Source organism: Eurosta solidaginis, unplaced genomic scaffold (assembly GCF_040869045.1).
Source record: "Eurosta solidaginis isolate ZX-2024a unplaced genomic scaffold, ASM4086904v1 ctg00000428.1, whole genome shotgun sequence".
NCBI classification, from domain to species: Eukaryota; Metazoa; Arthropoda; class Insecta; order Diptera; family Tephritidae; genus Eurosta; species Eurosta solidaginis.
Genome location: NW_027136894.1, coordinates 102,090 through 246,268, shown reverse-complemented (window position 1 = coordinate 246,268; position 144,179 = coordinate 102,090). Strand labels below are relative to the sequence as shown.

The window sequence follows — 144,179 nt, the reverse complement described above, 5'->3', positions numbered from 1 at the left end:
CATATTGCTATTATCACACATTGTTGCTTGTAGCAAAGTCTAGCTTATTTTGTTGTAGCTAGCACGTTAAGTTGTTGTTGTTACTGTTGGGGCTGCGCTTTTTGTTGTTGTGCTTATGTGGCAAGACTACTTGTTGTAGTAATAGTAGCAATAATTGTTTGCAAAAAGCTTGCTTGCTTATCTAAGCTGGTTATTACAATCAACTTTGAAAGGAACTTGTTGATTCCAACTCGTCTTCTTCTGCTTCTTCTTGCTCTCCTGTCTCTTTCTGCTTTTCTCATTTTATTTGAATTGCACTGCACCCCTTGTTGGTCACATCTGCTTATATTAATATTGCATACATCTACTACCCTATGCTTTTTTCTGTTTCTTTTCTGTCTTGTCTTCTTGTCTGCTTTCCTGCTTTCCTGCTTCCCAATCTTCCACTTCGCTTTATCCTAACTTCGACTGTTTATAATGTAAATGTCAATTGTTGTCATACTGCGCAGATTAGATGACAGTCAATACGTTTCAAGTGCAAATTGTTCAGTGACTTCGCACATATTTGTAATTTTCTCCTCACTCCCACTTTAAGTCCTCTTTCCCACTCGTTCGTATGTAGATCGCTAGTTGTTTACATTTCATTGCTTAGCGTATTGCTGGAGTCACTTCTCACTGCTATAGTCGCTGTTTAACATAATACAAATTCATAATTGCAATTTTGGTTGGCAAAGTCGCAAGCTGACAATAATAAGAGTTATGATAGAAAATATCATAGATGGGCACTTTCAATCCAGTGGCGGCAGGCGTCTTGTAGGACTACCAGAACAACTGGATACTCTAATATACTAAAAAATTACCGTTTTCTAATTTATTTAATAATTTGGGAAAAATTTAAACAACGTGACATCAGGACGGACAAGGCGACAGTTGTTTCGACTATACCTTGTAAATGTCTTCAAAGCCTTTTCTCCCGGGAGTGGGAGTCGAACCCGCACTCCTACGATAGTTGAAATGGTTATAAACGCATTCAGCTACGTCATGCCTTAGTTGTTGTAAAGTTTTCCCAATTCCTTTCTTCGCATATATTATCTTCCACACATTATATAATTCGTATGTAGTTATGTGTTGAAGTTATGCCTGTTTGTAAGGCGGTTTTCAGAGAAACTTGGTATTTGTTGTTGTTTTTGTTCTATATATAGAACTACAACGAATTAACCAAATGTTGTCTACTTATATGAGTTAACCGGGGATTGCCTGTATCGCTTTAAATGTATGAAAACATTTATTTCAAGCAATTTTTAATTTTATAATTTATTTAATAATTTGGGAAATTTTTTTTACCGTTTTCTTCCGCGAAGCACAGACTGCTATGCGACCACAACAGTTGTAAACAGCAACTTCAGCGCAAACACTCGACAAGAAAACCATAACTTTCTATTAAGGCTCTATGGCTCGAATTCCTTAAATTCTGAACTGTCGGCGCTCTTTTCAAGATATGTACAGAACCGTGTATACCACACTTGGGTCCCAAGATACAGGGTCATTGAAGGAAGCCTTGGTAAGTGGTACAAGCTGAGCGCTACCTTATTGGCAGGTATACAGAAAGGTTTGGAGTGTAGGAGTTGCAAAGACGAGTTCTGGCAAAAGCTGTGCAATCAAGCATAAAGTAATTCGATGATTCCACCTCATCATCCTCCATACAGCTACAGCAGGATGGGGTGTCCAGTCTATTGAGACGTACCATGGTTGTGTCCGCGTAACGTTTGCTGAGCTGACTCGAACCTCAAATATGGAGGAGCAAACCACAGGTGGCCAGCGTAATCTCGAAATTCCTACAGCCATCTTCATCCAGCTCAGTTATACCGATGCGGGCTAAGAGATCCCCTCGTCAGTTGCCTGGGATATCACTATGGCTCAAGGCCCAGATAATCTTAATTATAAAATAATTCGATGCAATCGCAAGCGAGGTCAGGCACTCCCAGACCACCCTCGATCGTACTGTAGTTGAACTCAAGGCCTTGATAGCCGCTTGGCTATCAGAGTAGATACATATCTTTAGAGAAAATTTAACGGTCTACAAAAAAACTTCGGCAAGATCGTTTGTTCAGTCAACTCATTTAGTAGTTATTCGAATATAAATTTCAACCTGAAATTGTATGCGATTCCCCATACGACTTGTATGGAAAAACTGCAGTCGCTATGAGGCACTTCTAAAAATAGAAAGAAAATTGCCACGATATACCCCAAGGAGATGTAAGCCGAGCCTTACTTATGTAATTAAAACAACTTTTTTCTAAATTTTTGATTTTGCTTTGTCCGGTATTTCAAAACAGAACCTTCAGTGTGGTAGGCGGCGCACGGTACCACCACTAAAAAGAGATAAAGTTTTACAGTCTCTTTTGATATCCGGAACAATATTTTCACAATACTAAGAGAAAAAAGTTTAGTTTAGCCTACCCTAATATACGCAGTAAGTATTTATATACAAAAACAATGCTCATTGCATGTTTAGTAACAGCTGTTAAACGCAATAAACACATTTCATTTGAAAGGCCAACAAACTCATTACTTGCAATGAATGCAAGTATAAATACATTTCATTATGTTATTGTTGTTCCTGCTTTAGCAAATGGGAAATATTGGTTGCTTTGCGTGTGCGTAGATACAAGTATTTATATTTGCGTGCCTTATTTTGGTATAATAGATGAAGCAATTACTCGAGTTCAGTGTCATCTATTAAATTTCAAAACCACATGTTGGTGTTTATATGATTCCGTTAATACATACATGGTATGTATGTACATGTGGGGAATGTCGGTGGTGTTTAAAACCACATAAGTATAGGGCTTAGACAAGGCTAGGTTCAAGTGGCGGCCGCGGAGGCACATTTCACTTAGGCCAGTATCAATAGGTCCATTGTGATACCACAACCAAAAAACCCCTACTTTTCGAATCATTTCGAGGACCTTATAAAGGCTATTAAGTCCTTTCATACTCCACGGCCTGAAGTAAGTTATTCAAAAAGGGAGCGCCCAGACAGCGCTGGCTGGTGCCACTTGACACTGGGCAGTTGCAGATGAGGTGATCCACGGTTTTCTTCTCTTCGGCGTCTTTCCAACTGTAGGGAACTCATAGACTTTCTGCATGCCTGCCAGTAAGGCAGTGGCAAGTTAGTTCTCTTACAAGTGTGGAAACTGTATCCCAACTTAAGCTATAAATATGATGTGCATACGGCAACAATCCTTAATCGGAAAGAGTCCGTCTCCTAACATATTCGTTTGCAATACAGTTTCCATCAATATCCCTATGCCCCGGAACGAGGTATATACGTTCTATTAGGCCATTTCAAAAAGATCGGAGAGAGTTTAATGCTAGCTCAGTATAGGATGAGTAAGAGCCACGGTTTTATGCCGCTTGGCTGTCGCTAAAAATAAAGATTTCCTTGCCGAAGGTGTGTTTTCCTATCTAAACTGCTACCTTCAATAAATCGAATGAGTCTTGACAGAAAAAGACTATATGGATCAAGTAGACTGAAAGGGAGGTGAGAGTGACGGCCCTTTAAGTAGACCCATCTTTCGTTCGGACGAAAGAGGGCTCATGAACGGTGAGAGGAATCGAGGAAATGGCGCTGAAGGTCTGGCTTATTAAGTAATATAGAGGAAGCACGGCGAACTAAGCTACTAGCTCACGTATATATTGAATGGACACTTTGACTTCAAAGAGAATTGGAAAATGCAGAACACGTAATGTTTCATTGCCAGCGTTTTCTGGAGAGGAACCTTTCATACGGAATTCAGTTCCTCTAATGTGTAGGCACATAGTTTGTTGGACGGACCTGATAAAAATAGCCTTTCTTATTATGACGATGAATGCTGAAAGGTAGTGCAGGAAAATGCGCATGCAAAGTTGTGGCGACTACATCGCCTTCCCCCGTGACGTTATGCATGGACTCATGAATTGGATTAGCCTGGATTCATGCGGCCACGTGAGGGCAGTGAGCTGCTACAACTTAGAATCGTAGGTGCTTATGGAAATGCTACTTTCAACAGCGATGCACCGTTCCGACTGCACGGAAACACCCCTGCTGCGAATTCTTATCATGAAGTTGCTTCCCTCAACTGTTATGGCCGCACAACGGTATGTGCTTTGAGAAAGAAACTATAAATATTTAGTATACTAGAGTGCCCTGTGTTTCTTCTAGTCCAGCTATTAGTTTAATTTAAAGAAATATTCTTTCGAGCTCAAAAGAATCCCAATTCTCAAAATTTTCGTTCCTCATCAGTTTTCCTTATTTGTTGCAGTAAGCTTTCCTATAAAATAATCGATTTTTACCAAAAAAAAGTTTATTTTCTTATGCCCCAAAAGACTGGGTTAGGTTGAATTGACCTGTTCATGAGTACCTTACAAGATTGTTTCTCAACCAAACTGAAAAACCCTATCAAAAACCAGAACCTATGTTATAAAATGACTCCTTCCTTTTTGCAAATACTAGAAGCTTTCTAGGACCTATGCCTTTTGCTGCTTCTAGATCTGACAGCTGTATCACTTCTAATAGCTGGCGTCTTAGCCTGGTAAGCGCAGGGCACAAGCACAGAATGTGCTCAATCGTTTTCTCCTCCAACCCACACTTTCTACATCTGCTGACACTGACCAAGCCTAACTTAAAGGTATGTGATGCCAGAAGACAGTGTCTAGTCAGAATACCCGTCATGTGTCTGCAGTCCTCTCTCTTTAATGATAGAAGCTACTTTGTTAATCTAAGGTTGTAAGGTTGACCGTTTGACCGGTCATATACAACTCTCGCCTTCAATAAATCTCGCGCTCTATTAACCTCGCCCGATCTGGTTGGAAGGACTAGCCCTCTTTTAATCTCGCCCGATCTAATTGGAAGGACTACATATCATGCTGCGAGGGATGCGCCCTTTTTAGTTCGTTGATCCGCTTTTTAACACGCTTATACTAGCGTCACTTGTATGTATGCTTGTTTGTAACTCTCTAAGTTAGGCGCGCAAATCAGAGTTAGACCAATCTAGCGGCATTTATTGAGGACTCGCGGCAGTGGTTGAATAACTCGCTATAAAACGAGTTGTGCTTAATAGCGGAGACATGAACCTCTGTGCTACGGTGTGTTTTTTAAACTATATTTTCGTTATTTATTCACATCTTATTCCGTATTCTCTGGGACCCAATGTAGATGTAGGCTTCTCCCGATTCTTTCCGTGGACTGCTACCATCTGTTCCTGGAAGGGATTGTAAGCTCATTTTGAAATAGATTTTCCTTAGAGAAGCGGGTGTGAGATGGAGACATCTTGAATCCTCCTACGACTCTAAGCTCGTGTGGCCTTAAAGCGACGCCAGAAGTCTCCTTCTTCTTGGAAGGGGGCATATCTTTAGTGGTTGGACTTATAACTGGCCACAAAGTAATCGGGAGGCAAGCGCAACGACTGGGTGCTCCCTATTATTATTACTAAGGAGCTGCAAAGACGAAGAGGAGATAGAAACAGTCAAGCATTTTCTGTGCGATTGTCCCGCGCTTTGGCACAGGAGGAAGAAATCTCTGGGATCTCCCTTCTTTGACGATCTTTGTGATCTGGCTAAGTTGGAACCTAAGAAATTCCAGACGTTTGCTGTATCGACCTGTGGGCTTGAATAGGGGAGAGGTCCACGTAGTATCACAATGGAACCTTTTGGGCCTAAGCGCACTGGTGCTAACGGTGGCCACTCTAACCTAACCTAACCTACCATCTAACACTTTTTTAGATGCTGTGCTGTGTCAGTTTATTACCTTAATTGCTGCTTGGCTGTTAATATTAAAGTTGTCACGGCTGCAGTTTAAGCTATTTTCCTCCAGTGTTTCTACTGCTTTGGTTACGGCTAATACTTTCGCCTGATCACTGCAGCTTGTAGAATCTGTTTGCTTTCGGATCAGCACAGTATACCGCACTTCCTACTCCTTCCATTACTTTGGAACCATCATGTGTACACATGTATCTCCTCGTCCGCCATTTGAGCACCCTTGCGCCAACCTACCAACTCTATTGTGGCTCTAAGAGCGCCCTCGATGCGCAGATACGAAATCAAGCAGTCCGTTTGACCTGTAATTGATGACGCTCTGCCGCGATCAAGCTGCCTCAAGCCACTGAGTTTCGTTGCAGTTGTTGACGATATCTTGTTTGCCACCAGGTCTGCAGGTGAAATGTACAGAATGGCATACAGTGCAGCCGTCGGGGTTATTTTCAGGGCTGCCGTAAAAGTTTAAGTAAGAAACATTCTATTTCTCTGGTATGACATATTAATCTATTCATAATATCGCTTCAGAAACATTCTACACAACTACTATCATAGCCACGTTGCTTGCATGTCAAGTTAATTCGGCAGTTCTCAGTAATTTGTATTAAGTTTGTATGGCAGCAACACACACTCTTGCAACATTGTAAGCCATCATGTTAGTTGCAGCTATGTAATACGTGAATACTAATTATGTAGTTGCAGCTTAGTGGGCGTGTGATATGCCATCATGCAACAAGCGACAAAGAAAATTTCTTTCTATGTTAGTGTGCATAAGTGACAATGAGCGTATGTGAGAGTGTGTGTGCTGTAGCTTGTTGCTCAATCATTTTCATCATCTAATTTTAGCATACGCCAATGTGATTTCGCGCAACAACAGCGTTTATTATGCAATAAAAATTATTGTTGAGTCCGCGTGTTGCAATTCGTGGTTCGTCTTCCAAGTAATCATAGGAAGATTGCATACCTGAAAAATAGCAATACTGCAGTATATCGATTTTTACTGAAAGTGGCCAGTGGTAGTGATTTCCATAACTGTGTCATATGTATGCACTTGATAGAGTTTCACTTGTTTTTGTTTTTACTTTTTCATCAACTACTTGAAGGGTAACATCAATCAACACCACGAATGAAAAGATACCCCATCAAACTGACGAGTCCAAACCAACACCAACACCGTAAACTACAAACAAGTATACGACTTAGTAATTCTTAAAGAGACCCTGCAAAAATTGCGATTAGTCTAGGATGATAGGTTTGATCTCTTTGTATGAGTTGAACTGTTCCCTTTTGTTTGTGCATGTCCTATGAAGAGACTAATTGTACCCATTTATACCCGAAAGGGATCGATGGGTCCAATCCCCTTTATACCCATGTGGGAGTAGTCTTCATATACTGCCTTTTCGGTTCAATAAGGACTCAAATAGGCCCAGTCGAATTTTTTATGCCAGAATCACAATCGAAGAGTTTACCAAGCCACCGAATCTATTTGATGTAAGTTTGCCCGCTTTTCAAAAAAGAATAAAAAATATTATCCGAAAACTCAACCCCAACTCCGGCGTAGTCGTTAAGTCCTAGTAGTTCGGGTTCGGTATAGGGCTCCGCATTTTTCTTAAATAATTCGATTCAATCACCTGTAATCTTTTTTATTTAACTCACTTCGTTGCCGTTTTTTAGTATTTCTTTAAATGGGCTACATAGATTTCAAACTGACTAGTCCAAACTGTACCCAAAGGGATTGATCGCACGATTATTTGCAGGAGAATAACAAAGCATAACTTTTTTCGAATACGATTGATGCATGTGTTCGTTCTCAGAAGATAGAGGTAAATATCGTCTTCAAATCGATCACAAAACTTGTCACCCTCCAAAATATCCCAAAGTTGCAAATTAGTGGAATTCAGTTTGCTATGAGCGCAATAAGTTTTTACAAATCTCTGATTGTGGACATTATTGAAAGCCACTTCGTCTTAAAAAAGGAAACCAGAACAAACTGTTTGCGCTTGAGCGATTCTTCTAACAGCTTAACAACAGAATGGAGGGCTGTAGACCTGCCTTTAATAATCGCTCTCAAATAATACTACTTCGTATGAATCAGGTGCTCCAATTCTGTTAACAGAAAAGAGAACAATCGAGTCTGACATCCTTGGACGCGAAATGATTGCTCTTCCCCGCCTTAAGAATGACTGTGAGTTCGGCCTTATTTCAAAATTTGAAAACTTAACTTCTAGCACTTAATGTAGATACGATCCAACCATTCGCAAGTAATACTTTGAGATTGGTGGAACTGCACACGAATTAAGTCATCAGAATCTGCAGAACTGTAGAACTTAAATAAGTTTGGGCAGCAGAAAGAGTGGAGTGAGGAGGTTCAGTGAGTCAGAGCAAGTTAAGAAGGGGACACCGCAGGGGCTGTGTTGTTGCCCCAAATCTGGGTCGCGGTCGTTAACGAACTATGGCTTATGCTGACGACCCAGCAATCTTTGTCAGGGGGGACACCTTGAATGAGCTTTTACAGGGATATCTGGCTACGCCTCTCTTGCGCAAGAGCTGTAAGTCTCAATAGATATGAGCAAGGTCTTTTTACTAGCAGGTACAAGATCGATGTATTCAGACCACCCACCATTGGAGTAGGGTCACTGGTCATATCTGTAAATAACTATGGCAATTTTTTTGACACCAAAGCTATCATGGAAGCTTATTATGGAGGACAGAGCTAGGAAAGTCCAGTCGCTTTGCAATCTTTCCACCATTCGCGAGGAGTGGCGTGACGGTCGAACTTGGGGAGAGGTCTGAGATGTTTTATGGGATGGGTCTAAGCTAGATAGGAAGGTAGGTAGAGGCGTATTCTTTCAGGAAATTGTAGTCAGCCAACAGTTTAGGCTACCTGAACCTTGCAACATCTTCCACGTTGAAGTCGCAGCTTTCGAAAACGCGGTTAAAGTGATGCTGCCGCATACAAAATCTTTGTGTTTTCAATTAAATTAGGAAGACAATTCTGTTTTGCGAGGCATTCCTATACAACCCATATAAACTAACTAAACGGAAATGAGAAAAGAAAAATTGGAAAATTTCAAACAAAGTTAATGCAAACGCAGGCAACCGTAAGAAAAGTTGTATGGAGAAAACAAAAGGGAAAGTCTGCATGTAGAAACGGAAGTTGAGGTTAGTGTGGTTGTAACATTAAATCCGGTTAGAGCAAAAACTAAAAAATGGCAGGCATATGAAGCATTATTCATTCATATGCTGCATACAAAACACTCATACGCCATGGTGGCACGTAAGATGCGGCAACCGGCAGACAAAGTAGACAAGAAAAATAGAGCGAAATATGTGAACATGAAAACAATGTATCATCGTGATGTGTATGTGTTACAAAGTGTTGAAACATGTACATATGTATACGTATACATGTATGGATATGTTTATATACATACACTACATGTGTACTCGTTGCAGATGCAACAAAGCGCAATTTACATATAAATCGGAAAGCGAAATGCATAAGCAGCCGTCATCTTACATAAATAGTTATTTTGTTGTTATCTTTTTCTTCTTATATATAATTAAGGATGTTTGCAGGATAACGTCGCAGCAACCCAGAGAGTGTTCATTTCTTTCCGGAAGGTGGATCAGGAACCGATCTATTCGAACATATTCTATTCATGGTTCGATTTGCATGAAATTTGGTATATGGGTAGCTCTTTTACTCTAGGAAATGAACCAGGAACCGAATGGGACTGGGACTGAGACTGAGACCGCGATTGGTTGCGGGACTTGTACTGGGACTGGGACTGCGAATTTGGGATGGAAAAGAATTGGGGATGGAAAAGTAAGAAGAACTAGAGAAATTACAGAAGAAGAAATAAGCTGAGAAAGGGAAAGAGTAAGATGAAGATATAGAGTTAGGGATAGATGGAGTGGAAAAAAGGGAGGGAAAAAAATGGAGGATGAGAAAGAGACGCAGAGAAAGAGACATTCAGAGAAAAGAGTGAATAAAGGTATAAGGAAAAGAAACGAAGAGTTAGAGGTAACAAATTTTTAAAAGTTATGCATATAGAACAAGGCCCACCTTGAGTTGATGTCCCTCGTATTTAACTAATGAATACACATTAATTTGTCGGACAGTTGTAACAAACTTTGATGATGAATTGGTGAGCAATTAGCTGGGCTCCTGAGCGACTGGTGGGGTAAGGTAATGGTGGAAATTCGTATGATAAGTGATGAACCGTTGACTGCTGGATGGTTTATGGTAAATGGTGGATATTAAATATGGGATGGTCAGTCAGGTGGTTAATGGGAGAACGATAAGTGGTTCATCGCTGCCAAAGATTTCAGAAGTTGTAGAACTAAGTGGCGATATGATATCATATGAAACGAAATTATGTCATATAAATCTAAATGGAGTTATTGTTGGGCTAACTATAGGAGAATTTCACTTTTATTTACAGGTATGAAACTAATTCCACAGAACATTAAATTTTACCGTAGGTGACTGGCTCTGTTTACTAATATCCAAAATTGTTGTGCTAGGATGAATATGTTAATAATAAATAATAAGAATAATTTAAAATCGAATCACAAATTTTCACGACATTTTGCTTACTAATAACTGTGTCATGCTACCAAACTTATTACCAATCATTTTAATATATAAAAATCACGTGTCACTATGTTTGGCGCCAATGGACTCCTAAACTAATGAGCCGATTTTGAATTTGTTTTGCACCCCGTGTGTAGTTCGATCTAGCTTGAAATATTGGATAGGTTATATCTCAGTTCATAGTCGCAATATTATTTTATTGCAAATTTTTCTATTTGTTTATACGTAATCTTAATATATAAAAATCACGTGTCACTATGTTTGGCGCCAATGGACTCCTAAACTACTGAACTGATTTTGTATTTGTTTTGCATCCCGTGTGTAGTTCTATCTAGCTTGAAATATAGGATAGGTTATATCTCAGTTTATAGTCGCAATATTATTTTATTGCAAATTTTTTTATTTGTTTATACGTAATAATAAAATGTTAGGTTTACGCACCGGCACTCACATATTCAGGTGGTGCGGATATTCTTCCGTGTAATTGGTTGGTGTTTAATTAAACAACGTGCTTATCAATAAAAAAATATTATATGGAATGATATCAAGTATAGCACATCACTAGGCCCGCCGAGAAGGTGGGGAGGGGGGATTGGCCCCGGGCTCGGAGTTTCTGAGGGGGCGCGGCTTAGAGGTACTATGACATTTTTTTAATATGTTATCCAGAGACGGACTGGGACTGAGACTCGGAGTGGGACTGGGACTGGGACTGGAATAAAATACATACCACCCTCTGGGACAGGCAATAAGGGATGCAGAAGAATGAGAAGAAATTGAGAGAAGAGAAAAGAGAAAAGGAGATTGAGAAAGAGATAAAATGAGTCGAAGATGGAGATAGATGAAACGAAAAAGACGGAGGTAGGAGTGAATAAAAGGATTAGGAAAAAGTGAGGAGGGGGGAGGGCAGAGTCAGACGGAAAAAGCTTATGAAAATGTATGCAGATAGGCCAAATTTGGGGCAGAACAACTTCTGCCGGATCTTCTAGTATAACTATAATAATGATTTTATATGAGATCACATCAAATTAAATTTATTCACACTTCTTAGCATATCTTTCAAATCGCAATGTATAGCATCACCTCACTCTACACCTTAACACTATACGTATTTCAAATGGAATCACTTTATATAAAATCAATTCATTACAAATCACATCACTATAAACTATAAAATTTTATGTCACAGGTTTTACTTCAATTTGTGGATCAACTCACTTTGTAACATATGATCTTATACCATATCACATCATCAGATCACTTAATTTATATTTTGATAGATTACTTCCTTTATGACTACAAAAAATTTTGGTCAACTCAAACCACTAGTGTGCTATCGGGTTAACGTCTCACACAACAGTATGTTTATTTAGCACAACGTATGTATTTCGACAAAAATTACAGAAAATAAACAAACATAATATGTGTACATGTAACAAAAAATTTGTGCATAAAACATTAACTACACTAAAGAGAATAGAGGTGAATTTATATTGCCGGTGTTGTTGTTGTTGCTGTTGTTGTTGTAGCAGTGCTTCGCCCCACCTAACAGCCGCGACCGGTCACAAATTGTCATCAATATCCTCTAACGGGACTCCAAGGAAACTTGCTTATTCAACAGGGGTGGACCATAAGGAAATAATATTTAATATTAATAATATAATTTAATATTGCCGTTGTCAGCGTTCATTGTGCTCTTATTTTTGCTGATATACAAAGATTCGTATGCGTCCAATTTGTGTGATTGTACACCGGCGGACACCACGGCGGCCTAGCATGCTCCGCCTACCACACCGAAAATCATGGGTTCACGCCCCGGGAAAAGCACCATCAAAAACTTTAGAAACAAGTTTTTTTTTAATTAGAAGAAAATTTTTTTAAGCGGGGTCGCCCCTCGGCAGTGTTTGGCAAGCACTCTGAGTATATATCTGCCATGCAAAGCTCTCAGTGAAAACTCATCTGCTTTGCAGATGCCGATTGGAGACGGCATAAAACAAGTAGGTCCCATCCCGCCAATTTGTACGACGCAAATTGGAAAAGAATCTCCTCTCTCTTCGGAAGTTATCGCGCCTTACATTTATTTTTAATATCTGTGCGACGCTACCATACTTCCCTTATGATTTAATATGACATCACATCAAATTAAATTTATTTTAGCCTTGCTATATGGCTGATATTTTTAAAAGCAATATTGATACCTTTGCATTAGACTAATTGATTCAGAGCTTGCCTCAGGGGTTACAAATGCAAATTAATCTAATTTTTTAAATAAAGCTATGATCTTTGAGCATCAAATTAACTTATGACAGCTTCACAGATAACAAAAAATTAAAATTAGCTATTTATATTTCAATTTTTTTTTAGAGTTTTAAATGCTGAGAGAGGAAAAGGCTAAAGACCATAAGGTAGATAAAAACAATATTGCAGGTAAGTAGAAGTAATATAATTATTATGATGATAATTGTGTCGAACATTATGAAGATGATATTGAATGCCGATTCTAAGGCAAGGGGAATGCGAACGCAAATACGAGAATGGAAAACGCGAAATCAATTTCCGAAGTCGACGAATTTCTAGGGAATGGGAATCAAATTTTTAGAAATTTTTGGGAGAATGGGAATTCCTGAGAAATACTTAAAACAATTTGAAAGGTTAATATTCGGGTGGAATTTTGAGCGAACTCTATTTCACTGAGAATCCAAATTAATTTTGTACACTTTTTGATGAATTTCAGTAAATTTTTGAGCGAATGGGCAGTGCGTGGTGAATTTGAATTCGTGAAGAATATATAAAGCAATTTAAAAGTTTAATATAAGGGTTAAATTTTGAACAACATCGAGTTCATTGGTTTATTTTAAGGGAAGCTAACTGGGAATTTAAGGTAATCTTGTTGGCGAATCAAAAGTGGCGAACTGCCTTTAGGCGAATACCGGTTAATTTTGGTGCGAATGAACACTCCGTGGTAAGCTATAGATAAAATAATAAATTGTGGAACATTACAGATTATATTCCTTTCAATGTTTACCCATCAAAGTGGACCAGTACTAACTACAATTTTTATTTTTTTGTTTCCAAGATCAGCGGTTGAACTTGTGATCTTTTGTATCTGAAACAAGATTACTAGTTATATAAATACAACGAGTTCTAGGGATTTCTGATATTTATGCTCCTTCTGCTAACGTTCGAATCGCTAAACTGTTGAATAAATCCTCCAATATTCAGTATTGCAAAGTGGTCTTTATTTAGATTACTTTTGGAGTAGTACTTAACAATTATACTTCACAACCAATAGCGTGTTTAAATCAAAACTGATTCGTTATTACTCATCTTGTGCTGCTTTTATACTCTTGGTTTCCTTGTTCACCTATTTCTCCTAAGGTCTTGTAATTTCGCTATATACATGTATATCTATATCTGTAGTTGACGCCTCTCCCATAGCCATATGCGTGTGTATGTGTTAGTAACTACTTCGGCTGATGAATAAATATTTGTGTGTGTGAGATATCTCTTCGTCGCCTTCTACGTAAGAGTGGCTGGCTTCTTTATTGTTTTTGTGCATTTATTTAGTAGCAGCTTAGTGATGCTAATATTTGTCACATTACTTTATTTCACACGAATACACTCATCATTTCGTATTATAAATTAACATCACGTCATACAAGTGATATAACACCTAATGACATATCACCTCATTCAACGAAATGTAGTAAACTGACTTCATTCTGCATTGTTGTGATTTTCATGCATTCATAACATAACAAAAGGTCCATTATTATACAGTTTTTTTAATAATCATTTCCGCTCTCATAAAAAAATATTATTTTTTTTATTCCTTCCTCAATAGCAAAAAAAAAAGTTAGGATATCTTCAGCTAATCTCAATTTTTCTGCGCCACAATTTAAAGTCTTCCGCATATCTCACGTTGTTGCGCCGATTTATCTCTTCATATTTTGTATGCTTAGTTTATTCCATTATATTTCTTGTTGCTCATTTTCATCATATGATGTTTCGTTTTCATAAATAAACAACTTTGTTTGTGTGTTTGGCATATTTGGCAAAAATACCACGTTTCGTGGCCCGTCCCATCTGTCCCATCTTGCGTCTTAAGTGGCCAAACGTGGTTGCCGCGTCTACTTTCAACATTTGCACCGATGACAAATGCATTTTTCATGCAACGTTTAGCGTAACGAGCCATAAAGAGCAGACTAGCAAAAGCGCTGAAGCAAGTAGGAGGTTGGACTATACAAGTATTTGTATGTATGTTTGCGTAAAAAAATGGATGAATGTGCGTGGAATTGCAAGAATGCAAGTAATACAAAGTACCACATATTTGCTGCTTCATATTGCTCTTTATTTTATTTTTGCAACAAATATTGTTGCTGCATGGAATAACCTAAACGTTGAAAAGTTCAAATAAATAAATGAGTGAAGAAATAAATAGCAAATGATTCAATTCTGGCATCATTGTGTTTGCAGAAGTTTTGGTCTCAATATTTCACAGAAAACAAAAGAAAGAAAAAAATGTGTCTTGTTGTAAGAAATTGGAAGCAAGTGCTATGTACCAAACAGAAGAAAAAAAGCTCAGGTGATGGGGATTGTAATTTTGTTGACTAATATTGTCTCTCAAAATTTTTTATTAACGAGAGATAAAATTTTACTATTTGTACGTTTTTTTGCGTATTTATCTCCACACAAACACGTTTGTGATAAATGACACATAACACTTTTCTTTCGCCGCCGATTTTCCTTCTATTTACTTCATCCACACGTGAAAGCCATACAGTAGCCATTTAGTTGAACAAACGCTACAGGTTCGTAGTTCTCAAAATCCCACTTAACTTTTACTTTTTACCACAAGTAAATACGTTGTCTGACCCAGCGTTACACTCCTTTTAGTGAATCGCACTAGCTCCGTATTAGTGTAGCACCATCGCCTTAGGAAGTAGTACTCGTACTTATTCTTTCCCCTCGCAGTGCTGTGCTTTCAACTGATACTTCTAACAATATGATGTAGTACGAAGGGGCAATTGTAAATACCCCGCGCTTCAGATTTTGTTTTCAGAATTTGTTATTTTGAAATTCTTGAATAAACAATAGTCTCCTCCGTATAAGAATGACTGCTAAATGTCACGCTTTGCATCTGGTTAGTACCACTTTTGGGGGTAGTCATGAAACCAGTAGTGCGAATATGTCGCTTTGGGTGAATGTCTCCCATATACCCTGGAGGGTACAGAATAACCCTCATTGTAAGTTCGCCGGGGCCTTAAATTATATTATAATACACCACAATGGCAAACATAGACCGGGACTTGCCATGGAATCTGTAAGTGTGATTTTTGGTATGAGAATTTTTTAATACTATTTCATAATCCAGGGCCAACTCGATAATAGACAACCAACAACAGCAACAAAGATAGAATCCACTATACTACTCTTAGGGTCAGCCAGTGTGACAAGGTAGAGCATCCTCCCATCCCTCTGGTAAGTACTCTGTTGCTTCCACTGTTAGCCACCCCTTTATTCAAATTCTGCCACCCGTTATTATATCACCGCTTAGCTGTTGCCGCCGGGAAGAACGACTTGCTGAATTACAATTACTTTAGGTCCACCTAGATTCTAATCATCGCAGCGAAGAAGATTATAATATCTACAACCGGATCTATAACCGGTAAAAACCATCAACATTGATAGCACACCTTCGGCGATTGTCCTTATCGGTACAACACCAATACCAGCAAAAACCACAAAAATGCCTAACATGCGGGACCTGATATTCACTAAGGCTGCACATCCGCTGACGAAAAGTGTGGCTGCTTCCTTACGACCCTCTACAACGCCTACGCTAGTCGTTGAAGAGAATATCGGTTCATTCCGCATGTAGGCTGAACGGCTAATGTCCTGTAATTGTGGCCAAGATTCTAGATATTTCATTCCTAGACATATTTAGTAAATTCTCGGTTCTTTTCTGGTTATAGTTTGGCCAAGTCAAGTGTGATGCTAGCAGCTTTCTGCTTCGCGTAGCACCTTTTACAGTTACCAGCCGCCTTAGAGGCTGTTAGAGTATATACATAGGTACCTCGTATCCGCTTACATGATTTGCCAACAGCAAAAAAATAGGCCTGCTCTATCGCTTGCTGTTCTGCTTGGAAGATGCTGCCCGAGTTTGGAAGAGGGATGTAGATTGTGATATTTATCTGTTCGGAAAAGCACATATGTAGAGTGAAGTGATCATCCTCGCAAACTTTGCCGTCCGAAGGGGGTGGGTCAAGACCTCAACGTAAATCGCAAGTTTAAGTTAGCTGCTCACTGCAGCTTCCTTAAAACAGAAGTTGCCGCGATTAGGGATGCGGTGGACAATATGCTATCCAGTGAGACTACAGGAATTTAACATCTACACGGATAGCCAAGCGGCTATCGAGGCCTTAAGTTCAATCATAGCGCGATCGAGAGTGGCCTGAACTCGCTTACGATTGCATTTAACTATTTTTTGTGATTAAGATTATCTGGGTCCAGGGCCATAGTGATATCTCGGGCAACTGTCAAGCAGATATCTCAGCTTACATGGGTACAATTGAACTGGACGAAGATTGTTGTAGGAATATCGGAATTCCACTGGACACAATTGGTCTGATTCTGCATAAATGGTCTTCGAGTCTGCTCAGCAATCTCTAGGTGTACACCAACTCTTGCAAGGAAGCAAAATCCTTCTGACTGGCAGTGGATGGTTTGTGAAATGATCGGGTTCGCTAAGGCTCATCTAACAATGTTTAAAGTCCAAAGGGAATCCATGCAGTACACCGGAAACCCTATTCTGCTGTTTGGATGATAATAAGGTGGTGGCACACTTCGATCGATTTATATAAGGTTGAGATCGGTCTCATTCGAAAGTATATCGTTACTACGCAACGACCCTCTAAATAGCTATAGCTTACATCACCGTTATTTTATGTTGTATCACAATGGGGCTTCATGCTGTCCAAATGAGCTTCCCCTACTAGGGCAGCTCCCACCTAACTTAACCTAACCTAATTACCTCAAACTCAAAGTTGCTTTAACTATAAGTTAGTTATATTATTAAAGAAATTTAGCTACCCACCAGTTTTTGGTACTGAACAATCTAAATACTTTGTATAAAGCAAATTCGATTAGAGTGGTTGCCAAATTCTGATGCAAAACGATCGAGTACTTTTGTATTATATGATGAAGCATATTTTGATAGCAATTGAAATTCTTAGTAACTAAAGTGCAGACAGATAACACATATAGGACTTAGTACTTAAGCTAGAGAGAGACGGACGGAGAGTGAAAATTTTGCGATGGGAGGTCACGTTGCTGCAGGCGAAATTTTTGACAGAAATAGGGAATAACCAAAAGCGGACAATATAAGCTGACAGGTATGCGTGTGTGTATATATGTGGATAATTTTATATATGAGCACTTATGCATATGTGCTAATACATAGTTATGTGGCTATGTGATATGAAACCTCATATGATTCCATACATATGTATATACCCATTCCTAGCTAATAGATGACATATACGAATATACATAAACGCACATATACAAACGAGTTCTCTATTTAATAAAGCTTGGTGAGGAACAAAAAGCTAATTAGATTTGCATGCATGTGGACTAAATATGTACATAGTACATATATGTATGCCAGTGGAGCAGCCAAAGAGTGGCTTATAAAGGGTGATCCATTAACTAAATTGTTTAACAAATGCAATGTCAACGATATCGACATTATGACGATTCTGCTTTTTAGAAATGGTCATAAGTCAACATATTTGCATATTTTCTCCAGCGACCAAAAGACTAATTATTTTCTTTCGTAGTGTCATTAAAACAAATCCAAAGCGACATAGAATCAAATTGATATTATAATGAATGTTAGCAGCACTGAGCGATGCTATCGTCTCTAAGCCGATGCTAAGCAGTGACGTGAATGCACATCAATAATTCAATCATTATGTATCTACATAAACGAAACAATAACTGCATCTACATATATGTACCATGTACGTATACGAGCAGCGGAGAGTCAATGCACAAACACATGCATATATCTGAGATACTCCTATAAGTATGCAACGAGAAAAACTATAAAATTGTGCAATTGTAGTTACAGCTGAGAAGTTTGAGAGCTACTGGGCTAGTAGATTCTGGAAGCGCCTAGAAGATGCGATGGTTGAAATCAAAGAGTCTAAAAGGCGACAATTGTAGAGGCGCTGGAATTCAGTTTGATTTGAGTTGTCAAGCAGTTTCGATTAAGACGATATCTAGCGAACAATAGCAGTATTATTTTGAAAGTCAGTTTCATTTAAGCTATCAGTTTGGTTATTAAGCAAGCTATTCGTTGCACAGTTTGAGTATTATTGTGAAGTACTTTAATAAAGGCCATTTTGCATTATTACAAATTCGAGTTATTTATTCAACAGTTTAGTGATTCGAACTTAGCAGAGGATTGCAAATAAGAGGATTTGCAAGTAAATTTGTTACAATAGTATGGCCATTTAAAGTGGTCATAATAACATTTGATCGTTGTCCTTATGACACGTCAACATTTGAAACGATATGAGAAGACCATGAGTGTTAGTCAAACAGCTGATTAGCTCCCATCCACGATTTGAATATCCGGTGGGTTTTCGCAATTGCGCATGACTTCCTTAACGTGGATAATTTCGGCTCATTACGTTGCTCATCTGCGATCCTTTATGACAAATGTCTCAATTAAAGATTGCGCGAGACAAAGGGCAGGTATGACTTGTATATACTCAACCCAAAAGTAAGAGTGTGGAACCAAACTTGGAGCGACAAAACTTTTCGACAGTGTTTGTTGCGTTAGTTAACTGCTGAGCACATTCTGTGTTCGTTTTCTTGAAATGTAGAACAGTTCCTGGAAACGTCTAGTATTTCACAAGGGGGCGGACTTGTCATATAACATTAATGTTGGTTCTTGATGAGATTTTTCAAATCTACATGAGGTTCCTATGGATCAGCCAGTTTAACCTATTCAGCAAAACCAGAAGATGAAAGGAAATGTTGAATAGGAATCTTATTCAGTGCCCTTATTGCAGTAAATCTCATAATTCGTATAATCGCATTTAATTTAACTGTTTATAACTAGTCAGAGTAACAGCTCACCCTTAAAAATACCATCACAAAAAGCTTCGAAAAGCGCAAACTTTTTATTTTCATTTGAGTTTTCATTATTTTAGGCAATATTTATTTGATGTGGGAAACTTTTTGGCAAATCGAGGTGCGGCAGGATTGGAAAGAGCTTAAATATTTGTTCGAGGTAAAAAAGATACCTCTACATAGAAACTTATTTTCACATTCCGCATGCTCTTTTTTTGGCGAAAACGTTAATTGCAATTAACCACAATGGTAACTTATTGCGGTTGGCAATGATTGAACAGCCAACCAAAAATATTGTAAATGGAAATTTTATGATTAAAGTTTTTCACTGCTTCAGCTTTCATACATATGCACATAGGTAAGTGCAGGTTTTTAAAGTAAGTTTTGTGGAAATTCGTTGAAATTTTTAAATTATGTGGAACGAGTTGAATGTGGTTCATCAAAACTGAATAAATACCATTAGTGGTAGAGAGATATGGTGAAATATATCACACAAATTTTTTTTTGAAAATATACTTCCTAGGGCGCATCATGATAGTGAAACTTAAAGTTGTAACACAAAACAAGTAAGGAAGGCTAAGTTCGGGTGTAACCGAACATTACATACTCAGTTGAGAGCTATGGAGACAAAATAAGGAAAATCACCATGTAGGAAAATGAACCTAGGGTAACCCTGGAATGTGGTTGTATGACATGTGTATCAAATGGAAGGTATTAAAGAGTATTTTAAGAGAGAGTAGGCCATAGTTCTATGGATGGACGCCATTTAGGGATATCGCCATAAAGGTGGACCAGGGCTGACTCTAGAATGTGTTTGTACGATATGGGTATCAAATGAAAGGTGATAATGAGTATTTTAAAAGGGAATGGGCTTTAGTTCTATAGGTGAACGCCTTTTCGAGAAATCCCCATAAAGGTGGACCAGGGGTGACTCTAGAATATGTTTGTACGATATGGGTATCAAATGAAAGCTGCTAATGAGTATTTTGAAAAGGAGTGATCCTTAGTTCCCTAGGTGGACGCCGTTTCGAGATATCGCCATAAAGGTGGACCAGGGGTGTCTCTAGTTGTACGATATGGGAATTAAATGAAAGGTGTTACTGAGCGTTTTAAGAGGGAGTGGGCATTAGGTCTATAGGTGGACGCCTTTTCGAAATGTCGCCATTAGGGTGGGCCAGGGGTGACTCTAGAATGTGTTTGTACGATATGGGTATCAAACGAAAGGTGTTACTGAGCATTTTAAGAGGGAGTGGGCATTAGGTCCATAGGTGGACGCCTTTTCGAGATATCGCCATTAGGGTGGGCCAGGGGTGACTCTGGAATGTGTTTGTACGATATGGGTATCAAATGAAAGGTGGCAATGAGTATTTTAAAAGGGAGCAATCCTTAGTTCTATAGGTGGACGCCTTTTCGAGATATCGCCACAAAGGTGGACCAAGGGTGACTCTAGAATGTTTTTACGATATGGGTATCAAACGAAAGGTGTTACTGAGCATTTTAAGAGGGAGTGGGCATTAGGTCTATAGGTGGACGCCTTTTCGAGATATCGCCATTAGGGTGGGCCAGGGGTGACTCTAGAATGTTTGTACGATATGGGTATCAAACGAAAGGTGTTACTGAGCATTTTAGGAGGGAGTGGGCATTAGGTCTATAGGTGGACGCCTTTTCGAGATATCGCCATTAGGGTGGGCCAGGGGTGACTCTAGAATGTTTGTACGATATGGGTATCAAAGGAAAGGTGTTACTGAGCATTTTAAGAGGGAGTGGACATTAGGTCTATAGGTGGACGCCTTTTCGAGATATCGCAATTAGGGTGGCCCAGGGGTGACTCTAGAATGTTTTTACGATATGGGTATCAAACGAAAGGTGTTACTGAGCATTTTAAGAGGGAGTGGGCATTAGGTCTATAGGTGCACGCCTTTTCGAGATATCGCCATTAGGGTGGACCAGGGTTGACTCTAGAATGTGTTTGTACGATATGGATATCAAATTAAAGGTATTGATGAGGGTTTTAAAAGCGAGTGGCCCTTAGATGTATATGTGAAGGCGTTCTCGCGATATCGACCAAATGTGGATCATGTGATCCAGAAAATCATCTGTCGGGTACTGCTAATTTATTTATATATTCAATAACACTAACAGTATTCCTGCCAAGATTCCAAGGGCTGTTGATTTCGCCTTGTAGAACTTTTTCATTTTCTTCTATTTAATATGGTAGGTGTCACACCCATTTTACAAAGTTTTTTCCAAAGTTATATTTTGCGTCAATAAACCAATCCAGTTACCATGTTTCATCCCTTTTTTCGTATTTGGTATAGAATTATGGCATTTTTTTAATTTTTCGTAATTTTCGATATCGATAAAGTGGGCGTGGTTATGGTCGGATTTCGGCCATTTTTTATACCAAGATAAAGTGGGTTGAGATAAGTACGTGGGCTAAGTTTAGTAAAGATATATCGGTTTTTGCTCAAGTTATTGTGTTAACGGCCGAGCGGAAGGACAGACGGTGGACTGTGTATAAAAACTGGGGGTGGCTTCCACCGATTTCGCCCATTTTCACAGAGAACAGTTAACGTCATAGAATCTATGCTCCTACCAAATTTCAAAAGAATTGGTAAATTTTTGTTCGACTTATGGCATTAAAAGTATTCTAGACACACTAAATGAAAATGGGCGGAGCCACGCCCATTTTGAAATTTTCTTTTATTTTTATATTTTGTTGCATTATATCATTACTGGAGTTGAATGTTGACTTAATTTACTTATATACAGTAAAGATATTAAATTTTTTGTTAAAATTTGAATTTAAAAAAAATTTTTTTTAAAAAGTGGGCGTGTTCTTCATCCAATTTTGCTAATTTTTATTTAGCACATATATAGTAATAGTAGTAACGTTTCTGCCAAATTTCATCATGATATCTTCAACGACTGCCAAATTACAGCTTGCAAAACTTTTAAATTACCTTCTTGTAAAAGTGGGCAGTGCCACGCCCATTGTCCAAAATCTTACTAATTTTCTATTCTGCGTCATAACGTCAACCCATCTACCAAGTTTCATCGCTTTAACTGCCTTTGGCAATGAATTATCGCATTTTTTCGGTTTTTCGAAATTTTCGATATCGAAAAAGTGGGCGTGGTTATAGTCCGATATCGTTCATTTTAAATAGCGTCTGAGATGAGTGCTCAGGAACCTACATACCAAATTTCATCAAGATCCCTCAAAATTTACTCAAGTTATCGTGTTAACGGACGGACGGACGGACGGACGGACGGACGGACATGGCTCAATCAAATTTTTTCTGGATCCTGATTATTTTGATATATGGAAGTCTATATCTATCTCGATTCCTTTATATATGTACAACCAACCGTTATCCAATCAAACTTAATATACTCTGTGAGCTCTGCTCAACTGAGTATAATAGTCGGCTGAAAATACAGTTCGTGTGGTTGTTCGCTGTGAATTGTACGCGCATACTTGCTTTGAGTGGGACTTTCACCACATCACATTATGCGTCACAGCATTCGCTAGCCTTATTCAACTTTGGGAGTGCATTTATAGGTATATACGGATGTATGTATGTATTTTCCCATTTCATGTCAGCTTGACATACATACATACATATTTATGCGTGCTAATGATTAAGAATGCTTATATCTCTTGAGAAATATTCTATCTTAAAAAGTTTAAAACGTTTCGTTAAAATTCTGAAAAAAAGCTCTATTTGTTTTTGTATGTTTTTACATGTATGCTAATGTTTGTGCATTAATTAAGGCGATTTATTTATATAAAGAATGATGTATGTATGCAGCTTATGGACTCTGAGACCACTCCGTCGGTTTTACTCGAATTTGCGAGATAGATTCACAACCCGGAGTATGTTCCTGTGAAGTTTCTTTCCAAAAAGTATACCATAAACCCGACTATTCGAACAAATTCTACTCACGGTTCGATTCGCCTGAAATTTGATGTACAGGTATCCCTTTGCCTCGATTAGTATTTACTATACTTTTTTTCCAGGAAATGGACCAGAAACTCAAATATTCGAACGAATTCTAGTCACGGTTCGATTTGTCTGACGTTTTTTCATCATAAGCCACTGAAGTTCTGATTAAACCATGACCGGAATATTTTATGGCAGTGGATATGATTTAAACATAACAACATTCGACTAATACGCGAATTTATGTTACATAACTATACGCACCAATTTTTATACTCAGCTGTACTTGTACACACACCCCCTGCGGGTTAGGGCTCAAAAATATTGCCGCGGTAGGTATACCGATCGTAAGAGGTGATCATAGTACCACTAACAAATTGCCGTCATCGTATTAGTGACGAAATGGGACCGTACTGTTGTTTAAATTGGTTCGTGTTGATCTTTGGATCTTCATACTCCAAACCAACACTGTACCCTGACCGTAGCAAAGTGATGAAATAAACAGGCTATCCAATCCTGAAGTGGTGTTTACTTGAAAGGGAGCAGAGTGGACGCTGTGTACCGCCTGCGAGACCCTAGCATGGTATTTAAAAACTGTACTGCGGGGTGTAGATTTAGCCAGTTGCAATCTGATGCAATGTATCGTATGATGCTTGTATCAGGTTTGAAACTCCTTCCCTGAGGATGCCAAAGAATCGCGGGGTTGTGGTTTCATATCGTATCTTGGTTTTAAGGCGTATCCTTAATACGACGAATTCACCATCGGGGAAATTGACAATAAAGCATACTTCATGACGCTATACATTCGATTCGTCTTTGGGTGGCAGTAGAGTATTCTCTTTAGATAATGCGTCGCTTCAGCTTTCGAACCAGACAATAAAGTGTTCTCTTCGGAGTAATGCAGTCCTCCTCAATGGAAGGTTAGCATAAAGTTTACTCGTGGGCTTCCCACATGGAGTAAACTGCCTCACTATCTTTTCTGGTCTATGTACAAGTAATTCAAAGACTCTTCTGCGGAAGGTCAAAGAAAAGTTTGATCCCATCCCTAAGATTGTGAATGGATTTAAATATGTTGATAAAAATAGGGTGATATAAAGAAGTATATGCCTATCGTTTGTTGATTACAGTTGGTAATTGTATGAGTGGGTCTGCGCCCACACTTCTTTTTGAAATGTGTTAAACTGCGTTCGGCTATGCTAACCGTTGGCATCTGGTCTTAAGTAAACGTACTAGTACCTGCCATTAATGAAGATGTATCTTAAGGGTAAATGAGCATAGTACCTGTGGCTATTCATGTTTCTAATGAGGATACGCTAGCATGACAATCATTTTATTCACGGCGGCCTCCGTGGTGTGATGCTAGCGTGCTCCGCCTATCGCACCGAAGATCCTGGGTTCACGCCCCGGGCAAAGAACCATCAAAATTTTAGAAACAATTCTTTTCAATTAGAAACAAATTTTTCTAAGCGAAGTAGCTCCTCGGAAGTGTTTGGCAAGCACTCCCAGTATATTTCTGCCATGAAAAGCTCCTAGTGAAAACTCATCTGCCTTGTAGATGCCGTTCGGAGTCGGCATAAAAGCAAGTAGGTTCCGTCCCGCAAATTTGTAGGAAAAATTAAAAAAACGAGCACGACGCATATTGGAAAAGAAGCTCGGCCCTAAATCTCTTCGGAGGTTATCGCGTCTTTCGTTATTATTTATTCACAGGGAACTGCCATTTCAACCTTATAGATGACGTCGAAGTAGTTACTAATCGGGAAAAGACAATTTGATCTTATAGATAACGTTGTTGTTGTTATTCACAGTGAACGGACTTTTTGGATCTTGATGTGTCGGAGAGGTATATCACACACCGTTAATTGTGAAGCAGATTTTGTTCCATTATTATTCCTGGTTTAGAAAGGGTTGTTCACATCCCCTAATTGTGGAACAGTGGATGCATTGTAACAAAGGTCAGAACATGCGAAATACTTGTACATAGAATTAGAATCGTGGTGGAATTCAAGTTGGAGTTGCCTTGCAACAGAATGCAATTGTCAATAAAATGGCGGGAGCTTGATAGACTCCATAACAGACCAAGGTAAGAACTTGTATTTGAAATGTCCCGATTATAAACTAATTGGTACCATGGACTCGGCTAAGAAGTGTTAAGGGAAGGCAACATGGAGCCGATAATTTGGGTCATTGATCATGCAATTAGATCCGTGTCTGACACCGTGAGGTTGAGTCTTCCACTGATAGGTACTCACATTAAGCACCTACCGTAATTGTACTTGTACATAGGGTATTATAACTTTGATTAGATAAGGGTTTGTTGTACAGATATAAAGGAATCGAGAAAGCTGTAGACTTCCATATTTCTAAATCATCAGTATCAATAGAAAATTTGATTAAGCAATGTCCGTCCATCCGTTCGTCCGTTAACACTATAGCTTGAGCAAATTGAGATATCTTCGACAAAAACCCTATACGGGCTTATCTAGACCCAGAATAGACTGGTATTGAAAATAAGCGAAATCGGACGATAACCACGCTCACTTTTTCGATATCGAAAATTCTGAAAAATTGAAAAATTGAGATAATTCAAAAACGAATGCCGATAAGCTAATGAAATTGGGAGGATCGATTCTTTTTATGCGCAAAACATACACAATTTTGGAATATGGGTGTGACACTACCCACATTTATAGGAAGAAAATTTGGAAGATTAAAAATCCGTAAATCAAAAGCCGTTAAAGATATTACGTTGAAATTTGGCAGCGACACTATTTTTGCCATATTATATAGACTGAGTGAAGACAATCAAAATCGGTTAAAGACCACGCCCACTTTTCCTAAAGTTATAACCTTAACAAAGTTTGCAATTAGTCTATGGTATTTAACTATATTTTAATGATATTCTACCTCAGTAGTGTTATGGCTGAGTTTTTGTTACTCTTTCCAAAATACTTTTAGCGTCATAAGTCGAATAAAATTCTCCCAATCCGAACGAAATTTGGCTTGAAAATTATTTTGGAAAAGCTACAACTGTTTGCTCAGAAAATGAGCCAAAGGCGTTTCAAGTGCACAGTTGGGTATGTAATGTTAGGTTTCACCCGAACTTAGACTTTCTTATTTGTTTGTTTTATTTGGTAGTAATGTTTAATAATAACTTTGGCTTTAAATTTGGAGATTGCTTGCAAAAATGTGAAGAAATATTTTTTTAAATTACTAAATTTGTAAATTTAAAAAAATAAACGTACTTACTTATCCAGTTGTATAACAATAAAACAGTGCCTGGATTTTTTTGGTTATTTCCAACAGTTTATTAAAATACTAAGAATTATAGACTTATCACATAAATATCAGATAGAACATAATTTTCAACACGTTTAACAAATAGAATTAAAATCTATTTTATTTTTTTTCGACATTTTTGGCTTTACAAGTAATAATAATTTCTTACATGAAACTTTGTAGTCAATTTTTTTTTGTATGTGTTGAGACACATTTTACTCAAAGGCGAAATTTTATTTTAAGTTATTTTATAATTATTAAAGATTATTTGCAGATCTAGTAAAATAAATTGTTTTTAATTTCATAGCTCATGATGGAGTTATGAAGATCAATAAATTTACTGTGACGATGATTAAAACTAAAGGGCGGAAATCAGAGCAGCATACATACCCAATGTTACTAAGAAATATCGTATATACTCTTTCTTTTCCCGACACAAGATTACTGGACCCATCAAGGCAAGGAACTGAGAGGTATGGAAATCGCAGGAATAACAGAGCAGAAGGTACTGGATGCAACACAAAGAGTTGCAGGTAATAAGCCTCACGACCGGATGGAGTGCTAAATATAGCCCTTAAATCAGCGATAAGGTTCAGAATATGAGTATTTACGGATCTCTTCAACGCCTGTATTCAAGAATGCGTCTTCCCCCGCTCATGGACTCTTTTGCTGCCATCTTCATACAGTCCCTTTTTGTATGTTGGATTCAATAGGAAAGATTCTCGAACGTATTATTAGTGAGAGTCTGCAGTAGGCCCTGGAAAGCCCAGGTGGATTGTTAAATTGTCAATTTGCATTTCGAAAATGAAGATCCACGTTAGATGCAATACAAACAGTTGTCAATATAGCACGCAGAGACACAACCGATGGCCAAAATAAAAGGAAACTTTGTGCACTGATAACTTTGAATATTAGAAACGCTTTTAATACCGCGAAATGGATACAAATAATGACAGCGCTATGAAACTTTGGCATACCTGCTTACCTGCTCAGAATAATTGGTAGCTATTTAAACGATAGAGTACTCCCTTTTGATACGTATGGGCAACCAAGAAAGTACAACATGCGGTGTATGACGGTGTGTCTCAAATCGACCTCCCCGGAGGCAAGCAACTTTGCGCGTTTGCAGATGATATTGTCGTAGTTGCAATGACCCAGAAACTTGATCAGCTCCAAACATTATGTAATGATGTCGTGGTAGAATAAAGAAATATTTATAAAATATAACGCTTCATTTTAAAACCACTTCCTTACGCAGATCTTTTCTAGTTAAGAAATCGTTAAAATATTTACGTTCACAGGCTAAGCGGACAATGATATTGTGGCCATTGTTGACATCACTGTGCTGTTAGTAAATAATCACAACAGCAGAAACAGCAAGAAGCCACTTTTATGTACATGTACACATTAAGCATATCTCACATACAAATATGTAGTCGTCAGCTAAGAGAAGCAGTTATACTTACACATACACAGGCATATGGCTAGAAGAAGAGCATAAACTACAAATATACATGTATATAGCTGGGTAACCAAGCACGATATGCAACTGTTCTCGAACACATGTTCGCGAAACAATTAGACCTTAGTAGAGTATAAAGACCGAGAGTATAAAAGCAGCGCAAGCTGAGGAATCAGTAGTCAGTTTCATTTAAACACGCTATTAGTTGTGAAGTGAAGTATAATTGTGAAGTACTCTGAAAGTAATCTAAATAAAGACCAGTTTGCAATATTGCACAGTGGAGTTATTTAATCGAAAGTTTAGCGATTCGAACGTTAGCAGAAGGTGCATAATAGCCAGGATTTTGCTAAATTCATTAAAATATTAATATTTTGAGATTAATTGAAGTTTTAGTTTAATAAGCGAAGAGAAATTAGTGTTTTTTTATTACATTTTGAGAAAAAAGCGAGAGAAATTTTCAAGGAAGTAAAAATCTTAAAACTATTTTTTAATATTAAATTTCGAAAGTGAATACATTAGTTTTATAACTCTCACTAAATTTTTCGTACATATCAAAAATATAATATTTTAAATATTTTCATTTCTAAACTTTTTAACTTAATATACAATTTTATAAAAATGTTTAGGTTTTTTTTACACTTCTTAACTCTCTTAAAGTATGCTTTAATTAAAGTTCTATTTAGAGATTAGTCTGCATAACAATACCTTCAGCATGCGCAGACTCGACCAGCGCACACACGGGACGCTCATCTGCCATTACGAGTATCATTTCTTCACCATCAACGTTCGCCGAACATGAAACTGTGCGCCCATTGGATTGCTGCTTTGCCGCAGCAGCGCCATTTGTACATGCAATTGTTGTTACCTTGTTGTCGGAAGCTGTCGATCGTGCAGTATTTGTCGATGAAGTTGTTACCACCGAAGAGTTGTTGTTAGCATTTGTATCCGCTTGCAAATTTGCAGCGTTCACGCTAGCCTTTTGTATACGAGTTTGACGACGTTTGGTGCTATTTTGCTTCGGCAGCAAACTCGGTTCAGCTTGTAATTGAGCATTAACTTCACTTTTGGTCATACAAGTGAAAGCTTTGGAGAAGCTTTTGCGAAAGTTATCGCTTAGAAAAGCATACAGTATTGGATTCATAGCTGAATTGACATAGATTAGAAAGAAGAGTAGCAAGAAAATGAAAATTTCAAAACGTGAAAGTTGATTTTCAATTGGATTCGAGTTGATGAGCGCCAGCTGTGACACCCAATAGGGTAACCAACAAAAAATGTATACAGTAATAACAGTGAGAACAAGACGTGTCACTTTGCGATGTGAGCGTTTCTTCTCTTTCGATTTGTGCTTTGAGCCGACTGTTTGCAGCTTACGTATCACCAAATAATAAAAGCATAATATAAAACAAAGCGGCGTGGCAAAACCAAGAAAGAATGTGTAGAGCGTGAATGTGGTAGCTGAATGGTTTTTGTACATTTCAGGCCATTCGATATTACACGAAAGATTCACGCCATCCTCTTGACTCACCGTGCTCGCATAAAATATCACCGGCAACATGAGCACTGCTGAGGTAAGCCACGCAATTGCCGATACAATTTTAGCGATATGTTGCGTGCGATATTTAGGTGATGCAATCGGATGACAAACGGCTATATAACGATCAGCTGACATGATGAGTAAAAATATCGATGACGTAAATTGTGTTATCGAACTACTCACCATATAAATCTTACACATAAAATCACCAAAACGCCAACTACAAATGCGCATTGTATAAAGCAAAAATGGTATACCGATTAGAAAAAATTCATCAGCTATAGCTAGATTGAGTATATAAATATTGGTGACAGTTTGCATTTTCGAATAGCGCAACACTACATAAATCACGAGCGTATTACCGCATAGGCCTACAATGCATACGAACGAGTACAATATTAGCGTAGATAAATCAGCTACCGAGTTACGTTGTTCAATGCAATATTCGTAGAAAGTTTGTCTGCGTTGAAAATTTCGTCCGCCTATCGCGGCGAGTGTATATGTGCGATTTCCTAACATTGTTGCATTTCCAATATTCGTTCTGCTGCGCTTCCTGGTCGTATTAACTTCGGCTTTAGCAGCAGCCCACCACTGTCTCGTGCTTAGTTGTTGTCTCGTGCTCAGCTGTTTGTTGTGCGCATCAACTGTTGCATTGATTGCGTGTGTTGCATTCGTGTCTGCGTCAGTTGCTCTTATGACAATTGGCCAACTCGTCGTCGTTATACCCCGTTCATAATTTTCACTGTGATTAGGTGTCATGTGCGCTGTTGCCTCACTTGTGGCTAGCACGAAATTGTATGAAAATAATGCACCTGTGAAAATGATCAATGCAACCTCAATCAAGTATAGTTTCCACATTTTAGCGTTATTCGTTATATGCGCTTGTTTGTGTTGTGACGAATGCGTGACTGACAGGTGTCTGTTGGTTTTATGCTTTAACACTTCAGTAAATATGCGTAAAGCGTGAGTTGTTATTAAACTCTTTCATGTTGTTACTGATAATTATATTATCGTCGGTAGTGTCGTTATTGTTGCTTGCGTTGCTATTTACTATCTGCTTGTTTTCAGTAGCTTTTTATATACCTTTCGTGCTTAAGTAGCGAAACATAGTTGGTGAATTGACCTGCAATAAAAATGTCAAACTGATTACATTTTCATATTTGGTAGAGCATATTATAAGCAGCATATCTTAACGATATCCTTAACATGCACATGTCGCACACCTAAGTCAAAATGGAGCTAACTCAAAAATATGAGATTTCGAAGCTATGAGTGCCTCCGGACTTCCAAATTCAATATCTATTGAACTGTATACTCGATTTATTGGTACTTTCACAAATCAACGAGAAACTACTTTGTACATATTTAAAATTGCATTGGCGCATATGGGAAAGGCAGTCAGTTTTTCGCGTTTTCTGAAAACACCGATTTTTGGAGTTGATCGCTTTTTTGATCAGATGTGCGATATGTATATCAAGTAATATAATAATCAGTAATATTTAATTACTCTTTAGTCACATACAGATTAAAAAACTTGAAATATTTCAAAAGCCGTGTACAGCAAGACTTGGGGCAAACCAAAGTAACAGGCAGGCAATTTTTATCTATTTGATTCAAATTTCAATTATATTTCTATTTAACTAATCGTTAAAGAAGTTTTGAAACTTTATCACTTAAAAGTATATAATTGCTTTACACGAAGCTTAAAATAGTTTAGGTGTGTAATTTACATGAAAAAATTCCGTTTTTTAAGAGAAAAGGTTGGACGTCGAAGTCACCGGCATGTGTAAGTGGATAACGTCTGTAAATTTCAGACAAACTATTAAAAACTTTTCAAAATTGGTTGTACCATGTTTTTTAAAATGAAGCTTCAATCTAATTTAAACTTATTTTATCTCGGATGGGACAAATCACAATGGAACTGATTGCATCCATGTAAAAAAAACTTAATACAATTTCATTCGATTTATTTCTTGCAACCACTTAATTTTTTAGAAAGCACAATTTTTAGAGATTTTTGCTAAACATACATAAAGTGATGGCTGCACATTAGACTAGGTTGGTCCCCATACAAAAAAAAAAAGTTGCTAATGTCCGCCCCTAAATTTGAAGATTATGTTGAGAAGATTTCGGAAAAATTTCTTTTAATTTTTTTTGATCCTTCGAAATACAGCCGAATATATTTTTTCGTTGTAACTTGGTTATTTGACGTCCGATTTTTAAAATTGATATGTCATTATTTTGGCCTTGAGAAGCTTCATATTTCCGTTTAATGTCCTTTTAAGCTATGAAGTCGTTTTCACATGATTAGGTCAGCTAACAAAATTTTACCCCCCCCCCCCCCCCCCTCCTTTTTTTCTTATCTTATCTCTTTTTGAGGCCATCCATGATTTCGACCTATACATGAGGACAGGAAGAGCGACTTGTAGTGCGCGAGTTTTGTTCGTCGATAGATGACTTTAGTTTTCAATTGTCTGCTCGAACTAAAGAATGCAAACAGACCTTCCTTTTCTAATGCGTCTATCCCCTTTCCTTCTGCACTTAAGGTTTCAAGAATTTCATCAACCTTCAGCAACCATAAAAGAGGCGATAGTACACCTCCCTTAGGTGTATCTCTTGTAACTATTTTACATACTAAGCCAGCTCCTTAAGTTGCGGTGACCCTGAGCATAGTATGATCCATGCAGCTATAGAGCCTTGACTTGAAGGGCTAAATTCTCCATTTCAATGTTGCTGAAGGCATTGTCAGTAACGATGCCGCCTGTGAGGGTGTACTCTTTGTAGTTCAGTGATTTCTGGCGCTGACTACATCGTCAGGGGCCCTCTCAACCAATTTGCCTTTTTGATATTCGGGTTATGCTACGTCCATCCTGCAGAAGCTAACATTGTCTCTTGTGTGTAGATCAAGAAGTGTTTGAAGTATTAAGAAGGAGAGACTTATTGAACTGTAGTTTTTGGCCTCCGAGCAGGTAAGTTTCATTGCTTTAGAAATGACCACCGCAAGTACACTTCTTCATGCTTCGATACATCACCTTGTAGGCAACTTGAAAAGATGCCATGTAGATGCGGTATCAATACGCCACCCACGGCTTGCAACACTACCGGTATTCCTTCATTCACCGATTTTAAAGTTTAATTTGATTACCTGCAGTATCTTATCCTGGTCTACGATGTTTTTGAAGTCGGTTTCTGAGATAATAAGCTCGACTTCCTGGCATAGTGATGCTCGTTGTATACGTGTATCCCAAAGAGTGTGTCTCTTCATCATTATCTTCAAAGTTCCCTGGCTGAAGGCATTTTATGAGCTATCAGGGATGCCTTTGACCTTGGCAACATTTTGAAAAGTCTTCATTCCTCCTTTGATGTCTCCGTGTTTTTACAGTATAGTTGCCATGATTCCTTGTATGCCTTCCACATGCGGCTTTTCCAGTTAATAAAGCTGCATCGTTAGGCATCCCAGTCTTCTTCGGCTATGTTTAGCTTTGTTGAAGAGTTTTCTTGACGCTGATCTAAGCTAGTACAATTCTGTGTTAGATGACTTTGTCCTAGATTTGATGCGTGGCGAAGTTAGTATTTCCTTGAGAGTTATAAAGGGCTTCCCTTGTTCATTCAATATACGTAACGACTAAAGAATTGGCATTTAAGGGGTTCATAAGCGCAATTCATAGCTTCGGCAACCCAATTGTCAACCTCACCTACGCGAGGCGAATTCTATTACAATATGCATATATCATACAACAGAAAAACGAAAAGTATTTTCAGTTTATCGACAGTATAGCATATAAAAATTTGTTGACCAAAATTGTTTTCCAGAAAAATTCCAAGAAATTACCTTGACTGTTATGACTTGTACATAAGCCTGTGAATAACTGCGCCCAATACCAATGCGAAAAATATTTATTATTCATAAAAGTTCCAATTTGCATAATTTCATATGAAAATTGTAAGTCACATAACTTTATCAGAAAGATTTTAAGCAAATAGCAATTCATACTAATTAAGTAGATTTAAGAGCTTCCGATTATTTCATAAATTAATGAATAAAACCAAAAGCCTGCTTAAGTATGTATGCATAACCGTGCTCTTCTAGACCATTAAGTATTACTTAAATTGACATAAATTTCTTTGAAATTTTTCCTATGAACACAAAAATAAATAAAGATGTGCTCAGAATGTAGATACCAGCACGTGTAAGCATAAACGTAAATGAAAACTCTTATTTATAAGCTGTCTAAACAATACGTAATTCAGTCTGCTGTGTTTAATTCACAATCCCATAAGTCGGTCGCATGTCAATCACATGTCGGAATACGTCACACGGCGATAGTTACTATAACAGGTTTCTGAATTTCACTTCTTTATCAGCCAATTTTTCGGGAACTGAGTTGTTGAACTCAAAATCTCTTAAATTCATACTGATGTTCCCCCTGCGGGTTAGATGCCAGAAATATGCCTGGAGTGGGGTTTACTCGAAAAGGGGCAATGTGGGTAGGGGCATCACTTGATGCCAGTCGTGACCTGATACAATATATCGCATGATGTTTGTATTCAAGGCTTGTATCCTGTCTTTAGGATTCAAATGAATGTAATTTCATATCGCATAATGGCTTTTTCTTTTGCTTTTATTGGTTTTACTTTTTTCTTAATGCGATCAGTTCACTTTTGGGCTGCCACCGTGGTGTGAGGGGGAGGGTTCACGCCCCGAGCAAAGCAACATCAAAATTTTAAGAAACAAACTTTTTTAATTAAAAGAAAATTTTTATAAGTTGGGTCGCCACCTGGCAGTATTTGGCAAGAACTCCGAGTGCATTTCTGCCATGAAAAGCTCTATGTGAAAATTTATCGGCCTTGCAGATGCCGTTAGAAGTCGGCAGAAAACAAGTAGGTCCGTCTCGAAAATTGGTAGCAAAAATTAAAACGAGGACGGTGCAAATTGGAAGAGAATGTTGGCCTAAAATCTCTTCGGATGTTATCGCGTCTTACATATATATATATTTTTTTATTTGACAATAAAGCATCTTAACGAAGCTTTGCAGTCTCTTCCCCGCTGAAGGTGTCAACTAAGCATTCCCATCGGAGTAATGCGGTCTCGTCAGCTTTCGAAGTATACAGTAAATTATTAATAAGGTGTCCCTTGGTCCAACCAAAGAAAAGGTTGATCACATTCCTAAATTGTGACCCCGGAGTATACCTGTTGAGTAAATATTGATATTGATAGTTGACAAATGTTTGCATCTACTAAGCGTATCGTTTTGAACGATGGAATGGGATCTAGAATAAGATGATTTATATCGATTTTCCATCATCCCTTGTCAAATTTGCTTTCGAGACAAACCGGTTTCGGCGCTGTGCCGTCATAAGTGCCGATTTTCGTTCTGACCTGTTGTTGTAGTTTGTCTTGTATTTATAGTTCGTAGGTACAAGAGGAGGTACTCGTATTGCCAAAATTGATGCTTGTGTATATTCATGTGTATGTGCTGTGTGTACATTCAGAACCGATGTTGGTTTTTACTGATCGATTTGTGTGGCTGACTGAGGCAGGTAAAAGTCAGTAGTTCTAGTCGTTTGACCTTCTTTATGGGTTTTTTTTTGCTTTGGTGCGTTTATTGTTTTGTGTTTATTTGTTGTTGTGTGTTTGTCTGTTGTACCTGTGTTATTATCTTGTTTATTGTAAACAAGTTTTAAAGGCTCAAATATTGTTCTGAAATTGTGTTTATCTGTTCGTTCATTCTTCTACCGTTGAATGTTTTCTATTTGTAGATTTCCATGTTTTCGAGTACGTTGATACGGCGGCATTTTGCTTGTATGTGAAGGACCCTAACTGTTTTATTGATGTTTGTTGGGGAACATGGAGGGAAAATGATAGCTGTAATAGTAGTTGAAGCTACAACGAACGTACATTTCAATTTGATGTGCTGATAATTTTGTAATCACATCTCTTAATTGTGATGCATGTTATCCTGATGCTCAGAAAAGGTTCGTCACATCTCTATACTTCTTTAAAATTGTAGAATTGTGTCATATATCTGGCGGTTTCCCAAGCATCAGAACTGATGCAGCGAATTATTTATGCTTGGTTTAGAATAGTAATGGAAATCAAAGTTAAGTTGCCTTGCAAGCAACCGGATGCCATTATCCTTCAAATGGCGGAGGCTTGGATAGACTCCATATCATAAGATGAGACCTTTTGATTGCACATCCGATTACAAGCTTTTTTGGTACCATTGATTCGGCTATGAAGTACTTAGGTTGGGAACATGTAGCCGATAGTTGAGGAACTGATCCTGCAACTAGATCCGTGTATTTTGACGATATGAGGTGCAGAATACGAAGCAAATACTCACGCTAAAAGCATATTTATTAATTCACACTGATGCAAAGACAGATGGCTCTATCCTCTCAGCCATATGAATGCCCCACTGCTCGCTTTTTATTCACAATAAGGTACTCATATATTCATGTTTTTAATCCAAATTGTAGGGAATATTTTTGGGCTCGTTCAACAGAACTTGGTAGGGAATATTTTTAGGCTCATTCAACAGAACTTGATCTTGATCAACCACATTGTATAAATCAATATGAGCTTGTCGCTCTAATTAAATACATATTCAAGTGTTCATGTGTTGAATTACGTTTAAATTGATGCTTAATATTTATCAATAGTTTATCGAAATTTGACAGAAATCGTTACAAAATAAATAAGTAGCAAAAAAGAAAAAAGCAGCCAAATATTTTAATTGCAACGAACATTTATTGCAATCGAATTACGAATATGGTGGGTAGATAGAATTATTCGCCAGCTACCCATACAACTGCTTTAAGTCTGAATTATATGCAGTGCGGACATCACATCAGGAATATATACGCATATTTTGTGAGCAATTGAAAATTTCAATTAATTTATGGGTCTTCATTTTATAAAAGTTTATTTGTGTGAGTGTTTACCTTTAAGCTTACACTCATACAGATATTTGTGCAAACGAAAATCTTTGTGAATTTGTAAAAGGAATAAATAACTAAATAATAGTGTGTTGTGGTAGATGTGATTTAAAGCTAGCTACGGAAAGGAAAAATGCACATGGAAATCACATATACACACATGCTTATAGATACAAACTAGCTAGATGCGTACACAGCAGTGAAACACCAAACTAGTCAGAAAAACATTGGTTTACAAAAAAACATGTTTGACTGCATTCAGACTGGTCCGAAAAAGACCACATACTGCTGCGCCGCGAGTAGATCTTTTGTTTTTATGGTGCTCTTTCCGCCACCAGGAACCGATCGCATGACCTGTCTTAGACAGCCGATAAATTTTCCATCATGGTCCACATCGAAATAAAAAAAATGTTACATATACGCAACGGTATTAAAAAGATAACCGGAACGAAAAACTTAGACCCTGAGCTAAAGAGCGGGTCTGGGAATGCAAGACCTTGCTCTTGATAACATAAATTGTTTTTAATATCAATATCATGTGGTACGCGCGTTGCTGTTTTCCAAGATCGAGCTTGGCTTCCATACATTTTAGTACAGCAATGTGGGGCACGGTAGGGAGTCCACAGTTCTACAGGCTTGCTGAAGGTTGCTCTTGAAAAGGCATCAAGTGAGCGAAGAAAAATCAGAGAAGACACTATATTTTTAGAATAGCAACATTCTATTGACAATGTGAGAGCATGTTACGACTCGACTACTGTGACTGAGCTGCTTAGAGGATTGGACTTTTGGTAAAGCATTCGTAAGGAGGAGGTAAAGCTTCGAGCTGAATTCGATAGAAGCAATTCAAAAACAGTTTTTACTTTTCGCCTTGAGAAATCTTCAATGGGACTCCTTGTATAATTTTCCTCCTTACGGTTAAAACTAATAAATCTTCTTACCATTGCAAGTCGTAGAGAAATTCTAGGTGTACTATTTATGGCTAAACTATTAAATTGATCGAATTCAAGCCCATTCTTTTGAAGGAAGTAAACTTGAATGTTCCATGCTGAGTTGCAAGGCATTATAAACCTATAATGCGTAAACAATGCAGAAACAGTTTCCCACTAAACGAACCTTTTCTATGTTTGTGTGAAGATTATAACTCTCACTCGCGAATAATCGATGTTCCGGACTCGCTATTTGCCATGAATAAAAACGGTTCTATCTTCTCTTAATAATGAAAAAATTACATGTTTACCTTTAATCTATTGTATTTGTGAATCTTCATTTCTCAGCTGATGAATTTCTCTGCAGCTGAGCAGTTTTAGATCTCGGTGCTTAAGAAGCCACTGCCTCTCTAAGACTCGGTAACAATAAAAATTATAAATTAGAAATAAAACATAAATAAGAATTGAAATAAAAAAAAATTATGTATTAAACAACAACAACAGGATTAGCCTGGTTTCATCGGGCCACTTGAGGGCAGTGCGCTGCCACAACGTCCGAGAAGAGAAAAAAAATTCACATATGAACATACGTCACTAAGTAATAGCGTAATATTTTCCATTTCATAGCATTTTACACATACAAAAATATTATTTTTTGCATACTTATAGGCGCCGCAAGAGGCATAGCAATTCATTTAATTAAAATACCATATTGCAAAACGCGCCTAAGTGTAACAGTAAATTTGTTAACATAAATATATTTATGAGAGCAACTGAATGTATGCCTCACTTGCAAATGGGTGCCTTCGAATAAACGATTAAATCGATAATATGGAAGTGCGTTTAGATATGAAAAAAAAAAATTTTAATAAAAATTCTTAAAGAACCTGATTGTTATCGTATCGTGCGAAAATGTGATTAAAAGGTAGGCCGTTAGGTAGCCTTGAAGCACTTTTAATTAAACGTTGTATACTTTTAGGCTATTAACGTAATTTCTAAAGCTTTTAAAATTCAAATAAGTGCGGTAAAGGATAGGAGTGATGAAATTGCAGAAATTGGTTGTAGTGGAACTTAAATAACTCGTTAATTTACTGTTTATGACTTGCATGATTATGTCATTTAGTTGAGTGATTACAGTAAACGCCTTGAAGCATACCAAAGCAATGACGTGTGCAAATCTCTAAATTTGAAGCTTAGTCATTTAACCCATTTAACATGTATAGGTAAATTTATGCTATGTAACACAATTTGTAGTGGTATTAGGGCATAACCCGTTAGCGGATGTATGTATAAATTTAGCCAAACAAATGTTGGTTTGTCATTTATTTATGTCTGCTCTTAAGGCAGAACTTTATGAAAGTCATTTCAAACGTTACATACTTTTATGCTGATATATCGTTAAATATTTACCAAAGATATGTGCACACATGTAAATGTGCTTACCTACTCGTAAAAGTGAACAATCTTATACAATTTGCAGGTTATTCAAGCACATGTCTATATGTGAATCTAATGGCGTCGTTCCCACATGCCAATGACATGCATTTTTGTTCAAATTTGCCAAAATAAATCGATTCGTTCAATATTTGCTATGTGCTGAAAACATCCTCACGTACCCAATGTAAACAAACAAATTCCCTATATGTATATGTGTGGGTATGTATGCGCATACAGATGTATCATGTAGGGAATTTGGAAGGTCTAGGACATATTCCATTTCAAGCCAACTAACCTTCATTTGTCAGGTTCGAAGAAACTTTTTATCTAATATATAAAATTCTTCTGTCACGGTTTTAGAGGGTAAACTCCTCCGAAGCGGCTGAACCGATTCTCATAAAATTTTGTGAGTATATTGGGTAGGTCTGAAAATCGGCCAATGTCTACCTTTTTTTCGCTACGTGTCTAGGGTCTTGAGATCAAAACGTGGACCGGGGTACCCCTAGAATGTGTTTTTATACAATATGGATGTCAAATGAAAGCTGTTGATTGGTGCTATAGTACTGGATAATTTTCATACAACTGGGAGGCTAGGGTCTCGAGATATAGCCCAAAACGTGGACCCGGGTACCCCTACAATGTGTTTATACAATATGGATATCAAATGAAAGCTATTGATGGGTGCTATAGTACAGGATAATTTTCATACAACTGGGATGTTAGGGTCTCGAGATATAACCCGGGTACCCCTACAATGTGTTTATATAATATGGATATCAAATGAAAGCTGTTGATGAGTGCTATAGTACAGGATAATTTTCATACAACTGGGATGGTAGGGTGTCGAGATATAGCCCATAACGTGGACCCGGGTACCCCTACAATGTGTTTATACAATATGGATATCAAATGAAAGCTCCTGATGAGTGCTATAGTACAGGATAATTTTCATACAATTGGGAGGCTAGGGTCACGAGATATAGCCAAAACGTGGACCAGGGTACCCCTAGAATGTGTTTATACAATATGGATATCAAATGAAAGCTGCTGATTAGTGCTATAGTACAGGATAATTTTCATACAACTGGGAGGCTAGGGTCTCGAAATATAACCCAAAACGTGGCCCCGGGTACCCCTAGAATGTGTTTATACAATATGGATATCAAATGAAAGCTGCTGATTAGTGCTATAGTACAGGATAATTTTCATACAACTGGGAGGCTAGGGTCTCGAAATATAACCCAAAACGTGGCCCCGGGTACCCCTAGAATGTGTTTATATAATATGGATATCAAATGAAAGCTCGTGATGAGTACTATAGTACAGGATAATTTTCATACAACTGGGAGGCTAGGGTCTCCAGATATAGCCCAAAACGTGGACCCGGGTACCCCTAGAATGTGTTTATACAATATGGATGTCAAATGAAAGCTGTTGTTGATGAGTGCTATAGGACAGGATAATTTTCATACAACTGGGAGGTTGGGTCTCGAGATATAGCCCAAAATGTGAACCCGGATACACCTAGGATGTGTTTTTATATTATGGGTATCAAATTGAAGCTGCTGATGTGTGCTATAATACAGATACCGGATACCCCTAGAATGTGTGTGTATTATGGATATCAAATGAAAGCTGTTGTTGAGAGCTCTAAAGTTCATTGTGATATTCGATTTAGTCGCATCAACCTGGAAAACTGATGAATATGCATGCGAAGCCAAAATAAAGACAAGAATTAATAATACCCACATACCTATTTACATACGCCCTATTCGATTTTCCTGAAATTTCGTTTATAAATTTGCCTATATTAGTATTTACGATGCTTTTTTCCGGGAAGTATACCAGAGACGGCCTGGGACTGGGATTAGGACTGGCACTGAGACTGAGACTCGGAGTGGGACTGGGACTGAGACTCGGAATGGGACTTGAACAAAATTCATACCACCCTCTGGGATTGGCAATAAGAGATGAAGAAGAAGGAGAAAAACCTGAGAGAAGAGAAAAGAGAGAAGGAGACTGAGAAAGAGATAGAATGAGATGAAGATTGAGATGAAGCGAAAAAGACGGAGGTAGGGGCGAATAAAAGGATTAGGAAAAAGTGTAGAGGGGTAGGGCAGAGTTAAACGGAAAAAGCTTATTTAAATGTATGCAGATAGGGCAAATTTAGGGCATAACAACGTCTGTCCGGTCTGCTAGTATATATATATATTTGCCGACATCTTTATCAAATTTGGCTTGGTGAGAAACCGGTTTCGGTGTTGTGTAATATTCAGGGTTTCTTTTCTTTCGCGCCTTTTTTATCGATTTGCTTGCATTTATCGCAACAAAATATGTCATTGAAGAAAGCCCAACGCCGAAACAAGTCTGCTTCCAAACCAAATTTGACAAGGACGACGGAATATCGTTTCTACGGAGAGCTGAAATGGGCGGTCTGCTTTAATTCTTTTAGTGATTGATTTTCACCAACATATGTTGACGAACGGGCGGTTATATGGACGGACAGAAATCTTTATCTACTGTGATTCCCACAAAGGGATCAATACCTTGACTCTTTTGTGGGATAACCTTCAGAGGCCGAAGACGGGATTTGCTGGAATTTTATTTCTGAAACGGGTATTTAGGATATCGGAAAACCGGAAGTTCGAAAATATCGTATTTACGGTGTGATTTGATAGAAACTTAATACTTTGTTAGCCTATTGAATTGTTTAGTATTTATGTAACTCTTTTTAACGTGAAGTGGGCAAGGATTACAATATTCGAAAAAGTTATAGATAAGAGTTGAGCAAGTTGCGAAGGTGGGAAGAGGATGAGAGGAACGCAAACGAAACTGTATCGAAAAGATAAAAAGAAAGCTAGACGACCAGTGACGTAGAGGAACACGGAAAAGGATATGGAAAGGGGAAGGAACACGAAGGGGTATATGCATATGCAGAGGAAGGGTGGATGGAGAAGGATGGCGATAAAAACAGAGAGAACAGAGATAGACGGAAATTTCGGGTAGCGGTGCAGGAAGAGGTTGGTTGAGAGGCAGAATGTGAGTGAAAGTGATAAGGAGAGGTAGAGAGAGAGATGGAGCGGCAGAGGCGAAGAGAGAGGGCAACTGAAAGTGAGATATCGAAGTAGAAGATGTGAGGGTATAGAAAGACTGGAAACGATATGGTATAAAATTAAAAAAGAAGATGAAAAAAGTATAGTATCGGTTGTAGAGGCATATATGTTATGGTGATATGGAGGAGAGGCCATAAACGGCATCATGCGTTGAATAGAGTTAATGCATTACTTTCAGAAATAAAGCTGATAATCATTATTGCAAACATGCGCTACTTTGGACTGTATAGATGCAAATAAGGACATTTCTTCACGAACACGTGGTGTGGTGGTAGCGTGCTCCGCCTACCACACGGAAGATCTTGTGTTAATACACCGGGCAAAGCAACATCAAAATTTTAGGAACTAGTTTTTTCAATTAGAAGAATGTTATTCTAAGCGGTGTCGCCCCTCAGCAGTGATTTCGCAAGCACTCCTAGTGTATTTCTGCCATGAAAAGATTCTCAGTGTAAACTCATATGGCTGGCAGATCCCGTTCGGGGTCGGCGTAAAAGGTTCAGTCCTGCCAATTTGTTGGAAAAATTTAAAGGGTCTACGACATAAATTGGAAGAGAATCTCGGTCTAAAATCTCTTCGGGGGTTATCACGCCATAATTTTTTTTTTTTTTTTTTTGTTCAAGTCTATCATCTTACTGGTCGTGTTGTTTATTTAATACAAACGTTCTCCGGAAGATTAATGATCGTGTCCGTGATAACAACGGTGTATATCGAAGGATGTTCAATGAGGAGTTGAGTGAGCTTTACGCAGACACCAGCATAGTGCAATGAATAAAATTTGAAAGCTTCGCTGGTTAGTTCAAGTTAAGGGAATTCAGAAGCAGACTAAGAGGGAGCCCTCTACTGATTTGGGTGAAACAGAAGGAGAAAAACTTAACCACCCATGATGCTGCCGATTGGCGTCAGTTCTTGCATCTAAAAACGCAGATTTTCTGCCATATTAAAAGTTGCATGTTCACATACTGGGGAGATTCAAGTGAGTTGCTATCGAAATACTTTCCCCTAGCTCTGAAAAAAGCTGGACAATCAAGCATAAAGTGACTCGATGATTCCATCTCATCATCCTCCTTACACCTGCAGCAGGATGTGGTTTCCAGTATTTTGAGACGGACCGCATGGATTACAATTCAATAGTGCCTTTTCAAGGCCTCAATGACCATTCATAGATGAGCTTTAGTGAACCCACTTATTTGGCAAACCTAGTGCCATCCACTACCGATCAAAATTATCTTGCCACACTGCAAGAGGTGGTGTCCGCTCAACGCTTGCCGAGTTGCCTCGAGGCCACACATGGAGGAGGAGGCCACAGGTGCCCAGCGGTATACCGAAATCCGGACTAAAAATCCGCTCAACAGTTGCCTGGGATACCACTTTGGCCTGGAACCTAGATAATCTTTATCACAAAATAGGTCTATGCAATCGAAAGCGAGGTCATGCTCTCCTAGACCACCTTCGATTGCACTATAGTTACACTCAATGCCTTGATAGCCGTTTGGCTATCAGAGGTGTGTCAAATTCCCTAACGGTAGTATAATATTTCATCCATCGCATCCTTAACCGCGGCATCTTCCGCTTGGAAGACGCTGCAGTGATCAAGTAACTTAAACTTGCGGCTTACATTCAGCTCTTGACAAAAGACACCCCACCAACTTTTCCTTGAAACAACGACCTATCCCTGAAGAAGTTACCGGGTCCCCTGCCTCAAATGAATCCCCATCGCCATTCATCTTTCGGGGGAATTACTAGGGTGAAGGTTGCATAGGAAGCAGTTATCGGCACGCAATAGCCGGCCCTGTCAGGGACAAAGTCGAACCTGGTAGGAATGCTTGAGTGTCCCAAGTCCGAAAGCTCATAGCCCGTATTACGAAGGCTGACCAACGACCGGGCCGCGGCCGTCTATCCCGCAATATCGATTGAATGTATGTTCATGCATGTACATTACACCAGACCAGTATCACACCGTAAATTGGGGTAGTTCTGAAAGCGGGGATCTTATATCCTGGCACAAAGAAACAAAAACTAAGTTTACTCGGCACAAAAAAAAGGTCTTACCAGGATCAACACAGACTTGGGTGGAAATTTTATCCACCAAGTGAGTGTTTTGAAATTGTTTTTCTATCAATATTTTGTATGTATTTGTACATGTGTACCTATGTAAATATATTTATTTATTCTGTCACACAGTTCCTTCAATTTTTGGCTTTGTTTGGATATAAACCACGTGCAAACAACAAAAATAATAAATGTGAATAAAATATCCATATGAACGTATGTAAATTTTTACCAACGCATTATCACCTTAAGCTATTTGTTAAGCACAAAAAAAGGAAACCGAAATGCAAATAACTCACAAGTCATTTCTAAATTTATGGCATAAAATTTATGCGGTATAAATTAAATTACATTTATAGGTTGGCCCGTATATGTAGTCCTTTATGTCTTTTTTAACTCTAGAGTCACTTGAGGTAGTCCTTCTCGACACGACAATCAGCATTGGTTGACAGCGTACATCTTCGACTCTGAGTAAAAAGCCAAGATTGAGGCTTACCTTCTACTTCAACTACAATTTTTCCTATAAATAGCCTGCAGCTTTCATGCTGACTCAGAAAGAGACCTGATAAGGCAGTTGAGTTTTACTGATAAGATTTCCATGGCAGAAGTATGGACGTGTAAACCAGTGCTTTGGGGAACCGCGTGCTTTGGTGATATTTTCCATATGAAGTTAAACTTGAGGCTTTTGGGTTGGTGGTTGTTATGCCAATCTTAGATTGAAATTTTATTTCGTTGTCATGGCCTCAAAGGAGGTCTTACAAAGACTGAACTCATTGTCCTTCCCAGGCGCACAAATAACTATATTTCAGGCCACCGCTGTTAAATCAAGACTCTAGCTTTCAACGGTGGTTGAATATCTAGGTGTTATATGAAATAGTAAACTGATCTAGAAACAAGTAAAGAAGAATAAGTTCGGGTGTAACCGAACATTACATACTCAGCTGCCAAATTACAGCTTGCAATCCTTTTAAATCACCTTCTTTTAAAAGTGGGCGGTGCCGCGCCCATTGTCAAAAATTTTACTAATTCTCTATTTTGTGTCATAAAGTCAACCCACCTACCAGATTTTATAGATATGCGCCGCCGATGAACGCCGCCGCCGCCGCCGATTTAGGTCGTTTTTCGCACGCCGCCGCCGAATGACAAAAATATTGGCGCGGCGGCGGCAGCGGCGGCGGCGTCCGGCGCGGTACTATATTTTCTACTAATTTAAGAATGTTTAGGTCATTTATTGTTCATGTCGAAAATTAGGTCGGATATGGTCGAAAGTGTATCAACGGATGCGTATCGCTGCCAGTTATAAGAAACTAATTGCGAAATTTAACTCTTTCTAAATTTTCAAAAGTTATTTAAAAAACAGACATTTTCAATACCAGCTTAACACGGACTTATTTAAACAAAACACTAAAAGAAGAGTTAGATCATAAATTTAGATATTTTTTTTTTCAAAAAATTAATAATGAACAATGAATTCAAATAAAATTACCAAGGCGAACATGTTTTCAAATTGTCCTCAAGTTGTTAAAAAAACCAAATTACACAAAAAGATGCCGATTTTTTTTAAATTTTACATTGCGATTGGCTGAAAGAATAAGCGAAATAAGTGATGCCAAATCCTTTACTAGGTTCTAGGGGCATAAACACTCCTTTGAAATGATTCTTAACTCATACTTAAGTTGAGGATTTATGTACCAATGAGAAGGGTTTGAAAAATCACTTGGGTTTACATTCAAACATCTGTTGTTCATTTGCGAAACTATACAATAGCGTCTGAAATGTTAATTTTGATTTTCACACTTCATCCTTCAACACCCAAATCTCCCGCTTTGACATTTCCTAAAGTTGGCCGCCCTATCCAAAACTAGTCCCTTGGAGTGAATCACATTGATTATAGCCTATCAACCAAGTTTAAATATTACCTACACGTTACGACTCCTTTTGCAAATGTGAATACGTAGGCACATATATTTACCCGGTGAGGCTTTGTCCTTCGCAAGAACACTCAAAGTGGTGAAGCAAAAGCTTTCCCAAGACAGTCGAACTAATGACCGTGTGTGCTACTACCCTCACGTAGTGGTCATCCATAATGAGCTCTTATATCATAAGGCCGGAAAACAGCAGTTAACAGCTCTCAACTTAAAATCGGTCGACTTTCAAAAAAAATATCGTTTTGATTTAACGAAGATTATTGAAATCAATGTTGTGAACACAAAGGTCTGCAAACTTTGGTCTAAATTTTAAAAATTTTATCCAGGTTCCTTGTAAAATTTTAATTATGTAGATGCGCCGGAGATTATACGATTTTCACCCATTACGCATTGACATCCACTTAGACGGCTTATGATTTCGAGGGCGGCATCCTTGACCGAATAGTCACTCCCTAACGTTTCAAGGTGTTTCTCTGGTGTAGCTCGGAAGCATAGCGCGACAAAAGCATCCGTTGGAAAGTCTTCGGAGCTACACCTAGAGCTTCTAGGAAAGTGACGTCGACGAAGGTATGAGTTCCAAGTCGCAGTCCTATAGCTTCTGTGCTGGCATATGGTGTGAGGGTCAGGAGGCGTGGTAGCGACTGGTGTTCGGGATTGTTACTGTTCGCACATCGGGAATTGTAGCTCTTAAAAACAGCCGAAAAAACTGGAGGCGCCCTGTGCCACGAGAGTCATGAGTATTAATAGACCATTAGTAGCAACCGTAAGTCGCCTTTGTGCGTGATCGCCAAGGATCCACAAATGATTTAGAGAAATTGTGTTCGCGACGATTATTAGGAGTTAACACTAGGTAAAACTACGCTTTGCACGAGATATACAGACAAAAGTGTGCATATTTTATGTATGCTTTCTTAGAATCCAACTTCCGTGGCAATTAACTCTGACATTCGGCACCAACAAAAGCCCTCCAGACATTTTGCTGAAGGTAGCAAGAGACTGAAGACGGTCTCCGAGTTGGCCTTACTCTTGTACATACCTCACTCTGGCTTGGAAAAGTTAGGGATGTCTGAAAAGGCATTCAACTCAGTGGAGCTTGGTTCTGAGGAAAGCGGAGACATTCTGCGCTATACCTTCCACTTAGCCCCCTTATTTCCACATTGAGGTCCCTAAATTGAGAAAGACTGGTGTATTGGATTAAGCTCTCTTGCAATGGGACAAAAAATATTTTTAGCTAATCAATTTAGTTGCTGGGGAGAAAGGAATTGATTTCTTTTTCCAATTACTTCCAAAGTAGTCTTTACTATGGGTGTATAATCTAAGTCATAAATAAATTAGCTAGATAACACTAAACTTCACTCAATAATAATCCCTAGCATAAATAATTTCGATAAAACAAAATCCGCACAAAATTCGGACAAAAATTCCCAAGAAATAGAAAAATTATAAAAAAAAAGAAATTGCTTTATTTTCGGTCCTAAGATATAATTAGGTTCTGTTATTACGAACAATTCTTCTAGATTGTGTCTACTATTGATACTTATAGATAGAATGGACGGGATTCGGCTTCCTCGGGAGATGGTGTTGTCGGGACATCTTTTCGGGATTACTACAATACTTCTCTTCAAGATATAAAATTTATTTTGCTTATTTATATATACCGATCAACAATAGAAGTATGTACATATATAAGATAAAATATTGGCAATTTGCATAGTATCTAGGTAAGATAACATGCGTCAGCCAACTTAGCACCAGCTTATTCGATGAAATTATTTTCGAGTCTCTAAAATAAGTTGCATCAATTTTGTATTAAACGAAATGTATTTGATTACTGCAGCAGCAATGTACATGCAATTGCTTTGAATATAGCTTTGGATATATTTCTCAGTGAAATAATTAGGACGGCTCAATTTATCGAAAGTGAGATGGGAACCTTTGCAAAAATTCGGGCCCGGTCCTTATCTACATAGACATTTTTTGAATCACAGAATGTGTCTCAATCCGAGAACCTACATTAAGCAACCAAACTACTAGTGTCAGTGAAAATGGTTTTTTCGAGAAGTAAATGGGCGATAGGTGCCTGATGAACTCGAGCTTAAACTCTTTTTTATCCAGAATAAACCTCGCCATACACAAATGTACTGTGTTCACATTTCACCCAAGCGTCTTTTAATTTTTGAAATGGAGCCAAGGCCTGTAACACCCAGGTCCAACACAATTAAGCCGCACCTATTGAATGGCTCGAAGCACTGCCGAAAAAAAGAAGAAGAAGAGGAAGAAGAAATAAAAAGATAATAAAAAAATTTTAAGGACTACAAAAAATAGAAGGCAATTTTCCTTTAATATAGACATAATATTTTTGAATTTTGACTAAAAAACTTTAACAATAGCACTTGTAAAATAATTTTGGCATTTAAAACTATAAAGGTGAAGCGCAATCTTTCAATTTAAGGCAAACCATGTACTTGGGATTAACTAATTGATTATTTAAAATTTAAACACGAGCTCTACCTTTATAATGTTAAATCCCAAAATTCTTTTACAAGAGCTATTGTTAAAGTTTTTTAGTCAAAATTCACCAAGCTTATGTCTGTATTAAAGGAAAAATTGCCTTCTATTTCTTGGTCCATTTATATAAAGGTAGTCCTTAAAATTTTTTATCATATTTTTATTTTCACTTTTTCAGTGCTGCCTACAAAAAGGCATTTAGAATTTTGGGCTTAGTCACGGCCCAAATTTCACGTCTCTAGCTCACCGGCAAGTTACTTAAAAATCGCTTGCAAGATTCCCCTCGGTTTTAAAGGATTTGCAGTTATCTTGACTAGCGCGCCACCTAGCCGAAATTTGTTTTCTATAAGTTTTATTGTCACTAGGCCTCTAACTAAGTGCCAAGTTTCAAGTCTCTAGGTAACCGGGAAGTTAGTTAAAAATGGATTGAAAGATTCCCATATCAAAATTAATTCTCTTAATATCTCGATCCATGCGCCACCTAGCGACATTTTTTTGATCAAATATTGTATTGCCACCAGGTTCTGACTCACGGCCCAAGTTTCAGGTCTCTAGCTCACCGGAAAGTTACTTAGAAATCGATCGCAAGATTCCCTCCGTTTTTAAAGGATTTGCAGTTATCTTGACTAGCACGTCACCTAGCCGAACTTTGCTTTCTATAAGTTGTAGTGCCGCCAGCCCTCTTATTAAGTGCCAAGTTTCAAGTCTCTAGGTAACCGGGAAGTTAGTTAAATATGGATTGAAAGATTCCCAAATTAAAAATTGGTTTCTTACCATCTCGACCCGCGTGCGCCACCTTGCGAATTTTTTTTTTTGATCTAATGTTGCATTTTCACCAGGTTCTGACCCACGGCCCAAGTTCGAAGTCTCCAGCTCACCGGCAAGTTACTCAAAAATTGATCGCAAGATTCCCCTCGTTTTTCAGGGATCTGTAGTTATCTCAATTAACACGCCACTTAGTGGAACTTTGTTTTCTATAAATTGTGTCGTCACCAAGCCGTGAATTGTGTGCCAAGTTTTAAGTTTCCATGTCACCGGGAAGTTAGTTAGGAATGGATTGAAAGATTCCCAAATCAAAATTAATTTTCTTAATATCTCGATCCATGCGCCACCTAGCGAAATTTTTTTGATCAATTATTGCACTGTCACCGGGTTCTGACTCACGGCCCAAGTTCAGGTCTCTAGCTCACCGGGAAGTTACTTAAAAATCGATCGCAAGATTCCCTTCGTTTTTCAGGGATTTTCAGGGATTTTCGTTTATCTCGATTCGTGTGCCACCTGGCGGCATTTTGTTTTCCACGAATTGTAGTGTTGTAGACTCGCAAACTATGTGCTAAGTAACAATTTTTCCAGGTAATCGGGAAGTTTGTTAAAAATGGATTGAAAGATTCCCAAATCAAAATTAATTTTCTTAATATCTCGATCCATGCGCCATCTAGTGATTTTGTTTTTATTAAAATATTGTATTTTCACCGGGCTCTGACTCACGGCTCAAGTTTCATATATCCAGCTCACCGGGAAGTTACTAAAAAATCGATTGAATGATTCCGTTTCTCAAGGTTTTGTTGTTATCTCACCTCGCGCGCCACCTAGCGGAATTGCAAATTGTATTGTCACCAAGCCTCGAAATGTGTGCCAAGTTTCAAGCCTCTAGGTCACTGGCAGGTTAGTAAAAACTGGATTGAAAGATTCCCAAATCAAAATTAATTTTCTTAATATCTCGATCCATTCGCCACCTAGCGAAATTTTTTGATCAAATATTGCATTGTCACCGGGTTTTGACACACGGCCCAAGTTTCAGGTCTCTAGCTCGCCGGGAAGTTACTTAAAAATCGATCGCAAGATTCCCTGCGTTTTTTAAGGGATTTTCGTTTATTTCGATTCGTCTGCCACCTGGCGGCATTTTGTTTTCCACGAATTGTAGTGCCATCGACTCGCAAACTATGTGCTAAGTTTCAAGTCTCTGGATCACCGAGAAGTTAGTTAAAAGTTGATCGCAAAATTTCCAATTTAAATTTAATTTTCTGTATTTCTCGATCCGTGCGCAACCTAGCGGATTTTTTTTTCACTTGCATTGTAATGTCTCCCAGATCTGAACTATGCTCTTATTATAAAGTATCTAGCTCAACGGGAAGTTACCGAAAAAGACTTTTCCGTGGGTCAAAAATTCGTATGGAAATGAGGGGACAAACATGAAAGCGAGTTAATATAAAGGTAAAAGTATAAAAAATAAGAAAAATGAGAAGAAAAAGAAGGGAAAGAAAAAATATAAAAGGAATAGAATGAGAAGAAGAAGAATAAGAAGAAAAAGAAGAAGAAGAAAGAGTAGAAGAAGAAATAGAAGAAGAAGAAAGCGAAGGCGAAGGAGAAGAAGAAGAAGAAAGAGCAGAATAAGGTGCAAGGTGGGTCCTTGTAGCCAGACTATTAGCATGCAGGGTATCGTGGATTGGTTGAAGAAATATATTCAGATTAGTTGCGGTATTCAGCGGGTACTGGACTATATAAACTTTTGATAGGAATACAATACCTCATATCGCAAGGGAAATGTTCTGACACAAAAAAAAAAAAATGGTTAATGAAATGTGTTTTTAAAACCGATTATCTAGAGCTTCTCAGAACGGAAGCTTTAAAACGTAGGTTTTCAACTATTCTAACAAATCCGAATGATTATACTGTCGTTCATAGCAAAAAAGCAGTAAAATGTGAAAAGTAAAATCGCAGAAAATTAAATTTTTTTTGGGAACTTTAAAATTTTTCAAGTAAACTTCAAACTCAAGACCTTGTTTTATATTTCATTGCGCATTTCAAATGAGTATTTATTTAGTTAATGAGTACATTGTAATCGCAGAAATTCATTGGTATTTAAATGCATTTTGTTGCCTTTTTGCTAGTGATGGTAGTATAGTAAGGCGGAACTTGTACGGAGTCACTGTAGCAAATTTTAATATTGACCCCTTTTCGATACCCCTAAACTGTCTCCAAACGGGATCAAAACTTATATGTGGTATAGCTGACCTTGGTTTTACCATATGAAGAGGTCATACTAGAACAGTCGTTTATTCGATTCAAAGGGCCGCCCTAATGCACAATTTACCGGTCGGTTGCATGCTACGCGTCCCCCTTATAATCGCCGAGCCCAAGGGCACACTTTAATAAACTAGAGGCCTGTCAAAATACCGCCCATTGCCATGGGCATTTGTGAGTGGTCGCACTTACTGGATGGGTCAACATAAAAGTGTTCTAGTGAGCTGTTCTTTAGCCGGACAGCTGCCACCCAACTTAACTATAGAAATGGGCTTCGGTAATCGCCAGATTAGTATATTAAACTCAACTGCTCGGTGTAGCTTTGGCCCGAAACCACACCTTCAATCAAACTATTTGCCGATATTTGGCTTAGAGCCGTATTCTAGTGCTTTTTTTCAAGAATTTTCGTAGAATACAAATATCGAAAAAATTTGTCTTCTTAAATATAACGTATCCTAATATATATGTATTTGTTGTTGTTAATACAGTTTCTTCCACCAATTACACATATTGTTTTCATTTGAAATACTATTTGCCTAAAATTGCTATACCATTGCTTTGAGTTGCAGGAAAAATTAACATATTTAACGGTACTAAATTGCATTTGTAAGCTTTAGCGAAATTTTGAAAAGGATGGAATGTACCACAATACAACAACAATATTGCATAGCTGCATTTGTGTTCAATATGCTATCACTTTAAGATTGCGTAAGTAAGTATGTCTAAGTTCGAGTGAAACCGAACATTATATACCCAGCTGTGCACTTGAAACGCTGTTGTTGTTTGCTTTGTGTGGTTAATAGTGTTATAAGTCTGCGCAATAATACATACGTGGTTCTATTCTGAACTCATTTTCGTTCGAAAGAAGCAAAAAAGATACAAAGGCTACCACTAGAGAACTTGAGCGGGTAAAATGCAGTTTAACAGTTGCAGCTATGAAAAAATGTTTATGCCAAATTTCGTTCAGATTGGGAGATTTTGGTTCAACTTATGATATTAAGAGTATTTTAGAAAGAGTAGCAAATAAAATAATTAAAAAAAAATTGTTAAGTAAAACGGTTTTATAGAAAACAATACTTACATTAAGTAATAATAATACTAAAAGCTAGAAAATAATTAGGTAGGTGCTAGATTGTAGTCATCACACTCCTCATCAATCTAGGGCGTTGATCAGATTATTAAATAAAAAATGATATCATAAGTAAGACCAACTCAACCTTAATCAGCTTATGCTACGCCTCACATTTTAAGAAATTTCATGCGCCCAACGCTTTTATTTAATTGTCTGATCAACGCCCTAGATTGATGAGGAGTGTGATGACTAGTATCTAGCACCTACCTAATTATTTTCTAGCTTTTAGTATTATTATTACTTAATGTAAGTATTGTTTTCAATAAAAGCGTTTAACTCAAATTTTTTTTATTAATTTATTTTCAAGTTTTTAGTCTTAATTGCCTATTATTTCTCAACCTATTTAGTTCATCTAGTTGCTCATTATTACAAGGACAATTTAAGTCCTCGAACTCCAAAGTATTTTGATGTCACTTCTACCGGACTACATGTAATATTTCTTCCAAATATGATCCAAATCGGACCACAGATAGGAGTATTTTTAATAGCTCGATCGTTGCCGCACCTAGGGGGATTTTTTTTTCATAAAGCGATTTCTATTTCTGTATGTAACATTTGGAACACATATTACATATGAGCCAAATCGGACCACAAATACGATTTTTTTAACATTGCGCCACCTGACGGCGATTTTTCATATGTCGCTTTCTATTTAAGTATGAAATATGTGTTCCAAATATGAGCCTAATCGGAGCACAAATACGATTTTTTTTGAATATATCGACCCTTGCGCCACCTAGCCGCGATTTTTTTCATAAACCGCTTTCTATTCCTGTATTTTTTTTCTAAACAAATAAGAAAATATTTATTTTTATTTATTTAATATATTAAAGTCAACACAGACACAAAGCGGTCGACTACTGGATACAAGATGCAGTACATATAATAAGAATAAAAACATAACTGTAAAAACAAAATTTTAAATAAAAACAAAATTGTAAACAATAAAATTAATTAAGTTAAATTTTAATCAGTATCTAAATCAAAATTAATATTGAAATAAAAATTTACATCTTATTAAAAATCTTTGAAAAATATCATGCCAGGCGTGAGAATATTTCCTTACGAATAGCAGCAACCGAATACTCAAAACTAATACAGTTGTACAGTTCATTATAGCGCGAGCACCAATTGCGAAGACGGTTAATTTGGCAAAATTTCGCCGGAGAATGGGTAAATGAAAGAGAACATAGTGTCTGGAAGTTCTCGCAGGAACAAAAAAATATAGTCTGCTCACAAGGTCAGTGGAGTCTATCTCTCCGATAATCAGTTTATGAAGGAACATTACCCCGAGTAATGTTCTTCTATTCTCTAAACTTGGCAAACTAATGAGAAGAAGTATATTTCTATAAGGCGGGAGATGAGAATTCGATTCCCAGTTAAGATCACGTATAGCGAAGATTATAAACTGCTTCTGTACCGATTCAATTAGATCTATATGATTTTTATATCCCGAAGACCAAATAAAGGAACAATACACTAGTATTGGGCGTACCAATGATGTGTACCTTTTGGTAAGATATGGATCATCAAATTCTTTAGCCCATCTTTTAATAAATGTAAGTACATCCGATGCTTTGTTTATGATAGATGAAATATGCATGTTAGACCTCAGTTTCCCATCAAAAAACTCCTAGGTCACATACTGCAGATATACGCTCCAAGGGAGCACCATCTAGAATATAGGACTTTAAAACTGGATGGACTCTATGAAATGTCATTAGTTTACATTTGTAACAGTTCAAAACTAGTAGATTTAGTGTACATCATAATTGAAGTGAGTCTAAATCGGCCTGAAGAAGATCCAAACAAGAAGACTCAGAAGGCAAGTATGTATAGCATAGTTTTACATTATCTGCATAAATTAGAGCTCGGGAATACGAAATAACCTTAGGTAAGTCATTTATGAAGAGTGTAAAAAGTTATGGACCCATATGGCTACCCTGAGACACACCAGAAGTTACTTATATCAACTCAGAGAGACTGTTTTTGAACATAAATCGCTGAGTTCTATTAACAAGATAGCTGCGAAGCCAAAGTAATAAAGTCTTTGAAAAACCCAGTAAGTCAAGTTTATGAGTTAAAAGCTCATGATTAACAGAGTCAAGTGTATGTACTATGTGTTCCAAATATGAGCCAAATCGGACAACAAATACGATTTTTTGAAATATTTCCATCCATGCGCTACATATCGAAGTTTTTTTCTTATTATTGCATTTTCATTGGGTTCTGAACTATATTTCAAGTTTGAAGCTTGTAGCTTATCGGGAAGTTACTTAAATTTTAATTACAAAATCCGTGCCGGCCGGCCTGTCAAGTCAAGCTAAATAAAATCGTTTAAAGGAGGGGCAGATCACGCCCATTATCAAAATTTGTTCAAGTTTTGTTCTAAGCTCAACCATACCATTACTCAGACAGAATATCAGTCAAATGTAGATAAATACCATAGAGCTATTGGAAACTTTGTTAAGGTTAGACATATAGCATAAGTGGGCGTGGTCTTTAACCGATTTTGATTATCTTCACTCAGTCTATTTAGTTTGGCAGGGATAGTATCTCTGATAATTTCAATGTAATATCTTTAACGGCCTTTGATTTACGGCTTGTTAAACTTCCAAGTTGTCTTCTTCTAAATGTAGGTAGTGCCACGCCCATATTTCAAAACTTATTGGAATTTATGTTATGCATCATAAAACCAATCCACCTACCAAATTTCATTAGCTTTACGGTATTCGTTTTTTAATTATATAGACCGACGAACGGACATGGCTTAATCAATTATTTTTTTTCGATACTGATGATTTTGACATATGGAAGTCTATATCTATCTCGATTTCTTTATACTTAACAACCATCCGTTATTTACTCAAAGTTATAACACCCTGTGTACAAGTACAGTTGTGTATAAAAATGTGTATGATATAGCAATAAATGGTGAATACTCTCGCTCACGGTAGGTCTGTTCTGCAGTTAGTCAGATTGGTTAGTTTTGAAGCGTTCCACAATAACAAACCTATCCACTCTTTTCTTCTTAATAACTATGATTAGAGATGTTGCATATCGACAAATCGTTGCGGTTTAACATAACTGCAATATCGGTTATCACCGCGAAAACTAAAAAATCGCCATAGGATGGATTCCAATAGCGATGTTTACATACATACATACATACATACATACATACATATATGCTACACAGGGCACTATGTGTTGACATGCAAGTGTTCGTTTGCCGGAAGTTTGTTGGTGATGTCGACCGACATATAAGTGCCAATCAAGCGCAAATCGAGCTGCAATAAAATGACAGCTTTGCAATAACAATAACAACAACAACAACAATCATTTATCACGGCATAACGTATAAACAATGGCAATCAATAGCGCAGCAGGATATTGCAAAAGTGTTTTTAGCCTCATTGCAATTCGAATGTTATGCATGAAATGAAATCAAATCAATTGAAATGAATGTTGGCAACATTGTTTTTGTGGCAACAATGTGTTTTGCGATATTATAAAATTGTATGTGCGTGCATATATGTGCGTATATATACATATGTAACAGATTTGTATATATCTATCTAATATATAAAATTCTTCTGTCACGGTTTTAGAGGCTTAACTCCTCCAAAACGGCTGAAAAGATTCTCATGAAATTTTGTGAGCATATTGGGTAGGTCTGAGAATCGGCCAACGTCTACCTTTTTTTCACTGCGTTCCTAGGGTCTTGAGATGAAAACGTGGACCCGGGTACCCCTGGAATGTGTTTATACAATATGGATATCAAATGAAAGCTGTTGCGGAGTGCTATAGTACATGATAATTTCCATACAACTTGGAGGCTAGGGTCTCGAGATATAGCCCAAAACGTGGACCCGGGTACCCCTAGAATGTGTTTACACAATATGGATATCAAATTAAAGCTGTTGCGGAGTGCTATAGTACAGGATAATTTTCATACAACTTGGAGGCTAGGGTCTCGAGATATAGCCCAAACGTGGACCCGGGTACCCCTAGAATGTGTTTATACAATATGGATATTAAATGAAAGATGTTGATGAATGCTATAGTACAGGATAATTTTCATCCAACTGGGAGGCTAGGGTCTCGAGATATAGCCCAAAACGTGGACCCGGGTACCCCTAGAATGTGTTTATACAATATGGATATTAAATGAAAGATGTTGATGAATGCTATAGTACAGGATAATTTTCATCCAACTGGGAGGCTAGGGTCTCGAGATATAGCCCAAAACGTGGACCCGGGTACCCCTAGAATGTGTTTATACAATATGGATATCAAATGAAAGCTGTTGCTGAGTGCTATAATACAGGATAATTTTCATACAACTGGGAGGCTAGGGTCTCGAGATATAGTCCAAAACGTGGACCCCGGTACCCCTAGAATGTGTTTATACAATATGGATATCAAATGAAAGCTGTTGGTGAGTGCTATAGTGCAGGATAATTTTCATCCAACTGGGAGGTTAGGGTTTCGGGATATAGCCCAAAACGTGGACCCGGGTAGGGTAGAAGGGGGAGACTTCGACATGAGGGAGGCTTCGACTTTTTCAAATTTGGCCGCCGTTATTACTGCCATTGTTCTTATTCCACCAATAAACAGTAACCAAATTGAGTGTGACGCTGTCATGAAAGTTATTCAGTGCTTGTTCAACGGCGATAGTATGCAGACGAGATTTTTTATTTTTGAAAAGTGTTGATGTAAAAATTGCTGGTAAGTATTCGCGTGTAAAGTGTACAATATAGAATATACAACATGAGTTTTCTACCCATTAATATTGCAATAAAATTAAGATTTATTGCTTTTAAAGACTTTTTCAATAACACTAAAATATATTTTTTGGAGCGAAAAATCTGAAATAAGTGCACGGGGGAGGGTTAGTTTTTTTACTTAGCAAGTAATATTTTACAGCCATCAAGATGCCAAATATCTACAATAGAAAGTTCCCTGAAAAGATCATCAACGAAGACAAAATGAAAGAAGCCTTCGAGGAGAAAAAAAAAGAAACACCATCAAGCGCTGCTCGGAAATATAACTTGAAGCGGACAACACTAGTCGAAGTTTTCTTCCAATCAAGTACTTACAGCTGCCCAAGAAAAAGAATTAACGGTTTACTTCAAGAAATGTTCAAATCTTCATCATGAATTGACGTATGACTTGGCTAGACGATTCGCTTTTGTTTTGTTTTTATGTTAACTGACAAAAGACATTTCTTTTACACTGGTGTAGTCGTGGAAGTTGAAAATTCAACGTGCGTCGCGAAATTCCTCCGATTGTAGAAGACAGACACTTGGTTTCAAAGAAGGATATAATACGCATATTGCCCGCACGCAAAGCAAGTTTATTTTTAACTTTGATTTTTCAAATTTAGATGTTCGTTAAGAGTACAGTTATACTTTATTTTATGCTTACATTTTTTATGTTTTTGTTCGAAAAATTTGTTACTGTATTGAAATAAATAAAATCAAATATGAATTAAAAATCGTATTTAGAGTTTTTTCCAACATCCTTTTTTATTTTGCTGGTTAAATTGCTCTATTTGATAAATGTCGAAACCTCCCACCCAATGTCGAAGCCACCCAGATTATTTTTTGTTTCTGGTTATTTGATTATAACTTAAAAAAAAAAAAACATGTGGAATATTAACTACAAATCCAAAGTGTCATAAACATACACGGCATCAGTAATTATGAAAGGAGTTATCTATTTCTCATTCTAGTTTCTCTAAAAAAATCATTTTCTCTTAACCTGTCGAAGCCTCCCCCCTCTACCCTACCCCTAGAATGTGTTTATACAATATGGATATCAAATGAAAACTGTTGATGAGTGCTATAGTGCAGGATAATTTTCATCCAACTGGGAGGCTAGGGTCTCGAGATATAGCCCAAAACGTGGACCCGGGTACCCCTAGAATGTGTTTATACAATATGGATATCAAATGAAAGCTGTTGCTGAGTGCTATAGTACAGGATAATTTTCATACAACTGGGAGGCTAGGGTCTCGAGATATAGTCCAAAACGTGGACCCCGGTACCCCTAGAATGTGTTTATACAATATGGATATCAAATGAAAGCTGTGGGTGAGTGCTATAGTGCAGGATAATTTTCATCCAACTGGGAGGTTAGGGTCTCGAGATATAGCCCAAAACGTGGACCCGGGTACCCCTAGAATGTGTTTATACAATATGGATATCAAATGAAAACTGTTGATGAGTGCTATAGTGCAGGATAATTTTCATCCAACTGGGAGGCTAGGGTCTCGATATATAGCCTAAAACGTGGACCCGGATACACCTAGAATGTGTTTTTACATTATGGGTATCAAATCGAAGCTGTTGATGTATGCTTTAGTACAGAGTAAGTTTTACACCGCTGAGTGACTAGCGTCTCGAGATATAGGCCAAAACATGGACCCGAATACCCCTAGAATGTGTGTGTATTATGGATATCAAATGAAAGCTGTTGCTGAGAGCCCTAAAGTTCATTGTGATATTCGATTTAGTCGCATCAACCTGGCAAAACTGATAAATATGCATGCGAAGCCGAAATAAAGAGAAGAATTAATAATACCCACATACCTATTTACATACGTCCTATTCGCCTGAAATTTCGTATATAAATTTGCCTATATTAGTATTTACGATGCTTTTTTCCGGGAAGTATACCAGAGACGGACTGGGGCTGGGTTAGGACTAGGACTGGGACTGACACTGAGACTCGGAGTCGGACTGGGACTGAGACTTGGAATGGGACTGGAACAATATACATACCACCCTCTTGGACTGGCAATAAGAGATGAAGAAGAAGGAGAAAAACTTGAGAGCAGAGAAAAGAGAGAGGGAGACTGAGAAAGAGATAGAATGAGACGAAGATGGAGATAGATGAAGCGAAAAAGACGGAGGGAGGAGTGAATAAAAGGATTAGGAAAAAGTGTAGAGGGGTAGGGCAGAGTTAGACGGAAAAAGCTTATTAAAATGTATGCAGATAGATCAAATTTAGGCTAGAACAACGTCTGCCGGGTCTGCTAGTATGTATGTATGTTTCAGTATAACTTTGCCAAAGTGCCATGTGGCAATCGAACAGGCAAACAAATCGAATTGCATGTGAGATTGCCTTCGAAATGGGGGCGATAAAAACTTTACCAAATTGCTAAATAAATGCAATTCTGCAACAAAAACAAAAAATACTCACATCCAGTAATACTGGTAAAACTATACGTGACATTTACGTTACGCATCAATAATGTTCATAAACCGCAACAAGCTGGGTGATAACGAACCGGATATGGACAAGTGCGTGCCAGTGATGCATGGTGCGAACGGAGATGTTGGCAGAGCTTCCAATCCAAGTGCAATATATTGTTGTAGTATATACATATGTAGATGCCAAATTAAGGGAGAAAACTAACAATATATCGTCTAGTGGGTTGAAGATCAGCCTTTACCGGCCTTAGGAAAACTTTTATAGCTGAGAATCAAATTCTGAGATATTGCGTACTCTGTGATTTACATTTTTTCGATTCAAGAGACCAGATAGACTGTTCTTATACTGAGCTGGCAATTTTTAGATCCAGGCCTACAGATTTTGAGCCTATATATATTTCCAGCTCTAGGATACATTGAATTAGCAAGGGCTTACTACCGTAATCTTCTCATTACCTGTACATCATCTAGGTGATAAAACGTCAGATTTTTCCCATTATTAACGCACAAATGGTGGATATGTCTTCCGTAATGGTGCAGTATATATCAAATGAGCATTTCACATTTTGGTCATTATTTACTTAATTTGCGATTAACCGTTTAATCAATTTTGGCCATCCAACAAGACGCGCCGGTCACTTCTTAGCTGGCTTAACTGGCGTGAATTAGTCACACTAATAGAAACTTTAATTGTTTTCATCCTGGTTCTTCCAGCTGAGTAGGGGCCACCCTCCTCTTCTGCTTCTATCTGCCGATTCCGATAAAAATACTTTCTTAGCCGGACCCTCATCATTCATTTACATAACATGGTTTAGAAAGCGTAGCCGACGTGTTTTAAAACCCTGGAATGTGTTGATGTCTGCGTAAAGCTCGTAGAGTCCATCAATAAATCTTCTTCGCTACTCGTCATCGCCAACGCGTACTTTGAAGAATTTTTCTCTCGAACACTCCCAGAGCTGCTTCATATGATGTTGTCATGGTCGATGCTTCTGTACCATATAGCAGAAAGGATACGACAAGTGACTAAGAGAGCAGGCTTTTCGTATGCCTATAGAGAACTTCATTTCTTCTTTGCCTATCTAGACTAAAGTAGCATTTGTTGGCAAAGGTCGTTCTTCGCTGGATTTCTATTCTTCCGGAGCGGTAAAATGTAAGGTGTGGTAAACTGCGAAGCTATTTTAGACCGAGCTTCTCTTTCAATTTGCGTCTTGCTCCTTTTAATTGTTCCAACAAATTGGCGAGACGGGGCCTACATGTATTGTGCCAACTCCGAACGGCATCTGCAAGGAAGATAAGTTTTCACTGAGAAGCATGGCAAAAATACACTAGGAGCGTTTGCCAAATCACTGCTGGGGGCGATCCCGCTTAGAAAAACATTCTTCTAATTAAAAAAAAATTTGTTTCTAAATATTCGGTGTGGTAGGCGGAGCACGCTATCACCACACCAAAGCGATAACACTCCCAAAAGCTTTCGGGGAGTGTCTTTATTGCTTCAATAGTAACAACAATATAGTATTGTAGAGTATGTATGTATAAACATATGTGTGTACGAAATATGTATCCTATATTTCCGCAGAAGCTCTTACATATTGGCAGATGTTGCAAATTTCGCATAAAGTGATTTTAATGAGTTGCACTTTGTTCGTAAATTTTTTTTTTTTTTTTTTTTTTTTTTTTTTTTTTTTTTAATGGACGTTGTGGCAGCGCGCTGCCCTCAAGTGGCCCAATGAAACCAGGCTAATCCTGTTCACGCGATCGATTTAAATATATATATAATAACTTTTTTTTTTTTTTTTTTTTTTTATTTTGCCGAGTCTTTGATGGGCAGCGGTTTGTCAAGCGTCACGATCTGAGACTGCTTAGCTACAGAAGAAATTTCATCAGCCAAGCGTAATACTTAAAGAGAACAGAAGCAAACGTATTATACATTAATTTAGAGAGGTGAGAACAATCTTTTTTATAGAAAAAAGGGAGTCCGAGCTATCAAATGTGTGTGAGTGAGAGTTATAATCTTGGCATAAACGCCGAAAAGGTTCATTTTGTTCGAAATTCGTTCTACATTGTTTCAGCAGAAGAGGTTTGAAGTGTCTCGATGTCCGAGAGGGAACGCAAAAGTTCACTTCATTCAGAAGGAATGGGCTCGAAATTGATCCATTTAAAAGTTTTGTCATAAATATCACACCAAGCATTTCCCTTCGACTAGCAAGAGTTGGAAGATTGATAAGCTTTAATCGATTAGTATAAGGTGGAAGATTAGTTATAGAGTCCCATTGGAAATTTCTTAAGGCAAATAGTAAAAATTGTTTTTGTATTGATTCGAGACTGTCTGCATGGACTTGATAACGCGGATTCCAAATTATCGAGCCGTATTCTAATATTGGCCTAACTAATGTTGTAAAAAGTGCTTTAGTTATGTAAGGGTCGTTAAATTCTTTTGACCACCGTTTAACAAATGCAAAAACACCTTTGCCTTTATTCACTGTAGCATTAATATGAAGATTGAAACTAAGTTTGGAATCCATCATAACTCCCAAGTCAATAAAATTATTTACAGTTTCTAGACTATAGTTGTTAATTGTATATGAAGCTGGTGGCGAAACTCTCCGAGAAAAACACATGAATTTACATTTTTTGAGATTGAGCGGCATATAATTTACATTGCACCAGGTAACCAAGTGATTTAAATCCATTTGAAGCAAGGAATGTTCCTCAACCGAGGCACATGATTTGAAAAGTTTTACATCGTCTGCGTACATCAAGATTTTTGAGTATTTAATTGTACCAGATATATCGTTTATGAACAACAAGAACAGAATCGGACCAAGATGGCTGCCCTGAGGAACACCAGAAGAAACATTGATGACCCCAGAAAGTGTATTTTTAAAGATTACTTTTTGCGTACGATAACCAAGATACGAAGAAATCCAACATATAAGACGGGGTTGAAAACCGAGTTGACTGAGCTTATGAATAAGTAATGGGTGTGATACTTTGTCGAAAGCTTTACTGAAATCGGTGTAAATTACATCAGTGTGAAGGCCTTTTCTAAATCCATTAGAAACGTGGGTGGTAAATTCTAGTAAATTGGTGATAGGTGATTTGCCCTTACAGAACCCATGCTGCGAGCTTGCAATTATGGGGGAAATAGGGAATGTTAGGTGGTGGGTAACAATAGCCTCAAATAACTTTGGGATAGCGGATAACTTTGCTATGCCCCGGTAGTTTTCTATTGAAGACCTGCTTCCATTTTTATGAAGCGGAATAAGAAAAGATTCCTTCCATATTGTTGGGAAAACGCCATAAATTAAAGATAAATTAAATAAATCTGTTAGCGGCTGATAGATGTTTGCGGCACATTTTTTAAGAAAGTGTGTCGGAATATGATACTTTTAAAGTTTTTAAATAAGATAATACATCTTCTGAAGATATAAATGGAGCTCTGATTGAATAACATGAATCAATATGGTATGGGTATTCATTAGGTGGAACATTGGTCTCAATAGAGTAATTTGATTTGAAAAATTCCGCAAAGAAGTCGGCGATCTCTTGATCATCGCTGGAAATATTATCTTGGAATTTCATGGATGATGGATTTAATGGATAAATAATTAAAAATAAATAAACATTGCGGTAGATATACATATGTGGATATGTTGACCTCACAAAAACTCATCACGAGTTCATAAGTAGGTAGTAAGTGCGTTTGTACATATGTATATTAAGGTGAGTGAATCTAAATATAAATTGAAATGCGTAAATAAATATTTGTACAATAAATCATGCATGAATAGTGATGGATGTGAAAACAATTGAAGAATACGTGGTGGTAGTTGATAAACAACATGTTCAGATGTTTGTTAGTGGTTTACTTCATTGTTTTTGCTGTTGATACCATTAGTGTCGCCAATTGGATGCCAATGAAAACAAACGAATCCATTAACAATGTGCTGGATGATTTCGCATAAAAAATAGCCCGGAACGTGCAATGGAATTTTTTTCTGAAAAACAAATTTCTAAAACAAAGAAAACGTAGAAGAAGAAGAATGGGAAGAATAAACAAACGTGTAAGAAATAAAAAAAAGCAAAATTTAAGTGAATGAAAACTAAACAATCGGAAGGAGTAAAAAAGCTCAACGCGAAAAAAACAAAGCACAAAAACACTCGCACATACAAAAATACCATTACAGCAACAATCAAAGTATTGTTGTAATAACTATAAACAGAAACAACAAATACTAACTGAGTTATTTTTTTCTGAAAAGAAAAGTTGCAGGCAACAATTGGATCTATTGTTGTTGACAGAGCTTGATTGCTTGACGTTTTTGAGTTGAACGGTTTACGACGACGCACAGTGTTTCGTGTAGAACAAGCTACTGGACAAAAACAAAGTTCTTATTCCAAGAAAAGTGTAATGAGAAATGAAAGAAAACAAACAAAATAACGGGATTTTTGCTTTTTTTTTGATATTTTTGCTCATATATATTGAGTAATTGAAGTAAGAAGGCAGGAGTGACCGTAAAATGCATTGATTAATTTGCAAAATTCTTGTTGAATATTAAGATTCATATTTCTTTTAAGTGAACACTTTTACATAATTTTTTTGATGGATTCTAAGCTCGAAGGTAAGCAAAATTTTTTAATAGTAATTCTTTCACAATTAGAGTATTTTCAATAAATTTAACGTTCCGTTATTAAGAAGAAAAGGTATTTTTTCCCTATATTTTTAACTTTAGGGACAAAAAAGTTACATACATCCGCGGACATCCGGGCTTAATTTTACATATGTTATAGTCGCAAGTATTCTCTAATAATCGAAAGAAAAACCCATTGCGAATTCTTTGCACATCTATTTTTAATTTTTTTTTTTTTTTGTAGATTTAGTTATCTCTACATATCAAATAGGATGTATGTACGTACCAGCTCCGACGAGATATTTGAACCTTTAAAGCTGATCTACAAACGGCAAAAGCAATTCCCTGGTACAGGGAACAAACACGTAGCCATAAAACATACAAAAATAAACGCGCAAGGTCAACAAGATCACATCAAAAGCAAAAAGGCGAAGATCATTGACTTCAACCTACCGCATCTGTCACCAAGGCATAAAAACAGGTACATACAATGGATTGATGAAGATAAACCAAAACCAGGTTTCGGCAATACCAATGACGGCAACACTGCTCGTAGGTTTTTCGAAAATTCTGAGGCTAGTGCTGAGATTACGGGATTGGATGTAACGCTCATCAAAAGATTCGACACTCTCCTTCGCGCATTAGCATCTGGGAACAATATAAATATCCAAAAATTTGAAAAATTTGCGGTTGAGACTAAAAAACTATACATACATCTCTATCCATGGTTTAATATGCCTGTTACAGTTCACAAATTCTTAGTTCATAGTACTGATATTATAAAATCAGCAATTTTACCTATTGGTAAACTTTCCGAGGAAGCACAGGAAGACCGTAACAAATATTTGAGACGATTCAGGGCTGATAACACACAAAAGCAGTCGCGTGAAGCCACGAATAGAGATCTTATGAATATGTTGCTTATAACATCGGATCCTATAGTTAACAGTTTTAGGAAGATACCTAAGAAAAAATTTAAAAGTCTGACTTCAGAAGTCTTAAATTTACTGTCCCCCGATAATGTTGACGAGTCAATAAATACCCCAGTTGTTTCAAGCTTTCACAGTAGTGTTGCTGATGTTCATGACTATTCCACGAGTGACTCATCCAATGAAAGTGATGATAGCGAATAATAACATAATTACAAAAGATAACCTACCCTATAACTTTTTGTTGGATCAGGTTTAATTTAATTTAAATCTATTGTCTTTTCTACTTTGTATGATACTTTACTTTTAAGTTTTTGTAATAAGTAATTTTCATATAATTAATTTAATTATTTACATTGTTATTATTATTATTGTAATTCACTTTTACATTCCTGACTGGTACTATAAAATAATTTTGTAAAAATTGTAGTGCCAGGATAAGTACTCAAATAAATACAAAGTATGTATGTACATATGTACAGTCACTCACATAAATAAGTAGACACCCCTTTTTGGATAATTCTTACAATTTTCGCTTTCGCAAATTTATTTTATCTAATTTCCCATAAGAAAATTTGTCACGATCTATAACAAAAACTAAATTATATTTAAAAAATTCGACGAATTTTCATAAAAAATTTCAATTTAAGTACAATAAAGTAATATTCTTAAGTCCTTTAAATTTTTTTGGATCTATGTCACTTATTCACATGAGTTACTGTATATGAAATAAGCAAATGTATGCATATGAAGTAAAATTTTGGAAAACAATAAAAAAAAGAACATATGGCTGAAAAAAATGACGTAGTTGTAATAAACGACTGCATATGAAACGGAAAAACTCATAAAATAATTTTGTCCAGCTAGCTTGTTCTACACGAAACACTGTGCGACGCACAGTGTAACTTTTTTCACTTTTAGGATGCCAAAAGTCCAAAAAACAATGTTCGCCAATCTCAAAAATGTTTTGACATGCAATAGATTAATAACCAACTGTTAAGGAAATGTATACACAGCAAAGTAAAAAACCCACGATCACCATGATTAGCATTATTAAACTTGGATAATTGAAAGAAGTGTAAAAATCATTTCACAGTCCAAAATTTTTTACCAATTTTTTGTGGCCACGTGGTGGATTTTTCGATTACTGTTTTGACTTCAAACTATTTTATTTAACATACTTGGCATTAGTAAGTTTCAGCCGCGTAGGCTTTTAAAATTTTTTTTGTTTGTTTTAGACAGCCACTAAAAGTTTGATAAGCTTAGAAAATTTTTCGTTTTCAATAGAATAAAACTTGCCTAATTCCGCCGAATTCCATTGAACGAATACATACACATTAAGGAGAATTTCATAAAGTTTCAGATAAAAAAAAAAACCATTGCGAAATTTTGCGTTTTTCTTTGTAATCGCCAACTTAAAGTCTCAATGCTCTCGCTCACGTATGAAGCGCAGTGGCCTAACAATGGAATGTCCTCAATTCAAGTCTACAATGCTAATTCCCAAACAAAGACAGTTACACCGGAAATGGTAAAAACCCAGAAAAGGAAACTTGTGCACTGAATAGCCTTCATTGTTTCTCATATGAGTTTTCCCATAGTTAACGAGTTGTGCACTTATCCCATCAACTTATGTTATGTATGCACGCCTACCTGAGGGTCGTCTATTATGGGTTGATACTTCTAAGCAATTGAGTGCTTCGGGAATATACACATGTATGTATACATCACATAAACGCCTACCTAAAGCTCGCTCGCAGTTTGAGATCTTAGGTAGATCTTTAAAACAAAGAAATGGGTAAGTATATTTTTGTTAAGCATTAGCAGGTATTATTTTCTCGTAAAAACCCAGTTTCTTATTCTATGACAACTGGTATAATAAAACGCTTGGTCTAAGACTATATAAATACAGCACAAAGGTAAAAAAGAATCATAACAAAGACGAACTACATTGAAGTAAAAAACCAACTGCACTGTACCAAATTTTCCTATATCATTAACTAGTTATGGCTGTTTCGCGAGATGCACTCTTTGAAGTTTGGCTAAAAAGCAAAGATGGAGAAACGCACAAAGCCATACTAAACCATATTTTGAGTATAATTGGAAGAGATGTGGATCATTCAAAATTAAAAAAAAATACATCATCAAGCTAACTTATAATATTCGTAAGAGATGGGCATGTTGTTTTCGATCTGCAAGTAGATTTATTGAGAAAAACTCTGAATGGTTATCAGAAAATCTGAATTTTACAGATCATATGCTTGATTTTGAGCATTTCTCGTGATATTCCTAAGCCGGGGAGGCCAACAAAAGACTTCTCTGAGTCATCTATGCGCACAAAAAACGAAAAGCTATGGAACTAATGAACAATGTCGACAATGATCAACTGTTAATGGCAGCGGAATTGAAAAGAAAAAAAGGGAAAAGAAATTCTGCAAAATAATTGAGGAGTTGTCCACGTCATCACCATCAAGAGACACTGCAATCACAAAGTCCCGACTATCGGCGATGATAGTAGATTCAAACCTTTCAACATATGAATACTCCCTGATCCGGCAGCACATATCAGAAATTAACAGAAAAATATATCCTTCATATAACTGTTTAAAAGAATCAAAGAATTTATGCTATCCTGAAAAAATTACCTTAACGGAAACCTATGCTGAAATTGAATTGCAATCCCTAATTGATTACAGCTTACGAAGATTGTGTCTTGCACAAGAAGAGGTATTGCTTTCTATTCCCGAGGTTAAAGAACTAAATTCAATTATAAAATGGGGATGTGGTGGAGATGAGCATAGCTGTTACAAACAACAATTTTCGGAAGAAAACAAATCGGACACTAGTATGTTTTTTAGTACTCCTTCAAATGCATACAATAATTGACAAATGATAGGTTATAGTTTGGAGTAATGCTGCTTCATCTTCCACGAGATACTGCCGCCCGATAAAATTTGTTTTTACAAAAGAAACACGATATGTCATTTCAAAGGAGGTACAATCTGTCAAAGACCAAATTTCCAGTCTTCGTCCTACAACAATTCAAACAGATAACCTAACCTTACTGGAGAAATCAGCGTTAGTGTTGCGCACGATTGACGGCAACGCTCTGTCGACATATATATCATCGCAAAAGTGCTACATATGTGAGGCTTCTACAAAATAGACACGAGCAATATGCGAGCCCTCTCAGGGCGAAATGTTGACATAAGCATGCTTGCTTTCGGAATTTCCCCTTTACATTCTTGGATACGATGCATGGAGTGTATGCTACACATCACTTATGGAATGGTAATGAAGACCTGGTGTATGCGGGGCGAAGAAAATAAGGAAAAGATGAAAAGGAAGAAAGAACATATCCAAAATATATTTATGAAAGAAGTTGGTCTTTTGATTGATATGCCAATGCAAAAAACCGGCCACACAAATTTTGGCAACACTGCGAGGAGATTCTTTGGAGATCCTGAAATAACATCAGACATAACCGGCATAAACATCAATCTTTTGAAAAGGTTTCATACAATACTTTCATGCATATAATATGCTTGGTACAATATGCCAGTGAGCGTATATAAAATTCTGTTTCATGGAAAGAGTATAATCGTGTCTGCTATTCTTCCTATTGGTAAACTTTCGGAAGAAGCTCAAGAGTCCAGAAACAAAGATGCACGAAACTATCGTGAACTTTTCACCACAAAAAACTCAAGGATTTGTAGTAACTTAGATTTGCTGCACAGATTGCTGATATCGTCAGACTCGTTCATAAACAGTTTGCGGAAAACCCCTAGGTCAAAGCGGCGAGCATTAAAGAGTGAATTTGTTGGCTTATTATTTGAACCAGAGCATGTCGACGATATTGACTCCGACTAACATTATACCAGTTAAAATATCACTTTTTATAAGTATGTATTTCGATTCAGTTTTTACAAATATATGGACCTATGTTGTGTTTAACTTTGAAAATAAAATTTTTTAAATATTAGTCAAAAGCCTCTAAGCTAAAGTTAAAAAATCTAAACAATTTTTTTTTATATTGGCACTGGAAAATGCTTTTAAAGTAGAAAATATGATTATGTGAAATTTCACCTTATATGAGGCAAGGAGAAAAGTGGGCGGATCGCACCCATTTTTATTCTGAAATCAGATTTAGGTATCTACAACCACACTGCAAAATTTTAAATGAATTGCTCCATTGGTTTGGCTGATATTAATTTTGGCATCCTAAAAGTGAAAAAAGTTACACTGTGCGACGGTGCTCAAAGTGACCAAAGTAATTGATTTTGATTGAATTGCGTTTATTGGCATCGGATGTGGAATTGGTAAGTACTCGTTGAGTGTGAGCTGAATACGATGACATAAAGAAGGTTGTAAAGTTTTGAAGAAAAATTGTAGTTGGCGTGATTGGATGGGTTTGTGGCCTGCAGGATTTCCGGCTGTAGCTTAACCACTTTTTCGATGCATTTTCATATTCCCATTCGTTACAAGAGGAAGTAGAGTTCAAAAGAATTTTTTATCAGGATTGTTTAGCCGAGATGAATGCTGTTGAAGGCGGCTATAAAGAACAGGAAGAACCAGAAAGGGGGAAAGCTTCGAGAAAATGTCAACAGGCACGCTTGAGTCTCTTCAATCTTGAAATGGCCGGTGATTTACTCTTAGTCGGATACGTCGTAGTCATTGTAGTCCGACACACAGCAATCGCAGTCAGGCCATGATACGCACAAAGGTGTAACTAATCTAGCTCGAACTCCAGCTGCTGTATCAGTTCTGTTTTTTTCTGCTCGCAGCTGGAGCGGATAACTAGATGACATTGCCGCAGTCATTACAGCCCGAAGCACAGAGGAAGCACACAGAAAGCACAATCAGGTCGCGCCACTCACAAAGGAGTGGCTAGATTTGCGCGAACTCATGCTACCAGCAGAAAAAAGTAGTGCTAATACCCCTGACAATAAGTACTTACCGCTGGAAGTTGGCTGGAAATTTATAACATCAAATAAGGTTTTCAACTATTTAGGCTTTAATTAAATATACCACTGAGATGCATCTAAATAGATCTGGTTATTAGGCAGGCTGATAATACCAACATAAAGAAAAAAGAACATGCTGATGAATATTACCCTACGCCACTGTATAGTTCCGAACTGTAACAAGCACACTTAAGAAAAAGAACCGCTGGAAACATCTAACATCTATATAACTAAGAGGACAGAGTAGCCTGCGCTTTTGGCACTGTATCAGAATCGACCCTATCAGTGATCACCTTACAATCCCCGTTAACCTTTTAGCGCTCTAAAGAAGGAGGTTATCGAACGTCGATAGATAGGACAGCAAGGAAGCAATATTCAGGATGTATCAAGAACTGATGTTTACCAAAAATTATGTTTACCAGGACGTGAAATGTGCGGATCATTTCAAGGTAAGTTTCAAATGCTCGGCTGAAAGCTAAGGCTCTCATCACCATCACCGCCTTACAGAAGGCAGAAAATACCAAAGCGCAATAATGGATGATCCGGCCTACGTGGATAAAGATTTCTTATGCGCAAATAAAAAAAACATGCAATGTCGCCTTCCTGATGACATCAAAATACTGATTTCATGCAGTTTAAAAATTGATTTGAAGTTTATTGATCTCTCCACGACCCAAAATATGGGCATTTGTATTACCAGAACTATAAACAGATGTACCAAGCGATGTACACATGTACCTAACTGCCTTCTGATAGAAGAATACGATGGCATATAGATTACGTGGTACAGCGAAGACAGTTCACGCTGCTGATGAAACAGATCACTGATGATTAGTCACCCGGCTCTCCTACCTCCGCAGCGGATGCACATTTCTCTCCCCTAAGGCACACAGCTGCGGTGTTTTCCTCGAGCCCGAAAAAACAAACTGGCCGATGAGGAGAATCACGCTGCCGCGGAAAAAAACGACGATGCCTATAGAGCCACACTGCGTACGGGCGCAGAAACGTGCGGTGTATATACAGACGCATGCTTATGAGAAAAAATAAGAGGCAGATTGGAGTGAGTGCGCGAAGCTTCCTTAGACCCGTCATAGTCGGGGGTTTTCGTTTCGTCTTTTCATTCGCTACCTAGAAATGATAGAAATTCGTCATTGTTATTACTGCACAAATCTGTCTTTGCCTTGATTTTCGGGCACTTTTCTTATCAGTCAGCATTTGAGGTTCCTCGTACTCACGACTTTCATATTTTTCTTCTAAGGGGTCTAGGACAATTCATCCTACTGGAAATTCCATCCAGGCAATTCTTACTATTAAGATAAATCAGAATTGGGATGAATCTACCATAGGGATGAATCGTTAATGGGATAAATTCTCCGCTCGATGAATTTTCCATGTGATGCATTGCTTGGGATGAATTGTCCCAGCTAAAGATTAACAAGGTGCCAGGTAAAGACAGAATATATGCCGAGTTATTCTATCACGAAGGCGAAGAGCTAATAAAGAGTGTCTATCAACTCCAGTGAAAAATTATATGGTTCTACATCAGCTTCTTCTTGAAGCAATAAAGACCATCCACGAAAGTTTGGGGGAGTAGTATGTTGCTGCTGTTGTTGTTGTAGCCATGATGGTACTCCCCGGAGGTTTGGGCAGCGCTACCTATATTTATGGTCTTTTGCAACATGCAGATCCGGTACGTTCCGGTAACAAGCACCCTTAAGTTACTAGCCCGGTTATCTCGCGAATGATTTAGTATGACCACATTGAACCTTCTAGGCTATAACGTCCCCACCCCCTAGTCCATGACAAATGTGTGTATTATACATGCATATTTGTAAGAGGATTCGCCTCGCGTTAGTGAGGATGACAATTGGGTTGCAGAAGCTATGAATTGCGCTTATCAACCTCTTGAATCCCGATGGGAGTAGTATCGATGATAATGGGTCTTTTGTCGGCTATTGCTCCGGTAAATTTCGAAAATTAGCATCATTAAGGTATTAGCTCGTTTTACTCGGAAGGACCACTTCGAACCTTCAAGGCAAGTGAATTTTAGTGGCCTCTTGCGGCACGGAATGCCTTTAGCGGAAATATCTTAAGTCCCTTCAACCGCGAAGTCGTTATACTTTTTTCAATTCAAGTAAATTGAGTGCTTGAATAAATAAAGTGAAGAGGGATTTAAGGTATGTTTTAATTAAATAAGCACTCAACGGGGGACTCGAGAGTCTAGTTAATTTATTTGCCTTTTGCTGCGAGGGTACTTCGCCGAAGCATTAAAAGATATATAAAACAGATAATTGTTTTAATTTATTAATGTTCGTGGGTTGAATTCTAATGGAGAAGGTCAATATCCGCTAATAAATAGAAATAGCAATTAATTAATTGAAAAGATACAAAAAAATGTGTTAGCCAAATGAAAATATATTTTAATTACTTTTAGGCTTTAACTTGTAGCTCTTTTCCCACTCTTCTCATCTTTCTCCCTGGGTTTAACGCACTCTATAAATATGAAACTTTATTGCTGTTTAGTAATTTTCCAAATCTTCAAATGACGGTCGTCTATTAAGCAAATCCCTAATGTGGCATCCCTCCACTAACTCAAAATGAAGTATTACACGACAACTTGACACGCATACAAATGAAGATAAACGACGATACCGATAGTTGTTGCTGCGTGTAAATTAGTGGCCGAGTTCTTTTTGTTTGTACATTACAAATTATATGTTTCAGTAATTACTTGTAAGTGAGGTGTCAGATTGATTGACGGGCATTCTGATCTTAATTACTTAAATCAGGCATGCTTAACGAACGAAACGATATCATTTCGTTACGATAATTAAGCATGCCTGACTTAAATATACTGAAATGAGCACGTGGAATTTTCTGATATTGTTTACAAATTGGGACTTTGGAGCCTTTTGGAGTGCTTTTAAAGTACAAAAAATGAAGAACTGTCCCGCCGAAATGAGGCTCGTGACTTTGACGAGCTATGTATGTACTCGAACTGGCATCGATTAGATATGGCGGCATTTTTTGGTATAATTACCACGGAATCGAGTATAAGGTTCTATATAGAGTACTGTGCGAAAAATTTAAGGCCAATGTCATCGAACTGATTGTACTTTATTAGTGCGGCTTCAGATATAGTTCTACTATCGACCAGATCTTCACTATGCGCCGAATCCTCAATAAGACTGACGATAATAGAACCTGTCGTTGAAGGCATTTTTTAAACGAAGGTGAGTCATATCGACCAATATCGCTCCTTTCGTCAGTAGCAAAGACATTGGAAACCGTCATGCTTTCTCATTTCACAGCTAATATTCGCCTAACTACGCATCTACATGGCTTCCGCAAAATTCATATCACTACCACTGCGCTAAGCACCATAAGTCCCGAAATAAATTATGGACTAAACCAGAGAAAACCCCAACACAGGACGGTGCTCGTGGCTTTCGACCTGTCAAAAGGTTTGATACAGTGAACGATGGCACGCTACTCCAGGACATAGAAGACTTACACCTTCTCCCTTGTCTAAAAAGATTCACTAAGTGGTTGACAAGGTTCGGCTCAATTTAGGAGCGAAACCTCAAAGCCTAGGAGAATTAAACAGGGCTACTACAGCATGGTGTCCTATCCCCGCTTCGGTTTAATTTCTACATATCTAAGCTCTCTTCCCACCAGCGAGTTACAATCATTTCCTATTCCGACGATTGCTTGATAATGGCATGGGAACTTTGCTCTATAATAGATGAACTAGTTTCTAACATAAGCAGGTATTTCCCAGTATTTTTAGTTTATTCACCTCGCACGACCTGGCATTATTACCGACAAAATCTACGGCCACTCTGTTTACGACGTGGAAGGAAGAGATGACGCAAATATTGGTTGTTCACGTCGATGGTGTTACGCTACCGCCTGTTAATCACCCAAATATCTTAGGGGTAACGTTCGATAATACTTTCACCTTCAAGGCGCATGCCACCGAAATTTTATGTAAAGTACAAGGCCGCGTTAAAATCCTGAAGCCGCAGCCGATTTTCGTTCTCTTCACTGATGATGGCACAAAGCAGAAACCGGTTTGTCTCGAAACCAAAGTTGACAAGAATACAATCAAAAAGTTACAAAAATACATATACATACATATCTAACTATTTTTGTCGTTGGGATTATATGCAATCTTAAGAAATCAATTCCAACTTATTTCTTTCGTAGTTTTTATTTGACCTCATACTTTTAAAGTGAATTGCAAATAACAAAAGTCTGCACCTCATTTTATACACATACATACATTAGGGTGGTCTTTATTTTTCGCCTTTTAAAACGCCTTTTATTTGCTCAATAATACTCAAGACGTATATTTATTCCCAGCTGTACTTGTACACATGGTATGATAACTTTGATTGGGTAACAGTTGACTGTACAGGTATAAAGGAATCGAGATAGATACAGACTTCCATATATCAAAATCATCAGTGTCGAAAAAAGAATTTGATTAAGCCATGACCGTCCGCCCATCCGTTAACACGATAACTTGAGCAAATATTGTGGTATCTTCTCCAGCTGGGTATACGGGCTTATCTGGACCCAGAATAGATTGGTATTGAAAATGAGTGAAATTTGACGATAAACACGCCCACTTTTTCGATATCGAAAATTTAGAAAAATGGAAAAAAAAAAACAAAATAGTTCAGCAACTAATACCACTCAGCTAATGAAATTTGGTAGGTGGATTGGTTTTATGACGCAAAACATAAATTCCAAAAAATTTTGGAAGATGGCCGTGACGCCACGCACATTTAGAAGAAGGAAACTTGGACGTTTAACAAACGGTAAAACAAAAGCGGTTAAAGATATTACATTGAAATTTGGCAGACACACTATTTAGCCAAATTATATAAACTGAGTCAATATAATCAAAATCGGTTAAAGACCACGCCCACTTTTTCTAATGGTCTAACCATAACAAAGTTTGCAATAACTCTATGATATTTAACTACATTTGATTGATATTATACCTCACTAGTGTAATGGTTTAACTAAAAACAACTTTAAACCAATTGCGAAAATGAGCGTCACCCACCCTGAAAATGAGCGAAATCGCGTGAAATCCACTCCAGAAAGCCTTGCGCAGCCTTATAACACTATTAACCACACAGGCAAACAACATCAGCATTACAAGTGCACAGCTGGGTATTTATTGCTCGGTTTCACCCGAACTTAGACTTTTGTTTGTTTGCTTGTTTGTTTGTAGTTTTAAGTTGCTTCCATTCATTTATTTGAATGAAAGACTACCTTGGTCCGGCTTACTTAGAAGCTATAACGCCATAACTAATTCTTATTTTATGAAATCTATCTTTCAGATGTTCCAAGTATGATAAATGCTTTTAACTTAACCTTTTGTCACTTCGATTCCCGTACTATCCACCATTTTATGCTCAACCACATGAATAGCGTCCTTTTATAGCACGCGGTTGAGTTGTGGGGAAAAACGAACTTGACGCGACGACGTTACAAAACGAAGTGAACTTAGACTTTCTTACTTTTTATACCTTTTATATTCAGCTGAGTAGAGCTCACAGAGTATATTAATTTTGTTCGCATAGCGGTACCCCGTAACGGTATAAACTAATCGAGATAGATATAGACTTCTATATATCAAAATGATCTGGGCGAAAAAAGAAACTCATTTAGCCATGTCCGTCCGTCCGTCCGTAAACACGATAATTTGAGTAAATTATGAGGTATCTTAATGAAATTTGGTATGTAAGGGCACTCATCCCAGATCGCTATTTAAAATGAACGACATCGGACTATAACCACGCCCACTTTTTCGATATCGAAAATTTCGAAATACCGGAAAAGTGCGATAATTCATTACCAAAGATGGATAAAGCGATGAAATTTGGTAGGAGGGTTGACTTTATACGCAGAATAGAAAATTAGTAAAATTTTGGACTAAGGGCGTGACACCGCCCACTTTTAGAAGAAGGTAATTTAAATTGGTCAAAAGTTATACATGTTTTTGTGAACGCGCTCCTACCTCCAGCGCTAGACGAGCACGTTTTGATGCTCGCGCGCTGAGTCATCGTGTGACCGAAATTTTGTGGATGATTTATACTGATCAAAAAAACGTGCTCGTCTAGCGCTGGAGGTAGGAGCGCGGTCACAAAAACATGTATAACTTTTGAGCTAATGCAAAATAATGACTTTTTTCAACAACGTTTTTTAAGGGATTGTAGAGTTGAATGAAATGTGTCAACATTTTTTCGCAGGCGGAGAAGTTTTATTAATTTTTAATTATTTAAAACAAACTGCATTTTTTAGCAAAATAATATTTGTAATTAAAAGCGATTTGTGGCAAAGTATATTAATTGACGAAAATTTTGATGTAGAACACGTTGGTTTCGATAAACCATTCACGAGTTATTAACTAATAAAAATTTTTTTTTTTTGCAAAAATATTTTGGGGAGATCGTCTTTACCTCCAAACCGACTAAAAACCGTATTAATCAATGAAAACTGAGACAATCGATTTTAAAGTGGCCCACTTGAGAAATTTCAACCCAAAGGTAAAATAGTAAATAGTACCGTAAAAGGACCATGCGCCAAACAATATTCAACCTTCAAATATTCTTCAAAAAAATTGAGAAAAACACTGAACTAGTTTCTAGAGAATCATAGAGATAGAGCACCTATTGAGATTGTGCCCTGCCAACAATAAAAAAAACAAGCAAGGAAGGCTAAGTTCGGGTGTAACCGAACATTACATACTCAGTTGAGAGCTGTGGAGATAAAGTAAGGGAAAATCACCATGTTGTAAAAAGAACCTAGGGTAACCCTGGAATGCGTTTGTATGACATGTGTATCAAATGAATTTAAAGAGTATTTTATGAGGGAGTGGGCCATAGTTCTATAGGTGGACGCCATTTAGGGATATCGCCATAAAGGTGGACCAGGCCTGACTCTAGAATTTGTTTGTACGATATGGGTATCAAATGAAAGGTGTTAATGAGTATTTAAAAGGGAGGGGGCCTTAGTTCTATAGGTGGACGCCTTTTCGAGATATCGCAAAAACGGTGGACCAGGGGTGACTCTAGAATTTATTTTGTACGATATGGGTATCAAATGAAAGGTATTAATGAGTATTTTAAAAGGGCGTGGGCCTAAGTTCTATAGATGGACGCCTTTTCGAGATATCGCCATAAAGGTGGACCAGGGGTGACTCTAGAATTTGTTTGTACGATATGGGTATCAAATGAAAGGCGTTAATGAGTATTTTAAAAGGGTGTGTGCCTTAGCTCTATAGGTGGACGCCTTTTCGAGATATCGCCATAAAGGTGGACCAGGGGTGACTCTAGAATTTGTTTGTACGATATGGGTATTAAATTAAAGGTGTTAATGAGTATTTTAAAAAGGAGTGGGCCTTAGTTCTATATGTGGACGCCTTTTCGAGATATCGCCATAAACGTGGACCATGGGTGACTCTACAATGTGTTTGTACGATATGGGTGTCAAATTAAAGGTATTAATGAGGGTTTTAAAAAGGGAATGACGCTTGGTTGTATATGTAAAGGCGTTTTCGAGATATCGACCAAAATGTGGACCACAGACCGTCACCGGTCGGGTACCGCTAATTTATTTATATATGTAATACCACGAACAGTATTCATTCCAAGATTCCAAGGGCTTTTGATTTCGCCCTGCAAAACTTTTTCATTTTCTTCTATTTAATATGGTAGGTGTCACACCCATTTTTCCAAGTTTTTTTCTAAAGTTATATTTTGCATCAATAGACCAATACAATTACCATGTTTCATCCCTTTTTTCGTAGTTGGTATATAATTACGGCATTTTTTTCATTTTTCGTAATTTTCGATATCGAAAAAGTGGGCGTGGCTATCGTCCGATATCGTTCATTTTAAATAGCGATCTGAGATGAGTGCCCAGGAACCTACATACCAAATTTCATCAAGATAGCTCCGAATTTACTCAAGTTATCGTGTTAACGGACAGACGGACTGACGGAAAGACGGACGGACGGACGGACGGTCATGGCTCAATCGAAATTTTTACGATACTGATGATTTTGATATATGGAAGTCTATGTTTATCTCGATTCCTTTATACCTGTACAACCAACCGTTATCCAATCAAATTTAATATACTCTGTGAGCTCTGCTCAACTGAGTATAAAAAGAAAAAAAGATTAAAGACCCGTATGAGGACCACCCTAACATACATATGTACATGCAATTATTGTTGCGATTTCCAATTGCACTAAATTGTGTTTTGATAGCTTTCAATTAACCGATTAGTTAAAAGCTCAGCGTTGGCAAAAACATTCGCAACAATTTTACGAAAAATTCTTCCTATAATCCGGTTTTCGTTTGCATAACTTTTCAACTACAAATATGTGGATAGATGTGGGTTTGTTGTGAATATATGGACAGGCGTGTGCCAATATGTGTTATTTGATTTCGGACTGGTACAGAAAGCTCTGCAATTTAAAAATGTTCATAAAGTAGTAACAGTTATTATCTTTACTTTTGTTTTTATTAGCATGGAATTACATATTTATTTCAATGACAGGAAAACATTTTTTATTAATTTATTCGCTTAGTTTTCTGGAGAGACCCAACATGAAGTTTTGTACAACACACAGTCACAGTGTTTGTACTTCCATAACTGCTTTTGTTCGTTTCATTATTTTTAAAATGTAAGGCACGATAACCTCCGAAGAGATCTAAGGCCGAGCTTCTCTTCCAATTTGCGTCGTGCTCCTATTGATTTTCCCTACAAATCGGCCGGACGGGACCTACATGTTTTATGCCGACTCCGAACGGCATCTGCAAGGCAGATGAGTTTTCACTGAGAGCTTTTCATGGCAGAAATACACCCGGAGCGCTTGCCAAACACTGCCGAGGGACGACCCCGCTTAGAAAAATTTTCTTCTAATTGAAAAACCTTATTTCTAAAATTTTGATGTTGCTTTGCCCGGGGTGTGAACCCAGGGCATACGGTGTGGTAGGCGGAGCACGCTACCATCACACCACGGTGGCCGCCGATTATTTTTAAAAGCTTTGCTTTAATCAGAGCCCAATAAAATTTTCATTTTGATATATCCAAAATTTTCATTTTGAAAACTAATGCGATTACAAAATATTTAAAATTTTAAAGTATAAAATACAAAGCTAATAATTTTATAACAAATAATAAAAACTATAGCCGCAACCTAGCCACGTTGATTGGATCCAAGTTTTTCCTAATATAAGGTACATTGTTATCTTCGAACAAATTTTAGGTGACACAAGCGTAATGTTTTGTAGCCAAGTCCGTCCAAAATATAGATTAATCATTATGGCGACGTAAGAATGGCAAAAGACATTTTTGAAGACACTATTTCACATAAATTTCGGCGACTAAATTTCGAACACTGTATCAGCACAATTTTGAGATAGTCTAGGCATCGCTTCGGGTTCACTTCGGTAATATTTTTGCATGCATTTTGTGACTTAGAAGTTTTTTAATCGATCTCTCTGTAATACACTTAATGATAGGAATCATACAATCATCGAACAATCCATATGAAATTTGTTAATCGTATTGTTTTTAATCAATAACTGTTTCTTGTAGAACTGGGCGAAAGGTCGCAGGTCACGTCCACTTTTATACACAGGCATCCGTCTTTCCTTTCGTTTTTCCGCTAACACGATAACTTGAGCAAATATTAAGACATTATCACCAAATTTAGTTTATGATGGCACCACCTTCTTTGGTTGTGGCACCGGATAAGATAAGTGAATTAGCGAAGGAGTCCCTGAATGAGGCACTAGTCGATAGCAGTTATCAGTTCTTAAGATCTTTCGAGGGGTAGCTGCTTAGAGCAACGGTGCAGGTGTAGAAACTATATGTGGTGGCGAGCTGCTGCCAGGATCCGAATATACCGACGCGGTTTTAGGAGGTATTTCGCGTATCAAGACGGTCAGCCCTGCAATGTCCAAATAAAAAAGAAGGCGAATGATATGTTTTAGCCAGAGTTTTAACATGACCTACAGCATGGATGGTATTTAACTGTGAAGTACGAAGGGAAGTCCTAAGAAAAACATTCAAAAAATGGCACAAACAGGGCAGTTCGGCAAGCATGTCAATAGTCTGAAATCAGCCGTAGGAAAAGGAAAAAACAAAGAGCTCATTGATTTCGGGATTCATACAGAAAAATTGGTTTATGGCGAACGCTAGCTTTTTAATAGTTTATGTAAATATGGCGCTGATTCAGGACAATGGGATTCATCTGGTGGAAAGGGGTCTGGGAGCAGTGCTCGTAGGTTCGGCATTTATTATACTAATAAATTTACTACTATCTGTAAAGCGACAAGAGCTTTGGCTTATAATGAGGGTACTCACGGGGCACTGTCTTTTGAAAAGAGGAAATAAAAAACAATACGCAACTAAATTAGTTTGTGCAAAACAAGCAACGGTAAATAAATATGAACGTGACCTGGAAGTCAACTGTTGAATAAAAACAGCTTAAAAAAAAACAACACCATTGAAGGTGGTCAAGAACGCTCTAAGCGTAGATGTTAGAAAGCAAAGAGATTAAGTTGAAGACAATTTTAAGAAAAATGCTACGAAAGATGTATGAAGAAAAATGGAAGAATGTCAAAGCTGATGTGAGAGCAAAAGTAGCGCACAGCCAAAACATCATCAACTATGCATAGCTGGAACAGCAGCTGTTGAAGTCAAAAACAAAGGACCTTGGCGGCTGTCGGTTGGAAGGTTGTTCACGCCATTAGTTTACTATATATATGTATGTGTGCTTCTTTATTGTACAACGTGTTCTTATAAGTTTTTAGTTGTTCTATTGTATGGAGCGAAAGCTTGCTTGCTTTCTCGTTTATTGTCAGTGACAACTTCTATGTTACTACCCAGTAGGGTAGGGCAAATCCTTACAGATTTTTTTGTTATACTCAGCTGAGCAAAGCTCACAGAGTATATTAACTTTGTTCGCATAACGATAATCCGTAACGGCATAAACTAATCAAGATATATATAGATTTCTATATATCAAAATGATCTGGGCGAAAAAAGAAATTTATTTAGCCATGTCCGTCCGTCTGTCCGTCCGCCCGTAAACACGATAACTTGAGTAAATTTTGAGGTATCTTGATGAAATTTGGTATGCACGTTCCTGGGCACTCATCCCAGATCGCTATTTAAAATGAACGATATCGAAAATTTCGAAAAAATCAAAAAGTGCGATAATTCATTACCAAAGACGGATACAGCGATGAAACTTGGTAGGTGGGTTGACCTTATGACGGGGAATAGAAAACTAGTAAAATTTTGGACAATGGGCGTGGCACCACCCACTTTTGAAAGAAGGTAATTTTAAAGTTTTGCAAGCCGTAATATGGCAGTCTTTGAAAATATCATGATGAAGTTTGGCAAGAGCGTTACTCCTATTCTTATATGTGTGATAAATAAAAATTAGCAAAATGGGATGACGAACACGCCCACTTTTTAAAAAAAATATTTTTAAGTCAAATTATAACAAAAAATTGTATATCTTTACAGTATATAAGTAAATTGTGTCAACATTCAACTCCAGTAATGATATGGTGCAACAAAATACAACAACAAAAGAAAATTTCAAAGTGGGCGTGGCTCCGCCCTTTTTGATTTAATTTACCTAGAATACTTTTAATGCCATATGTCGAACAAAAATTAACCAATCCTTGTGAAATTTGGTAGAGGCATAGGTTCTATGACGATAACTGTTTTCTGTGAAAATGGGCAAAATCGGTTGACGCCACGCCCAGTTTTTATACACAGTCGACCGTCTGTCCTTCCGCTCGGCCCTTAACACGATAAGTTGAGCAAAAATCGATATAACTTCACTAAACTTAGTTCACGTACTTATCTGAACTGACTTTATCGTGGTATAAAAAATGGCCGAAATCCGACTATGGCCTTTTTCGATATCGAAAATTACGAAAAATTAAAAAAAATGCCATAATTCTATACCAAATATGAAAAAAGGTATGCAACATTGTAATTTGATTGGTATATTGACGCAAAATGTAACTTTAGAAAAAATTTTGTAAAATGGTGTAACACCTACCATACTAAGTAGAATGTCGGTACCCGACAGATGATGTTCTGGGTCATCCTGGTCCACATTTGGTCGATATCTCGAAAACGGCTTCACATATACAACTCTCATTAATACCTTTAATTTGATACCCATATCGTACAAACACATTCTAGAGTCACCCCTCGTCCACCTTTATGGCGATATCTCGAAAAGGCGTCCACCTATAAAACTAAGGCCCAGTCCCTTTAAAAATACACATTAACACTTTTCATTTGAGCCCATATCGTACAAACAAATTCTAGAGTCTTCCCTGGTCCACCTTTATGGCGATAACCCGAAATGGCGTCCAGCTATAGAACTATGGCCCACTCCTTTTTAAAAGACTCTTTAATACCTTTTATTTGATACCCATGTCAAACAAACACATTCCAGGGTTACTCTAGGTTCATTTTCCTACATGGTGATTTTCCCTTATTTTGTCTCCAAAGCTCACAGCTGAGTATGTAATGTTCGGTTACACCCGAACTTAGCCTTCCTTACTTGTTTTTAATTGAACTGGTGCTTTCAAACCTACATATATATTATCATTTAAAACGTTCTGAACAGCTTTAAGTGTCACAGTCAATTTTTCGGTACTTTTACGTAGTTTCTAAAATGTATAATTTTCGACAGATTGATATCGCATTTACCGGGTCAAAGAAAGGGTAAACCTGTGCGGTCCGTCTTTCAAAATGGACGTGGCTAATTGGTGTTTAATAGACGGCAACATTGATCAATTGTGATAAACAACGAAAATTATTATTTTTTGGTTATAAGCGAAACGAAATTTTTTTTTGTTTTTAAACACTGGTCGACACAAGTTCAGTTACATGTGATTTTATGCATGACTGTTAAAGGCCTTTCTGCCCTTGTCTCAACTGTAGAAGCCGCTTTTTGCTAGCAGCTCTAGTTTCCGAAAGATTAAGTAATTACGCTTTTAGTAAAAATATTTTTTTTTTAATAAATAAATATTATTGTTATCAATTCCAGTGAGTTAAATTTTGTTTTAAGAGATTTTCTTTTATGAGTTGATTCAGGAGCACTACTCTGAATGCTCAAGCAATGGATCAAGCAATAATCAGCTAAGATATGCGCGTCCCACTGTCCGTGCTATCGCCTTTCCATAGTGCGGAGGTCCTGGTGAAAATGCTCACCCTGCTCTTCACTGAGACTGCCTAAATTTGAAGGAGAACGGTCCAGATGGCTATGGAGGCAGTGCATCTTGATACTCATGTTTACGCTCAGATGTTGAAGGTGTAGAATCAGTTGCTCTATATGTTCCTACAAAGTTGTTTGCAAACCAAAAAACTGATACCATGCAAATTTTTTAGATATTTTCATGCATCTAGTGAACTCTCACAAACTATTTTTCTAATCTGTAAGCCATCGAAAATATTCAGGAAACAAATCAATTAATTTTTTATGACATTTAGATAAATAGTTCACAACCTTTGGATAATAATAAAAAATGTATAACTCTTCTATAAAAATCGATAACCTATCGACAACCCCTGCTGTCGACAACCTTTCCTTTCGTTTTCTTCTCTTTGATTTCCATTTCACACCCATCTTTTCCTTTCATTTCCTTAGCTGCCGCAACGATTTCGTTTCATTTTCGGGCATTGACCTATGCTTCGAAATCAGCACTAACAACAACCTTACAAAAGTGCTGTACTCAAATATATTTAAATTTACCGAAATGTTTGTTGAATACACCAACACAAAAATCTTTTAGCATTTGCATATATTTTTATATGCATGTTTAAACACGTTTTTCCCCTTCTTTAAAATTTTTAATTTTGTGCCTTGCAAATGTTTTTTCGCGTCAACCAATCAATTGCTTAGGACAAGGTGAATCGATACAAAGCAAATTCAACCCAATTGGCCGTAGAGCTGAGTGTTAAATTAAAGAAATGATATCTTGATGTACCAAATTTTGCTAGAAAAAAAGCAAGAAGAAGCAATCAGCTGATTGTTTAACACAACCTTTTACTGAATTCGTATTTTCCTAGGCCACAAAAAGTTCATTCGATTGTGTATAAGATTTGAGGTGACAAACTCTATAAAACAAAAATAATTCTTTCAGTTGTCAATTCAAAAGTTTTACAAGTTCCTGTGTTTACAAGGGGTAGACTATCAACAAACTTTTTACGCCCGAGCAAGATCTCAGTAGCTGTAGATTTTCCTGCTGGGTCTTCGCAAACACATATATATATACATTTATGTGTACGTTTGGCTTTGCGTGTCAGGATGTGTGTGCGTTCACATGGAAGTCATCGAGTTCAACAGCCCTGAAAGTTTTTCAACCGAATGCATTAAAAGTTTATCACATACACACACACACACGTACCAATCAATGACTTCCTGCGCTCGCATTGACATCTTCATCGACATCGCAGCTAACAATGGAATCGACTGCAGCCTCGAATGCGTTGATATTGCTATTGCTGTGCGAACTTTAAGTTTATACGAAACATTTCGTAGACGCTTTCAAACGACTAAAAGTCGATTATGTTATGAATGACAGCTGCTCTTATTGTCGATGGTTGATATGAGAGTTTGTGGTCAGCAAGTTATGAACAATATATAAATACTAAAGTATATAAATGGTGTGTACTAGAATTTAATGAATAGTTGAATTTTACTAACAATAATTATGTAATGGTAGCAACATGTTTTTGGAAAGTCATCTAGGGAAAACTTTCAGGAAAATTAAAAAAAAAAATGCAAATATATTTGGGGCTTGGTAGAGCCCAACCTGACGTCTACATCAGTTGGTGTACCGACTGAGCAAAGGATATTTATTGTACAGCTGGATCTCATCATTCAGATTATGAAGGTACCCCTTCAGCGCCTGAAAGGGAAGTTTTATCTAAAGCATTTTTGGGTTTTATGACTCGAAGTATAGTTTTCTGTCACCATAATCACATGGCAGTCAGAACGAGAACGATATTGGGGTAAACCAGCACCTTCGTGCGTTTGGTTTATTTCAAACGAAGCACAGCTCAAAGGTTGGCCTACCAATTGAATTTACTTTTTGTAGTCAGCATACCGCGGGATCGCCCGAATAAAACTTCCTGATAATTGGAATTAGTTGAACCATGAAGGAAAAACTTTAACTTCGTGAGATATCGCAGTTATTTCGATCATCTCATTTAATTTCAAAACGCTTAGCTGTAAAAACCGTGCTCTAATCTCTTCAGTTTGTCAAAAGAAATGGCGAGAGCTTTTGCTTTTTTAACTTAACTGTTCCTCAAAAGAAACTAAAGCAGACTTTAATACTGGTACTTACAGATTATGCATCGTGGGACCATTAGAAAATGTTGGAGGGCTTCCTAGAGTGCTGAATTGGTAGGAAGACATGGGGGTCATGTACCCTCACTAAATAACAACGCAATATTTTTAGTCTATGTAATAAAACACACGCACACGGCTTGAAATGTACCAACTGATTGAGAAGCAAAAGCACAGCGTTAGTAAGGCAGCGGATCACTTATCAATAGCGTAGATGGAGGGACGTGAGGTGAATGCGTTGCCTTCTCGCGCTGGTGGATCCTTTCGAGGTAGTCGACGGCCGCTGCTGGGTCGGAGGTTTTCTCATCTGCAAACAGATCTGCGAGGAATATCAGGCTAGGGCTGTCTCACAAGCTGGACACCTCCACAGTACAGAGGTAGCTCCTTTTGTTTATGCTGCGGTCTACGTCCAGAAGCAGGGTCGGAGGGAAAAGGGTCTGGTGGCCAGCCTCTCTTTACTTAGCTTGGACAAACCATCACAGCATACCTACCACATCGCACATTTTGGTATTCGCAAGAAAGGTGCCGGGGGCGCGTATTAGCCCTGCACTGACGCACTCGCGGGCTGCGGGCAGGAAATGGAACCAAATGGAATCGCCGTACTGTGCAATTTTTGAATTGCACTGTTGTATAATTTCAGGCGCAGGTAACGTCACAGATAAGGTCGTGCAATTGTACCGTTTGGATGTATACCATTGTCTGGAGAAAATACCTACAATCAATTCTTCTCCCATCAAGTTCTATGTCGTTGGAAAGACGCGACTTATTTAAAAGTCAGTGTTATTGATAGAAGATCAAAGTGAATCGTAGTAAAAGTGTCCAAAGGAGAGTCCATTCAGCTGACGTAGCTGCCACCCTACATAACTTCGACTAATCTAAAGTCTCCGACTCGGTTAATGTAGGCACAGTTGAAGGCTATCATCAAACTCTATAAACGTACATATTTGATGGAGGTCTTGAATTAATATTTGCAAGAATTTAACTAATTGTTTTGGAGAGAAAAAACCAACCATTTGAGCTCCAAAGAAGTTTCCCAAAGCAGTTTCAATTTAAACGAAGTTTATTGTTCTCACGGTTAAAATTAGGACCTCCTTTCGTGATTTTGAGGTGAAAAGCCTGCGTTTAAAAAGTCAATTATAATTTTACTACAGGAAATGGCAGTGTCGCTTGGCATAATGCGAAGTAAGTAATAGTTGGAAGGTCATTTATTATTTTTCCAATGCTGATGTAGATCATTGATCTCTGAGTGTTTGTAACTATTCATCTATCCTACTTTTTCCCTACAAGGTATCATAAAGTAATACTCAATGGACAATTTGTATTATTACTGCATTTTGGGCAGAATTTATCACAATTGGCTCCTTAGCAAGCGAACAAAAATAAAGTTACGAATACTTTTTATTGTTAGACTAAATTCAGTTCAACCTTCTCCATTTCTTATTAGATGTACTTAAACAAATGCCCTAAAAGTTTTATTTACTTATTTACAGTCGTGCACTTTCTATATCGTATTCGTCCATCAAATTCCTTTTCTATTTTTTTGTCGTATCTATTTACGACTTTCTATTCTCTGCGGCACGCCATAGTGTCTGCTGGCTACAAACAGCCTTCCCATGTGACCATCATAATCTTGTACTGCCACAAAAATGGCTACGTCTGCGGGTTATTTTGCTAAGATTCACTTCAAGTTTTGCGTTTTTTCATTTAAGTTTATTTCTTCAATTTATTTGCATATAAAATAGAAAACAAGACCGCCTCTTTCATTTTATTCTTTCACATATTTATCGTCAGTACACAAGTTTTTATGTCATTTGAGAGTCTTTGCAAACACTTAAATAATTATTTATAACTTTTAGTTTACACCCAATTTTATGCTTTTTTATTTGTTTGCTATGCGGATGTGATCTGCCGAATTTCAAAATTTTTGTGTTGAAATATTTATATGTTTTTATGTCGATTAAAGAAGTGGAAGTATGTAGATTTACGAGTTGAAGTTACTTATGTACATAGATTTCACCAACCACCAATCGCTTTGAAATCGATCAATCGATTCGTCATCTGCGCATCGACAATTCAACAATCGAATCCACTGATCCGCCAATTCGTCAGCTGCGACTAGCCGGACATCGATTTCACCAAGCACCGGTTGAATGGAAATCGAACAAACGATTCGTTCTCTGCGCATCGCCGATTCACCAATCTTATCCACTGACTTCCATCATTCCACCGATGCGTCATTTGCGATCCGGGTATCGAGTCCACCAACTACCAATAGGTTGGGAATCTATCTACCGATTCGCTATCACCGATCCACTGGCATTCACCAATCCACCTATTACTACTACTCACCTATACTACTCACCGACATCCACCAATTCAACGATTCGTCATCTACGACACGCCGGGTTCCACCAACCACCCGTTTCTTAGCAATCGATTCGCCACAAACCGCGTGCCCAGGCCCTCTCTACTGATCTGTAATACACTAGTCCACTGCAAACATCATCACCGTCAACCGATACACCGTTTACGGAAACCCAATCAACGTTCCCCGATTACACCAGCAACAGCAAGGTTTCCGCCAACCGTGCATTCATTAAGAAGGAAAATAAGTGCCTTCTCGACTCTGGATTGACTTTATGCTAACTCAGCCTCCGACGAAAACCCTCAGTACCAATCTACTGATTTCCTCCACCACCCATATTGTTACACCATGCACCTGTTTTGATCCAATAGTAGCCGAAACGTCGCACAGCAGCGCACAGAGTACAAATGCTAAAAAACTACTCATATTTTGTAAAATTTAATTTTAAGCTGCTATATAAACCTATTGAATAATAAGTTTGAGATAAGTAAGGCACATACTTTGATGAGGGCATTTCTCAGAAGAGGAAGCTTCGTAAAAGCTCATATTTTTCAAAATTATATTTTTATGAATGGACAGCAGCTAAAACTTTTATATTTGTTAGCAGCTGTTTGCCGTGAAATCTTGAGTAACAAATACTAGGTTAAAACTGGTAAAAAGTAGAAAATTTTAAATGGCATGTAGAGGCATTCGTTAATTCAATTTGTGTGGGCAATTGGTATAGACTTAAGCACGAGTTCGATAAAGTTTAATTTTTATTTGAGTAGGAAATCGTAGATCTTGTGCAAGAGGAGTATGAGATCCTTGTAAGAATACACAAAATGGTTTTTTGTGTTGCTATGGCCACCAAAAACACCCTAAAGTTTTAGGAGTGTAGTGGAAGTGGAAGTATTTTGACCGTTTAGCATGTTTAACTACAGGCCCGTGTAACTACAGCTTCGTGTAATTGATCACGTCGCATCTTCTAGCTTACCTCACCTTATTTCATATATAGACCACATCAAGTTATTGAAAACCAAGATATCTAAATGGCTAATTTTTGCAGTTTCTGTCATTACTTCCTGTATATAATTTTTTAACAAAATCTGCACAAGTAACGTTCTTAATGATTCTAACTAATGAGAGAGGCATTTGGTTACATGCTCAGATAATTGATTGTATGTCGTTAATTTGCGTTGTCGTGTTTTTCCGCTATTTCGCTATACTAGCAACATAAGTTGGCTTTCTTATTTACTTATTTTGTCCCTTTTTCATATTTTTTTTGCTACTAATTGATCCTCTTGTTTTTGCAAGTTTGTTTTTTTAGCTACAAAAAAAACTAACAACAATGCGGGGTGTAAATAAAATGCCGCTACAAATCATTAGATAAACTACACTTTCTTTTCAAGCAAAAATTACGTACATTGGCGACAGTATACAAAACATAGAAAAGTACGAGATTTTAAAAACACCCAACTGGGAAACAATAAAACTACATAACACGAATATTTTGATAAAAAAAAATCATAAAAATTTTGAAAAACAAGCCAAAAAATAAAACGAAATAAAGTATAATAAAAAGGCCGTCAGTATAAACTATTATTTTATATTTTTGAGCTCAATGCCGATTTAAATAAACACGTTTTTGCAGTCAGTCCTGATGATGACTTCACAGTGAAGTCGAAATATTGACGAATAATTAAAATAAAACAAATTAAATTAAAAATTAAAAGTGTTTTGTTTAATCCGGCCTTGAGCTCAAAAATATAAAATAACATTAAATAAAATAAAAAAAATTAAATAAAATAAAGAAAAAAAATTAAATAAAAAAAGAAAAAAAAAAATTTTAAGTTAAACGGTTTTATTGAAAAAAGATTGAAGCACAGGAGACGCGTATTTCCGAAATATCTGGACAAATTTCAGCATAGATATCATCTCAGATCTCCACACAACTAGAAGAGCAGGAAGTCCGTATATCATCGAAACTGGAAGCGCATATGGAAGAAAAACTAACCCAGTTTCATGAAGGCTTCAGGGGTTGACAGGATAAAATAGAGGCAGAGATGGATGCTTTGAAAGATAGGATCCAGGAATTACAATTAAATCGCCCAGCTGTTACAGCGAGTAATCCAAAGGTAAAAACACCATCCTTTGACGGTTCTGTTCCTTTTCAGGTCTTTAAGCAACAGTTTGAGAAGACCGCAGCAGTAAACCACTGGAATGCTGAAGATAAAGTTGCAGCTCTGTTCGTGGCACTGAAAGGGCCTGCCGCGGAAATCTTACAGACTATTCCAGAGTACGAACGGAACAGTTATGACGCATTGATGGCTGCTGTAGAACGAAGGTACGGAAGCGAACACAGGAAACAGATATTCCAAATGTAGTTACTAAACCGCTTCCAGAGGCCTGGTGAAACATTGCAAGAGTGTGCGTCGGATGTTGAAAGGCTGGCACAGTTAGCGAATGCGGACGCACCCGTGGAATACACTGAAAGGGTAAAGATTCAGAGCTTTATAAATGGCATACAGGACGTCGAAACAAAGCGAGCTACATAGGCAAATCCAAAGCCAACATTCGCAGAAATGGTATCATATGCTCTGATTCAGGAAACAGCGTCGCTTCTGTGTAAGCCAGTTTTCAAAGCACGCCGTGTGGAAGTAGAAAGACCAGAGTGGGTAGACGCAATATTCGAGGCGCTGAAAGGATCGCAAAAGCGGAGTGAAAAAGTTATCAAATGCTTCAAATGCGGTAAGCCCGGTCACATTGCACGCCACTGCGATCTTGGTTCTAATAGGTCCAACAATGTGGATAGCCGTAAACGCAAAGCTGGAGGAGATGAGCAAAAGCGAGTAAGAGGTAGAGATCGAGAGCTAGATCCAGCTATTGAATGCCCTGTGATATCTGTGTTGCAAATTGGTAGAAAATCGAGCAGTCTTACCGTCAGAGGGAATGTGGATGGTAAAGAACATGTACTGACTGTAGATACGGGCGCATCTCATTCCTTGATTCGATCTGATTTGGTCTACAGGAGAGTAAAGTCATTACCTGGAGCGAGGTTGCGTACGGTCACTGGCGAGTATAACCAAGTCCGGGGAGAAGTGATCTGTGAAGTCTTAATTGGGAAGGTCATGGTTTTACACAAATTCGTTGTGGCAGAGATTGTTGATGGAGTTATATTGGGAGTGGATTTCTTGGTTGACCATGACATCAAGATCGATATGCAGAGAAGGGTGATGCGTTATGAGAACCAAGATGTGCCACTTAACTTCAGTTTGGAAAAAGGGTTCAGCAGTAAGCGAGTGCTGGTGTTATTTATTAAAAAAAAAATATAATATAATAAAATAAAATAATATAAGCAAACAAAAAATTAAAAAAGAAATAAAATAAATTAAAAAAGAACAAAATAAAAAAATAATATAAATTTAAATAGAATGAAATGAAATACAACAAAATAACATTAAGAAAAAAAAAACGAATAAAATAACAACATAAAAAAAAAATAATTTATTCACATAACATAAAACAAAACTGAAATAAATAAAATCACATAATATAAAATTAAATAAATAAATAAATAAATAAAACCATATTACATAAAACAAAATAAGAAATATAAAATTACTTATTATAAAATAAAAGAAATAAAATAAAATAAAATAAAATAAAATATAATAAAATGGGCTAGATAAATGTAAAAGACTGAGTGTTCAGCACGGAAATGTAGTAATGCATAATTTTACCTTAGCGAATAATGAAAAAATAGATGCATTAGAAGCAGATGAGTCCTATAAATACCTAGGTTATATGCAGGCCAGAAGAATACATCATAATGTCATGATACAGAACATCACTGACTGCTTCCTAGATAGAGCAAGATCACTCCTTAAATCCGGTCTTAATGGCAGGAGTTTATTTAAGGCAATAAACACGTTTGCGATACCAGTGCTAACGTAAAGTTTCGGAATATTAAAATGGTCTGACACGCAGTTGGAAGGTGTTAAAAGAGCGACTCGAACACTGCTCACAAAATACGGAGCACATCACCCGAAATCTGCAGTGGAGAGAATAAACTTACCTAGAAGTCTAGGAGGGCGTGGCCTGATAGATATCCAACATCTTTGTAAAAAACAGATCGCAAACCTACGCCAGTATTTCTTAGGGCAGAACACAGCACTACACCAAGCTGCATGCGGAGCGGATAAAAACTATACACCTTAAGTCATCGCCACAAAAAATTACTTAAAGTACATTGTACGCGCTGAAATAGACAGTGACAAATGCAGGAAGTACCAACAGCAGTCGGAAACAATACAGCACATAACAGGAGCTTGCGTTATGCTCGCAGCAACAGACTATTTAGCACGACATAACAACGTAGCGAAAATCGTTCACCAGCGCTTGGCAATTCGTACGAATCTGCTTACAGAAGAGGTCCCGTATTATAAATATACTCCCTCGGCAGTGCTAGAAAGTAGCGAATATAAGCTGTACTGGGACCGCACTATATTTACAGATAGAAGTATACCCCATAACAGGCCGGATATAGTCCTATTAGAAAAGAAAGAAAAGAGCGCGTATTTAATTGATATTGGGGTTCCCAATACGCACAACTTGAACGACGTGCACACAGAAAAGAAAAGAAAGTACACAGGACTTGCTCAGGAAATGAAGCTGTTATGGCACCTTGATAAAGTAAGCATAGAGCCAATAATCATTTCGTCAACAAGCGTGGTACCCAAAACCTTTATGACGACCCTGGAGAAACTAAAATTAGAAGATAAGCTTCTACCTATTTAAACGACAGTAATCCTATCAACAACATCCATTGTTCGTTCGTTTTTAGACATTGACATGTAATTTACAGATTATTATGAATGTACCTATGCATATTTAGTATAAATAGCTTTATATGTCTTGTTGTATACAACCGATGTATAATGTATAGCCCAAAGTGGAGCTTAGGGAAAAAATAAAATAAACTAAAATGAAAAAAAAAAAAAAAAAAAATTAAGCAAGATAAATTAAAATAGAAAGAACCAAATGAAAAATAAATAAAATCACATAACATGAAATAAAACATAATAGAATAAGATAATATAAAATAAAATAAAAAAAAAATTTATTAAAAAAAATAAGATAAAATAAAATAAGATAAAATAAAATAATGTAAAATAAAGTAAGATAAAATAAAATAAAATAATGTAAAATAAAGTAAGATAAAATAAAATAAAGTGCAATGAAATAAAACTAAATTAAAAAAAAGAACAGAATAAAATAAAATAAAAAATAAATAAAAAAAAGAACAAAATAAATAAGCCAAAAATAAAATAAAATAAAAAAATCCATAAAATAAAAAAAAATTATATGTCAAAAAAAAAAAAAAAAAAAACAACAACATAATATAAAAGAATAACGTGAAAAAGGTAGATTTCAAATACACAAAAAAAGAAGCAAAAAAATTTAAAAGGGTGTGCCCCGCGTCATCAACACAACACAAACTAATTGAATTGGCTTGACACTATCCACGTAAACAATTTCGAGGTTGTCATTTATCTGCGTTGGATAGTGGTTAATATACATGTAAATATATAGCAAAGCATGAGCTGTTGATTGCTTCACTTGTCGGCATCGATATTGCTTGAAGTCTACGTGATCACATACGCCATGTTGTTGCATTAGTTGGCGGTCACTTGCTATGTCAGTAAGAAAAATTGCTAGTAGCCATAAGGCAGCTGATTGTCAAGGAAATATGAACGGTCGAGCGAAGAAGAAGAATAGGAAAAAGGTTAATTGAAAGAAAAAAAAAACTGCATAGGTGTGAAAAGCAGCATGGAATATAGTAACATCTATTATTATTAGAAGCAAGTTGGCATCCAGCCGAGTAAGAATTTCAATATGTAAATGTGTAAATATGTACCTACATATTACACAGTTGCAAATTTGCATGACCACTTGCATACACCTATCTTTACATACGTAGATAGACATTTTGCTCGTTTATTGCTATTGTTACAACTCTTGTGGTGACCATGACGTTTTAATGGCCGGTTGACTTGGCGTCTCCATGATTAATGAACGAATTAAATTTAAGCTGAATGACGTTAATGAGAACAACAGCAATGTGAGTGTAAAAAAAATAAGTAATAATAATAGAAAATGTCAACAAAGCATTAATAAATATTAAACAAAAGCCCCTAGAGGCCGACATTTGACCTGGAAAGTAAAGCGCAACTGACTTCGAGAATTCCTTGTTCAGTTGGTACAGATCCTTGCAATAAAAATTTACTTTTATAATTCTCGTTAACAGGCAATAACGATTGATAATTATTATTTGCTAAATGGTAAGTTAGAAAATTTTTGTAAAATAGTAATTAAGAAAGATAAACGGCGTCTACCCGATAGCCAGTTATTCGTTTTCGCAATGAGCAATAATTTTAAAGACAGTGGTTATCAGCTGTCGCATAAGCTGTTGGCTTCTCTTTTTCGACAACAATGACCTCAGGGTTTTTGTGTCTGTAAAAGGAGCGGTTATCGCTCCTCGGTTACTGCCATAAGAATGACGATTTGTGTCTGACTCCTGTCTGTAAATGTCTGTCCTATGATGTAAACAAAATCTCCTTTATGAATTCCAGGCACACCAAATGAGATTTAAAGGGCGGTAATTTTGAGAAACTTCTAACACAGAACAGTAGCACCCGCGGCGGTAAGGGTGTTAGGCGAAACTGTGCTAAGCTGGATAAGGTTACTCTGGCTTGTAATAGCTCATGAAAGTAGAGGTAGACCCCCATGGTGACCACACAGCTTCCAGCAAGTTACTTTTCTTGATGCCAAGAGGGGTAAATTTTCCTCAGACTAAGAGCTCTACAAAGTGAGGTTGGATTTGTTTCAAATATGGATAAGGATAGCCAAGCGAGACTTCTGAGTAGGCTGCTGCGAAAATGAGGGAGATTGTATTAAGTTCTCACTGCTACGAAAAATGCTTTTAAGGAACCCTGTTAAAATGGAATACCAGAGGAATGTTGATTGAAGCTGAGCTATGACCTTGTTTTCTCAATTAACACTCGTTTTCTGGATAATTCCGTTGCGCAGGAGTCCCGTTTACTGTGATTTCTGGTATAAAATGAACACAAACCCTTTTGAGAATGCAGCCTGCCGTTAAGTCGGACAGGTATCCGGGGTAGGATAGCATATCATTCATGCGCCACTTTCGTGTACTGTGTGAAATGCCTCCATCTCGGTCAATGGAAACGACTCTTCATTTGGTTGTCAAACTGAAGAGAAGCAAGAGCTTTGTACTTAGTGCCTCTCCTAACATCAAATTTGTCCACGAAAAGCCCTTATGGCATTGGAATTCGCATCGGCTCTGATAAAATTATCAGAAGATTGTCCCAACGGAGTAGGAGAACGAACGCCTCAGTGAAAGGCGAAAAAGGGTACCTCAAAGGGAGCTGTTGTTTCTCAGTTGATTTGTGTCGTGGTTGTGAACAATGTTATTCATTACCTAGAGGGTAGAAGTTGGTACCTTATGCTGGCAATATGGCGAAAATTACTAGGGGAATATATCAGAATACATTGAAGTAATTTTTACAAAGGTATCTACGTATCGTGACGAGGTGCTCTAAATCGGATTATCTGCCTACCATTAAAAAATGTAGCTGCTTTTACATATTTACAAGAAGGCATAACATTTTCCTGGGGGCTCTCAACAACGGTGGTGCATTGACTGTATGATTCTCTACTATAGAACTCTGATCTGGTCTTCAACATAAGAAACTATTGCCACGGTGTAAGGTATCGAAGCGGTAAATCTATGTTGATACCCAGTATTTATGATGGATGAAACGACCGCCGCCTGGGTGGAAGCAAAGCTTTGAGGTGTGGCATATAAGCTTCTGAGCATTCTGACCGGTTTAAACTTCAATCTTGGTTGTAGGACATGCTTCTGCTGCTGTTGCTATATATTCTTTCAATGAATGAATGGAAGGTGGTTAACGGAAAGTATTCTGCCAGAAGTTCGGTGTGAGCCGCTATTGAGGATCCGATGGGTGGGATGCTGACTGCCTCTTTATATGTGTGGGAATTTAATTTTTACTAAGGACACAGGCAGTTATGAAAGCGCTAAGCTCGACCAGCATGAATTCGACTGCTGTTAGGTATAGCTTGACCTGACTCGCAACGGCAGCGAACTACTTGTTGATAAAAATTATCTCTGTGCCAGCGCATAGTGAATATTAACCTTGGTCGATTTGTATGGACGAAAGTTAAGCGATATCGCGCTATCGATTTTTCGATAGGATTTGGGCTCAATTTTTCGACCAAAACACTCCCCAAACCAAAAAAAAAATTTTTTTTTCAAACAACTGTTATCGCCAACGTTTTTACAACAGTTTTTTGAAAAAAAAAAAAAAAATTTTTTTGGGTTTTGGGGAGTGTTTTGGTCGAAAAATTGATCCTTTCGCCATTTTTTCTTTCGCCGGCTCAAAAATTATTTTTTTGGGTATGCTTGGTGGAACTTTTTTTCCTGAGCCCATATCCTATCGTAAAATCGATGGCGCGATATCGGTTCATAAATCGACCCAGTCTAGTGAATATGGCTGTCGGTATATGGTTTGGGATTAGCCACTTGGTCTGGCAGGTTGGCCTTAAGACAGCTACACAACCTATGAGTCGTCGATACTATATTATCGCCGATTAAAAATTGGTAACATAAATAAACTTATCAATGTCTTTTAGCAAAACTGTCGATATTTTTTCGATAACAAAGCGATAAGATATCGATAAATTTTTGATAAAAAATCGAAAATTTTCGATAACTTGTTATTTTTTATAACAAAACGATTTTCGAAAACAAACTAATGATACACAATAATAACAAATTGGTATCACTCTGATTTCAAATGAGTAAATTTTCGATAGCAAATTGATAACTCTTTAACATTCTATCGATATCTTTTCGATAAATGATCTATACTTTTCCGATAATAAAGCGATAACTTTCCGATATTATATCGATAATTTTTTGATAAAAAATTTTAAAATTTTTCGATAAATTTTTCACAACCTATCGATAGCTAGTCGAAAACTGTTTGATGATAATTCGGGAGCTTTTCGATCAGAAACCGATTACTAGTTGATAAAAATACAGTAACTCACCAATATTCTTGCATAGTTTTCGATATAAATCGATAAATGTTCGATAATATACCGATACCTTTTTGATAACAAATTGATACATTTCTGATAACTTTTTAGTAACATCGATAACTGTTCGATAACTAGTCGAAAACTTGTTGGTGATCAGTAGATAGTTTTTCGATAAGAAACTGATTCCGCGTTGATACAAAATCTGTAACTCATTGACAACCTTATAAATGTTCGATAACAAATCGATACCTCGTCGATATCACACCTATCGCAACCCGATAACTTATCATAAAAAATTGCTAACACTTTGGTAGCAAATTGATAACATATCATGAGGTTTCCGTTCCGGACTATAATTTCCTCTCCCTTCGTATCCTTTCCTTTCTTTATCTTTAAACGTGATGACAAACATAAACGCGTTTTTATCATCCATATCGTCATCGACATTATTATTAGACTGTTGTTAATTCATTTGCTGTCTGATACCGCTAATATCGACTCTACCACGTACATTGTTCCCACTTTACGCTTGAGTGTAGTGGCTACACTTGGGCTTACATGTATTCCCACATATATCAACATCAATACCACACAATACACGCTTACAGTTACTTTCTATATTACTTCATATAGAATACCACTTCTAAGGGCTACGCTTACGTTTACGTTTTGATTTTCCCTCATACCTTGAGCAAACACAACAAACACTTTTAGGTTATGTTTAAACTTGGTTTTGTTTCTCTTCTGCCCTAATATAATTCAATTTCGCTAAATGGGCTTTCATTCTTTCAAATTAACATTTGACTTTTTATTATCGTTGGCAGCAGAAAAATTAGTATTTTTATCATGATTATCTGATGGCAAATTTGGTATTTCTTAACATACAACAACACATTAGTGCACTTGAACATCGTACTAAACTTTTTCTTCTGCCAACAGTAGTGAGCCACTCATGAATGTTTATTTCTTTCCTACCATTCCATAAATTTAATGCTATTTTGCCTGCCAAGTGGGCGGAGCGCTTACATCAGTAAATGAATGTTGATTGCGACTGATAAGAAGACAAATGAGATCATTTGGTTGCAACTAAAGTACTAATGCAGATAACAATAATGAGGACAACATCAAAATGACAAATGAAAAAAAAAATTTTAACCGGAAAACATTGTTGTACTACAAGATAAGATTGACTGATGAACGGAAGGACAAACAAAACACAAAAAAATTAAAATGAAATGCTTAATAAAGCAAGGCCATGTTGCCATTTAAGTTCATTGCGCAATGGGATTGTAATAAAAAGAATGAAAAGAATTTGATAATTATACAAATGTACTCATAAATCACACTTAAACTGATTTTTTTTTGCTGATATTGCTTTTTGATGATTCCATAATTTTCTTTATGATATTTTTATTTCCAGTTAAGTGTTTATGATTGTCATCGAGATTTCCAATTAAATATTATTAATTAGTTTTTGTGGGTATACAAATTATTGACAGGAAAAATAATATTTGCTTCAGTTTGTATCTAATTAATGTGTTTTAGAAAATAGTATTGGTTTTGGATGTCGCAGAGTTTTGCTAAATCATCAATATGACTTAAGCTCGCTTCATACCAGAGGACAGGAGTTTAGAAATTAGCACGCGATTTCACGTTCAAGCTGCAGCCTTAGTTAGAAAACAGGAAACATGCTAAGGCATATGAAATCAATAAGAAAATTCATAGGAAATCCCACATTACAAATGCGTATTTCAGTAGGCGCATAATTAGGTAGGGTTGTCACCTCACCTCATCATATATGTATATTCATTTATATATCCACTACAATCTCCGAACGGTCTAAACCAATTTAGATGAAACTTGGTACATAAGTATTGTATTGCATGCTAAGGCTTCCTGCCGAGGTGCTGCCACTAAGAATGTATCTGCGAGGTTACCACCTATTTAATTTTTTTAAATTATGCGATACAGGCTAATATGGGTATCAAACGAAAAGTGTTTTACTCAGTATTGCAATACGAACGCTTTAAAGTGTGGTTTCCAACAAACTTTATCTTACTTTTTGAATGAGCATGTTTGGCAAGAGTGATGATTTCGTCACCATTTCGTTGCGACCTGGGCCCGAGAAATGTGCAACATAAATGCCACCATGCCGAATTTCGTGCTGGGTTCTTTATCCCTGCTGTATGTTCTTCCTCTACAAAAAAATCATTAATGCGTTGCATCCTTTATATTCTGTCAGGGACATATCCTTAGCAGTAAGTTTTAAGAATACTTCCTGCAAAATTCTTATTTGAATATATTTTTATATGTATTTTCTGAGCGCTCCCACAAGAGCTTTCAAGATTCCCACTGGTATTTGGAAAGCGACTTAAAACACAAATGCATGCATGTGCTTTAAATAAAATGTATTGCCTAAAAATGCGTTAAACGTAAATAGATGAAGAGAGCAACAACAAGAAAAACAAATAAGGAAGTCTAAGTTCGAGTGAAACAGAATATTACATACCCAGCTGTTCACTTGAAATGCTGTTGTTGTTTGTTTTGTGTGCTTAATAGTGTTACAAGGCTGCGCAGTAATACATATACATATGGTTCTATTCTGAACTAATTTTCCTTAGAGTTATGGCTCTCAAAACATAGAAAATTGCTCAGTCATAAAAGGGGCGGCACTACGCCCATTTTTTAAAATTTGAAGTTTTTCCTATTTATTGTTACAAATCCACTTGGGAAATGAAATACTATTGATATAGCTTATTTTATTCGTCCACGACCCTTTTAAAAATCTTTTATCTAAAAGTGGGCGTGGTTCTTAAACGATTTCGTTAATTTTTCTTCAATGCATTTGTAAGATGACCCTCGTGGTCATCTGTATGTCCATTGCGTCGGACGGGAACCTTCACCCAAACGGTGTGCTGCTGTCGCAATTGAGCGAGTACTTCCACTTGTTGCGCACTCACGTTATAGCTTTGCTATATTCTTGTATTCTCACGGCAAGGTTGTCGAACACCGAAATAAATGTATTATGGCTAACACGCTTTTGTTTAATGATGTTTATTTATTTAAACTATATTGTCACACTATATATATTTTTATTAAACGTTTTAGCGGAGCTCTCACAAAAATGTCTGCTTAGTTTCAAACGCGCAAAATATCTCGCGTCATTCAATTTGACGTTTTGTGAGGTAACCCTCATTGTGAAAGTTGCTTTGACAGGTAACCCTATTGTGAATTATTGTTGTGTTCCATGAGCATTGCTTGACCTTATGGTCACGCAACACTTACCGTAAGGGTTACCTTACATCATTCCCCTTTGGAAAAGAAGAATTGGCCAAATTCTTCTGTCCCAAAAGCGATGAAATTAACTTTAAAAGTTTAAGACTGTTAAACTAAGTTTAAATCTACATCTATGTTTAGATCTAAATTAAGAATTAAATTGTAAAGTCTAGTTCTAAAGTAGGACTTAAATTAATTTTTTATAATTAGAAAACAAAAAAAAGTTTTTTTTTTTTTTTTGTTTTAATTCTACTGTATAAATTCAGTTATTAATTTTTAATGATTGTTTAAATTTATTTGATTGCGTTATCTTTTTTTTTCAGGTTTGGAAGAAATAAACATTTCATTTCTAATTCAACAATAGAGATTAACTTTAAATAATCTTGAATTTAAAAATTTAATTTAATAAATTTTTCTTATTCTATTTTTATGTACTATTTTTTTCTTTTTCGTTTCGTCATCAATTAACGTGACGTTTACACCGTCAATACCTATTACGGTATACGGACCAATATAGATACTACTATGCTTGTCGCGGGGTTCTTTTTCAAGCAATACCTTGTCAAATACCTTGACAGATATAGGTTGTGAACTTTTGTTATATCCGGTTTGATTTTTTAATTTGTGCTCTGTAACGGCTTGTTTTGCTAATTCGTGAGTTTTTTGAAAGCGAAATTTAACTTCTTTCGAATAGTTTTCTATGTTATAAATCGGGTCTATTTTATCGGGTTGCAGTTCTTTTGGTAAATTAGCTGCTTTGCCAAAGACTAATTCATATGGTGAGAATTTATTATCGAATACTGTGTTTGTTGTTGTGTTGCGAAGAAAAGTGAAATATTTCAAGTAAACATCCCAGTCGGAAAAATTGGGATTTAGAAAAGATCTTAAATATTCATTGAAAACTCTGTGATTTATCTCTACTGTGCCAAGAGTTTCATGATGGTACGCTGTGGAAAATTTATGTTCTATTTTTAATAGTTTTGTTAACTCTGAAAAAATTTCATTTTTGTATTCGGTACCTAAATCTGTTTTAATTGTTTTCATAATGCCATATATTAGTATGAAATTTTCAAAAATAGCTGATGCGACCGTTTTTGCACTTTTGTCAGGTATCGCAATCGTTACTAAGTATTTGCAGAGATCACATATAATGGTGACAGCGAACTTGTTACCATTATCGGATTGAGGTAGAGGTCCTATAGTGTCAATGACAACAATGTCGAATGGCTTACATGGTGTTTCGGTTAGGACTAAATTTTCTTTTGTTTTTGGCTTAACCTTATTCAAAAGACATTTTTCGCAGTTTTTAACAAATTTCGCTATATCGCGCGTCATGCCTTTCCAATAATATTTGGTTCTGAGTTTTGCATAAACTTTTTTGCTACCGAAATGTCCTCCTAAAATTGGGTCGGTGTGGTATACTGTTATAAGTTGTTGTTTTTTGTCTTCATCTGTCACAGTTTCTACGGGTTCGGTTAGGATGATTTCTAAATGTTTTAAAATTTTATTCCCAGTGGTTTTCAGATCTGATATCGAAAAATATTTAAAAAGATTATCATTTTTTTGCAATTCAATTATATTAATATTGCGCTTGCCAGCTTCTTTTTGTAGCTTCAAAAGTAATTCATCTAAATGTATTATTTTGTTAGCACACGCAACCTTAATTAACTCAATCTTTTTGTGTTTTAGATGCGCATTTAATTCAAAATTCGTAATTTTACCACTTTTATCATAACTTATTTGGGATTTTACTCTGGGTATTTTTCTTTGAATATTTGTTTGAAAAATTATCATAAACTTGTAATTTTATGTTTTCTTTTACTTTTTCTTTCTTTGAGTATTTCTTGTTGCATTAATTGTTCTTGTTTTGTCTGTGATCTTGTCTGTACTGCTAAAATTGATGTTCCTGAATTTTTAATTTCTTCTATTGTGATGCGAGAGAGTGCATCTGCTCCTGCGTTCGTTTTACCTTTTATGTATTCAATAGTGAAGTTGTATTCTGCCAGTTCAAGTCTGATACGTGAAAGTTTTGAAGAGGGATCTTTCAAATTGAACAAGTAAAACTAATGGACGATGATCGGACTTGACTGTAAAGTGTGTGCCATATACGTATGGTCTGAACTGTTTTATTGCAAAAAATATAGCTAAAAGCTCTAACTCAATTATTGATTTCTTTTGTTCTGAATTATTAAATGATTTGGACGCGAAACAAATTGGTAAGTCAATGCCATCTTTATTTTGACTTAAAATGGCACCACAACCAATTTTTGAAGCGTCGACGGTAATTATAAATTCCTTTTTGAAGTCTGGGTATTGGAGAATTTGAGGAGAAATTAAAGATTTTCGAAGTTTTTCAAATGCTATATCACATGACTCATCCCATTTAAATTCTACTCTTTTCCTGCTAAGTTTATTTAAAGGTGCTGCTATGGAAGCAAAATTTGGTATAAACCTTCTGTAATAATTGGCGAATGCCACGAATCGTCTTACTGCATCTTTATCGCAAGGTTTCGGATATTTCTTTATTGCAATTATTTTGGAATCGTCTGGAAGTAGACCTTTTGACGAACATTTGTGTCCTAGGAAAGTGACTTCTGAACGCATGAAGTTGCATTTTTCGGGATTGAGACGCAAATTAAATTTTTTGCATGTTTGAAAGACTTGTTCTAAGTTTTTAAGATGGTGAGCTTCGCTACACCCAATGACTGTAAGATCATCGACATATAAAAAGGCTTGGTTTGGAGAAATTCCTGAAAAGGCAATTGACATCATTCTTGAGAATGAATTCGGAGCTACGTTTAAACCGAATGGTAAAACTTTCCATCGAAAAGCACCACGATCAGTGCTGAATGAAGTGATGTCTCTAGAATCTTTATTTAATGGGATTTGGTGGAAACCTGAATACAGATCCAATGTAGAAAAATATTTGGCTCTGCCTAGATTATCAAGAATATCGTCTATTCGTGCAAGTGGGAATATGTCTGCTATCAATTTTTTGTTTACGGCTCTAAAGTCAACACACATCCTGTAGGATTTCTGTCCATTTGGATTTTTCTTTGGCACAAGTATCAATGGACTATTATAGTTGGAATAGCTGTGTTCTATAAGATCGTTTTGCAATAAATTATCAACTTGTTTATTAATTTCCTCTCTCTGACAATATGGTAAACGGTAATTTTTTATGTAAACAGGAATTTTATCTGCCAATCGTAGTTTCTGTTCATAAAAGTTGTTAAGTGTCATACGATCGGTCTTTAGTGCAAAAATATCATCATATTTTAGACATAAATCGAGAAGTTTTGGTTTGGCATAGTTTGGCATTTGTTTTTCTAAAATTGATTTTAATTCCTCTGACCTTTTCGAATTTTTTGAAAGATCATTGATTTTATACACGTTGTAGTTGGTGATTTCCTCCGTAACTATGTTACAATTTCTTACGTATTTTACCTCGTCAGTGACGTTTAATACCTTTATTATCGGATTGTTAGTGTCAACAATACACTTTGCGGTGAACACACCACTACAAATTTCCTGTGCGTCTATAAAAACTGGATGTTTAGATTTTTTCAGCTTAAATAAGCGATAAACTTCGCATCTAGGAGGAATTATCAATGTATTATCGGTTGTATTATGTAAAATTGAAATTTTATGAATATTTTTGCCATTGCCAATTGTTATGCTCTCGTTTGCATAGTCTATGATGCAATTGTATTTTTTCAAAAAGTCTTTGCTAAAATACCATCTGACGGTATGTTGAATTTGTCATCTACTACATTTAGAGTATGTGGAATTGAAAAATTTGAATAAAAAAGTTCTGTTTTAATGGTACCCAATGTTGAGACTGTATCTGTCGTAACACCCGTTATATTTGTAATATTGATGTTATTTATAGAAACATTTTGTTTTAAACTTGAAAGTTTTATAATTGATATATCAGCCTGTGTATCTACTAAGAAAGTGCATGTTTTAAAAGAGTCATTGCAATTCAGTTCGATAAAATCTGAGTAGTTCAGGTTTAGACAATAAATCGATTTATTTTGAAAAACGTTATTTAATTCAAATTCTGGTCCCCCAGTGTTCGCTCCTGAGGGCCGTTGGCGTTTAAAGTGCGTACACTAGCGTTATTTGTAGTATTTGAACGTCGATTGTTGTTGTTACTGTTGTTATTGCTGTTGTTTCTGTTTACGGGCCTGCTATTGTTATTTCGAAAATTACCATTACTTCGCGAGCCATAATTATTGTTGTTATTATGCCTATAATTGCTATTTTTGTTTCTGTTAAAATTGTTGTTGTGCCTCGAAAAGTTGTTCCTGTTATATTGATTTGACCTGAAGTTACCTCGAAAACTATTATTTTGCCTGTTATAACGCGATCTAAACGCTAGTACCTGCCTTTCACTTGTTTGGTTATTTTTTTCTACGATCATTTTCGCAACTACATCCTTAGAATCAGTAAACGTAGTTGACGCTAAAATTGATTTTACTAGGTCTGAGCGAGTGTTAAGCCCACAAACGTTGACGGTTTGTTCGACTGCCATTTCGTGCGCTTTTTCCTTAGTCATTCCTTCTATAACTAATGATCGTTCTAAAGCATCGGAGAGTTCCTCAACACGTTTGGCGAATTCAGTATGATTATTATTAAAAACTTTTAACGATGCAATTTTTCCTGCAACAACTTTTGAGTTGTCAGGTTTTATTCTACCTTTTAATGCATCTTTTATTTGTTGAATTGTTGTTACTTCATTTGGAATTGCCTCACGCGCTTTCCCTTCTAACTTGGATTTTATAAACGAAATGAAAGTATTTGTCAAATTTTCTTCCATCAAATCTTCTATCAAAACTATTTTATCTATAAAGGATGCAAGTGAAAGCGGATCGCCGCTGTAGTTTTCTCTAATTATGGATGCACACATAGTAATAAAAGTTTTCTTTTGCTCTGGAGTCGCCATTGTTGGTTGTTCTTCGCTAATTGTATCTGAATTATTATTGTGGAGTGAATTGGAAAATCCAGGGAAATCCTCAAGAAAAGATACGTGACTCTTTTTTATAATACTAGCTTTGTATGCTGAAGTTGTCGGTGCGTCAGATAATTCTTCCTAAGTGTCAAAATCAGAGCTTGATTCGCTTTCTTGTATTAATTCAGAAAGATCTTTGGGTATTTTTATATTGCAGTTAATTCTAGAAAAACATTTAGTGAGTTGTTCTCTGCACTTTGACAAACTTTCGATTATTGAACTAGGCTTATCTCGATTTTCAAAATATGAATTTACTTGTATTATAATTTGGTTATAGCTTTTAGTTAAAGCATCTTCGTATTCTATTGATTTTTTCGCTGAGATAGATCGGTTATTTAAAACTCGTTTAGTAAATTTAGTAAAATTAGAGCGTAAATTTTTGAAATTGGAATCAAAATCTGACATTTGACAACTGACATCTGAAAACTTTATTACATTTATTGAAAATGTTTACCTCCGTGGCAGAAAAAAAATGTTTCATGAAAAAATTCGGAAAAATGTTAAGATTAACGCTGTAGGCACTGTTTATACAAAAATGAATTTGAAATTATTCATTCACTGTGTAATTGTGGTTTGTAATTTAAAAAAATTTTTTTTTTGTTTAAAAATCAGAGAATATTCGAAATATTCAAAATCGATGAGTTAATTGGTAAATGGTAAAGATTCGCATATTCAAAGGCACTGTATTTAAGACTTATTTTGTAAATGCAAGTGAATGTTGAAATATTTTAACCGCACTGTATTCGTTTAATAATGCAAAGAGAAAAAAACTGTTGGAATATTTGAAAGACACTGTATATAATGCACAGTTTGAAAAGAGTCGCAAATGTAAGATATGTTGAAATATTTGGAATACACTGTATTCGTGTGATGCTTCGAAGGAATTGTTAACTATTTGAATGGCACTGTATTTGTTGCAAAAAAAAAAAAATGTAAATGTTTATGATATTCACTATGTTCAATTTCCGAAGAAATAATTGGAAAAAGGGAAAAGTAAGCTTTCACCGATGAAATAAATTTTCACCATTACCATTATGTGACTGTAACCTGTCTATATTGATATTTGAAGTCGATGAGAGATTTCAAAATTGATTAGCTTTGAATAATTATCGCAAAATTTTGGCGAAAAGGTTTGATATTTTTGGTATTATACATATAGAATTGATGTATAATTTGCGTTTCAAAAAGGTTTTAAAAAATATGTGTAAATTTGAAAAAATATTTTTCCGATTGTATTTATTACGAAGCAGTGTTCGCATTTAAAATAAAAAATTCAAGTTCCATGTTAATGTTTGAAAAAGGAAGAATATAGTAATATATGCGTGATAATTTGCATGTGGTGGCCGTATATTTAAAATTACTATGTTTAATGTACATTTGAATTTTTTCGAAATTTGAATGTTTATATTTCAGTATAATAATTTTATGTATGTAAGTAATTTGAAAAATTCAATTTCTTAATTTAATTAGTTTAACATGTTATTGTCTTTAAAGTAGAAAAAGTATGTTGCTACATGCGTAGTAAACAAATGTTTAAGAAAAGTACGTTTATAATCAAAAGTGACAAATTGTGTTGCTACATGCGAAGGCTACATGTGTATTACGAAAAATTGTTGCTACGTTTATAGTATACATGTATTTATATTGAGAAAGCCAAACTGCCTACGTATGTACAAAGTTAAAATTTTATATACGTATATATTAAGGTACTGTACCGCCCTTTTCCTGCTTTGCTTGCTGCCTTCGCTTGTATACGAAATTTGTTGTTGTTGGTGTTGTCTTCCGCTGCTGCCGTTACCAAGTGAATTCTTCCTATTTGCCTCTCTCTTCCGCTATGCTTTTTTTTCTTTCTCAGGTTGAGTGTGTGGTGTTGGTGGAGTAAATGGCGTGAATAATTTACCGTACTTAACGGTGCTTGGTAATAACGTCACGGGTGGTTGTGCTTATCATCACCGTTATGGCATAGTACAGCCAGTTCAAACAAATTTTTTACATATATGTGTATGTATGTATGTAACATCACAATTTTCCCAATAACTTTTCTTTCTTTTTAGTATATTAAATGTGTGTATATTTTGGATTTTGTTCCAAAATTTTTGTAGAAGTCCACTTTTAGTTTTAAATTTGGTTTTTGTTTAACACTTAAATTTTTTGAAATTGTATTAGTTTTTGTAATTTATAACTTTTTTTTTTTGTAGGTTTTTGAAAACTTTATGATTTTTTTGTAGATTTTGAAATTTTATACTTTTTTTTTTTGTAGTTTTTGGAATTTTATATTTGTTTTGTAGGTTTTGAAATTTTATGCTTTTGTATTTTTGAAGTTTTATTAAAGATATGTTAGTAGTCTTTTTGAAATTTTGTAATTTTTTTTTTTTTTGACTTTTTGTGATTTTATAACTTTTTTTTTTGTATTTTTTTGAAATTTTATATTTTTTTTGGAATTTTATATATTTTGTATTGTTTTTGTAATTTTGTAAACTTTTCTTTTTTGAAATTATGGCAAAACTAAGTTAGATGCTACTTCATGTGGCATTTCGCAATTAAAATTTTTGTAATGTGTATCGTCTTATTTATTTTGTGGATACAAATTTATTTCTTTTATTGGCGCAACCACCACCGCACTTTTCACAACCACCACGCACATATTTTATTTTAAAAATTTTTGTTAAATTTATTTTGTACTGCGGGGAATTTTTTTCTTCCCCGGCGCCACCTTTTGCCGCAGGCATGGCCACGGTCGCCATGTAAGATGACCCTCGTGGTCATCTGTATGTCCATTGTGTCGGACGGGTACCTTCACCCAAACGGTGTGCTGCTGTCGCAATTGAGCGAGTACTTCCACTTGTTGCGCACTCACGTTATAGCTTTGCTATATTCTTGTATACTCACGGCAAGGTTGTCGAACACCGAAATAAATGTATTATGGCTAACACGCTTTTGTTTAATGATATTTATTTATTTAAACTATATTGTCACACTATATATATTTTTATTAAACGTTTTAGCGGAGCTCTCACAAAAATGTCTGCTTAGTTTCAAAAGCGCAAAATATCTCGCGTCATTCAATTTGACGTTTTGTGAGGTAACCCTCATTGTGAATGTTGCTTTGACAGGTAACCCTATTGTGAATTATTGTTGTGTTCCATGAGCATTGCTTGACCTTATGGTCACACAACACTTACCGTAAGGGTTACCTTACACATTCCCTATTGCAAAGGCAACCTCTCTGCCGAATTTTGTTACGATAGGTATAACGATTTTTGATTTATGATTAATAATATTTGTAAAATTGATTTTATAACAAGTGGGCGGTGCAACGCCCATTTAAATTTTTTTTAAATTTGTATCAAGAGTATCAGTATCAGTCCACACGTCACATTTCAACGTTCTAGGTGTATTATTTACTAAATAATCAGGTTTTTTGTGTTTTCCAAAATGTTGTATACATAAAAAGTGGGCGTGGTTATCATCCGATTTCGCCCATTTTCCACACCAATCTATAAGCTCGTGTAGCAAATTTGGTGAAGATATCTCAATATTTACTCACGTTATCGTGTTAACGAACAGACGGACGGACGGACAGACGGACGGGCCGACGCAAAGTGGCGCTTCTGCCGTTAAAGCATGGCAAAAATAAAAAAAAAAAAATCATGAAAGCGTTCGCTAAATCTAATACACGTTTCTAATAGAGAATTTTCCTGGGATCAAGAATATAAAACTGTTATTTCACAGAAAATTATAGTTTACCAGGTAGAGCCGCTCAAAGTTGACCAATTTTCAACATTGGGAAAAATTTGAAAATTTTCTTCTTTTTCGTTGTATTTAAAATGGTATTGTGAGTAAATAAGGCGGCCGGTTGTCGTTCTCTTGTATAGATATTAAAGATAATTTAATTTAGGATTGAAACAAAACAAAATTGTTTTTTTTTTTTGGTAAAAGTTGGCGGATATACCTGTTTTTCGAAATGCCTATTTTTAGGCCCTTTTAAAATTTTGATGGAAAAAATAAAAAAATGTTAAAATATGTGCTCCGTCAAATTAACAGTAGTTATTTGTGAAATATTCAGTTACCTAAATTCATAAAGTCTACATGCGTCCAGCTGCAAATTCACTTTTTACATCAAATAAAGTTAAACAACCGTGGGCATAAATAAATACGCGCCTGAGCAGGTACATATAATTCAGTACGGCCGTAAGGTCGTTTTTATACTCAGTTGAGCAGAACTCACAGAGTATATTAAGTTTGATTGGATAACGGTTGGTTGTACATATATAAAGGAATCGAGATAGATATAGACTTCCATATATCAAAATAATCAGGATCGAAAAAAAATTTGATTGAGCCATGTCCGTCCGTCCGTCCGTCCGTCCGTCCGTCCGTTAACACGATAACTTGAGTAAATTTTGAGGTATTTTGATGAAATTTGGTATGTAGGTTCCTGAGCACTCATCTCAGATCGCTATTTAAAATGAACGATATCGGACTATAACCACGCCCACTTTTTCGATATCGAAAATTTCGAAAAACCGAAAAAGTGCGATAATTCATTACAAAAGACAGCTAAAGCGACGAAACTTGGTGGATGAGTTGAACTTATGACGCGGAATAGAAAATTAGTAAAATTTTGGACAATGGGCGTGGCACCGCCCACTTTTAAGGGAATGTAATTTAAAATTTTTGCAAGCTGTAATTTGGCAGTCGTTGAAGATACCATGATAAAATTTGGCAGGAACGTTACCCCTATTACTATATGCCCGCTTAATAAAAATTAGCAAAATCGGAGAAGGACCACGCCCACTTAAAAAAAAAATTTTTTTAAAGTAAAATTTTAACAAAAAATTTAATATCTTTACAGTATATAAGTAAATTATGTCAACATTCAACTCCAGCAATAATATGGTGCAACAAAATACAAAAATAAAAGAAAATTTCAAAATGGGCGTGGCTCCGCCCTTTTTCATTTAATTTGTCTAGGATACTTTTAATGCCATAAGTCGAACAAAAATTAACCAATCCTTTTGAAATTTGGTAGGGGCATAGATTTTATGACATTAACTATTTTCTGTGAAAATGGTTGATGCCATGCCCAGTTTTTATACACAGTCGTCCGTCTGTCCTTCCGCATGGCCGTTAACACGATAACTTGAGCAAAAATCGACATATCTTTAATGAACTTAGTTAACGTGCTTACTTGAACTCACTTTATCTTGGTATGAAAAATGAACGAAATCCGACTATGACCACGCCCACTTTTTCGATATCGAAAATTACGAAAAATGAAAAAATGCCATAATTTTATACCAAATACGAAAAAAGGGAAGAAACATGGTAGGGTAATTGGATTGTTTTATTGACGCGAAATATAACTTTATAAAATGGTTGTGACACCTACCATATTAAGTAGAAGAAAATGAAAAGTTCTGCAGGGCGAAATAAAAACCCTTAAAATCTTGGCAGGTATTACATATATAAATAAATTAGCGGTATCCAACAGATGATGTTCTGGGTCACCCTGGTCCACATTTTGGTCGATATCTGGAAAACGCCTTCACACCGCTCCCTTTTAAAACTCTCATTAATACCTTTAATTTGATACCCATATCGTACAAACTCATTCTAGAGTCACCCCTGGTCCACCTTTATGGCGACATCTCGAAAAGGCGACCACCTATACAACAACCACCACTCCCTTTTAAAACCCTCATTAATACCTTTAATTTGATACCCATATCGTACAAACACATTCTAGAGTCACCACTGGTCCACCTTTATGGCGATATTTCGAAACGGCATCCACCTATAGAACTAAGGCCAACTCCCTTTTAAAATGCTCATTAACCCCTTTCATTTGATACCCATATCGTGCAAACAAATTCTAGGGTCACCCCTGGTCCACCTTTATGGCGATATCTCGAAAAGGCGACCACCTATACAACAACCACCACTCCCTTTTAAAACCCTCATTAATACCTTTAATTTGATACCCATATCGTACAAACACATTCTAGAGTCACCCCTGGTCCACCTTTATGGCGGTATTTCGAAACGGCATCCACCTATAGAACTAAGGCCAACTCCCTTTTAAAATACTCATTAACACCATTCGTTTGATGCCCATATTGTACAAACAAATTCTAGGGTCACCCCTGGTCCACCTTTGTGGCGATATCTTGAAACGGCGTCCACCTATGGAACTAAGGATTACTCCCTTTCAAAATACTCATTAACACCTTTCTTTTGATACCCGTATTGTACAAACAAATTCTAGGGTCACCCCTGGTCCACCTTTATGGCGCTATCTCGAAACGGCGTCCACCTATGGAACTAAGGATTACTCCCTTTTAAAATACTCATCAGCACCTTTCATTTGATACCCATATCGTACAAACGCATTCTAGAGTCACCCCTGGTCCACCTTTATGGCGATATCTCGAAAAGGCGACCACCTATACAACAACCACCACTCCCTTTTAAAACCCTCATTAATACCTTTAATTTGATACCCATATCGTACAAACACATTCTAGAGTCACCCCTGGTCCACCTTTATGGCGGTATTTCGAAACGACATCCACCTATAGAACTAAGGCCAACTCCCTTTTAAAATACTCATTAACACCATTCGTTTGATGCCCATATTGTACAAACAAATTCTAGGGTCACCCCTGGTCCACCTTTGTGGCGATATCTTGAAACGGCGTCCACCTATGGAACTAGGGATTACTCCCTTTTAAAATACTTATTAACACCTTTCATTTGATACCCATATCGTACAAACGCATTCTAGAGTCAGCCCTGATCCACCTTTATGGCTATATCCCTAAATGGCGTCCACCTATAGAACTATGGCCCACTCCCTCATAAAATACTCTTTAATGCCTTTCATTTGATACACATTCCAGGGTTTCCCTCGGTTCATTTTCCTACATGGTTATTTTCCCTTATGTTGTCACCATAGCTCTCAACTGAGTATGTAATGTTCGGTTACACCCGAACTTAACCTTCCTTACTTGTTGTTATTGGAACTTTTTAACAACATACATTTTTTTAGTTACGAATTGTATACATGAAATTCATTTTAATAATTTGAGTAGGTATATAAAGCTATCCATCATACAATGCACATTATCGTTCGTCTTTTGGAGATTAAGGAACTAAGTATTCTGTTTACTTAAATAAAGTGAATAGTATTTTTAAATATAGTTCACAGTTTAATATTTAGTCAGATACACTCGAAGCCAGTTCTAATATATATCTAGAAAACTCGAAACTATTTGCGGTGTTTAAATCTACAAAGTCAAGACGGGACTTCGTTGATGCTATTATGAGAGAATTAGCGAGCGAAACAAGCATTAAAGAAAAGGAAGGCCTGAAAAAAAAAATTGGTTTACAATACATTATGATAGAAAGAAAATGGAAGGACGTCTATCGTAACAATTCAAAATTTCTCAGTAAGCATGAAAAGTGGCTAGCTGACAAAACTTTTTTGGACGAAGAAACGCCTAGCACGTCAACCAATCCAACTAGAGGGAGACCAACAAAACCCATAGAAGAGTGTTCTACCTACACAAGGAAAACGAAGTTGTCTGATACCACAAAAGCTATGGCCACGACTCATCTTTCAGAAGCACTGGCTATTAAATATAAAAAAGATGAAGAAAACGTGAAGTCTCATATAACAGAAGCAGTTGAGGTAGCAAGTCCAGTGCGACTGATGAGGATTAAAAACCGCATCCCCACACCACCAAATGTGCTACCTAGGAAATGCACTCCCGAAGAATCTTTGGCGCTGTTTATAGATCTCGGTTTAACGAAGAAAAAATATATTATATTGCGTAAGTCATTATTGCAATGTAATGCAGATATTTTACCTGGATACAAAAAAATTACTCAAGCCAAGAAAGAAGCAGTTCCTCTAAGTCCCAAAGTAACCGAAGTATCAGCTGAAATTGCGCTACAAAACCTAATGGATCATACGTCTACATGACTCCTTCAAAGCCTTACTGAAGAAAAGTTGAAATCACTGCCAAAGGAGCTAGCATTGATAACTAAGTGGGGCTGTGATGGATCATCAGGACAAAGCGCATATAAACAAAGAGTAAATGTAGCCGATGAAACAATTACGGATAGTAATATGTTTATGGCTTCTATTGCTCCATTACGACTAAAAGATGAAGCTTCAGAATATTGGAAAAATCCACGTCCGTCAGCAACTATATTGTGCCGCCCGATATTATTTATATACGAGAAGGAGTCTTTGGAACTCATAAAAGCTACAGTGAGTGATATAAAAAATCAAATTGCCAAATTAGAACCAACAATAATTGAAATTGAAGAGGGGAATGTCATTACAATAAAGCATGATTTTCTTTTAACAATGGTCGATGCAAAAGTTTTGAACTTAATAACAAATACGACATCTACAATGAAATGTCCAATTTTTAAGAAGAGCCAAAAGGACTTTGAAAATCTTGATGATTCAATAACTGGCGAACTAAATTATGAATATTTAATATCTCCTTTGCATGCTAGGATAAGACGTATGGAATTTGTTTTGAAGCTGGCTTATACACTACCACAACAAGGAGAAGTTTTCGACGACAATACTACATGTAAGGAGAAACAAAACAGGAGAAAAAAAAATAATTTAGGATGCATTTTATAAATAGATTGGCCTTAAAGTTTACTGTCCAAAGTATGGATACGGAAATACAAGTGATGGTAACTCCTCAAGAAGATTTTTTGAAAACGATGAAGTGACTGCTCGCATAACAGCAGTTGATAGAGATATTGTGAAAAGATTGGGAGTAATTTTAAATATTTTAAACTGCCATGAACCAGCTAGTGGACCCAAATTTGGAGAACATGCATCTAAAACTACAGAATTGCTGCATCAAAAGTATCCTGAGAAGAAACTTACACCAACGGTACACAAAATTTTAGCACATGGAAAAGATATAATAGAGTACCAGTGCTTACCATTAGGAGAATTGTCCTAAGAAGCTCAAGAATCTAAGAACAAGGACTACAAAAGTTATAGATGTATGAACACCTGCAAAGTATCACGAGTTAGACAAAACGAATACCTTTTCAACATGTTAGCTATCTCTTCTGATCCAGTCATATCATCTATGAGTATGTAAGAACACAAAAAGATCTTACAGATGCGTATAGCTCAGAAATGGTTGCTTTGTTAGATATATGTTCCAGTGACGATGACTATGTTAAGATAAAATAAGTTTCTCACTTCTTATCACAACAATGAAAAACAGATTTACTAATCAATTTTGTTACTTTATTGAAAAATAAGATATCTATGTACAAGTTAATTTTTTATTTCAAATAAAAGAATTAATTAATTTAGTAATTTATAAATATATACTTTTCGTTATTGTATTTCTCTAAAGTTTATCAAATTTATTTTAAAGCTTAGGCATTTCGCCTTTAAACGAGTTTTAAATTTTTATAGAAATCAATACTTCTATCGAGTTTGGTATAAATTGGTAAAGCGATTACTAAGATCAAACTTTTTAGCATATATGGGCAGTGCCACTCCCCTTTTCCAAAATTCGTTGGCTGTTTAATCTCTAGCTCAAATAAAATTTCATTGAACCACTTTCAATAACTTTTCGTTTATTAATAAAATACATATTTGGCTTGTAAATTAAAAAAAAAAAAAACATGTAAAATTTTACGATGAATTTTGAAGACCTTGTTATTGTGGCATCAAAAACGGACATTTGAGTTTTATAAGAGTATTGCCATTTAAAAGAAACAATACGTTTATCGATTTGGGTAGCTATTGATTACGTGACTACTTAGATACAACTTTTTATCATAAGTGGGCAGTGCCACGCTATCTTATAAAAATCATTAGTTTATCTTATTTAATGCTTAAATACGTCATTATAATACAAATCTCATTTTTTTTTTATTTTTTACTAAAAACATTTTGTTTTTGTATTTTTCTAAAAGTTTTCGACTTTGACGAACCTTTTTGAAGCACCCTGTATCTGAGACATTCTGAGGTTTCACACACTAAAACTTCAAATAATTAGCTTTCATTTGCATTTGAAACTTTTAAAATATCTTCATTGGTTCTAAAGTTATGATTTTTGCAAAGAAAAAACTCAAAAGGCGCCACTGTGCGACGTGGCTTAATCAAATTTTTTTCCATACTGATGACTTTGATATATGGAAGTCTATATCTATCTCGATTCCCTTATACCTGTACAACGAACCGTTATCCAATCAAAGTTATAATACCCTGTGTACAAGTACAGCTGGGTATAAAAAAGTACTAAAATACGATAATATGAGGAAACAATATTCAAACTTCTCAGCAAATGCGTCCGTCTAAACACTTGTGATACTTTTGTATATATGTACTTATGTATGCCAAGTTTTATCGTAAAACATTTCAAGCATAAAGGGGACGAAAAAAAAATAAAGAAAATTTTAATGTTGTTTACTACGCAAAATTTCATGTAATTTTTGCGAGTCTCAAATACATAAAAGAAAATTTAATTTTGAAGCCATCACGGAAATTGGACAAACTTCATTAAATAAATAGAGCCAAATATTATTACATTAGGAAGAAAGGAAAAGGCGATTACTGAAAAAGTGCAGGATGATGAAAAAGTAAGAATCAACAAGGACGGGAAAGTCTCGGCTGTGGTTTCACGTATTTTGTGGTCTACCTGAAATAGATATGACCATGAATCACTTATCTCAACAATATATGACGTTAACGTAAGTATTTGATGCAATTTGAAGCTTCTATCTGTTAAAATTCTCTCTCTTTGATTTTTTTCAGACAGCAATTACTGCTCTATGCGTAAGCATTCGGTAAAATTTGCAGCTTCTAGCTGCTAAAATTGGGCAGAAATTACGAAGTTTCTTATCTGAGCAATCGGTTGTATGGTATATAAACTATATATACCACCGATCTATACAATTTTTTCAGGCAACAATGAATGCTCCATACGTAAGCATTCGGTGAAACTTGAAGCCTGTAGCTGTTAAAATGGGGCAGAAATTACGAAAAGCTTCTTATCTGAACAATCGGTTGTGGTTGATATATGCTATATATACAACCGATCTCATGACGGGATCCCGGACGGATCCCGAAAACCATCCAGAAATGATGTCCGAAAGTACCCGAAATGATACAGTATTAGTCGGGAAAAACTCCCGAAAAGACTCCGGCGGGATTCCGGACGGATCCCGAAAACTATACAGAAATGATCCCGGAAGGGTCCCAAAATGATCCCTTAATAGTGCCAAAAAAGTCCGGAAATGACCAAGGCGGGATCCCGGACGGATACCGAAAATCATCGAGAAATGATGCCGGAAGGCACCCCAAATAATCCCGAAATAGTCCCGAAATTACCCCGACGGGATCCCGAAAACCATCTAGAAATGATGCCGGAAGGCACCCCAAATGATCCAGAAATAGTCCCGAAATGACCTTGACGGGATCCCGGACGGATCCCGAAAACCATCCAGAAATGATGCCGGAAGGCACACCAAATGATCGCGAAATAGTTCCGAAATTACCCCGACGGGATCCCTAAAACCATCTAGAAATGATAGCGGAAGGCACCCCAAATGATCCCGAAATAGTCCCGAAATGACCTTGACGGGATCCCGGACGGATCCCGAAAACCATCGAGAAATGATGCCGGAAGGCACCCCAAATGATCCCGAAATAGTCCCGAAATTACCCCGACGGGATCCCGAAAACTATCTAGAAATGATGTCGGAAGGCACCCCAAATGATCCCGAAATAGTCCCGAAATGACCTTGACGGGATCCCGGAAGGATCCCGAAAACCATCGAGAGATGATGCCGGAAGGCACCCCAGATGATCCCGAAATGGTCCCAAAATAACCCTGACGGGATCCCGAACGGATCCCGAAAACCATATAGAAATGATGCCGGAGGCATCCCAAACGATCCCGAAATGGTCCCAAAATGACCTTGACGGGATCCCGGACGGATCCCGAAAACCATCGAGAAATGATGCCGGAAGGCACCCCAAATGATCCCGAAATGGTCCCAAAATGACCCTGACGGCATCCCGAAAACCAACTAGAAATGATGCCGGAAGGCACCCCAAATGATCCCGAAATAGTCCCGAAATGACCTTGACGGGATCCCGGACGGATCCCGAAAACCATCGAGAAATGATGCCGGAAGGCACCTCAAATGATCCCGAAACGGTCCCAAAATGACCCTGACGGGATCCCGAACGGATCCCGAAAACCATCTAGAAATGATGCCCGAAGGTACCCCAAATGATCCCGTATTAGTCGAGAAAAAGTCCCAAAATAACCCCGACGGGATCCCGGACGGATCCCGAAAACTATACAGAAATGATGCCGAAAGGCACCCCAAATGATCCCGAAATAGTCCCGAAATGACCCCGACGGGATCCCTAAAGCCATCGAGAAATGATGCCGGAAGGCACCCCAAATGATCCCGAAATAGTCCCGAAATGACCTTGACGGGATCCCGGACGGATCCCGAAACCCATCCAGAAATGTTGCCGGAAGGGTCCCCAAATGATCGCGAAATAGGCCCGAAATGATCCCGGAATAGTCCCGAAAATGTCCCAAAATATCCCCGACGGGATCCCGGACGAATCCCAAACTATACAGAAATGATCCCGGAAGGGTCTCGATATGACCCTAACGGGATTACAAATAGGGTGCAGATAATTATAAAACCATGTTAATAAGGCAGCAGGCGCGCTGGAGCGAATGAAAGAAAGAACACGCAGGTAATGCTAATAAAAGCGTGCTAATAAAAACAATTGTAGGAGGGCGGATGGCGGGAGGAGGAGAGTACCACTGATCGGTTTTACAAAATTGTTTAGATCTCGATCTGTATGAGTCAGATACCAAAAATGATGGATTTAGGAGAAAATGTACATTGAGTTATAACATTCTATAGATTTTACACCAAAGGGGAGAGGAGGGGGGGGGGGGGGGGGAGGTTGAATCACTGCTCACTTTGTAAGCCCTCGACTTGTTTCACCCATTGAGTTTGTAATATTGGTGAAGGTCAGTATACGTAAAGTTATAATGTGTAAAAAGTGTTAAAAAGTAGTTATTCCCAAATTTCATCTACATCCGTGCAGCCGTTCTAGAGTGATTCAGTGACAAAGACGAAAAAATGCAATATTTAAATTATAACTGTTCCTAGGGGGCGGGGACTTCCCCCCTTTTCAAAAGAATATAGCTAGTAGAACCTTCTAGTCTATTGGCTATATGTGTGCCAAATTTCATCCAAATCCGTCCAGCCGTTCTTGAGTGATTGAGTCACAAAGACAAAGGTCTGGACAAACATCCAAACAACCAAACATCCAAACTTTCCCATTTATAATATATATTAGATATTAGATTAGATTAGCGGTACCGACAGATGATGTTCTGGGTCACCCTGGTCCACATTTTGGTCGATATCTCGAAAACGCCTTCACATATACCACTAAGGGCCACTCCCTTTTAAAACCCTCATTAATACCTTTAATTTGATACCCATATCGTACAGACACATTCTAAAATACTCTTTAATACCTTTTATTTGAAACCCATGACATACAAACACATTCCAGGGTTACCCTAGGTTCATTTTGCTAAATCATGATTTTCCCTTATTTTGGCTCCAAAGCTCTCAGCTGAGTATGTAATGTTCGGTTAAACCCGAACTAAGCCTTCCTTACTTGTTCATCATTAAGGGCATTGAAATTTTAATTAGGCACTTCTAACCAAAAATGTACACATGGTTAAATGGGTATAGTGGAAAAAAATAAAAACTTTCCGTTCTATAAACTGTTTTAACTCAAATGAGGAAGTGTTTTTATTGTTCGAATTCCGGGAATCTAGAAGTAAACGTTTTCGCTTATTATACTCAGCGTGCTTTGCACACAGAGTATATTAACTTTGATTGGATAACGGTTGGTTGTACAGGTACAAAGGAATCGAGATAGATATAGACTTCCATATATCAAAATCATCAAAAAATTTGATTTGATCCGTCCGTCCGTCTGTCCCTTAACACGATAACTTGAGTAATATTGAGATATCTTCACCAAATTCGGTACACTAACTTATCTGGACCCAGAATATATTTTTATTGAAAATGAGCGAAATCGGACGATAACCACGCCACAATATTTGGGAAACGCAATCAATACACCAAGAATGTTGAAATTTGACGTGTGGACTGATATTGAAACTCTTGATAAAAATTTGAAAAAAAAAAATATATAAAATGGTCGTGGCACCGTCCCTTTTATGACTACGCAATTTTCTATGTTGCGGGAGCCATAACTCGAAGAAAAATTTACATATCGTAATAAAATTGGGTACACAAATTTTCCCTATAATAGGAAATATTCTAAAAAAAATAGTCGAAATCGGTTAAAGACCACACCCACTTTTTATATAAAAGATTCTGCAAAGGGTCGTAGACGAAAATAATAAGCTATATCTTAGCGAAAAAGAGCTTTGTATCAATAGAATTTTCCTTTCTAAATTGAATTATAACATTAAATTGAAAAACAGTAAAATGTTTGAAAACGAGTGTGGCACCCTCTTTTTATAACTAAGCAATTCGGGAGCCATAACTCGAAGAGAAATTAACTTATCACACATATTTTCCTTATAGCAGAAAATATTTCTAGTAAAAATGGATGGGATCGACCACGGCAACTTAGATACAAAACAAGCTTAAAAGGGTCGTAGATTAGAACAATAAGCTATAACTTAGCAAAAAATAGTTTTGAATAAATGATTTTTCCCTTATCAAGTTTTATTTTAAGAGGAAATGGGGAGACGGGCGGTACCACATGTTATGTAGAAAATAATTTTTCTGAAATGAGATATACAATTGAAGCTCACGCTGAGTATATAATGTTCGGTTACACCCGAACTTAGACACCTTTACTGGTTTTTTATTCACACTACCCGACTTTGTATAAATAACGCCCAGTTTAGAAAGCTGTAAAAATATTTGGTATTTTGCATTATTAAGGCATTGAAATTTTAATTAGGCACTTCTAACCAAAAATTTACTTAAGGATAAATGGGTTGAGTGATAAAAAAAATAAAAATATTCCCTTCCATAAATTGCTTTAACTCAAATAAGGAAGTGTTTTTATTGTTCGAATTCCTGGAATCTAGAAGTAAACGTGTTTGCTTATTTTTTATTCACAAGACCCAACCAAGTATAAATAGCGCCCACAAAATTGATCTTGATGTAGTTTATACTTAATTCAACTAAAATGAAGTTTTGCAATTATTTCGCTCTTTCGCTTGTCATGGTTAGCCACCTTTTGACTTTCACGAATTCGGAAAATCGCATATTAGATGGCAGTAATGCGAATATACAGAATAATCGTCACTTGGTTTCAATACATTATAACCGGGATTACATATGCGTTGGTTCACTAATTACTTTGCATAAGGTGATTTCATCTAAAAATTGCCATAGGGACAATTTGAGCTTATTCACTGTTATAGCTGGCGTAGCGAATTTACGTGATATGAGCTACCATAGACAAACTAACAATGTGGCGTTTCTATTTCGTGAACAAGGTTTGGGTAATGCGCGTTTATCGTTGTTTATATTGAGTTCACCGTTTACCGTGACACCAACAGTACAAACAATAGGATGCGGTTGCAATATGGAAAGGTCTTACGCTGTTCAAATGAAAGTTTGTGGATGGGGTTGGACAACTGCAGAAAATGGGAGCCCTTCGGATACACTCCAATGTAAAATGGATTATTTCAGTGGTACAAATTTTGAATTTCTTAACATACTGGGATTTGCTCTGGTAACCCCATTGATTTCTCATGATGGAGATTTTGGGGCACCGGCCGTTATGGGTGATCGACTTTGTGCGGTGTTCACACATAATTACAACGGTGCTAGTTGTTTTTTGGCCCTAAATCGTGCAACTATACGATGGATAGATAGATACGCAGAATGGTGAGATATAATTATATTCCCATTAGAAGTTGAAATGGCGATATGTATTTTTGTGTTATCTATAAGTAAATGTATATATTTGCTATTTAAAAAAAAAATAATATATGTTTTTTGCTGGCTCAAGGTCCAAATTAAAACACAAACGTTTCGTCTTTTTTGTCAATATATTTCGGTTACACTTCGGTAACCATCCTCAGGACACTATTAACAATATAAAAACATCACAATATAAAACAATGTACAATATAAAAAATTTTTTGTAAACAAAAAATCACATACATGATAAATATCCGATCCGTCTAATGTGTCTACTGTTGTCGCTTGCTCTCTAACAAATGCCTGTACAAATGTGCGCTGTGGTCTATGTCCGTTTTATAATTCATTCGTATGTTTGTAGGAACGTTGATTATGTGAAGCATTTCCAATGTAAAACGTTTACCGTAGTGTTGTTCTTGTTCAAGTATAGTTGCTCTGTCAAAGTTAGAAGAATGCCCGGTGCTTTTACAGTGGGACATAAGGGCTGTTTTATGAAAGTTTATGTTGTGGGACTGTTTGTAGTCAGACTTGTGTTGCGACAGTCTGGTTTTTAACTTTCCTTTTGTTGTGCCCACATATATGCTATTACATGGCTCATCTGTTTTACCGTTACATGGAATTTTGTAAACAACGTTACTTTTTTCGGGTGTTGGAATTCTCTGTTTAGTTCTATTAAATATATTCTTTAAAGTATTAATTGGTTTATGAGCTATTCTCACTTTTCCTTTATTATAACAGTCAGATCTCGCTACACGTTCTGACAATTCAGGTACATATGTTAATGATTTGAATATTTTCGCTCTTTCTGAGTTATTTTGATGGGTTTTTGTTGAAGATCGCCTTAATAGAGAATTTATAACCGATTTCGGAAAATCATTGTCTTTTAGTAATGATCTTATTTCTGTTTTTATCTCTTTGTGGTATATTTCGTCAGATGTTTGTAGCATTCGATGTATACAGGCCCTTGCTGTATTCATTATCATCGTTTTGGGGTGCTTTGAATTGAAGCTGATGATTCGTCCAGATGCGGTTGGCTTTTGATACCACTTTAATTTTAATTGATTTTGTCTTCTAATGATTATTGAATCCAGATAAGCTAATTTTCCGTTTTCTTCTAGCTCTATCGTGAACTTTATATGCTTGTCAAACGAATTTAGTGCGCTCAGTGTGTCTTGTACTTCATTTCCGTTAACTATGGCAAATAAGTCGTCAACATATTTTGTCAGTAGTCTTGGGGGACGTCGTAATCCTGTTATCGTTTTTTCTAAGAGTTCCTCCATTATGATATCTGCAATCACTGGGGATGTTGGTGATCCCATTGGTAGTCCTTTTAGCTGCGTGTATACCACATCGTTAAATTTAAAATACCTATTTTCCTGAATACAAAATGTTACAATTTCCATAAATATTTGTTTTGGTATTTTGGTGTGTTCCTTTATCGTTGACCATTTATTTCGAATTACATCTAATGCCAGCTGTATTGGTATGCTGGGAAAAAGTGAAACCACATCAAAGGAGACAAGTTTTTCGTCGTCACAAATTAGCGTGTTATTAATCCGTTCTTTAAATTCCATTGTATTTTTAACACTATAGACTGACTTTGAAGTTACATTTTTCAATATGTCGACGATGTATTTGCATAAGCTGTAAGATGGCGATCCGACAGCTGAGCAAATTGGTCTGAGTGGTGTTCCTGTTTTGTGTATTTTTGGCAGACCGTAAATTCTCGGAGCAAGAGCCGTGGTTGTCGTGAGTCTACTTCTTTCTGTTTTTGAGATTAGTTCTAATTTAAAAAGTTTGTCTACTAAGCAATTGTTTCTGTTCTGTAATCTGGATGTCGGGTCCTGTCTTTGAATTCTGTACGTAGTAAGGTCATTTAGTATATCTCCCATTTTTTGGTTATATTCATCTAATTCCATCGCTACAGTTTTGTTGCCTTTGTCCGATGTAAGTATTCGTATGTTCGGATTTTCCTTCAGAAATTTTCGTGTTTGCTTCACTGTATCTATTATTGCACAGTCTAATGCGCTTTTCTTTCTTGTTGTTGTGTGGTTCTTTATTAACAACGAAAATTTGGTACGTGATTCCTCTTGCTCTTCTTTGTTCTCAAGCGTCTGTATTAAATCTTCTCCATCCGCGATGTATTGGAAGAGGGGGAATTTGTTGTTTTCTACTGGTAAAGCGAACTTTGGACCCTTAGTCATCAGAGCTTTTATGTCTGGTGGGAACTCGACTTTGGTTTTGTTTACAAACCACTCTTCATTTTTGTTGTTGTCAGTAAACATATTGCTTCGTTCGTTTCTCAATTTTTTGTATTTTTCTTCCTGCCGCTTCTTAAGTGTTGTTGTTAAGCTGTTTGCTAAATTTTCTTCGTTTTTCAAAAAATCTGTAAAGTCTTCGTTGCTGAGTTGTTCTTTCAGGTGTTTTTTTGTTTCTTCTTTATGTTGTTGTTGTCTTTTTAATATGTTGTGTTTATGTTTAATAATTAGGCTAAGTATTTTAGTGTGGTAGTAATGTGTGTATCTGTCTAAGGTTTTGTATATATCTGAATGTATGTCAGAGTCAAATACAAATAATTGCTTACATCTGGTGGAATTTTTTATAAAGTTGGGGATTAATTTTGATTTCCTACACTTTAACAGATATTTTATACTGGACTTTAATTTTACCAACTTCTTTGAAACTCTTTGAAATTTATTGATTGATGTCTTGTTGTTATAGTTGTTCTTGATTGTTGCATACTCCATCTTTTGCTGTTATATGCTATCCGGCGTGCCTTCCGTCTTTGTATAATTGATGATTTAGCGACCTTTATATTCTAATATATGTTTTTTGCTGGCTCAAGGTCCAAATTAAAACACAAACGTTTCGTCTTTTTTGTCAATATATTTCGGTTACACTTCGGTAACCATCCTAAGGACACTATTAACAATATAAAAACATCACAATATAAAACAATGTACAATATAAAAAATTTTTTGTAAACAAAAAATCACATACATGATAAATATCCGATCCGTCTAATGTGTCTACTGTTGTCGCTTGCTCTCTAACAAATGCCTGTACAAATGTGCGCTGTGGTCTATGTCCGTTTTATAATTCATTCGTATGTTTGTAGGAACGTTGATTATGTGAAGCATTTCCAATGTAAAACGTTTACCGTAGTGTTGTTCTTGTTCAAGTATAGTTGCTCTGTCAAAGTTAGGAGAATGCCCGGTGCTTTTACAGTGGGACATAAGGGCTGTTTTATGAAAGTTTGTGTTGTGGGACTGTTTGTAGTCAGACTTGTGTTGTGACAGTCTGGTTTTTAACTTTCCTTTTGTTGTACCCACATATATGCTATTACATGGCTCATCTGTTTTACCGTTACATGGAATTTTGAAACAACGTTACTTTTTTCGGGTGTTGGAATTCTCTGTTTAGTTCTATTAAATATATTCTTTAAAGTATTAATTGGTTTATGAGCTATTCTCACTTTTCCTTTATTATAACAATCAGATCTCGCTACACGTTCTGACAATTCAGGTACATATGTTAATGATTTGAATATTTTCGCTCTTTCTGAGTTATTTTGATGGGTTTTTGTTGAAGATCGCCTTAATAGAGAATTTATAACCGATTTCGGAAAATCATTGACAAGCATATAAAGTTCACGATAGAGCTAGAAGAAAACGGAAAATTAGCTTATCTGGATTCAATAATCATTAGAAGACAAAATCAATTAAAATTAAAGTGGTATCAAAAGCCAACCGCATCTGGACGAATCATCAGCTTCAATTCAAAGCACCCCAAAACGATGATAATGAATACAGCAAGGGCCTGTATACATCGAATGCTACAAACATCTGACGAAATATACCACAAAGAGATAAAAACAGAAATAAGATCATTACTAAAAGACAATGATTTTCCGAAATCGGTTATAAATTCTCTATTAAGGCGATCTTCAACAAAAACCCATCAAAATAACGCAGAAAGAGCGAAAATATTCAAATCATTAACATATGTACCTGAATTGTCAGAACGTGTAGCGAGATCTGACTGTTATAATAAAGGAAAAGTGAGAATAGCTCATAAACCAATTAATACTTTAAAGAATATATTTAATAGAACTAAACAGAGAATTCCAACACCCGAAAAAAGTAACGTTGTTTACAAAATTCCATGTAACGGTAAAACAGATGAGCCATGTAATAGCATATATGTGGGTACAACAAAAGGAAAGTTAAAAACCAGACTGTCACAACACAAGTCTGACTACAAACAGTCCCACAACACAAACTTTCATAAAACAGCCCTTATGTCCCACTGTAAAAGCACCGGGCATTCTCCTAACTTTGACAGAGCAACTATACTTGAACAAGAACAACACTACGGTAAACGTTTTACATTGGAAATGCTTCACATAATCAACGTTCCTACAAACATACGAATGAATTATAAAACGGACATAGACCACAGCGCACATTTGTACAGGCATTTGTTAGAGAGCAAGTGACAACAGTAGACACATTAGACGGATCGGATATTTATCATGTATGTGATTTTTTGTTTACAAAAAATTTTTTATATTGTACATTGTTTTATATTGTGATGTTTTTATATTGTTAATAGTGTCCTGAGGATGGTTACCGAAGTGTAACCGAAATATATTGACAAAAAAGACGAAACGTTTGTGTTTTAATTTGGACCTTGAGCCAGCAAAAAACATATATTAGAATATAAAGGTCGCTAAATCATCAATTATACAAAGACGGAAGGCACGCCGGATAGCATACAACAGCAAAAGATGGAGTATGCAACAATCAAGAACAACTATAACAACAAGACATCAATCAATAAATTTCAAAGAGTTTCAAAGAAGTTGGTAAAATTAAAGTCCAGTATAAAATATCTGTTAAAGTGTAGGAAATCAAAATTAATCCCCAACTTTATAAAAAATTCCACCAGATGTAAGCAATTATTTGTATTTGACTCTGACATACATTCAGATATATACAAAACCTTAGACAGATACACACATTACTACCACACTAAAATACTTAGCCTAATTATTAAACATAAACACAACATATTAAAAAGACAACAACAACATAAAGAAGAAACAAAAAAACACCTGAAAGAACAACTCAGCAACGAAGACTTTACAGATTTTTTGAAAAACGAAGAAAATTTAGCAAACAGCTTAACAACAACACTTAAGAAGCGGCAGGAAGAAAAATACAAAAAATTGAGAAACGAACGAAGCAATATGTTTACTGACAACAACAAAAATGAAGAGTGGTTTGTAAACAAAACCAAAGTCGAGTTCCCACCAGACATAAAAGCTCTGATGACTAAGGGTCCAAAGTTCGCTTTACCAGTAGAAAACAACAAATTCCCCCTCTTCCAATACATCGCGGATGGAGAAGATTTAATACAGACGCTTGAGAACAAAGAAGAGCAAGAGGAATCACGTACCAAATTTTCGTTGTTAATAAAGAACCACACAACAACAAGAAAGAAAAGCGCATTAGACTGTGCAATAATAGATACAGTGAAGCAAACACGAAAATTTCTGAAGGAAAATCCGAACATACGAATACTTACATCGGACAAAGGCAACAAAACTGTAGCGATGGAATTAGATGAATATAACCAAAAAATGGGAGACATACTAAATGACCTTACTACGTACAGAATTCAAAGACAGGACCCGACATCCAGATTACAGAACAGAAACAATTGCTTAGTAGACAAACTTTTTAAATTAGAACTAATCTCAAAAACAGAAAGAAGTAGACTCACGACAACCATCTTGCTCCGAGAATTTACGGTCTGCCAAAAATACACAAAACAGGAACACCACTCAGACCAATTTGCTCAGCTGTCGGATCGCCATCTTACAGCTTATGCAAATACATCGTCGACATATTGAAAAATGTAACTTCAAAGTCAGTCTATAGTGTTAAAAATACAATGGAATTTAAAGAACGGATTAATAACACGCTAATTTGTGACGACGAAAAACTTGTCTCCTTTGATGTGGTTTCACTTTTTCCCAGCATACCAATACAGCTGGCATTAGATGTAATTCGAAATAAATGGTCAACGATAAAGGAACACACCAAAATACCAAAACAAATATTTATGGAAATTGTAACATTTTGTATTCAGGAAAATAGGTATTTTAAATTTAACGATGTGGTATACACGCAGCTAAAAGGACTACCAATGGGATCACCAACATCCCCAGTGATTGCAGATATCATAATGGAGGAACTCTTAGAAAAAACGATAACAGGATTACGACGTCCCCCAAGACTACTGACAAAATATGTTGACGACTTATTTGCCATAGTTAACGAAAATGAAGTACAAGACACACTGAGCGCACTAAATTCGTTTGACAAGCATATAAAGTTCACGATAGAGCTAGAAGAAAACGGAAAATTAGCTTATCTGGATTCAATAATCATTAGAAGACAAAATCAATTAAAATTAAAGTGGTATCAAAAGCCAACCGCATCTGGACGAATCATCAGCTTCAATTCAAAGCACCCCAAAACGATGATAATGAATACAGCAAGGGCCTGTATACATCGAATGCTACAAACATCTGACGAAATATACCACAAAGAGATAAAAACAGAAATAAGATCATTACTAAAAGACAATGATTTTCCGAAATCGGTTATAAATTCTCTATTAAGGCGATCTTCAACAAAAACCCATCAAAATAACGCAGAAAGAGCGAAAATATTCAAATCATTAACATATGTACCTGAATTGTCAGAACGTGTAGCGAGATCTGACTGTTATAATAAAGGAAAAGTGAGAATAGCTCATAAACCAATTAATACTTTAAAGAATATATTTAATAGAACTAAACAGAGAATTCCAACACCCGAAAAAAGTAACGTTGTTTACAAAATTCCATGTAACGGTAAAACAGATGAGCCATGTAATAGCATATATGTGGGTACAACAAAAGGAAAGTTAAAAACCAGACTGTCGCAACACAAGTCTGACTACAAACAGTCCCACAACACAAACTTTCAAAAAACAGCCCTTATGTCCCACTGTAAAAGCACCGGGCATTCTCCTAACTTTGACAGAGCAACTATACTTGAACAAGAACAACACTACGGTAAACGTTTTACATTGGAAATGCTTCACATAATCAACGTTCCTACAAACATACGAATGAATTATAAAACGGACATAGACCACAGCGCACATTTGTACAGGCATATGTTAGAGAGCAAGCGACAACAGTAGACACATTAGACGGATCGGATATTTATCATGTATGTGATTTTTTGTTTACAAAAAATTTTTTATATTGTACATTGTTTTATATTGTGATGTTTTTATATTGTTAATAGTGTCCTGAGGATGGTTACCGAAGTGTAACCGAAATATATTGACAAAAAAGACGAAACGTTTGTGTTTTAATTTGGACCTTGAGCCAGCAAAAAACATATATTAGAATATAAAGGTCGCTAAATCATCAATTATTTTAAAAAAAAATAGATATATATATATATATTTTATTGTTTGCAATGAGAGTGTGACACATTCAAATGCCTTGAGTTGTGAGCTCAAATTTTATTCTTAGCTTTAAACTTTCCTCGTTAATGAATATACCATGCGATAAAAATAAGATTTCAGAATACGTGCTTTATGGCTATGGCAAGGTTAGTTTAGGTTAGGTTAGGTTGCAAGGACTGAGCTGAACACTATGGTAACAGCTCACTACTTAGGCCACCAGAGGGCCCATTGTAATACACTATACGGTCTCAAACAGGACCCCTACCCTGCCTAAAGCGGTTCAAACCACTTCGTGGAGTGGAGCCGAGAGCCCCGGTGATGCAGAGCTCCGAACTCCGTTGCACCTTTTGAAGCGTCTTAAGATAGGTAGTTTCAGCTAGTGCAGGCCACCAGATCAAGGCACCATAAAGAAGAATCTGGCGCACAATGGCTGTATAAATCCAGTATGTTACCTTGGGGGAGAATCCCCAGGAGGTGCCAATTGCCTTCTTGCATCGCTCCACTATATGGTCACTCCATAATAGCTTCCTATACAGAATTACTCCCAAATACTTGACTCGATGGCTAAACGCTAAAAACGTACCCCAATTCTTGGCGGTGTTAGATTTGGTACTTTGTACCTCCTCGTGAAGAGGAAAAGCTCGGTTTTATCCGGGTTGACTTCCAAGCCTGTGGCTGTGGCCCAGTGCGAAATTTTGGATAGTGCCCCTTCCATTAGGTTGCAAAGAGTTTGCGGAAATTTCCCCCGCATGGTGACGCAGATGTCATCTGCATACGCGATCACGGTGACCTTCTGATTCCATGAGGCGCAGTAGTTGGTTGACGGTAACCACCCAAAGTAGCGGAGAGAGAACACCTCCCTGCGGAGTGCCTCTGCCGACCGGTCTGCGGATCACGCATCCACCTACCTCAGTTTTAATCTGCCTACGCGTAAGCAGATTGTATATAAACTCAACCAGGCACGCGTCCAACCCCAGGTCGGTCAGCGCCGAGGTTATGGCCTCCGGGAGAACGTTGTTGAAGGCACCCGCTATATCTAGAAATGCCACCAAAGTGTATTCCTTGAGGTCTAGTGAGCTTTCGATAGCGGATACTAGTGAGTGCAAGGCCGTGTCAGTTGACCTGCCCTTAGAATAGGCATGCTGAGCTTGCTCAATAATCCTCCTGATGTGGTCCTCTAGAAGTCTTTCGAGCGCTTTAAGCAGAAAAGAAGATAAGCTTATAGGCCTATAATCATTTGGTTTAGAGTGGGAGGGTTTCCCTGCCTTGGGGATAAAGACCACGTTGACTTCCCTCCACGATACTGGTACGTAATTAAGCCTAAGACAACCTATAAACATCCCTTTAATCCAGGGCCTTATAAGTTCGGCAGTATACTGGAGCTGAGCCGAAAAAATTTCATCCGGCCCCGGCGATTTATAGGGCTTGAAGGTCTGTAAAGCCCAATCTATCCTTTTATCATCTGTGATTTCGCTTATCAGCTGATCATTAGGTGACCCTCCGCTGACAATACTTGAAGGCACGCCCGTACTTGCTGGGAAGTGCGTATCTATTAGCAAGTTTATGGTTTCGCCGCTGGAGTCCGTCCAGTGCCCATCCGGCTTTTGGACGTAACTTAGCTGAGTTGGAGATTTCGATAGCACCTTTCTTAACCGGGAGGCCGCGGATGTAGATTCAATCCTGCCGCAGAAATCCATCCAGAGCGTGCAACACTCGCTGAATCGACGACAGACGTCCCAATCGGTTTGGGAGAAATCAAAAGGAGACAGGAGTTACATAGGATACGTCGAACAGGAAAGATGTGGACGAAAATGCGGGGCTGCAAGTTTTCTGACATCATGTGCAACTCAAAAAGTGGCTCATATCTCTGAAAAGAGAATAATAAAGGCTCACGAAGGGCATACTGTGTAGATATTGAGTTCTGGCGTCTCATCAGGAACAGCAGTAATAAGTGCGAGCTGCAGGAAGAAACGGATGGGCACGTTCTGTGTTCGTGTCAGGCGCTTGGCAGGTCAAGGTTCCAGATATTAGGGGTGGCAGAGTTGCCAGATCGATTTCGAAGCAGCAATTAAGCTAGGTCCTAGAAAACTGCTAGCATTTGCCAAGAGGACGAAGTTATTCTATAACATAAGTCCTGGTACCTCCTTGTGGTAGTCAAACAAATTCTGGTAACACTATGGATATATTCAGTCTATGTGTGGTTTTAATTGGCCGGACACATTGTAAAGGTTTACAAGTAAGTCATGTATCACCTGTTCGTTCACAACTGTGCTCACCTGACCATAATGCTTGTTCTATCTCATATTTTGTGAATGCTATTCTGCAGCGTTGTACTGCTCTGGTACAAAATAGTGTAGTAGCTGTAGTGATGTTTTGCGCGGATAACTTTCGAACGGGTCGAAAAACTAGACTTCCATGTTTGGACGTTTAATGTTGATATAACTACGCGTCTTTGGGTACCCCATTCTACGACTTTTGTAAAATTTTCGATAGGTTCCATATAATGCACTCTATATTTCATACTAAATGCGTGTGACAATTAACATCACAGCAACCCATATCGAAATTCAGTTTCTTTTTTCGCTAATTATTGTATCCCTACGTCGATACCGATTGCAGCAACCCCGGCCACTTTGACACTTCGATAAGACTCAAACGCACGTTCCACAACGTAAGTACTGTTATTAGATAATCCACAATCCTATTGACTAATGGACGTCGTCCGTTTATGTAACGTACGTTGTTTCAATTCAGAACGACCCCGCAGAAAAAATAGAAGACAGCCACTCAAAGCGACAGTTTCGCACTACATATATAATGACCACCGTCGAACTGATGCCGGTCGAATGCACAGCGAGACCATTAGAAGCACACTTATATCAACTGTGCATAGGCAGTGAGTATATAAAAACCACGTTCGTCTGAACCAGTTGAGAACGCGATAAAAAAGTCTGCAAAAGTCAATCGCCATTCCGTAGGACATCACAATGTCAAAAGCATGAGTTCAAAGCACTGGAAGTGGGCAGAATTAAAACTAGAACCATCTCTTAATGCGAAAGTTTTGATCTTGTTCACAACCAAGGCGACTTACTGCAGGGTAGCATAACGAATTGAATTGGACATGCAATTTTGTTCGCACTCATTTACCACTCACTCATTCGCAAAATCTTTGCGTCGATTAGAGTGAAGAAATGTAATTCTATTACCATATTTCAACTGCAACAATCCATTTTCATTGCTGTTCAAAGTGCTGAAATTGTGTTGTTCTTCAAGTTGCTACTGCTTCTGCTGAACAACAAAGTGATTTCTCAAATTAATTGATGCATTGATGCACAGTGATCAGTAGAGTAGCGAGCAAAATTTAAAATACTTTTTGTGCTACAGTTCGATGAAATTTGAATAGATAAAACGTAAGAAATGACAAATGGGAAAGAAAATAAAAAAAAAAAACCAAAAATGAAAAATTAAGCGAAAGTAAGAATCAAATGTCGAGAATAAGAAGGGGAAAGGGAGGTTCTAGTGAAAATGTCTTTTGACTCCCAGCCAATGTCTCTGAAAACAAATAAGAAGCAAAACAATGCCCATCAAAACCTGCACACAGATGAGAGATATTGCCGAATCGAAAATACGACACCGCGTTCTGCACGGGGAACAGGGCGCCGCAAACGTGGGTTAGAAACTGAGATAATTCGCCAGACATCAACATCGTTAGCACACGACTTGTGAATTGAATCAAGTGGCAGCTAATGCTAACATTAGCATCCGACCACCTCCCCATACTCATTCATCAACTTCAAAAAAGCAAAGTGAGACGACTCTAAATTATACACAGATATTCTTTTAACCCCCATACAAATTACTACTGATGTGCGTCAAGTGAAATGTATCGCAAGGTCTTTGAATCGGTCGCTTTATTCCCGTAAGACTCTGGGACCGCCATAAACTTGCGCATAAGGTAGCTTGTAGATAAAGACAAGCGGACGAAATGGAATGAACATCCAAATAACTGTAAGCCCTCAGCTGGTGTTATGAAGTTGTGGTCAACTATAAAGTCCCACTCATATCCGACAAAGCAAAATGGCAAAATATCCATCGCCTTTGGCAACAAGGTGCTATCGCTTGCGAAAAAATGTGCTAGCGCTTCTTGCCTGCATTAAGCATCGCCACCAAAGAGGTTGATGAAGCCATCAAACTTGCGTAATACTTAAAAAGCTTGGCAATGAGGGATTCAAATATGAAGCGCATGTCTTCAACTTGCCTTTGTACAATTTCGTCATCTCCGAAAAATGGAAAATGGCGAGGATGGTACCGCTACTAAAGCCTGATAAATCAGCTAACGTAGAATCATATCGTCCGATATCTCTGCTCTCGCCAGTAGCCTAGACAATCGAATCCATTCTGCACCCCTATTTCACCACAAACCTGCGACTTACCAATCACCAGCATGGCTTTCGAAAACATATAGACCGCCACCGCTCTGAACGCTATTACCAAAGTAAATAAACTGCGGATGGAATCAAAAACCCCACCACAGAATAAAATACGTATCGCTAGACATACCAAAAGCTTTTGATATTTCGCCAGTTTCTTCACCTTGCGCAATCTGACGTCACCGACCAAATATACGGCGATCTTACAACATACACAAAGCAAATGTCGACCATATTGGTTATCCATATCAAAAGCCTTACGCTACCGACTGTCTTACATCCAATAATACAGGGTGTGACATTCGATCAGGACCTATATTTTGGCGAGCATGCAGCCGCAATTGTAGCTAAATTTCAGAGCCATAACAAATTCCTCAAGTCCCTCTCTGGCAGCACTTGAAACAAAGATAAAAAAACCTCATCGCTACCTATGTATAAAGCAATTGGCCAGCCGCTTTTGTGCTGCGCTCTCCGATATTTTCGCAAAGAAAACATATTGGAAGGAGTTCGAAGCCTATTAATGCACCGTCCACAGACCTTCTATGGGATGTTTTCTGATGTAGCCAGAACATAATCTACACAGTGAGTTGGGAATACTCCCCATAAAAGAGAGAATCAAAATACTGAATAAATGGGTTCTTTTAAATGCCTGGACATCCTAGCAGACATCTGATTGAAGAGCCTGGGTCTGCTTCTGACTCAAGTTGAGGAAATGCAGCTCACTAGAACTCATCCGTTTTAACCAAGAATGCATAAACAGGCCCTTATGCTCATCCCCAAACAGACGGCAAACTCTTATGCCCAAATATTCAGCGTTCTTGGTGTCCAATACATGGAACTCGCAGTAGACGAAAACAGGCCTGGGAATAACACACGCGTCATTCTGGCATAACTTCGATCTGAATACTGCAATAGATCAAATCTGTGCATGTCCTGCGGTTAATGTGTCCTAACATGACGCCAACCATCATTTCAATTGCAAGGTGGAACCAACCCCTGTAACTTTCATATATCTCTCTTGTCGAACATCTTGTAATGAATCTGCAAATTAAAAAAAAAAGTACCCGGGGCAATGGCATAAATGCACCAGGTCGTACATTAAAAACATATTCATTGTTGTTTTGATGATAATAAATATGGCGAGTTATCTTTAACCTTTGTTTACGACACATGAGCATTCAGTTACTGTATGTTTTAATCAATAAACTCATTAATTTATTTATTGCAACTGATAACAAAAGTTATTTTATCTTTTTATCGTTCATTTCTTCTTATCTAATATGAAAGCAGCAACGGTAATGCTAATAGATTTTTAAGCTTCATTTACGTGAGTGCAATTCAAAAATGGTAAATAACTCTTCAGTATGCTGAAATGGAAAATAGTTTATTACCCAGTGCACATTTTACCGACTATGCTGATTAAGGAAGGCAAGCGAAAATTTGAAGTTAACTTGTTTTTTGTTTCATATATGTATCAAGCGCTCTTTATTCCATTCAATTCAATTCCATTCTTTCAAATCACTTTAGTTCAATTCAATTCAATCCAGTTTAATTCAAATCAATTCAATTCTATTCAACTCAATTCAAGTCAATAAAGTTCAATTCATTTCAGTCCGATTCAATTCAACAAATTTCAGTTCAACTAACTATAATAAAATAAAATAAAATAAAACAAAATAAAATAAAATAAAATAAAACAAAAATAAATCAAATTCAATTCAATTCAATAATATTCAATTCAATTCAATTTAATATAATTCAATTCAAATCAATATAATTCAACTCAATTAAATTCAGTTCTATTCAAAATCAATTTCAGTTCTATTAACTTCAATTAAATAAAATAATGTAAAATTATATTAAATTATTTTAAATTAAATTAAATTAAATTAAATTAAATTAAATTAAATTAAATTAAACTAAACCAAATTAAAATAAATTAAAATAAATTAAACTGAACAAATATAAATTAAATTAAATTAAATTTTATTAAAATTAACATGTTCCATAGAAGAACCATTTTTTTTTTTAATTCAAGCCATATTTGATATCCTTAGATTTAAAAAAATTACAAGTTAACAAGTAAGAAAGGCTAAGTTCGGGTGTAACCGAACATAACATACTCAGCTGAGAGCTTTGTAGACAAAATAAGGGAAAATCACCATTAAGCAAAATGAACCTAGGGTAATCCTGGAATGTATTTGTATGATATGTGTATCAAATGAAAGGTGATAATGATTATTTAAAACGTAGTGGGCCTTAGTTCTATATGTGGATGCCTTTTCGAGATATCGCCATAAAGGTGGACCAAGGGAGACTATATATTGTGTTTGTGCGATATGGGTATCAAATTAAAGGTATTAATGAGGGTTTTGAAAGGGAGTAGCCCTTAGTTGTATATGTGAAGGCTTGTTCGAGATATCGACCAAAATGTGGACCAGGGTGACACAGAACATCTTCTGTCGGGTACCGCTAATTTATGTATATATGTCATACCACGAACAGTATTCCTGCGAAGATTCCAAGGGCTTTCGATTTCGCCCTGCAGAACTTTTTCATTTTCTTCTACTTTATAAGGTAGGTGTCACACACATTTTACAAAATTTTTTCTAAGGTTATATTTTGCGTCAATAAACCAATCCAATGACCATGTTTCATCTCTTTTTTCATATTTTGTACAGAATTATGGCATTTTTTTCATTTTTCATAGTCGGATTTCGGCCATATTTTATACCAAGATAAAGTGACTTCAGATAAGTACGTGAACTAGGTTTAGTTAAGATATATCTTTTTTTTGCGCAAGTTATTGTGTTAACGGCCGAGCGGAAGGACAGACGGTCGACTGTGTATAAAAACTGGGCGTGGCTTCAACCGATTTCGCCCATTTTCACAGAAAACAGCAATCGTCATAGAATCTATGTCCCTACCAAATTTTACAAGGATTGGTAATTTTTTGTTCGACTTATGGCATTAAAAGTAGACGAATTAAATGAAAAAGGGCGGAGTTACGCCTATTTTGAAATTTTCTTTTATATTTGTATTTTGTTGCACCATATCATTACTGGAGTCGAATGTTGACATAATTTACTTTTATACTGTAAAAATATTAAATTTTTTGTTAAAATTTGACTTTAAAAAAACATTTTTTTTAAAAGTGGGCGTGTTCGTAATCCGATTTCGCTAATTTTTGTCCAGCAAACATATAGTAATAGGAGTAACGTGCCTACCAAATTTCATCATGATATGTTCAACGACTGCCAAATTACAGCTTGCAAAACTTTTAAATTACCTTCTCTTAAAAGTGGGCGGTGCCACGCCCGTTGTCCAAAATTTTTCTAATTTTCTATTTTGCGTCATAAGATCAACGCACCTACCAAGTTTCATCGCTTTATCCGTCTTTGGTAATGAATTATCGCACTTTTTCGGTTTTTCGAAATTTTCGATATCGAAAAAGTGGGCGTGGTTGTAGTCCGATTTCATTCATTTTAAACAGCGATCTGAGATGAGCGCCCTGGAACCTAGATACCAAATTTCAACAAGATACCTCAAAATTTATTCAAGTTATCGTGTTTACAGGCGGACGGACAGACGGACGGACGGACGGACATGGCTAAATGAATTTCTTTTTTCACCCAGATCATTTTGATATATAGAAATCTATATCTATCTCGATTAGTTTATGCCGTTACGGATTACCACTATGCGAACAAAGTTAATATACTCTGTGAGCTCTGCTCAGCTGAGTATAAAAAGAGCGAGTAAAATTTTACAAATTTTATTAAGGTTTGCTTAAATTTTGACTTTCCAAATGACAAAAAAAAATATTATTTTCTTTAATTTTTTCTAAAAAGCAAATGTGAAGTTGTAACTATTATTTATAACTTAAAAAATAGAATTTTAATTAAAAAACTATTTCAAAAACAAATATAAAATTTTCGAGTTATAGAAAAGTTAAAAAAAAAATTTATTTTTCCGGCCTTGATCTCGAATCGAACCGTGAATCCTTTATTAATAGGCCAATAAAAAGAAAATTTTAAACAAATTCAATAAAAAAATGTATCTAAAATTTAGTTTTATTTCATTTATGTAGTTACTAACAAATCATAATTAAAAGCCCAACTTATAATTTTTTTTTACTTACTAAACAAAAGAAAAATTTCTGCTTTCATTTATGGCTAAAAAAACAAACAAAAAAATTTAAATTTCTTTATTTAATTGAGAAAATATCAATGAAATGTTTAAAATTTCATTTGATTAAAAAAAATAAATTAAGTCTATTCTAATTCTAAAACTTTTTTCGTCTGTTTTTATAAAAGTTATAACTCCTACTTTGTTTGTTTAGCGATTAAAGAAAAACTAATTTTTTAAAATAAAAATTTCCAAAGTGGCGCAATCATTAACACGCAAAGGTAATATATCACAACATTTTTTAAATTACATACCTATGAAAACTTTTTAATCCCAAGATAATTAGTGCTGGTGCTTTGAACTTCTTTTTGATAGCAACAGCTTTTTTCTTGTTACTAGTGCTTTTTGTAATAATATGTTTATATATATCGCATATATTTTCGTAATTTCCTATCAACAATAATAAATTATATAAATTCGTATAACTTCCACATTAAATGCGTGAACCTGTTTTTGTTTTTTTTTTTTAATCTAAATTGCACAGTTTTTCACTCTAACATTTTCCGCAACGAAACTTTTGCAAATACACTTTCATGAAAACGTAATTCACAATTTTTACATTGTCTTAAAAAATTCATTAAATTCTTCAAATTAAATGTTATCGCTATTAATTTTCATTTTTAACAAGCGCACAAATTTGTAAACAATAAGCGCTCATAAGCAACACCTCGTAACTATGCCCGCGGTCATGCCACTTTTTGGTAAGCAGTCATTTACCTTTACTGTTTACTTTCCTTTTCAATTCAATGTGTTTACAACTTTTCTAATGCGGAACGCATTAAGAGACGACGCCTTCACACGCACCGACGTCCTTTAGGCGACTATGCAATGACCAGCCGGCAAATTGGCTAAATTGCTGTCACCCAACACAGCACAAGTGTCAACCGGCAGACAGTTAGCCGAACACACCAAATCCACAATAGCAACGAACAACTGCTATGACAGATGCAAGAATCATAACAGGAAATAGAAGTGGAAACATGGCCGATGGTGTTGAAGTTTACATTCTTCCAGCTCAACAACGTTACATACACTGTAATGTAAAGAACAGCTGCTAAAGTTTAACATTGATTTAACATTAAAAATATTGCATTGGAATGTCCATGATTGGATTGAGGAGCTTTTCTTCAATGAAGAATGAATGCTGGAAATTGGAAAGAGGTTTTCAGTCATCTTTTGGCTGCACAAAATGAGTGAGAGGAGAATTGTCAAATTGTGAGTTTAACCCTCGATTACTAAATACTCTTTGGTAAGCTTAGTAGTGTGCTTGGATTCCATAACCATGGTCTGAGTCTCAGTTTTTGGAAAGGTAAAATGAATATATTGAAGTGCTTCTGCACAAGTTTCAAAGCACCCATGAGAAGCTTCTCCGTAAGAAAACATTTGTTTTGGCAGATGCAGTGCATACTCCCATAGAGGTGCAAGTTGAATCACAATTACGAGAGAGAAAGATAGAAATTTAAGAAAGTATGTTTGGGCATATAGAAATAATGAATGTCAAAGAACATCTTCCTAATTCCATCAATTTGACAATGTATGAAGGAAGGAAAAGACGCCTTCTCAAGGAATCGAAACCACATATCTAAAGTGGAAAAAAGATTACAAAAATATCACTTTAAATCATCTTTTAATGTGCATTCAGCCCAACAGACACCAAAACCGTCATTTGATTGAGAAAAGCAACCTACTAGGCAATCGAGAGCAACGTACACTAGAAAAGCCACCTTATAGACATATAAGGAAACCTGAGTTATTTGATCCGAAGGAAAAATAATAAATCCATAACCTAATCCACAGAGGTAAATTTTTTTGCCCTGTTATAGCCAGTGAACCCAGTCGTCAAACAAATATATTCAATATCTTCAGCTTTGGACAGGGGGCTTCTCAGCGACAAGCATCTGATCAAATACCTCCTTATTCAAGATAACTCCTCAAAGTATGCCCTCTTTGCGACGTGGTCCTAAATGTCTCTAGTAATCTCTTAAACTGTGATGGGGAACCAGAAATTTATGCCCGACCGAAGAGAGAACGGTTGTACCCTGTATGTGTTTTTATTGTGAGTAGTTATAACTAGGAGAATGTTGAACTCGTTCTATTCCCACAGCTAAGCGTACTGTGCTGACAAATTGAACACTACGTGGCAAATTTTAATTTTCATTTATGGCTTAAAAACTTTTTAGTTTTCTTCCCCTTAATGTAAGTGGTGCCACGCCCACTTTCCAAGATTTTATCAAATATTAATTTAGGATCAGAAGCTCAACCTACGTGTCAAGTTTCATGACTTGATCGGTCTTTGGCAATGAATTATTGCACTTTTTGTATTTTTTCGAAATTTTCGATACAGAAAAAGTGGGCGGATTTCCTCTTACAAAAAAACTTGGTAAGTGAAATATTATTGATACAAAACCATTTTTTGTTAAGGTATAGCTTATTGTTTTAGTCTACGACCCTTTTAAACAACCTTTATACATAAAGGTGGGTATGGTCTTTAACCGATACCGTCCACTTTTACTAGATATTTTTCCTGATATAAGGAAGAGAGAGACTTCGGTGCGGTCGGATGTGTTTTGCCGCTGCTTAAAGATTTTTCTTGTGTTTATTATTAAAATCTGTGATTTTTTGTTATTGGTGTTCCTATGATGCAAAAGCAATTTTACCGAGATAGTGACTCTTAACTCTACATAATTTTGATTATAAATATTGCTTAATATAATCAGGCAACTTAATTTTTTATATCTTTATTGTCATGCCTTGTGCTTGTGGACAAAGGGCTGGAAGATTACTTCTATTACCCCTATTTTTAAAAGCGGTAACAAGAATGATATTGCCAATTGCAGACCCATCTCTAAATTGTCTACGGTTTCTAAATTATTTGAGTACATCGTTAACCAGAAAATGTTGTTTGCCATTAAGAGCTTGATATCACCTAATCAGCATGGCTTCCTGCCAGGAAGATCTACCACAACAAATCTAGCCATATTTCAGAATTCTGTTTATCAGCTTTTGGTAACCGTTTTCAAGTTGACACCATCTATACGGACTTTTCGAAAGCTTTTGATAAAGTTAGACACTCGCTTTTATTATCCAAACTAGCTAGTTTGGGATTTCACTCCATGTTTTTATTGTGGATATGGTCGTATCTTTCATCTAGAAGCTGTGTAGTAAAAGTTGACAATACTTCATCACGTTCTTTTTTTGCCTCCTCTGGTGTTCCCCAGGGTAGTATTTTGGGTCCGGTGCTCTTTATTATCTTTATAAATGACATATCAAGCTGCTTTCGACACTCACAATTTCTGCTATATGCTGATGACCTGAAAATATTTCGGCTGTCACCAGTCACCTGGACTCTGTTAAGTTACAAGAGGATCTTAACAACGTTGTAGCCTGATGTAATAGTAACCGATTACATTTGAACATAAAAAAGTGTTTTCATATTTCGTTCTCAAAGCCTCGTTCTCCCATTCCCACCTCATATTGTATCGAGGACTCTCAACTTTGCTCCCTTAGAGAAATTTCGGATCTCGGTGTTGTCTTTGACTCCAACTTCTTATTTCTTGGTCATATAAATTACATAATTGCTAAATCCTACTCAATGCTTGCATTTATTCGCCGGTTTGGCTCAGATTTTAAGGACCCTTATACACTGAAATTATTGTATACGAGTTTGGTACGTTCAAAGTTAGAGTATGCTGTCTTTACCTGGAGACCTTATTATGATTGTCATATCAATAGGATTGAACGAATTCAAAAATCTTTTATTCGATTCGCCCTTCGGTCGATAGGGTTCATGGACCCGTTACCCTCGTACACTGCTAGATGCCAGCTAATTAACTTAAAATTGTTATACTCCAGAAGAATCATTCTGTCACTTTCTTTTGTTTATGACATAGTTCGTGGAACTATTGATTCCTCTGCCTTGCTAGAATGCATTTCATTTCATATCCCAGCCCGAAGCTTGAGGAGTAATGACATCTTTTTTATTGATCGAGTTAGAACAATGTATGCTTTTAATTCTCCTATTCTAAGAGCATTAAGGGAATTTAATTTGTACTCAAGGGTACATGATGTTGATTTCTCTCTACCAAAAACTAAATTTAAATTGTTATTAAATAGGATCGTTAATTAATTTGTAATTTAATGTTTTTATTATACTTAGTCTGTATGAAAATGTATATTTTCTAGATGTCTTAAATAAATAAATAAATAAATAAATATGTGTACTCAACCTTATTACGATCCATTAATTTTTCTTCGAGTCATAGCTCCCGAAACATAGAAATTTGTTTAGTCATAAAAGGACACTCGTGAAAAGAAATATAATTGATATAAAGCTGTTGTTTGCAAAGATATAGCTTATTTTTTAAAAATCTTATATATAAAAGTGGGCGTGGTCCTTAACCGATTTCGTTAATTTTTCTTCGAAGCATCTCTTATAGTAAGGGCAACCTCTCCGTCAAATTTTGTTATGATAGTGTAACGAATATAGGCAGCACTAAGGGATAATATCATCTCTAAGCCGATGCTAAGCAGTGACTTGTACGCACATCAATAATTCAGTCATTATGTCTACACATATGTACGCACACGCAGCGGAGAAGCAACGCACAACCACTTGCATAAATCTGAGATACTCCCGAAAGTATGCAATGGTTGTGCAAGTGTCGCTCACATATACAAGCGCATGGGGCTTGAGAGAAGCTATAAAATCATGCATCTGTAGTTACCCCTGAGTAATTTTATAGCTGATAACTAACTAGCAAATTCCGGAAATAGAAAAACCTAGAAATATGGAACGAGGAAATCAGACAGTATAAAAGGCAGCAACAGTAAAGGCACGACATTCAGTTTTGATTTAAGACGCTATCTGGCGAGCAATAGTAGTGTTATTCTGAAGTACATTAATAAAGATTATTTTGCATTATTGAATAGTGGAGTTATTTATTCAACAGTTTAGTGATTCCAACGTTAGCAGAAGGTTGCAAATAAGGGGAATTGCAGTAAATTGGTTTCAATAGGTTTAACGGTTTTTGCTTTATGATAAATAATATTTGCAAAATTATTTGTATCACAAGTGGGCGGTGCCACGCCCATTTAAAAAATTTTTTCATGTCTTTATCACAACAAATTTCAACATTATAGGTGCATTATTTACTAAATAATCAGGTTTTTTGTGTTTTCCAAAATGATATATATGTAAAAAGGGGGCGTGACTATTATCCGATTTCGCTCGTTCTAAATATCGATTTGAGATGATAATTTCAATTAGATACCTCAATATTTACCCAGTTTTTGTGATCACAGACAGACGGATGGACGGACGCGGCTAAATCAATTACTTTTTTCAGCCTGAGCATTTAGATATATGGAAGTCTATATTTATCTCGATTCGTTTATGCCGTTACGATCAACCGTTATGCTACCAAAGTTAATATACTATGTGTGCAGAAATACCACTTATGGCACGATTCACTTGAAATGTTGTACATAGCCTTTTATGTAGGCTATTAATTGGGATGCCCTTTTGTCCAAAAAATTGTTTGCCTTAATTATTCTTGCGAATATTTAGATCATGGATAGACGCGTAAAAATTCTATTTATGGTTTGTGAAGGACAGGGGTACTACAGTTTTGGATGAAATGAAAGATAGAGGAAAACGAAAGTGCCGTGGAGGGGGATAGGGAAAGGCAGAAACAGCACCAGATGGAAGGAAGAAAAGTAGTCAGAGGGACAAGGTGAATCACAGAAAGAGAAGAGAAAAATATAGAGCTAAAGGAGGAGAGAGATATATGCGGATAGATTTGCAAGAAAAGAAGGAAGTGGGAAAAACGTAGTGTGAAATGAAAAGGGTAGAGGAGAATAAAAGAGAGAAATGTAAGTATTCACCATAATGTAACACTTTATAAAAAAACTTTTCGAAAAAATGTAATTACCTTATAGGCCAAATTAGTAAATTTACAGAATTCTATCTACCAAAGCCAGCCGTACAAGCCTTGTATTTTCGTAAGCATACCAAAGAATTATTTCTACAGACACATATGTGACCCGGTCTATGAAAAGGTGGCTTATGACTCCAAAAAGAAACAGCTGTTAAATCTAAATAATGAATTTCTTCAGTTTCTTAGTAGGTTTTCTTTTGAATTATTTGTTTTGCGTAATAAACCACCTTTTCATAGGCCGGGTCACATACGTTGTGAATGAACATAGCACACCTTCGCCCGTTTTTTTTTGAAAAACTGAGTATACTTCAAATACAATAAAATGAATA

General features: G+C 36.7%; 2 protein-coding genes across 3 annotated transcripts; both read right to left on the bottom strand.

Moving 5' to 3' along the window:
• Positions 1 to 28,050: 28,050 nt before the first annotated feature.
• Positions 28,051 to 138,716, bottom strand: LOC137235697 (somatostatin receptor type 2-like). Of its 2 annotated transcripts, XM_067758580.1 has the most exons (3): positions 138,632 to 138,701; positions 138,169 to 138,304; positions 28,051 to 30,852 (listed from the first exon to the last, which is right to left on the bottom strand). In XM_067758580.1, exon 3 carries the CDS (start codon positions 30,585 to 30,587, stop codon positions 28,875 to 28,877), a length of 1,713 nt encoding a protein of 570 aa, XP_067614681.1. In that variant the 5' UTR covers positions 30,588 to 30,852; positions 138,169 to 138,304; positions 138,632 to 138,701; the 3' UTR covers positions 28,051 to 28,874. The 2 variants fall into 2 exon arrangements, with proteins under 2 accessions (XP_067614681.1, XP_067614680.1); XM_067758579.1 differs by having other exon boundaries at positions 138,169 to 138,716.
• Positions 121,848 to 125,102, bottom strand: LOC137235698 (uncharacterized). Its single transcript, XM_067758581.1, has 2 exons — positions 124,764 to 125,102; positions 121,848 to 124,685 (listed from the first exon to the last, which is right to left on the bottom strand). Exon 2 carries the CDS (start codon positions 124,508 to 124,510, stop codon positions 122,036 to 122,038), a length of 2,475 nt encoding a protein of 824 aa, XP_067614682.1. The 5' UTR covers positions 124,511 to 124,685; positions 124,764 to 125,102; the 3' UTR covers positions 121,848 to 122,035.
• Positions 138,717 to 144,179: the final 5,463 nt, after the last annotated feature.

Bases quoted from the DNA above. Each gene is read 5' to 3' on its own strand.
- LOC137235698 (XM_067758581.1), bottom strand. From the start codon at position 124,510: ATGGAGTATGCAACAATCAAGAACAACTATAACAACAAGACATCAATC.
- LOC137235697 (XM_067758579.1), bottom strand. From the start codon at position 30,587: ATGTGGAAACTATACTTGATTGAGGTTGCATTGATCATTTTCACAGGT.